The sequence below is a fragment of the Medicago truncatula genome, chromosome 7, assembly GCF_003473485.1.
Source record: "Medicago truncatula cultivar Jemalong A17 chromosome 7, MtrunA17r5.0-ANR, whole genome shotgun sequence".
NCBI classification, from domain to species: Eukaryota; Viridiplantae; Streptophyta; class Magnoliopsida; order Fabales; family Fabaceae; genus Medicago; species Medicago truncatula.
The window spans coordinates 6898986-7029157 of record NC_053048.1 but is presented as its reverse complement, the minus strand read 5'-3'; the positions used below and the strand labels follow the sequence as shown (position 1 = coordinate 7029157).

The window sequence follows — 130172 nt, the reverse complement described above, 5'->3', positions numbered from 1 at the left end:
TTCATATAACCAGTGTGGTAACTCTAGTCAGTTACCCTTTTTTTTTTTTTTGTTGGTAGATAGTTGAAATGGCAAAGCCATTATAAATTCACACATAAGTGAAGGTACTGGAATTCGAACCCCGGTCATGGCATCCGGCCTAACAATTTTGGCATTTTGCCAGTTGAGCTAGGACTTCTGGATATCACTTCATATCTGTGATATAATGACACAGTGTTAATGTGTGTACAATCAAATGACATAGTGTAAATATTTGTATTTTCTCAATCAATCATATTCATCAATTTATTAAAAATATTCAACTTTAATAATAATGATTACTTCTAAAGTTGTAAATATAAAAATTAAAATATTTCTTATTTAATTATAAAAAGAATAAAATTAGAGGCGTTGCTATTTACAAACTTTTTTTTAGTTAAATGGTTTTTTTTTTGACAAGAAGAAACTTATTGCATTTCATTCAAAATAATAGTAGATATACAAGATGGAATCCTAATATGAATATGGAAACTAGCATGACGCAAAACCACTCTAACAAAACTATGAGTGACTTTTAGTTAAATGGTTATTACTAGTATAAATTAGTCTGACATTGGTATTTTATCGTAACATTCTTTTTCTATATCTTATCGTTAATTTTAAAATATAGGTATTAAAAAATGGAAGATGTGACAAAGTAATTGATTTTTTGCTCTCTGTCTATTATTGTTATGCCTTTTTATATTATGCACAGTGATATCTAGACTTCACCAATTTTTAGTTTAGAATGTCATCATTACTAAGTGTTGTTTCTCGATGATTACACATATTTTTTATGGACTTTTCCACTTCATACATAATCTCAAGTTCATTCCATTTTCCATCAATTTAGAGCTCATATTAAAACAATTTGAAAAGGAAATTAAATATTTTCAATGTGACAATGACAAAGAATATGATAACACTATATTGAATAAATTTTGTGAACAAATTTGAATGTCTTTTAGATTTTCTTGTCCTTACACATCCCCGCAAAATAGAAAAGTCAAAACAAAAATATGTACCATCAACAACACCATTTGTACCCTTCTTGCCCATGCCTCTCTACCTACATAATATTATCCCAAATAGAAAGTTTTCCCTCTAATCATGCACTAAAATACTCTATCAAAAAGATTTGTACCATTCTCATCTTTGAATCTTTGGATGTCTCAGCTACCCTTTCATTTCTTCAACCTTTAGAAATAAGTTACAACCTCGTTGAACACCTTATATCTTCTTAGGATATCCATCAAATCATAGAGGACATAAACGTTACAAGTAATCTAGCCGTAAAATATTTATTTTCCGACATGTTATTTTTGAAGAAAATACATTCCTTTTGACTAATTCAAATGTTCCTACAACGGTTGGTTATAATTTTTTGGATAATGATACACCCTTCCTTCCATCCCAAACCTATACCACTCCACCCAAGAACAATCTAACTTCTACTCCAACTCAACCATTTCCTATACACACACAATCCAAGTATCTACTCGTGATTCTGCTAATCAGTTACAATAATAATAGTCAAATTTCTATATCTACATATTTTAATAGTCACTTGTTGAGATTGTCTTCAAATTTGTGGTCTGGAAAAACAGGGAAATCGTGACACGATTTTGGGATCGTGACACGATTTCGGATGCCGTGAGCTAGGGTTGCAGGGGTGCAAATCGTGGCACGATTTGGGAAAATCGTGACACGATCCAGAAACTTGCTCGTTAAGTATCCTTGATAAGGACTGGTCGTTCCTTGGGACGGACGCAAATCGTGACACGATTGGGAAAATCGTGACACGATTGGAACAGAGGAAGACTAGTACTTAAGTGTTCTTGTGCAGATTTGAAGAGAGGTTGGAAGAGAGAGACTTGGGAAATCAAAGGGGAAGCTCTAGGGTTTAGGGTTCTTTGATTAGAGTATCTCTTGGGTTGAAAACATGGGAAACACCTTGTAGAGAGAATCATTGAGTGTCTTGGTGAGATTGGGAAAGGGGTAGAAATTAGGGTTTGTTCATAGTGAACTTGTCAAGCTAATTTCTTGTAACCTCTTGTATCCCTTTTGTAAAGAACTCATTTGATAGTGGATTGGAGAGTACAAACTCTCCTCCAGAGTAGGTCAAGTTTGGACCGAACTGGGTGAACAATCTCTTTGTGTTTATTGTTTTCTTCTTCCCTCCTTGTTTATCTTGTGATTGTTGCTTTGTGTTTCACACTTGGTTCCTAGATTAGATCTAGGTGGTGTTTTGTTGTTTCTTGCTTGCACAATAAACTTTGTTTGGTGGTTACCACTCTCCGTCGCTCCACACATCATTATTCTTTGTATTGGTGTGGTTCGATCCGGCCTTGGAGGCTCGGGGATTCACAACAATTGGCGCCCACCGTGGGGCAACGGTAGTGATTTGGTTTAGTGTGTACCATGGGTTCAAAGTGGGATATTGAGAAGTTCACCGGGCTCAACGATTTTGGGTTGTGGAAGGTGAAGATGCAAGCGGTGTTGATTCAACAGAAGTGTGAGAAAGCTTTGAAGGGTGAAGGTGCGTTGCCAGACACCATATCACAAGAGGAGAAGACCGAGATGGTGGACAAGGCAAGGAGCGCCATTGTCTTGTGCCTCGGGGACAAAGTTTTGAGGGATGTCGCGAAGGAACCAACCGCGGCATCGATATGGTCTAAGTTGGAATCGTTGTATATGACCAAGTCGTTGGCTCATAGGCAATTCCTTAAGCAACAACTCTACTCATTCAAGATGGTGGAGTCAAAGACCGTGATGGAGCAATTGGCGGAGTTCAACAAGATCCTCGACGATTTGGAGAACATTGAGGTGCAACTTGAGGACGAAGACAAGGCTATACTCTTGTATTGCGCACTACCGAGGTCATTTGAATCCTTTAAGGATACCATGCTCTATGGCAAAGAAGGCACTGTCACCTTGGAAGAAGTTCAAGCGGCTTTAAGAACCAAGGAGTTGACCAAGTCCAAGGACTTGAGAGCGGATGAAAACAGTGAAGGCCTTAGTGTGTCAAAAGGAAATGGTGGAGGTAGAGGCAGCCGAGGAAGCTCAAAGAGCGGAAACAAGGATAAGTATAAGTGCTTTAAGTGTCACAAGTTGGGACACTTCAAGAGGGATTGTCCGGAGGAAGATGATAGCTCCGCGCAAGTTGTGTCCGAGGAGTATGGAGATGCGGGTGCTTTGATGGTGAGTTGTTGGGAAGAAGGTGAAGGTGAGGGTTCTCACCTTGGAGTTGATTCCTTGTAGACGGTGTGGTTCGTCTGGAGAGACGTTAAACACTCAACGTCAGCCTGGAGAGGCGGTGGTGAGAATACTCATGGTTAGTCTGGAGAGGCGGTGTGAACAATACTCGTGATCAACCTTTGAGGTGGAGTGGCAAGGCGGAAGCATAGTGGATGTACGCATTTGGAAGTTGAGGTAGAGAAAGCTCAACTTGAGGTGGAGTTGGTGACTCCGGGAATGGTACGGTTATGGAGGCTTTGGGAGTTTATGCTCTAGTTGTGAGCATGTGGATTCTTCATGAGGACGGATGGTCTTCCGGGGTTTGAAGAATGTATGGGGTGGCTTGTGTGATTACCTAAAAGGCCAAGGGTGATCGGATGCAAGGTGATCTTCGAGGAGGCGGGAGACGTTCCGTGGTTGAAGATGGTTTGGTAAAAAATGAAGACTTGTGGAGCAACTTGGTGTAGAGTTGGATGCAAGGGAAAAGAAAGGGGTGGTTGATGGTTAAAGTGGCATCATCACCAAATTAGAAGTCAAGGTGGAGAAATGTTGAGATTGTCTTCAAATTTGTGGTCTGGAAGAACAGGGAAATCGTGACACGATTTTGGGATCGTGACACGATTTCGGATGCCGTGAGCTAGGGTTGCAGGGGTGCAAATCGTGGCACGATTTGGGAAAATCGTGACACGATCCAGAAACTTGCTCGTTAAGTATCCTTGATAAGGACTGGTCGTTCCTTGGGACGGACGCAAATCGTGACACGATTGGGAAAATCGTGACACGATTGGAACAGAGGAAGACTAGTACTTAAGTGTTCTTGTGCAGATTTGAAGAGAGAGGTTGGAAGAGAGAGACTTGGGAAATCAAAGGGGAAGCTCTAGGGTTTAGGGTTCTTTGATTAGAGTATCTCTTGGGTTGAAAACATGGGAAACACCTTGTAGAGAGAATCATTGAGTGTCTTGGTGAGATTGGGAAATGGGTAGAAATTAGGGTTTGTTCATAGTGAACTTGTCAAGCTAATTTCTTGTAACCTCTTGTATCCCTTTTGTAAAGAACTCATTTGATAGTGGATTGGAGAGTACAAACTCTCCTCCAGAGTAGGTCAAGTTTGGACCGAACTGGGTGAACAATCTCTTTGTGTTTATTGTTTTCTTCTTCCCTCCTTGTTTTTCTTGTGATTGTTGCTTTGTGTTTCACACTTGGTTCCTAGATTAGATCTAGGTGGTGTTTTGTTGTTTCTTGCTTGCACAATAAACTTTGTTTGGTGGTTACCACTCTCCGTCGCTCCACACATCATTATTCTTTGTATTGGTGTGGTTCGATCCGGCCTTGGAGGCTCGGGGATTCACAACATCACTTCTATGCAATAAGATGATCCTTTTGTGGACTAGAGTTTTTCTTTGTTTTTCTTAAAGAGCCAACAATCACCCTTGAAATGTTTCGATTTTCCACTATGAAAATAACTTCCTTTTCTTCCTTTTACTTAGCCCGTTTCCATTGTTGTCATAAAGTTTGTGTTTGTCTCTATCCATAAAAAGGATACAAAATGAATATCATTTGCATTAGTCTCAAGTAAACATATAAGGTTAATTTAGCAAAAGTAATAGTTTCTCTCTCTTTTATTTACAATTTTTTTAGCTTGCATAAAATTATTGTATAAATCACGCATAAGAGTATGAACAGTGTATCTCCCTGATGCTAGGAAACTAAAATACTCCCTCCGTCCAATAATAAGGAGTCATCTGCAAAAAAAAAAAAAAAAATCTTAAATAATTGACTCATTTCACTTTTAAATACAATATTAATAACTCTTTTTCAATTATAACTATAATTAATATTACGTTCATTACTCTTAATTCAATATATTCTACTTTGCATTTATGATAATGGAGAATTGACCAATATTTGAAGGAAAAAAACACTCAAAATCATTTATCTCTCTCATTCACTTATACATATATGTGTGAAATGAACAATAGACTCACTTAAAATGGGACGAAGGGAGTGAATCATTTGCCACAACAGTAAATATAAAAGTTAAAAGTTGGGAAAACAATTAAAACGATTTAGAAATTTTCAAAGTGAAAAGTGTGGTTGAAAACCAAAGAATCTTCATTTTATAGGGGGAATCTCCAAGTTTTTTTTACAGGGAGTATACCAAAATACCACCAAATGGCAGGGGGTAAAAGCCTATTAACCCTTTAAAATATATCCTTTTATCATTAAACCATATTCTTTCGGTTATTCTCTATTGCATTTTTATTTTGAATTAATTAAATGCATTAGAGAAGAAAATCTACATACAATCACATGCATATAATCCATTACTTACTAGTTTAAGTGTAGTTTTTGGATTTTCAAATTGTTGTATTTTGGATTTCCAAATCTATTTTAAAAAAATAATTTTTATCTACTAAGACGTTTTGTGGCACTGTCTAAAATTGTGCAAGGCAGACTATCAACCACGCCGCCTTCAGGATAAAACAAGTTCAGTTATAACTGTGTGATTAACTACTACATTGTAGAAAATCGTTTGAGAATTACACCCTCAAATATGGCTATTAAGGCCACTCGAATTTAATACTGAAACCATTATTATATGGTACTATAACCATTCTATTATGGTACCAAGACCATTCAAATATGGTGTTTCGACTATTCTGACTTTTAATTTCTCCAAAATATGTACTTCGACCACTAAAATATGGTGATACCGCCATTATAATTTTTAACTCCTCCAAAAGTAGAAAAATATCGAAAGATAATTATATGTTGTTAAGATCATTATTAATTATGACATGACATTATTATTCTAAAATAAGACTATGGTCTTAAAAGTACTTAAGACCTTTCTTAATTACGAATGAACATTATACCGTATAGAGACTAAGACCTTAAAAACACTCTTAATTTCGAAGGGACAAAAAAAGAGAGATGAGGATAAGAATAACTCGATAACACAAACTGAAGAGACAAAGAGTTCTCGACAACTCAATATAATTCTTTGGTGTGTTTTTTTGAACTGAGGGGAGTCCTATAATTATATAGAGATTTTGTAACTATTTTAGATAAAGTTACGTTGCAGCATCTGTTACTCTAATGGATAATATCAAAATGAAACTTAATCACTAGTTCAACAACACATGGAGACAAGATCAACAAGAAACAAATCCACAAAAGGGGAGGAAACAAATTCATTGGATATGAATGAAAGAAAGATAGAAAATTCAGTTAAATTTTTATTCTTATCACAACAAATATAAACTAAATTTATGGGAAATGATATCCACGAATAAAAATAATAATGACTATTATTTTTAGCTTTATCAAGTATTTAAAATTAAATAATACAATTTAAACACTACTAATATATGTTATATTTTATGTGGAACTAGTCGAGATACCCGTGCTACAGCACGGGTAGCGCGGCGCAGCCGCGCTAGACGGCAGGGTTCTTTGTATAAGGAATATTAAATATTTTTCACTAGTTAAAAAATATTTATTTTATATATGTGTAGTAGATTTTTTTTTTTTTTTTTAATTCACACCACACTAACTCAAAATCTTATTTTAATCTTCCAAGTTTTTTCAACTTTACACCAATGTTCCAAGGCTCTGGCTACGGTACGCAAGCTAAATGGGTCATGTACCTTGCATGACCTTAATTTTTTTTTTTTTGCAGAATGAATTTGACCCATTAGATATACTTTTAATCTAATGAATGGTTGTATTCTCTTGGATTTTGACCTGCTAGCATTTTATTATTTAAATATATATTGATTTTAACAAATGCAATTGAATTTAATAAAATGGTGTTTTAAGTAATTTAATTGTAATAAATTGATCCTTTAAGTTTTTTTGGTACCACTTAGGTCATTTAAGTTAATCAATTGTAATAAGTTGGTCCTTCAAAAATATAAGTTATTCGGAGCCTAAAAGTCATAATTAAATAACTTAAAAACCTAAATGATACGAAAAATATTTAAAGGACAAAATTGTTACAATTAAATATCTTAAGGCTTAATTGTTCTTGAAAAAGGATTTTTTTTAAATTTTTTTTATGAGAAATGTTTTATAATTATTCTCAATAAAAACAAGGGTTAATTATGTTTTTGGTCCATATAAAATTGAGAACTTCTAAGTTTAGTCCTTACTTAATTTTAATAGGTTTTTTAGTCCTACAAAAAAAAAAGGTTAAAATATGGTTTTGGTCCCTGCAAATATGCCTTGTTTTGGTTTTAGTCCATGTAAAAAAATTGTTGTTTTTGGTCCCTGTAAAATATTTTGCAGAGACCTTTTTCAAAATCAAAAGATTTTGCAGGGACTATTTCTCTAATAAATGGGTTCAGTCATCATGTGTCACGTGTGCAAATCATCACAAAAGTGGAGCCAAGGACCAAAACCAAAACGAGGCATATTTGCAGGGACCAAAACCATATTTTAGCCAAAAAAAATTACTTCTAATTTTAGTCCTTGTTACGACAAAGTTTGTTTAATTATCCTTAAACTCTTAAATTTTTGAACGATTTTTTTATGACAAGTTTATAACACTAGGAAAGGTTCATTTACTAAAATTTAGAATTTTTTAACATGAAACGAATTAAATATAAATTTTTTAAAATGACAAAAGTTAAAGATAAAATTAACAAATTCTGGACGTAGAAATCAAATTTTGCAACAATTTTTTGGAGATGAACTTTTAGTAATGTTCTTAACACGTCTGCGAAAAATTGTTCAAAAACTCAAGAGTTTAAACATAAATTAAACAAATTTGAATTGAGGAGGGACTAATACTGATTGGAAAAATTTATTTTAAGGACTAAAAGAACTATTAAAATTAAGTAAGAACTAAACTTAAAAGGTCCCAATTTTATAGGGACTAAAAACATATTTAACCCTAAAAACAATGAACAAAATAATAATGAGAATCTTACTACAACTAAGATTCCATTATCCTTAAAAAAAAATGAGAATCTTCCTAAGAACTTAGATTCCATTCTCTAAGAATCTTCCTAATAGTAACTTCTGTTCAATGGAAATCTTCCTAGGAACTAAGATTTCATTCAATGAGAATCTTGCTAAGAATTAAGATTTCGATCTTTGGGAATCTTTCTAAGACTGACTTCCGTTTAATGAGAATCTTTTTAAGAACTAAGATTCCGTTCTCTGAGAATCTTCCTAAGAACTAAGGTTTCGTTCCCTAAGAATCCTCAAAAGACTAACTTCCGTTCTATGAGTCTTCTTAAGAACTAAGAAAATATTCTTAAGACTAACTTCTATTCTTTGAGAATCTTCTTAAGATTAACATATGTTCTATAAGAATCTTCTAAAGACTAACTATTATTCTATGAGAATCTTTCAAAACAAACTTTTGTTACAAAGACTAACTATCCTAATATGAGAATCTTCTAAAGACTAGCTATCATTTTCTGAGAATTTTCTAAAGACTAGCTATCATTTTATGTTTCAAATTTTTCTTTATTCCAAATATTTTATTTAAAGGTTTTTCTATCATGTGCAAATTTGCACATATTAAAAAGTTTTAAAAAAATTAAATTTGTATTAAAACTTGTGTATTTAATAATAAATATTTATTTTTTAATAAATAATTGTTATTTTTTAATAAAAAAATTAATTTTTAGTTACTTTAACATTTGCAATCTTACACATGTTCAGGGCCGGCCCATAGCCCGTCGAGGCTGGGCGACGACACCGGGCCTCCAATTTTTTGGGGCCCAAAATATTTTTTTTTATATGTAAGCCACGAAAATAATGGTTATATATCTATTAAAAGCAAATTAATTCAATTTGTATAGCTTGCTTTAGTGGCGTGGCCACTTTTTGTTGAGTGTGAGGTCATGTGTTCAAGACTCACCAAAGTGTGATTTTTAATATTTTTTTTTTAAAATAACTTATTTATTTTTTTGGGGCCCAGATTTTTTTTTTTTTTGCATCCCTTATAAAATTAAAACCGGGCCTATGAATTTGTTAAGACGGCCCTGCACATGTTAGATAAACCCTTTTATTAAATTATAACTGGCCACGTTATATGATATTCAAGTAATAATAATCTGTAATTTTTTTAAAGGGTCTTCCAATTATGTTATATACGTGATTAATATGGAATTAAATACATTTTTTTTAATATGGAATTAAATACATACAAACTATTACTTGACGAAATATATACAAACTAGTGATCATTTAATTATAAATACTATGTTTTTTATTTTTATTTTCTTGGTGCATTTCGAATGAATTAATATGTTCAAATAGGCCGTGCACATAACAATTAATAAAAAAAAAGTGGCTTTTATAATTGTTTAATAGCTATCAACCGGCTCGAACAGGTAGTGCACAGTAAAGCAACCTACAAACTTTGGCAATCCACTCCAAAAAAAAAAAAAAACTTTGGTAATCCACATCTCCCAGCGTGCGAGACCCATCAGCATAGCGCACGCTAAACGGAGCCATGTTCCAACATTTAGGTTTTTAAGTTATTTAATTATGATTTTTAGGCTCCGAATAAATTGATTAACTTAAATGACCTAAGTAGTACCAAAAAAATTTAAGAGATCAATTTATTACAATTAAATTACTTAAAACACCCTTTTATTAAATTCAATTGCATTTGTTAAAATCAATATATATTTAAATAATAAAATGCTAGCAGGTCAAAATCCAAGAGATTACAACCATTCATTAGATTAAAAGTATATCTAATGAGTCAAATTCATTTTGCAAAAATAAAATAAAATTAAGGTCATGCACCGTATATGACCCATTTAGCTTGCGTACAGTAGCCAGTGCCACTTTAACCTACATGTTTAACTTTATTTTTCCTAAAAAAATATCTAACTTTATGTTTTATTCATCACAAAATTTGTCGGTTGTTTATGATAGCGCCGTACTTTTTGACTTCCTTAAGACAAAGCAAAGCAATATTCGATTTGGTTGCCAACCGAGCTGGTTTGTCCCACTTCTCTCCATGCGCGTTCATCCATATACTCATTGTATACCCAAAATAATTATACTAAGCTTATCCCAAATACATTAAACAAAAATAATTTCCAGCTTTAATTTGAAAATTTAAGAGTAGATGCTCATGGTTTGATCTGAATTGATTTTGAGATGAAAATACATTTGAAAAAAAAAACATTAAAATAATGTATGGTTTGATTCTGTTTGAGTTACTATCTCCAAAAAAAATAACTTTCAATCAATTCCCATTATATACCGTTTGTTTTTCTTTTTGTTTTTGAGGGGAACGGTTTGAATTAAATTGATACATTTACATTTTAACGTTTTTTTTTTTTGTATGAGAAAAACATTTACATTTTAACGTTGTGTAATACACCATTCGATCACTAATATAAACAAAAGTTTGATTTTTAGCTTCATTCATTGTGTAATACGTCATTTAATGAATGAAGCTAAAAATCAAACTTTTGTTTATATTAGTGACCGGAGGGTGTATAATTTACGTTCCTCTCAAAACAAATATAATTTATGTTATGTAATATCGCAGACGACTTTTATGATTGACGACTTTTATGATGTTCGATCGATCCTATAAACTAATAGAAGTCTTTATCAATATGTTTTGTCTTCACTCAAATGTTTTTTTTTACAAGTCACTCAAATGCTTTACATAGGACTTTCTAGAATATAATGTCTCTCATCCTAAATTTGCTTCAAGTCAAGCACACTTAACTATAAAGTTTTTATGTTTTGCCTACCAAAAGGAAGATGTATCTTTTGTTGATATAGGTAGTACCAAACAATTTTTATAAGTCTTCTTTCAATCATGCAATCTCATATCTGCACGATTTCTCTCATTTCGATGTGAATTCGATTTGCATAGAAGCTATCAGTAGCCGCTCGTTGTCATGTCTTGTGCATCGATGACCACCCCCCCGCCCTCATCAGTCTTAGGTGTTACATGCCCACCAACTTCTGTTTCGTTTGTCCTCAAACCATATCGTATTGAAAGAGGTATGCTCTGATACCGTTTGTAACATCCCAACCCACTTTCAGAGTATGAATTTCGATATGAATTCGGTTCGCCTAAAAACTAACAATAGTCGTTCATACACTTTTTTGTTTTAAATGGTGAACCTCTCCTATTAAACTAAAACATTTTTTTTTAATCAGCAAATATTATTAAACGCCATCCCCGCAAGATGCAAGGAATGGACGAAACAAGATACAAATGGTGCCACATATAGACGGTACACCATAACCACCAAACAAAACCCCTGAAGATAAAGCCACCTAAACACATCACCCCCCTAAGACGGACACCTTAACAGAAACAAAACACTGAAAACACAGTATCCACAACCACTCATCGTCACTACTCACCTCCAAATAGCACCCCTCAAAATAAAACTCCCAGACTTCAACACCCAAGCTGAGCCACATGCAGGTTCCACAACCTCTCAACCTCCGATCCACCGAAAGAGCACAAAACAAAAGCCCAAAAACCAACTTAAGCCAAAGAGCTGACTCCCGATCTCGAATCAAAAGTGATCGGCCCACCAGACTTTAGAACCAAATCAGCAGGGCACCCCTCGCCTCCGGTACACCATAGATCAAAAGGAAAAGGCTCATCGCAACGGACGCACCCTCCAAACACCTTAACAACCCATAAATGCAAACAAGAGCTAGCGACGACGATCATGGACCCGTGTAATAGAGGCTATCTCCAAAAGAAATCACCCCAACAAACACCTGCCTCCTCACCTAAATAACACCAACCACCCCCAATGTAGCTCCCGTCCGCCAACCTTTCAGATACCAAATTCGAGTCCAAAAAACCACGACCGAACCCCCACTCAAAGCTACCACCTCCACCTCAACTGAAACACCACCAACACACCACCCCACAACAGAAAACAACAATAACGAACACACAGTGACCCCGGAGGGGGTCTTCCACCAAATCAAGCAAAATATGAATCTACACGACCACCGGCGCGAACAACCACTAAACCCTATTAAACTAAATCATATTTCATACAAATATATTACTTCAATATTTTTTCTTAATATCTTGTTATTTTTGTTAGAACTTCATATAGGAGCACAAGACTATTAAATGATGGAGTGTTAGAAAATCTTTATGAAATGCATAAACACAAAAATAACAGAAAACGGATGTAATAATGAATGAAGCATATTCTGTTTTATTGTCCTCTTGCGTACTTCGCATCACAATCAGCCATTAAAGAGACATGCAAAAAAGGTCGCAAGACACTTGATATAAGTCCTAAAATATACTCTCTTTCATTTCCTTTATTTTTCACTCATATAAGTCCTAAAATATACTCCTGAATTTTATATGCACTTCAAAAAAAGACTTTTAAATGGTGAACCTCTTGAATTTTATATGTAACATTAGGTTAATAATTTTTTTAAAATGATATATTTATGCCAAAAAAAGGAGTATGTTAACCTTTTATAGCTAATAGAATTGAAGAGGTCCACCACTAAACCTCTTTTTTGGGTGCATATTAGAGGTACCTTGCATTACACTCAGTTGCACAAAAAATGCTTATAAGTTGAGAGTTGTTTATCATTCATAACAATTATTTAGATTGTATATGCAAGACTCTCAATCCCCCATAGTCACCATATATACTTCGTTGGATTTGATGTAAGAAAAGAGAGTATTCGGACTTAATAAACTTAATATATATATGTATATATATGATCCGAATAATACACAATTTAAATTTGAAACAATTTTCCAATAATCCATTTTCATAAGACACATTAATCCTTGACTCTAGTTTCTTGAACAAAATTGACATAAATATTCTGGATCCGGCTACCATGCACTACCATGCAGGGATTTCCGACATTTACAAGTCGCCACATCGTGACCATTCGATGATCAAGATTGACCGGTTTATATTCAAACTTGGTATTTTGAAATATAAAACTACAAGCTGTATTTTTTTTTACCGTTCAATGTTGATTGTATATCTCAACTACGTGAATGTGTGATTTCCTGATGGCAGGAAATCACTAGATTTTACTCGTCCGGTGGGTGAGGATCTCCTTCTTGTTGTTGATTGAAAAGATGAGAAGCATAATAAGGGAATTCAGCATCACTTTCTAGAATCTGAGCATACTGAAACAAGTTTGGGAAAACTTGTTGATCATGAGAATTAGAAACAGAACCACTTTGTTGAATTGCACTATTAGCACTAGAACTATAACTGTTGCATTGAACAACTCTTTCAGGGAAATTAAGCTTAGCTTTTGTGCCTTTGAATTTGAATGCAGCTTTGTCATATGCAAGAGCTGCATCTTCAGCTGTGTCAAATGTTCCTAACCAAACTCTAGCTGCTTTTTTTGGGTCACGTATTTCAGCTGCCCATTTTCCCCATGGTCTTTGTCTCACTCCTCTATAGTGTGGTTTCTTTTTGGTCTCTTTCATTAACATCACATGCAAAACAAGGAAAAATGAGAATCACAAATTAATTCATTTTTACTTTCATTACAAAAAGATCATATACATGCATATATGGAGTTATATTTGTTTTTCTACGTATTCAAGTCGATTCAATAAGGATTACTCGAGTTCAACCCTGACCGAAACAATATATTTCATTGATTAGACTTTACTTACAATGACCAAACAAAACTCTTTTTTCATGGGGTAAGAAGAATTAAAACTAAAAAATATGATTTTTTTTACATAAATCTAATCGACGTGTTTATTGTACACGTGTGTGAATGTGAAATGCTTAATATAACGAAGGGGACAATCATGAATGTATCGCGAATGACGTGTTGTAACTAGCAAGCCATTATATTTACTTCCATCTCACCCATGTTTTCCACTAAACATGAGTCTAACGGTAACAAATGAATCGTTATGCCTTCGTGATAAAATCTTTCGCTGGAAATAACAACACTCATATTGAATATATAGATTAGGAAACTACTTTTATTTTAGTCATCATGGTATATTTTTATGGAAACATTTTTGTTTGACAAAATATTTATGGAAACATATAATCTTATCGTAGAAACAAAATATAAACTTGATGATTAAAATATAAATACAAGATTAATCGGTATGTATAATGTTAGTTTGATTTGTTCCCCTTCAAAGTGTACATGTCAGTGTCATCGGTGCTATATTTTTCTATTTTATTTTGCGCATGCCCTCCAAAAAGATAATTAATAAACCAAAAAATAATTAGCTTACTTGACCAAGTTATAATTTTTTGAAATAATCCTTCTTTTAAAAATGACTTTGACTATCCAGAAAGTGATTGAGCAACATATAAATCATTTCACATGATATTCAATTTGTGCAATAAAACTGTACTAGTATATATTAGCACCAAAAAGATTAAAAAAAAAAACTTACTATTATATATATGTGGATCATCGAATAGTGTTTTAATCTATATATATACGCAGGAAATTAACCAAAAATTGATATAGTATCAGGGCTAAAAAATATTTATTGAATTTCCAAAGTTGAACTTAATAGCTAGGCATAACCAGATATAAGTAATTGCCAATTAAACTCCTTTTTTTTAATGAAATGAAAATTACTACCGTAACTTATACACAACTGTGAATTATTGAGTTCAAACCCCGATAAATGTTCCATCTAGCAATATCGACATTACTGGTTTAAGTAGACCTTACATAAAAACTTTTGCTTTTTAAAGACAGGAGTTAGAATATAGTTTTTCAAAATAAAATAGAAAAAATATATATCATATAATTGTAACATCTCAGCAAAAGAATAACATAATTTGCCTTATATTAATTATTAATAGTATAAGGTCATGTAGATCAATGGTTATGGATGCAGAAGATAAGCACATTTTCATTTATAATATAAGACTAACATATTCTTACCTGTCGTCCCCGTGAACTTAGCTCAATTGATAGTAAAATTGAGTAATTTATGCAAAAGCAGAGGTTCGAACCCGGAACATTCAACTTATTCACTTTAAATTTAAAAAATGAATTTCTAATCCCTAGACTACTTGAAGAAAAAAAAAATGTATATTTACCTCTAAAATAATAGAAGCAAAGATACTTTGAAAGTAACAAGTATAAATAATTAGCTCAGAATTCAACTTTAATGGATATAATGTAACAAAAATGAACTCAAAATAAGAACGAATATTTCAAAAAAAAAATCAAGTTTGAATCATGATCGAAATAATAATTCATTAAATCTTATGTACCTCATGACTAAATTCCAGATTATCATGACTATTTTTAAAGGGTTCATACCAAATTTTTTTTGGGAAATTAGGTTAAAAAAAGTTGTTCCAATTTTTCCCCAAAAATGGACAAGCTCCAACAATAGCATAAAGTTGTCCCATTTAGAAAATTAACTAAAGTCTAAACATATGCTAAATTTAGACGAACACAAGAAACAAACATACAATTTTAGAAACAAACCTTGATCTATAAGAGGTTGAGGTTGTTGAGAATCTTCATTGACCATAGTAGTTGAGGTTGATTGTGCCATGTGTGGGTTATTATGATTGGTAGATGATGTTCCAATGACTTGAGAGAGAGCAGAAACCATGGTAGACAAATCAGTGTCTGGACACCAATTAGAATTAGATGCATAATAATTATAAGCATCAAACTCATTATTTACTAATGCATACTCCTCTTTCTCTTTAGCCTCTGATGTTTGTGAAGATAGTGGCAACTTTCCATACCTTCTTGGATCCACTTTTAGATTTGATTTTCTCTTCTACTCTCTACGTTGTTGACATGAATATGAATGATATTGGGGTATTAGTGCCCGTACTTATACTAGTTACTCCCTCCATTTTTAAATATAACCAAATTGACTTTTTAGGTTCATTCACTTAATGATGTATGTGGTACATATTATGAATCATATACATCATTAAATGAATGAACCTAAAATGTCAATTTTGCTTATATTTAAAAACGGAGGGAGTAGGTCTTTTTTTATAAGAAAAAGTTTAAGAGAATTGGGTCTTTAGACTCCAAAAAAGTTTCAAGGCAAAGAATACCGACAAATGTACTTAAATATTATCTATTAATGAGATTTTCACATCACCAGCTGAATTCGAATCCATATTCTATACTACCGAAAATTACGAGAATTACGGCGGTTTCTAAAAAATGCCACTATAAACGGTACATTACGTCACTTTTTATGGACACCACTAAATACGGTACATTACGGCGGTTTAACCCGCCTATATATACCTTCTCATTTTGAAACAATACACCATGTATATTATGGTTGAGGAATGGTAGCAACACTCACTTTTCAACACTCTTTCTTGCACTCACTTTTTTTTTTTTTGGTGGATTCAATGTATGTCTCACTACTTTGTGTAGGTTCAATTTTCAAAATATGGACCCACAATAATTTAAACCAATAAGAGAGTGAGTATTAGAGAGAGTGTTCAAAAGAGAGTGTTGGTAGCATATCTCATTATGGTATTTTGAGCCGCCGATATTCACAATTTTACTTTCAATGTCGAGTCATAAAAATTAATGGACTACATGCAAATATGTTCTCAGCACCTGACTACATATTCGGAGACATGAAAATTCTCGTCACTTTATATCGTTACTCCCTCCGTTTCAAATTAAGTGAATCATTTGCTCATTTCACACATAAAATTGTAAAATTAGTCAAGAAGACAATTCAATTCTTTGTGTTACAAAAATCATCTTCTATATACAAACCTGATATAAATAAATAGGATATATGTGGGTTTTTTTGCTTCTTTTTTTGGTGGTGGTCGGGGTTTGAACCTTACACCTTGCATATTTTATACATTGTCCATACCAATTGAGTTAAGCTCACGAGGACGTGATTTTTTTGCTTCTAGCACTATTTAAAAGATTCTAAGATTTTTTTTCATTATTTAAAAACTATTTATTTATAGAAGAAATTAATGGACTACATGCAAATGTGTTCTTTTCATAGAAACCTTAATGTCATTTGTTTCCATTTATGGGAGACTTCTTAATTTTCATATTTAATCAAGCCTCTTTTTAAATTGTGTGATTTTTTCTTGAGTAGAAAATAAAAGGATATTTTAACATTTTAGACATTTTGAACTTGGAACAAAAATGCTTCACATGATCTAGTCAAGGACAAAAATTTCAATTTTTATGGTCTCTTGCCCTGGTTTTTATTGTTTCAACGGTTTTCTATAAGTAAGAAATTAGTGCATATGATAGCCGTAATTTTAAGTCGTGTAGTGTAGTTTGTACTTTGTATACACCGAATATATCCACGCATGATATCTTTGGTCGTTTCCACACCACACTATTCTGTTTTCAATATATAAAATATAATCTAGTCATTAAAAAAACATATATAATATAGTCTTAAAATACATGATTGAAAGAAATCATATATGTCCCCGTGAACTTAACTTTGGTAAGAACATTATATAATATATGCATCGGCCGGGGTTCGAACCCCGTACACTCTACGTTTAAATTGTATGAGCTTCGACTACTAAACTACTTGATAAAAAAAAAAAATCATATACGTATTTAGCTTAGTGTCGTTTACTTACTGTGTTTTCTGTTTCAATTTCTATATATTGACAAAATAAACATATTAAATAATAATTTAAAATGATTTTTTTTAGAGTTTTGAGAAATACTCACTAATAAATAAATGAGATTTTTTCTTAAATTAAAAAGAGAGAATTTAAAAGAAAAAAAATCATAATCAAATGTCATAAGTAGAGAGATTAATTGTATTTTATTTTTAACAAGAGAAAGAGATTGATTTGAGTTCTATTTATATCTAATTTTTGGGTTGAAAGTATAGCGAGCAATGAACGTTCTAGGGACATTCTTGTTGGAATAAAATCTGGTTTATATCTTATCACAATCATTTGACAAGCTGATACATAAGTGTATAAATTTGTGCGGTTTTGTGGCTAGGATCATGCTGCTTCTCACACCTATAGATACCACTATCAACCTACATGTCTTGCCTTGGCTTTACCTTTAGGGACGATTAGGATGGATTTTACTCATCTCACTTCTCAAATTGCTCAAAAACTATACTAGCAAGAATTAACTACCACTCGACTTTTCCAGCGGCAGGTAACTGTCGTTGGTGACTTTTATGATCAGAAAAATCGTTTTAAAAAATGATTGAACCGATTTTTAAAGTTTTTCGCTAAAAAAGCTGACCGCCGTTACCGCTCGTGTAGTTTTTGAGCAATTTCAGAAGTGAGATGAGAAATTTTCCTTTAAGATAGTCCTAGAATCGAATGAGAAACCGTCGCTCAAAGAGACTAATGCGCTCCAAGATCATTTAGAAATTGGGACATTACGTCTTTATCCTAAATCTTAAGCATTACAAATATGAGTTATATCTCTTTTATATTTAATATTTAGCTCATCCATATATAATCGACGTCGAAATAACCACTCACACTTGAAGTCAATAATTCTTCCCCTAAATGAAAATTGTCCATAACATGCACTTGCACCACTGTTATTACCAAGATAACACATCTCCTCTTTAAATTGTTGGGAAGACTTTGGAAATAATGAACTAATACATTAATCCGCTACCGCTCCCTCTAAAGACTATGATATCATTTGTTTGGGGAAACCGAAGGAATGTCAGAAGCAACAAATGATCATTTATTTAGGACCAAAATAGAGCTTGATATCAAATTTGATATAAATCACCTCTCTTATATATTCAAGATTTAACTCATTTATAATCGAAGTAATGCTAATCACTTACATTTGAAATCCAACAACATCTCAGTACCACATTGACACTCCCCTAATTCCTTAAGAACTAATCACTTGCCATAATAACAAAGGTCAAATTTACTTGATTTCACATATTTATTAAAGATACTTGTTAAGTTGTTTGCTAGTAACTATTATATGGTTATGTTTCAAGTATGTGAATCACTATGACCTATTTTCCTTACTTTTGTAGGCTCTCTCTCTCTCTATATATATCTCTCTCTCCATAATAAATTGAATAATAATTGTGGGTGTAAAACTCAAAGTTTAGAGTTAAAATGTATAAAATGAATTTTAAATCCAAAACCAATTATACTTTTTCTTTTACATTCAAAATCAATTATACTTGAACAAATATAAACATGTCAAAATGAATAAATCAATTTTAAAGCATCCAAAATAGAAACCAAACCTATCTAAATGATATGGTATGAATGCAATTTGCGCATGCATTTGCATGTGGGCTTCACGAGAGATTGTTTCTTTTCTTTTCTTTTACCATTTGCAGAATGCTCGCATGCCTTTGACCGTCCTCTCATGTTCATTTTGATACGTAGTTTTGTTTTTTGTTTTGAGAGATTTTGTTACGTAGTTGACTCTTCAAGACACATAGAAGTGTACGGTATATGATCATATCTATAAAAGTTCATTCTTCCTGAAATAATTCCGATCCGAGTCAATTGAAGAATATAGAAGTAGCATGTGGTTGATTTGGTTCAGTAGTAGGATTATTATTATTATCAATCATACATAACTATTAGGCATGAAGATATTTCTTGATTAGCTATTTCTTGATTTACTTACATTTGGCTCTCAATATTCCCTCACATCATTATTCAATTTTCAAAATACTTTCCCAGAAGGACAAAAATGACTGTGCCACCAGAAAATTATTTTCCAATAAAAAGCACAATTTCTCAATAGAGATAGTAGTGATGCAGATAGATAGACCTATTCACAAACTGAGAAACAGTAATCGAAGATTACCAACAGCAAGCAACCATTTTGAATCCAATTAGAAGTATATATCGCAATGAAAAGTAGTGTTCCTACGAAGGAATACACAATGTGCATGAACTATGAAGGAATACACAAACAATAAGCTAAAAAGAGACTGAAAATAAAATGAAACTTCTGAGAAACGACTCAGAGGTTGAAGAGGATGCCCGAGCCAACATCACACAATGCATATCTCTCTACAAAGCTATGACTCTTTCTCTAACACATTCCTCGATTCCATTACATTACTCTTTCTCGAACCAACATTTGAGGAATGTTGCAGACTTCTTGCAAAATTGTTGGATTTCTTCTCATGATGGCAATTTTGTGCAAAGTATGGCCTTCTCCAGATTTCTTCTCAAGCCTAAAAAACATCATTGTATTCAGAAGACAGTCATAAATACTTCTAGTATGTTTTTTTTTTAAGGTTCTCATAAATAAGCATGCTTCTAGACTAATTAACATATGAACATTGACAAGCATGAATGTCCGGGACAATTTATTCTGTTAAAATACCAAGATGACACCTTTTTTTTTTTTTTTTTTTTTTTGTATAAATAGGTACTAATAGAATTTGAAAATAAAGAATGGCATTAAATGTTTTAAATAAATTCTGTTAATGAAGCGCTGAAATTAGAGAACTTGAACTTATGATGATGATGATGATGATGATGATCAGGAGAGAGCTGTGCAGTGTGGAAAATAAAAGAGAAACAAGAAAAACATAAACTATGGCTTAGAAAACAAAACACCAATGAAATTCAGCAAAATATTGCCACAGATACCATTTAGGGCGGGAGACACCAAAAATTTCATCTTCGCTTCTTGAGACTTGAAATTTGTGCAAGAAATGCCTTCCCTTAGTGTATGAGTCATTGTGAAAGCCCAGTCTTAGTTATGCTTCTGGTTATTGATACATTGAAGAACTGTTGCATGTGAAAACACACGAGAATCTGGTAGCACGAGAATATGCTATGAGGACACTGTTGGAAAAATTTCAATGTCAGGGATTTGACGAATTGTATGCCAACGATCTCCTCCCTCCTTTCGGTACTGCTGCTCCAGTAATGGACAATCGCTAATAACCAACCTAGAAAGGGAGTTCGGTATACCTTCCTCTGGCAAGCGCTCAAGACTAGGGCATCTTCCAATATATAGAACTTTAAGAGATTTGAGGTGGAGAAGACCCTTGTAGTTCATTATTCTTAGCTTTGAACATTTATCCAAAAAAAGGGTGTGAAGAGTTGGTGGCAGCAGACTCTCCTCTGGGAACGACTCCATGGTTTTAAAGTCATCACAAACAATGAAATATTTCAAGGAATTTAGTTGGAACAAATCCCAGTCCTCTCTCGAAGCAATTAACTTTGGGCAATTATTTATTTCAAGTTTTCTCAAGTTGGAAGGCAAACCTCCCTCAGGAAATGATTCTAGCTCTGGACAATCTCTCAGCTTGAGAGAATCAAGATTGGTGAACAAGTGTAGTGAAAAAGGCAACAAGGAGGATTGCCAACCTTTTAAATAAAGTATGCGAAGAGAATTATAGCAACGCAAATCCAAAGAGGGACACTCTATGAAACCACTAAAGTCCAACTCTAATTCTTCAAGAATGCCATTACTGAGTAAATTCTGCTCCACAGAGAACTCAATGTACCGATTTTTATGAAGGATAAACCTTTCCAAGCTGGATGGCAATTCATTTACAAAAATTCTATAACATTCCCGTAGATTCAAAATTCTGATATTATCCACCTTGGAAATTGATACCTCCAACTGTTCGCAATCTTGGATTCTCAAACTTTGCAAAGAAAGAAGGTTTTGAGGCAGGAACCTTTTCAATTTGGGACAATGGTCTATATAAAGCTCTTTGAGCAAGGGAAACCGTTCAAGTTAAAACCATTCCTTCCATTCGGGCATATTCCCAAATTCCAAAAATTCAAGGGACCTGAACGGAACTAATGTTGAACAATCGCCGTAGAACTCTTCACCGATGATCTTTATTCCATTACAACCTGAAATGAAAAGCTCCTTGAGACATGGGAGCTGTCCAAGTGGCGGAAACAGGGAACAAAATCCACAATTCTGCAGGATAAGAGATACTAAGTTAGGTAAATGAGAACACCTTAGCCAATTTGGAAAGCTGCTGCCATTGTAGTATTTGATGGTGAGCCTCTGTAGGTTGCTATTTGGTCGAAGAGCCTCAAAGACATCCAATTCTCTTCCATTGTTATTGAATTTCAAACTGTCACCATAATCCATATATAACTCTTTTAGATGTTTCTTATCTTTCAAATTTGCTTCTGCAGCATCTGCGGGATTAATGACATGTTCCAACCCTGAAATGTGAAGTCCTCCTTGAAGATGATTAAGATTATCCAACTCCTTAATATCAGACCCATTCTTCTCTCCCACTACAAAATTAGTCAGTGTCTGAAGATGGTTTAGCTTCCCTATCTTCTTTGGCATCTTCTTAATATCAGTGCTATTCATATTAAGATGACGTAAACTGTCGAGTTTGTAAAAATCTGAAGGGAGTTCGGTCAATTCAGTACAGCCTTCCAGTGTTAGTGTCTCTAAATTACACATCTTACATATGGAATTAGTCAACCTTTTAATCTTATTGTAACTCAGGTCTAGATAGCGCAAAAGCTTTAAATTGACTATCTCATCTGCTAACTCTGTGAGTTCACAACCATAGAATGACAACATCCGCAAATATTTCAGTTTTGAAAATAGATCACGTTGCACGTTGTTGCTCATCATGAAGCAATTGTCAAATTCATAACCCTTGAAATCGCAAAAGTCATGTCGTCCTACCAATAGGCTGCGTAATCCCTTAATCATATAAATGTGCTTCAATATTCTAGCACCATCTTCCAAACCAAGGGAGCACCAAATATGACGTGTCCTTTCAGATATATCTTGCACCCTATCACCCTCAATTTGTAAGCAAAATTTTTGGGACTCTGATTTAGCTAAATCATTTACAAGATCATGCATGCATAATCCCATATGACCAAATATCGACTCTGATTGTTGGAAAAATGAAATGGACTCTAGATCATCCAAGAATTCATTACCCAACTCTTGTTCACTTTTGTCTCTTCCGCAACATTTCAGCAAACCTTCAGCCATCCAAAGGTTGATCAATTCATCTTTTTCAAATTTATAACCCTTGGGAAATATGGAACAATATGCAAAACAACGCTTTAGATTGGAAGGGAGATTATGATAACTCAATCTCAATACCGAGTTAATTTCATCATTGCCCTTCGATACATGCCACATATCAGTTTCCAATATCTTAAACCATTCACCCTGAGAAAATTTTCTTTGCAAGAGATTCCCCAATGTTTTCACGGCTAAAGGCAACCCTCCACATTTGTCTACAATCTCCTTGCCAATCGATTCAAGATTTGGATAGTCAAACACATTTTTTCCTCGAAAAGCATGTTTCACAAATAAACTCCAACAATCTTTCTCCTCCAAATTCTTTAAAAGAAGTTGATGGTCAGATTTCATGACCAATGCAACGTTTTTGTCACGTGTTGTCACAATAATCTTGCTTCCTAAAAATCCATGGTTGAAAGAAAGTAGTAATTGCTCCAAACACTCCTCATTCCCTTTCCACACATCATCTAGAACAAGCAGAAATCTCTTGACGGATAGTGTCTTTTGTAGTTGACAAATGAGTGGATCCAAGTCTTCACCGTCTGCAAAAGAATGGAATGACCTAAGAATTGTTTTGGTGAGTCCAACAGCATCAAATGATTTTGAGACATGGACCCAAGCTTTAAGGTCAAACTGTTTCTCCATCCTCTGGTCATTGTAGACAAGCTGAGCAAGGGTGGTCTTCCCCATCCCACCCAAACCCACTATGCTGATTATTGATACTTGGTTGTCGTTGTCTTTGTATGAAAGCAAATGGTTGATTATTTCTTCTTTCTCACCCTCTCTACCATATATGCAAGATTTATCCACCAGAGATGCAGTTGGCGATCTTTTTGAGGATTGCTGGCTAACTGCACCTTCAAAACTACTGCAACTTCCACTACCTGTCAATCCCAACACATCCTTTTGCTCTACGAGAAATTTTAGTTTGTCGAGCAAATCATTGATCCTAGGTTCATATCGATTAGTCAAAGTTGAAAGGATGCGTTGCACCTTGATCTTTCGTTGTGAGTTTGTAGCAATCTCATCCAACAATTGATCTACTTCATATACCTCATGTTTTAGACGATCAAGCCAAATCTTCACGTTTGGGTTTTGGTACTGTTTTGTCTCTGCATCATCCAACAATTGATTGATAGAATTCATTGTGATTTCAAGTTTTTCAACCAACCCTTTATTGAAGAGATCTTTGAAATCTCTTGAGGCAAACCTCTCAAGAGTGACTTGAAAGAACGACGAAAGAAATGCTCCAGCAATCAGCTCTGCCATGATATTGTGGTCAAAGCCAGAGAGGCTCACTGCAAGATATATATAAATATGTTATCTTCTGTTAAGCAAAATGAAACAAGAACTATGCACACACACTTGTAACATACAGTAACTAAACAATTTGTCACTTGTAAATTTCGTCATCGCTAAAAGTGCAGAGAGTCCGAATGATTTCTCTGGTTGCTTACCCAATTAGATAATTCTTGCATAATCACATTCCAACTATTAAACTTCATATAATATTAAAATTAAAGCATGAATTTTTCTAATATATCATGTGCTCTTAGTTCATTGTATCTAATAAACACCGTGTTCAACCAAGTGATTAAGCTCAAGTAGTTAATGAACTTCAATTAAGAATGAATCATATAAATGAACATGAGTTTGAATTATGGGTGGAAAGATCTTTGGTCCTAACTTCTAAGTTAACTCTGTATTACTATTATGTGTATTGGTTTTTGCTCTAAATAAGATTGAGTAACACTAGAAAAAGTGCAAATAGCTTGAAATTGAAAATTATTAGCATATGGATTGAAGCAAAGGAAACAAAAATTAAAAATAACATAAAAATAGTGTACTATTAAAGAGATAATTTGAGAGAATTACCTGAGCTTGTTTCTACTAATAGAATCTGGAATCACCGCAGAAAAAGAAAAAAAGAATATAGAGAGTGAGTGATTAAAAGAAGATAAGGGTTGTAAGAGAGAAACACGTTTTTTGTATCAAACCAGCCAACTCTGTCTCGTCAAAGGAACATAAATCCAACACCTACTACCATCACATGATGATGTTCATTTATTGGGAATCATCTACCACTTGCACTTTGTTCACATGTATCAAGACTATGCACTTTGTTCATTTACGTATAGGTTAAATGAACACAGTCCTTTGTTAATTGTTACTTATTTGATCCTTGCAAATTGGTCATGTACTCGTTAATTCTTGCAAACTAGCCTTGCAATTATTAATCATTTAAAATTTCGTCCTTTGACCAACTTAATCACTGCCACACATGAAATTTCAATTTTGCCCTTAAGAAGAGGACAAAATATTGAAGAAAGAATTGGAAACCCAGGGGTAAAATTGGAATTTCATGTGGCGTGACAGTGATTAAGTGGGGAGAGGGACAAAATTTTAAATGATTAAACAATGCAAGGGTAAATTGTCAGGATTAACGATTACAGGGACCAATTTTTAAACGACCCCTAATTGCAAGGATCAAATACATATTTAAGCCTTGTTAATATTATACATCTTATTTCAACCATATTTTTTTACCATTATTTTTTCCACACTATTTATTTCTCACGTGGCTTTTTTTTTTCTTTTCAAAATATCTTTAGTTTGGATTATATAATCTGAATTATATTATCTAGAATTCAAATGATCTCGGTAGAGCACACAATAAGAGTATCGCTTTGTCTTCGCCCTCAGGTTTCACCTCAATGTTCTCCAAATCATCAAGTATTTTATTGAACTCCGTTAATTGCTCTGTTACGGTCTTTGACTCCACAATCTTGAATGAGGAGAGTTGTTGCTTAAGGAATTGCCTATGAGCCAAAGATTTGGTCATATACAATGACTGCAACTTTGACCACATCGACGCCACAATAGGTTCCTTCGCGACATCCCTCAAAATTTTATCCCCGAGGCACAAGACAATGACACTCCTAGCCTTGTCCACCATTAAGGTGTTTACAATGTTTCCCACCCCAAGAGAACCCTAGTCAAAGACACTCAATCCTAAAGTTACCTCCTTTGATTTCTCAAGTTTTCCCCTCTTTAAGCTCTCCTTCAAAATATGCAAAGAAACACTTAAACAATAGTTTTCAGTTGTCAAAAACGTGTCACGATTGGCCAAATCGTGACACGGTTGATGCGTATGACCCAAGGTACGATCAACCTTATCCTAAAAACGTGTCAAGCATGCCAAAAATCGTGTCACGATTGCCTAAAATTGTGTCACAATTGGACCCTCAAAAAACCATGCTCACGGCCCTGCAAAATCGTGACACGGTCCACAAATCGTGTCACGATTTGGAACTTTTTCCAAAACCATTTTTGAGTCAAATTTCAACAATGCTAATATTAAAAAACATGAATCCGATCGAAAGAGAGAGTACTTCACAAAACATATTTTTCCAATAAATACTATATTTTTTTGCTCCACAATGGAAGTATCGTTTAGGTACCAAGTCTTGAAGGACAAGACCCTTTCATTGTGGATGGTTTTATGCATTAATGACTTCATGCAATTTTTTGGATCAGTTATTCTATCTGATATTCATATTTTCTTAGCCTCTCTGTTTGATTTGCTTGTAATGAGGATGAGATTAGTTTAAATTTTTAAGTCTCATTGTCTCTCTTTCTTTATTGTTTATTTTTGGAGGGTGTACATTTTGGACAAATCCATTTTGAGTCCTATGTATATTTGCATCGTGACTTCAGTGTCGAATGTTGTTGTCATCGATACCTTTCTAACATGTACTGTTTTAATGTGTCAATATCATATTTTGAAAAATGTGAGAGCTAGATGAAAGACAGATTGCAAAGTCAAAGATGTTAAAATAGAAGAGGTGAAGTCGCCCGATCATATGGATTAGATGTAAGAAAAGAGAGTATTCATTCTCACTCTAATTATATATATATATATAGTTTAATAATACACTTATAAAATTTAAATTTGAAACAATTTCTCAATAATACATTTTTCATAAGACATAAATGACATAAAGATTCTCGATGGCTACCATGCAATCAAGGATTCCTGACATTTACAAGTCGCAACATCGTGACCGTTTTTTTTCTTCTTTCAAAATACTGTTTGACGATCAAGATTGGTAGGTTTACATTCAAATTTGGTATTTTGAATTATAAATCTACAACCTGTATTTTTTTTACCGTTCGATCTTGATTGTACAAACACCGATATCTCAACTATGTGAATGTGAGATTTCCTGATTGCAGGAAATCTCTAGAGTCTACTCGCCCGGTGGGTGACGATCTCCTTGTTGTTGTTGATTGAAAAGATGAGAAGCATAATAAGGGAATTCAGCATCACTTTCTAGAATCTGAGCATACTGAAACAAGTTTGGGAAAACTTGTTGATCATGAGAATTAGAAACATAATCACTTTGTTGAATTGCATTATTAGCAGTAGAACTATAACTGTTGCATTGAACAACTCTTTCAGGGAAATTAAGCTTAGCTTTTGTGCCTTTGAATTTGAGTGCAGCTTTGTCATATGCAAGAGCTGCATCTTCAGCTGTATCAAATGTTCCTAACCAAACTCTAGCTGCTTTTTTTGGGTCACGTATTTCAGCTGCCCATTTTCCCCATGGTCTCTGTCTCACTCCTCTATAGTGTGGTTTCTTTTTGGTCTCTTTCATTAACATCACATGCAAAACAAGAAAAAATGAGAATCACAAATCAATTCATTCTTACTTTCATTCATTGCAAAAAGATCATATACATGCATATATGGAGTTATATTTGTTTTTCTACGTATTTATATTTGTTTTGCAAAAAGATCACAAATTAATTCATTCTAAAGTGTGGCATCAATAGGAAGTACTTAGTTAAACCCTAGCTAAGTCAATATTTATTTTATATAAGTATCTGGAACAATCATTGATATGACTTTACTAACAAAACTCTTTATGCACGATATAAGAAGAATTTAGACTAAAAAAATGTTTTTTTTCTTACATAAATCTATGTCGACATGTTTATTATACACATATATGTGAATGTGAAATGCGTAATACAACGGAGTTAAAATTCTCTCCTTTTATCCATTTCTACCATTTGGAGAGATAAAGACACACAAAAAATAATTAATAGACCATTATATTTACTTCCACGTCACTCATGTTCTCCACTAAACATGAGTCTAATGGTAATAAATGATTCGTTATGCCTTTGTGATAAAAAAAAAAAAAAAATTTGTTGGAAATAGTGAATGTGATTATATACTCCCTCCGGTCTCGAATGTAAGAAACAAAACAAAAAAATTGTTGGTCTCAAATGTAAGCAAAAGTATACAAAAATCATCCTATTAAATGTTACTATTCCAATTTTAACCTCATTTACTTTATCCAATTTGTTTCACATTCTCATGTTTAACGCATTCCAAAGATTTTTCATTAGTGGAGTTCAAAAGTCATATTTCCAAGACAAGGGCATAACAGGAAAAATGGTATTTTTTACAATGACTCAATCCACTTTCTTAATATGTGTGATTTTTTTTTTTGTTTCTTACATTCAAGACCGGAGGGAGTTTAAATTATGACATTATTTTTACTTTAGTCATCATCGTATTATTTTTTTTTTAAATATTTAACTTTACCGTAGAAGCAAAATACAAGATTAATCGGTATGTATAATGTTTATTACTAGTCAAAGTTTCCACATGTTCCCCTTCAAAGTGTACATGTCAGTCTCATCGGTGCTATATTTTTCTATTTTATTTTGCGCATGCCTTCTAATAAGATAATTAACGAACCAACAAATAATTAGCTTACTTGACTTAATTATAATTTTTTGAAATATTCCTTCTTTTAAAAAATGACTTTGACTATGGAGAGAGGGATTGAGCAACATACAAATTTTTTATTTTCTTTCGCCTACTGTGTAGTAGCTTGTCTGAGTTATTGTAACATGTGAACATTTTATCTTCCTTTGATACGTCTTGTATTGGTGGAACTTTTGTTGATTTTTAATATATTTGCTTAGCTTTTTAAGCACATTTTCATTTATTATAAGACTAACATATACTTAATTGTCATCCTCGTAAGCTTAACTCAGTTGGTAAGGATATTACATAATATATGCAGAAGTCGGGGTTCGAACTTCAAATACCCCCACTTATTCATCTTAAAACGTTGAATTTCTAATCACTAGACTACTTGAAGGAAAAAAAATGTATTTTATCCATAACAAAAGAAACATATTGCTTTGAAAGCAACAAGTATAAATAGTTAGCTCATAGTTCAACTTTAATGGGTATAATGTAAAACGAATAACTCAAAATAAGAACGAATATTTCAAGAAAATTCAAGTTTAAATCATGATTGAAACAATATTTTGATTAAATCTTATTTACCTCATGACTAAATTCCAGATTATCATGACTATTTTTAAAGGGTTCACACCATTTTTTTTTTTTTTGGGAAATTAGGTTAAAAAAAGTTGTTCCAATTTTTCCCCAAAAATGGACAAGCTCCAACAATAGCATAAAGTTGTCCCATTTAGAAAATTAATTAAACATATGCTAAATTTAGATGAACACAAGAAACAAACATACAATTTTAGAAACAAACCTTGATCTAGAAGAGGTTGAGGTGGTTGAGATTCTTCATTGACCATAGTAGTTGAGATTGATTGTGCCATTTGTGGGTTATTATGATTGGTAGATGATGTTCCAATGACTTGAGAGAGAGCAGAAACCATGGTAGACAAATCAGTGTCTGGACACCAATTAGAATTAGATGCATAATAATTATAAGCATCAAACTCATTATTTACTAATGCATACTCCTCTTTCTCTTTAGCCTCTGATGTTTGTGAAGATAGTGGCAACTTTCCATACCTTCTTGGATCCACTTTTAGATTTGATTTTCTCTTCTACTCTTTACGTTGTTGACATGAATATGATCTTGAGGTATAGTGCTCGTACTTATACTAGCTAGGTCTTTATTTATAAGAAAAAGTTTAAGCAAATTAAATTGGGTGTTTAGAGTCAAAAAAATTATTAAAATAAAGAGTATTGATAAATATACTTAGATATTATTTATTAACGAGATCTTCACATCAGTTGTAGGATTCAAATTCAGATCCTAGTGGAACATGATTTTAATGGTTTTTTTTATACTTAAAATATATTAAAATGCTAGCATGTGCCTTTATGACACATGTTAAGCATTCCACTGTATTAAAAATTGCGTTAATTTATTACTCAAAATGTTGAATATTAATTTTTTTCTTGATAAATTCTTACTATTAGTGGAATGCTTAACATGTGTCATAAGGGCACAAGTTAGCATGATCCATATATATTAGTTTTTATTGTTTCATATTATGTGAGACTTCTTAATCTCTAATAGTTTTTTGTTCATATTTTAACCCTCCTATTCTCGGGAGAAGAGGGTCTTGATAATTCAGAGTTTGGTGGCGAAGTAAGTATAATCTTAACTAAAATTATTTCATTAAAAAATTAAACTCGAGTTCTTTAGAACAATTCGTTCTCATTTAGACTACATGATATGAGAATTTCTCTTAAAAGATCCTTTCACTTGTCCATATCCCATACTCCAATTTAGTTTCCCTCATATGATAAGCATTTGCACCCGCCGTAATTTTTAGTGTAGTTTGTACTTTGTATACACCGAATATAGTCCAATTGTCTTCTTTGATATATATCCACGCATGATCTTTGGTCGTTTGCACACCACACTATTCTCCTTTCAACATATATAGTCTTATAATACATGATTGAAAGAAATCATATATCTTGACTGTATGATTATTTCTTTTAGAGGGAAATCATATTTTTGTTATGATTTATTCATTGTTTTCACTTAAAAGTTAAAACTATATATAATCTTTCCCAAATAAAATACCTCTACATATTTAGCTTAGTGCCGTTTTTTTTTTGTGGTGGCCGGAGTTGAACCCCAGACCTTGCATATTTTATGCATTGTTCATACCAATTGAGTTATGCTCACAAGAACAGCTTAGTGTCGTTTACTTACGGTGTTTTCTGTTTCAAATTCTATTGAGAAAATAAACATATTAAAGAACATTTTAAAATATTGTTTTCAGAGTTTTGAGAAATACTCACTAATAAATGGGAATTTAAAAGAAAAAAATCATAATCAAATGTCATTTCAGCTACCCACATCCAAAGTAAAAATAAAAATTGTTGCTTTTTTACTCAAAATGTTAGAAAATACAATGCGTAAGTTATTTGGTGATTGTGATTCTTAAATTTCCTTCAAACTATGTAGAAAAAGATTGATTGTTTTTGTTTTTGTTTTTAACAAGAGAAAGAGATTGATTGTGTTCTATTTGTATCTAATTTTTGGGTTGAAAATATAGCAAGCAATGAACGTTCTAGGGCCATTCTTGTTGGAATAAAATCTGGTTTATATCTTATCACAATCATTTGACAAGCTGATACATAAGTGTATAAATTTGTGCGGGTTTTGTGGCTAGGATTATGCTGCTTTTCACACCTACAGATACCTCTACTAACCTACATACCTTGGCTTTAAATTTAGGGGCCTTTAAAATAGCCCTACAATGGTATGAGAGACCATCGGGAACAACAACAGACTAATGCATTCTAAGATCGGTTAGAAATTGAGACATTACATCTTTATCCTAAGATTTAAGCATTAAAAAATATGAGTTATCTCTCTCATATATATTTAATATTTAGCTCATCCAAATATTATTTATGACATCGAAATAATCACTCATACATGAACTCAACAATCCTTCCCCCAAGTGCAAATCTTCCGCAACATGTACTTGCACCGCTATTATTACCAAGAGAACACACCTCCTCTTTAAATTGTTGGGAAGACTTTTGAAACAATGATCTAACACATTAATCTGCTGCCGCTCTCCCTCAAGATTGTGATACCACTTGGGGAAGATCGAAGAGTATCAGAAGCAACAATGGATCATTGATTCAAGACCACAAGAGAGCTTGATATCAAATTTCCACTAAAAAATACAACACATTAGGTAGAAATCACCTATGTTATATATTCAACATTTAGCTCATTTATAATCGAAGTAATACTAATCGCTCAAATTTAAAATCCAACAATATCTCAGGATTACATTAACACTCCCCCCAATGACTTTGATACTAATTACTTGCCATAATAATATATGTCAAATTTACTCGATTTCACATATTTATTTAAGACACTTATTAACTTGTTTGCAAATAAATAATATTTGATGGTTATGTTCCAAGTATGTGAATCACTAATAATTGACCTCATTATGTTGTAATTATGTGTAGTTAGTTATGATTTTGATGTAAATAATTGACCCGATTGGTTATATTAGGTTTGTTTCATTATATGGATGAGTTTATTCCCGCACTTAATGTTTTTCCAACATTCAATGGTGAAATTGGTTATTTGATTTAGAAAGTGTCAGACATAGACTTTTTATCTCAGGAATATGGAATAAATTTATTTGTATTGTAGATGATATATAGTTGCAAGACATAAGGCTATATTTACAAATCATAAACCATTATCGAAACTTAATGATATCATATTGTTTAATTGAACGAGACATAAAAAATTAATAGACACGATAGATCTTTCATTATGTGCTAGACGTGAAGATGTATGAACTAGTAATATTAACTAAATTTTTTTTGTAGTTCACTAAAATAATCAATTGACTTTTATCTTCTAATTAGATAAACCGATAATATTAATTTGAAAAATAATAATAAATATATCTAATAAAATGTTTTAAAAAATAAATAAATACATCTAATAATGAGTAGAACAATCAAACAACTCATGAGTTAGCATCCATCCCAAATAAAGCAAAGGTAAGATTGATCCTTATGAGGATAGATTACTTGGTAGGGACAATACACTCTACTCCCTCTGTTTTAAAATAAGTGTTGTTTTAGCAAAAAAGAAATTGGTTTAAAATGAACGTCACTTTCAGTTTTTAATTTAATAATAACTTTTTCTTTTCAATTGTACCCTTCAATTAATATTATATACTTCCAAAGTATTATTTTTTTCTTTAATGAAAAACAAACCAATGGTTGATTAGGATAATTTGATAAAATAACATGTCTCTTTCTTTTAATTAATGTATTTCTTAATATATGCGTAAAAAATTTAAACGACATTCATTTTAAAACGGATGGATTAATATTTATAGATTGGAGTTCAAACTCCGAACATCTCACTTATTCATCTCAAATGTAAATTCTATTGACTTAGTTACTTGACAAAAAACCAAAGGTATCCCTAAATAAACCAAAGGTAAGTTTGAGGAAAAAGAAAGATCAAAGAAAATTTGTAGCATTCATGACTGATAGATCATGTTGCATAAAGTACATGCGAGCCGCAAAGTGTGTTTGTGTTGTGGTGATAAAAGTTAATTTTATATATGAATCAATTTTTTATTTTAGTTAAAAATGAGTCTAATATAAAATGGTTTGTATTCATTTAAAAGAAAATGAATTAAATAATAAATTTAAATGTAAAAATTATGTAATATACATCTAAATATGTTAAAATAAATTTTATACATGTAAAATCAATTTAAATTTTGAAGCATCCTAAAATAGAACCAAACCTATCCAAATGATATGATATGAATGCAAATTGCGCATGCATTTGCATGTGGGCATCACGAGAGATTGTTTTCTTTTCTTTTTCTTTACCATTTGCAGACTGCTCGCATGCTATGACCGTCCTCTCATGTATATATGCAACTTGCTTGCTTTGTTTCCTTCCCACTTTCACACCTTCCTTTGTCAACATCACACTCACCACATGCAGGTTGTGGGGCCATAATACAAGTTACAACTGGAGGAGGTCTTGATTGAGAGTATACAAGACAAAAACTTAAGAAGAAGAAGAAGAACATTTATTTTAGGAAAATAAATTACAGAATAAAATTATGATAATTATGAAATCCGGATACTCTAAATATGGAGACGTACTTGTATCAGATATTAATATTTTATGGATACTTATAGATACGTATCTATGAAGTATCAAAATTAATTATTTTAATTTAAAATATATATTTTATCGGATGCTTATAAGATCTCAACAAATACACACATATATTTATTAAATACTTCACAGATGTGTATCTTGGAAAAAATGAAGAGTAAAAAAGTGAGATCGTGGTGTGAGAATTCAAGCACAAGGAGTGCTAGAGAAGAACTAAAGTAGAAGAAATATTTGTTACATTAGGTTAACAATGAAAAAACTTGAATTAATAGGGACACTATTTATCTCAAAAGGGAGGATAGAGGTTTGGGGTCAGGATGATTAGGGAGTTTAACATGTCTTTACTTGGTAAATGGTGTTGGAGGTTGTGGGAGAAAGAAGGTTGTTTGAGGCATAAAGTTTTAGCAGCGCGTTATGTGTAGAGGGTGGATCTCTAAACGATGGGAGGAGATTAGCTTCGGTGTGGTGGAATAATTTGCTTAGCATTCAGAGAGGTGATGAAGAGGGGGTTGGTAGTTGGTTTACGGATCATATTTGACGTGAGGTGGGGGATGGAGTGAGAACTTTATTTTGGTGGGATCTTAGGTTGGAGGGAGAAATTTTGAAGGATAGATTCAATCATTTTTTTTTATCTTTCTGATAACAAATTAGCAACTGTGGCAGACATGTTTTCGTTAGAATGGAGGGAGGAGAGGCTTGGAAATGGCGTTGTTGGCTTGGGAGGAAGAAATGGGGAGAGAATATTGTGTTATTTTATTACCAATTGTTTTGCATGATGATATGAATGACAGGTGGATTTGGCAACTTCATACCTCTTCAAAATACAACGTTACTAGCGTCTACAACTTTTTGACATCAAGGGACCAACCTTCAAACAATGATCATAATACTCTTATTTGGCACAAGGAGGTTCCTCTAAAAGTTAACATCTTTGTGTGACGCCTTTTGCAAAACCGTCTTCCAACAACCGATAACTTAATCAGGCGAAGGGTCCTTCAACCAAATACGTTTTTTTTTCTCAGGAGGTTGCGGCTCACAAGAGGAATATGATCATATGTTTTTTTACCTGTGGCTATTTTGGACAAATTTGGTATGAAATTTATAATTGGCTCGGAGTGGTTTCAGCTACACTAGCTCGAGTAAATGATTACTTGCTTCTTTTCTGATCGTTAGGTGGCTTCTCAAAAAATATTTGTTCTGATTTTTACTTAATTTCGCTTTCTTGCTTTGGATTATTTGGCGTGACAACAATGCTAGTTTTTCAACAAAATGGGAATTCAATCATTCAACTTATTGAAAAAGTTAAGCTCCAATCCTTCTGGTGGTTGAAGGCAAATCATTTTAATTTTTCTTTTAATTATCATATGTGGTGGCTTAATCCTCTTTTATGTTTGGAAGTTATCACTTAATTTATTTTAGCTTATGTATTTTAAACGTGCCTACATTATGGCTATATCACTTATTTTTCCATTGTTAACCTGATGCAACAAACATTTCTTCTACCTTAGTTCTTCTCTAGCAACCTTGTGCTTGAGAGACTAAGTTTTGGTTAATATATTTCATGATGTAGGCACACTTAAAACATAGAAGCTAAAATAAATTAAGTGATAACTTTGAAACATAAAAGAGGATTAAGCCACCATATATGATAATTAAAACAAAAATTAGAATGATTCGCTTTGCCTAGTTATCATTGTATGAAATGTTTGTCTTTCGCATATGGCGCAGTGACGGAGCCCTGGTCTTCCCACACTTTCAGATTCCGATGTTTCCATATACTCCACATCATAGCTGCAAAAGTCTGTTTCTGTTCGATTGGAAGAGATTCGACCAAGTTAAAGATCATTTCTGTTACAGGCACAACAGAAGACATAAGGTTTTGAATGTGAGACCATAGGCCTGAATAACACCAAACTTGGACCGCAAAAGGGCAGAAAAAGGATAAATGTGCCATGCCTTCTTGTCTGGAATCGCAACAAACACAATGTGTAGGACATTGTACACCTTTATCTTGAAGCCGCATCCTCGTAGGTAAACAGCATCAAATTCTGCACTAAAGACCTGTCTGACTTCCGTCTCATTCCATCGCTTCTCATTTGAGAGCATCAAATTATCAACAGTGGCATGGTGTACATAATGTGCACCTACAATATCAGAAGCAATATTGTCTCCATTCAAGAGCCAAGGTTCACCCAAAATAGGAATGGTGTTGCTCGTACCTATACTCCACCGAACACCTCCGCGAACAATGAAGCGAGCATGCAAAATACTACGCCATACGTTGCTAGGATTATGACCAATAGTAGCTGTGAGGTAGGTTTTGTTTGGAAAATAACGTGCCTTGAAGAGCCGGGAAACGAGAGTCTGGTTCCGTAATAAATTTCCAACCTTGTTTTTCTAGCATGGCAAGATTAAAGGTCGTAAGGTCTTTAAAACTAATTCCACCGTTGGTTTTGTGTATAGATAATTTCTCCCAGCTTAACCAATTTATACATCGCTGGTTTGTGCGTCCATGACCCCACCAAAAAGAATTTATCATTTTTTCAATTGTGTTAATAAGGGTTGCGGGAAGTTGAAAAATACTCATCACATATGACAAAATTGCTTGCAAAACAGACTTAATCATAACTTCACGTCCCGCTTTAGATAAGCATTTGCTACTCCACGAATTAATTTTTTTTTCCACACACGATCTTTGATAAAAGCAAAAGTGGAATTCCTATTCCTACCAATCATAGAGGGTAAGCCCAAGTATTTACCTATTCCAAGGACTGCCTGAACTCCTAGAATAGAAGCAAGGGTATTCCTTAGAGGTTCCTCATGGGTATTTATTTACTATTGATTAGAAAAACACACACACACACACACACACATATATATATATATATATATATATATATATATATATTGGGTTTGTTAGGATACACCCACTAATTTTTATTAAGGTGTGTTTTAGCAAAGATATAACTAAAAAATTGTTAAATACACCTTAAGGTGAATGTTGCTAAAACACACCTAAAAAATAAGTGGGTGTATGTTAACAACTCATATAGGCATTTGCTATAATACACCCGCTTATTTTATAGAATGTATGTTTTAGCAAGTTATAACTAAAAAGTAGTTAAATACACCTTAAGGTGTAGCTTGCTAAAACACTCCCACATCAAAACTAGTGGGTGTGTTCTAGCAAATCTATATATATATATATATATATATATACACACACACACGCAAACCAAACAAATAAATAAATAAATATATACAGATTTTTATCAATAAATATATAAAGATGTTGGTAGCATTTCTCACCGTACCGGAGGTACTTTTTTTTTGACAAAAACAAAATGATATTCATTCATTTAAATTGAGAGATTATATCATTCAACACTACTAAAAACGTAAATGATGAATATGTGAACAAACTCATAGCATCCAAGTTAATAGCATATAACGACATAATGCTTGCAAAAATATATGATAAAATTAAAGTGACCGGAATATTCATGGCCTCCGGATCTGCAACGTTGACGCCCAAATCTTTGATTGAATAATCGATTTTTCAAAATGAATCAAATGAACACCGCACGAAGACGGGAAATCGAACAACGTCGTACAAGACGACGAACAACAAACCACCACACTTAGATGATGAAATCACAAAGAAGAAAAACCTAAATCTATGTGAAAATCACTTATCAGGTCAAGAATTGACCCAAAACCACCCCCTCAATGAAAAAATTGTAAGAGAAAACCTAAAGGGAAAAACTAGAGCCACCTTGAAAGCTATTTTGTCTGTAGTAGCAATAAAATGATGGGTCTTTTTAATTGTTAATTCTCATATGTGACGAACTAAAGAACCACCGAAAGAAGTTGCTTTTGTTTTTTTTTTTTTTTTTCATAAGCAACTTTATTGAGGAGTATTAGCATACTCAAATCCATAATCTTTAATTTTTAATAATTGTTGATTCAACGGTCAATAATCATTTGAAGGTCTCGTCAAAAAAATAAAAAATTGAAGACGCCCTTTTAATAAATAAACATTAATATAAGCTTCTCTTTTTACGAATATAAGCTTTTGACAATCCTTCAAAAAAAAAAAAAAAGCTTTTGACAAGGCATGAAACATGTTGTAAACCTTTGTAGCCTCTAAATATATATATATATATATATATATATATATATATATATATATATATATATATGTAGATTTCCCTTTTTCTGATCCTTTTTTCAATAAAAAGAAAACGAACACAACATAACATATCAGCATAACAATGGGACGGGGTGCAGACGAGTTTACATTTTCCGTCTTCATACCTTACTCGTAAATACTTACATGTTACCTTACTCATATTCAATGGGGATGAGAAATCGAATCTCATCCTCGTTCCTGACTAGTTCGGGTATCCCACCTCATCACCATCTCCGTAGTGGATAATTTTGTTTAATAAAAAAAGATGTATTTTTCAACCCCGAACGCAATGTTGTAATGCATTATTCAACGATGGTGATCGATATCTATGATTATGGAGAAGTGAGAGATTGAGGGTGTGAGATGTGGAAGGAGAAGAGAGAGAACTTAGAGAAGTGAGTGTCATCTGAAAGACTGAGACTTTGATTGTGTGAGTGAAATGATTTAGAGTTTGAGATTCTATTTCTATGAAAAGGATAATAAACTGATTTTTTTTATATTCGAGACGGATTTGGGTATGCGTTCAGGAGAGTTCTTATATCTTCATTACTCGTCTCGTACCCGTGTTTTTAAATCGGAAAAAACTAACTCATATCCAAACCCAGAATAAACTTGTCAATTTAAATTTGGTTCCGACAAATCCCTACGGATGCAGACTTTGTTGCCATGTTTCATAACATAAATACATTCACTAACAATTTAACAATACAACCAATGTAAAAAATACAACCAATTTCGTTAACTTTTCGTATAACCATCTCTAAAATAAAATAAAAAATTGAAAGAACGCCATCTCTAAATTGTTAGGTAAATATACCAGATAAAACTTGTTCTAGATTTTCTCTCATTTCAAAATCCCAAGTCTAGGTATGAGTGGGTAAAGTATTTTTTTTTGGTTGGCGTTTGGGTAAAGTATATTTTGATAAAGCATTCATACGTATTTTTTTTTTCTTGAAAGAAGCGTGCATATATTTTTGTATAGGTTAACTTATGCTCTAAGAAAACAAGTTAAGAAGCTAAAAAAGATAATTAAAAAATATATGGAAAAAGATAATTTTTTAAACTTTAAAATATTAAATGCACAATTTTTTAGATTATATTAATGTACTTAGTTTTTGGATTATATTAATGTACATAGTTTGTTAACATCTGCCTAAAGGACTGTAGAGTTTTCTTTGTAACTTTTGTAGAAGATTTATACTCAAAATATGACTACCCTTTTTAACAAGTAAAAATGAATTGTATTAACACTAACAAAACAGTCTTCTTAGTATAATGTGTATCGAAGAAACCACTAAAATTTACAATGTCAGAATCTGAACACATAAATAGGTTAGAGCCGATATTCAAACACAAAAGCGATCTCGACCACCACAAATGAGTACCAACAACGAAAATGACTTTCTTAATTAGCTTTCAGCCACCAAAAACGAAAATGACTAACATTAGTTTTAGGTAAGACTAAGTTTAGATGAAAATTTTGGAAGGGAAGAGAGATGAAAATTAATTTTACTTTTTTCTTTACGCATTCTTTTCTAAATTTAGGAACTTGCAAATGTTTCTTAACCTCAATTAAATACGGTTGAAATGTTAATTTTACGATCACTTATGATTTAATTTTTCAAATTTTTTAAAATCCCAAATATAATAAAATATAGACCTTAAAAATTCTCAATGCAAACATTTTATCTAGGTGGCGATAATTTATAGAACTTGAAGTTGCATTTTTTTTTGGATATTTTGATGATACGTTTAATTGATTATTTATTTTGGTCCTTAACCTTGTGGTTTTTAAAGGAAATGGTCATTGGTAATTTGGAGTTCAATCTGAATGTAAGTAAAGCATGGTCAATAGTAATTAATCCAACCATTTAAATTTAGGTTCTTTCGAACAATTCATCCTTAATTGAAACTCATTAATCACTTATGTTTCGATACGCTTGTGTTCCTCTCAAGTATCATGTTAAATTCTCTCCGATTTCATTTTTGGTGATACTAAGGAGCTAACGTAAGGTTTGAAGAACATTACTAGTTCCTTTGTGCAAATGAAAAAGAAAATTCCTCATTAAAGAGGATACAAAAACATTACACGGTGATACTAGTTTTTTTTTTTTGTGGTGGCCGAGGTTTGAACACCAGATCTTACATATATTATACATTGTCCTTATCAGGTAGTTAAGCTCAAGAGGACACGGTGATATACTAGTTTGATTACATTGTACTGTTCACAAGAAAGAGCACCTTCAAATGTTGGTTTTAAAATCTTAACTCATAAAAAATGAAACTTACACTTTTGAAGAATTGTTGATTTTCCGATCAATGATTATAATCCCATAGTTTATTTTTTGAAATGAAACTTTCACTTTTAAGAAGCTGAGTTCTTAACATCCAGATTACATATTTTGTAAGAAGAGTATGCATAGATACCAAATATTAACAATGATGAACAATTATACTGTATACAAAAGAAGGACTTAGCAAAGCAAAATACATAATTAGCTCATCAAAAATTACATTAAAAAAATGAGAGGTGGACACCAAATCTGATAAAGGCAACCTAAAATTTAAAAGAAAAAAAAAAATCCCTCGAATCACTATACAAGTCTCTCCAATGTTCATAATTCAGAAACTCTTGTACATGTAATCTTTGACTTGCACGCTAAAAGTTGAGACAAATCCTATTTATGTTAGTGAAGCACTGACACAGACACCAGACCCGACACTGACACTTGGTGTAACATGTTTAGGATTTAATAACAAAAGACAAATGAAATGGAAAACTTCTTGGCTTCATTGAAGTATTGGAACTTATGTACATATACTCCGCATATGAGAAGCTTTATTAGTGTAACCATAACGAAATCACTTTGAGTTATCTGGTTAGTGATTCACTAAAATTAATGAGATGGCAAAGAAACAAATGTGACTTCCTTAGTCTGATTCCTTTGAAATACTGTCTTCCTCATGAATGCTGCTTCTCATTCTTCCAGGTTTCATGGCAATTGGGAAAGGGACCTGTGAAAAAAAATAGCAAAGTTAGTGGCCAATCCATGGCTTCCTTAATCTTAGTAGATAGTATATAGTATTTTTCTTAAAAACAGTGAAAAAAATCATGTTAGTAACTAAGTAATATGGAGGAAACTAATCTTAAGAGATAAGATAAGTATCGATTTTGTACTTGATCACCAGTATTAGTACTGGTTTTGTAAGGATGAGTTTGACTAAATATAAAAACCTAATAAAGAATGCCTGCAGCGTAACCGATAAATAGATGTTAAAGAAAATTTATACCTGATCACCAGCATTTGGACCATCAGTGTCGATGAGGATAGGCCTGCAGCGCTTATCCTCATTCATTAAGCTTGAATTCTGGAAGTGAGCAACGAGGGCTGCTTTTCCTTGTATGCGAGCATATGCGAGTGATGCCACTTTCTCACTATTGAATTTCTCCCATTTCTTCCCGTTGAAACCCTGCAAGAATTGCATCACAGGCTTTAGTCCATCGATACATGGCATGTGTGTCTGATGTATGTGATTAATTTTAGCCGCAATCATTATCATTTTCTGAGTCTAACCTGATAGAATGGTACAATCAAGCTGGGACTAGTCATGTTGATGAATGCATATCCAACATTGCATTTGTTCTGCAATCAATGTTGATTCCATGTGAATAATTAACTAAAATAAAAAGAATGCCAAAATAAATTAAACATAGGAAGAGAAAAGCACTTACTCTGAAATCAATTGGTAGATACACAAAATCATAAGCTCCTTTATGGTGTTCATCGATTGCAGCCAACAGCATCTTGGAAGTATACCTGTAAATGATCAAAATCTTAGTCAAGAGAAATGAGATGTTAAGAAAATGATTTAAATCATAATCTAAAACATACCAAATGAATATACAAACTTTTTGCATTAGAGAATATGAAAAACATCGATGCTACTTACTTGTTAGGAATGTTCTTAATCATAAGTGTTGTTCGGTTATCTTCGCCCCTTTTAATGCAGTCAATATCAAGTTCATATCGTTTCATGTCAGCCAAGTTTGATGCGCCAACATTTCTACGGCTTCGAACGCGTTTGTATGTATCAAATGAATTAATCATATGGTTTCTACCAGGAAACACCATGCCTCTTTGGTTATGGACGTTGAGTCCGAAATGAGGGAACATGTTATGAGGAACAAAGTCAACACAATGTGGTGTTATAGGTTCAGCTGCATAGGTATATCTTCTGTCCCAAAATGGAGGTGATTGAATATGATGGTTATTTGTTGGTAAAACAGTGGTTATCATATGTGATGGTGACATAGGAAGTTGGTTCAATCTTTGCAGGGTAGATGCTGCATAAATCCCATCGAAATATGACGGTGAATTCGGCCATATTGTTCGAGGAGGCGGATAGGAGTTGCTCCATTGTTCATGATGGACAGGAAGTGGGAAACTTGAGCTTATATTAGCAGAGGAATTTGAAACTGAAAAAAGAAGAAGGCAAGATCTCTGACCATTATGATTGATTGATGGTATAAAAAAAACTTTGCACTGACGATGTATATGAATTAAACGAAAAACAAATCACTTAGACAGGAAATAATCAATTGCACTTTTGTTGACTTACCACATTTATCAAAATCTATGAAGGGTCCATTGGAGTTAACTTGACAAAACTGCATGTTATCTATTCTTTCCGGTGTTTGGAGATTGATGTTTGCAGCCTCTTCATGAGGGTTTTGGTGAACACCGCTAGTAAAACCACGACGCTGTTCGGGGAGGGAATGAGGATGAGAAGTTAATGCAGCTTGAGTATCAAAGTTCAACTGGCCTCGTGAACTAGATTCAGCAAATTCACATTGGTTTGCAACTGATTTAACTTTCATTATAGACGGTAACATATTCGGAACACTTGAAGAGGTACCATGCAAGTCTGTTTCCAATATTGTAAAAACATCAGTGAAGGAAAAAATATATAGCTTTGCTTCTAAATTGATAAGGCATGAACATGTTCTCTACCTTGGAAGCTAGTTGTTGGCTTAAGAAGAGGACTCTTCTGATGAAGACAGAGGTCGCATTCTTGCTTGAATTCGGGATGCATCGGTTGAATGATATTGCTGAAAAATAAAAGGAGAGAAGAATTAGTAGACGCTTTTAGGAGTTTTTCATCTGTTTGTTACATGCTTAATGTTTGAAGCACCAAGGAATAATACACCAAGCATGTAACCAATTTCTTGAAGAAAAAAAGCATACTTAAATGTGATAGAAGCAATTTTCCATAAAAAATGAAACTGATATTGCTATGTGTAACAGTAGCGAAAATAAAATTGAGATAACATGTTCTTAGAAAAAGAACCGTTGAAAATTTCGAAGACTACCTTTCTGAGTTTGTAGATTGCATTTGATCAACCTTTAACCTCTTCATGGTAGTATCATTTCTGTTTATACCATGGAGAGCTGCATCTGCAGCTCTAAAATCGTAAAACTCGATCAACTTGTGACGCTGACTGCGAGGGTTTTCATGAATCTGCAGTTGTTCAGTAAGGTTCACCAATCACATAAATTATCTTGATCAATATTTCTGTAACTAACAAATAAATTTGTAACCAAAATTACCTCTTTGATTCCTCCATAAACATTCAATATATGTTGAAGTTCAGTATTTGAAATTGATGAATCATATAAAAATACTTCAAGCGTTCCCTGATTAACACCATTTCTGGAAGGACTATCCTGAGAAATTTGTAAGACAAATAGGAGTTGTTGGTAAACTCTATACAAACATTACTTTAAGGGTTACCTTATGATGTATCAGAGTCTTAGCACACACAGTTCAATGTAGTATTATCAAAGTCGAATAAGTGTTTGATTGGATAAGCAACTTAATTAAACACTTAAATCATAAGTACTTATCATATAAGTGCTTATGTACAAGTTATTTCTACAACAAAAGATAAAATAGCTATAAACTATTTTCATAAACTATCATGCAGAGTTTATGAAAATAAGCTGAAAACAGCTTATGAATATGTCATAAGCTCTCGCGAACAATCTCACAAATACTTATATCAGTAGACAAAGTCATAAGTATATACAAACAAGCTCTAACTATGAGTAGTTATAATCACAACTGATTCATGCAGACACAAAATAATTAAGACTAAGTTTCAATGAGGAAATAAAAATGTGGCATCCGACCTTTGGAATAGGATAATGAATGTCGAACTTCTTGCGGCCGAAGAGTCTATTATTGAGTGCTCTCATTGCATTTTGGGCAGCTCTAATATCATAATATGATATCATAGCACTCCCTTGATGCTTGCAAGTTCTATCAAAAGTGTGAATATCACCAAATTGCTTCAAAGAGATGAAGAAAATAAGTTATTTAAATTTGAAGGAAATGTTTAAAGAACAAAGAAAACAAAAAAAGCATACCTCAAAAAGAGCTTTCAACACAGAATCTTTAACATCACTATCAATATTTCTCACAAATAATGTTCTAGAAGGGTGTTCGCCATAAGAGTTTTCTCCGGCGATTGAGCTATTACGAACTCCACTGATGATTTCAGAATTCCTTTCAATAGAGGATGGATTTTCAACGTCTCCAAGATCAAAACCTCCATTGCTACTGAAAAGGTCTAGTTCATCTATGTCATCGCCATTGCTATCACAAATGATGTAATTGTTCCCATCGGTCACTCCAGAAAGTAAATCATCCTCGTCCGGGAGTAGATTTCCAATAATTTGAGCCTCGAGTTCTTCAAGAGAGTCAGAAAGCTTCTCTTCCTCATAATTTGATGCAATTGTATCCACTGAATGTCCATAGAAAGCATTATTCGCAGATAATCGCACTACACCAACAGAAACATACAAAGACATAGTAGATTAGCCAACAATTTTCACAGTAAACTTTAGCATAAAATTTTGCAAAGAAAACTCACATTTCTTGCTGAACAAATCTGACAGAGAACTTGAGAAAAGGCTGCTTTCGTGCCGAGAGGCAACTATATCATCTTCTTTACTATCTTCAAAGGGTTTTATTCCTTGATCAGAATCTACATGACATAACAAAGTCAAAGAATAATTGGATGTGTCATTTTCATCAACAAAGTAAGGCATCAATGCATGTCTATGACTATGACTTTATTTCTGCACAATCATAACAAGAATCTTGGTCGAACGTTTTTCTGTACAAATATTCCTTACAATACGGCCCTTTTCCAAATTTAAGTTTAAATTTATAAAACATGGATATTGAAATTGAGATTTAGATATGTTCAAAATAACATATATATTATGAAACAGAAACAAGCGAATTAAAACAAACGTGCATTATGCTAAAAATATATATACAACGAAATGCAATAGAAAAATAGACACGGACATATTAGCGCTCGTCTTTCGACTAGTAATACTTACCATTGCCTTTGGAAGGTTTATCTGATTTCCACCATCCAGCTTGACTCTACAAATACAGAAATAGAAAATAAGAATAATTAAGGACTTAAAACACTAGCATTGTTATATATCTATTATAAAATGGAATATATTTAACATGAAACAAGAAAATACCTCAGTAGAAGAACAAGAATCTTCAGAGGAAAACAATGATGAAGAAGAAAAACTTTTGAAATCCATTGTTTCACAAGGCATGATAATTCTCACAATATGCAGATATATCTATGTAACAAAAAAGTAAACTTATTTCTATATATCTTTTGATCACAGCATAGAAGGGTAGAGTAGTCAATTCAGTAGTTTTGCTTCCTAAAGATGAACACTACAAAGAACAAACAGAACTTGTAAGCAAAATCTTCCAAGTTTATCACACAATTATAAAGAATAACTTCAAGATTGTTATGTCTTAAAAAATACTTAATTAAGAAAGATTATGAAAAATAAAGACTCATTAAACTAAAATAAATAAATACAATCATGCAACCTGTAATCAATGCACTAAAGTGGAGGTAGCAATCACACATTGACACATCATAATACTAATTGCAAAATCCACTAATATTGTAAAAGATTAACATGATCACAAACATCACGAACTAATATTAAATCATTAATGATATTAGATTTAATTAGATTATCACCCCCAACAAAAACAACCAAATAAAAAAAAATCATTTCATTCTTATAGATATGAATAAAAAAAAGTTTAAACCAAGATTAACTATATTATTTTATTAATAATAATCTTAACTATTTATCATAAAGACATAAATAGATAGAATGAAATAATAAGTAGTTAAGGGTTTTTAAGAAATATGAAAAGCAACAAAACTTTTTATTATAAGGTAAGAGGATTTCACACATTCAGAATATTGATGGCTGTTGTACGGTTCAAATTTCTACTTAGTATTTTTAATTATAAAAAAAAATATGTCTGATGTTGATCAAACGTCCATCAATGTTTTGAATGCGTGAATGAATGATTAAAAAATGATCGCATAGAATCCGAATTCAAAAAAGAAGGGAGGGAATAATAAATACATTAAAAGCATGCATATCATAAAGAAAAAAACGCATGAAAAGTAAATGTACGTACAAATAGAAAAGTTGAAGACCAAAGCAAAAGCACAAAGCTTATTGAAAATCTTGTTAAGAAATAACAAGAATGGAAGATGATTATATATATGAAATATGAAGAAGAATTGAGAGAGAGAAAAAGAATAAATTAAGGAATAAGGCAAGATGAGAAGTTGCAGAAAGGAAGGATCTTTGGATAATGTGTGCCGTACAAGATCTTCAATCCAAAGCTTTTTCCTGCAATGCACGTTAACCTCTTAATCAAGTTATTTAACTTCTTAACTCATCTTTAAAATTCAGAAACTGGGTTTGTTAAGGAGTTGCCGGTGCCGGAACTGTGAGTTTTCCGGCGAGTAGGTGGAGTGTGAGATGTTAGTTATTTCAAAATTGTTTGTCAAGTAATTTTTTTTTTTTAAACAACATTTGGTCTTATTTATAAGAAAATAGGAAAATTTTCAAAAAAAAATTTGGTCCTATTTATAAGACCAAATTATAAATAGGACAACTTATTATAAGAAAATTTTCAAAAAAAAATTTGGTCCTATTTATAAGAAAATATCACAACTTTTTTTTTTTTGACCAAAAAATATCACAACTTTTAAGGTATAGTTATTTCTTAAAAGATTTTTTTATCCTTCACTTAATGGTTTTCTTTTTAAAGATAGTGGATGTATTTAATGTTTCACAATTTTTTATTAAGGTATATTAGTAAAAATATTCAAAAAAATTACATTAATATGATTGTATTAGTTTTATTTCTTATAATAATGACCGTTATTTCAACTTTATTACATAGTAAATGTGTCGGTGCAGTTTCAAATCTTTGTCGTGTCAATAAAATAAATAATAATTTGGTCTTTGGACAATTTTGTTTTTTTCATCGCACTGCAAAAATTCCATGTTACGCCCAATTTTAATTAAAATTAAATATAATAATACCAAAATTGTCTATGTACATGTAAATTTTTCGAATTCTGTTCCTTCGAGCTTAGCTCACTTAGTAAGGAATAATGCATTATGTATGCAGGGCCGGGGTTCGAACTCCGGACACCCCACTATTTCACCTTTAAGGTGAATTTCTCCGGCCGCTAGGCTACTTGACAAAAAAAAATATTCAAATTTTCTTTTTCATCATCGCTTTAAATCTTCACCTCCTCTTACTCGCAAACATTTAAAAGTTTGTGATCATTGGGAAACGGTGAAAAATGATGAATTTAACTTTTTAAAAGTTAAAATATTGTTGGATCCAATGCAAACTTACTACTTTTGATTCCTTTAACAAGTGCCCTAACATAACCCTTAAAATATTGAGTCACAAGGTGTAACCAAAATTTTGAGGGTGTATGTTTTGGTTATATTTCGAGGGTGTTTGGTGTGAGTAGAAACTATTAAATCTTTGCCGTGTCGTATATCATTAAAAAGAGACGGTGTTGATTTATTTAACATTTGTGGAAAATATTTTATTCCCACTTTTCACAATGATATTGTTGGTATGTTTGATTATTAGAACAAGATAGAAGATATTATAGATTATTTTATATTGGGTCTGAATTGACGAGGTAGCATCGACGATAATTAATTATGTATCTTTACCTCATTTATGTGTTTGAGATAATAGGATATACCCATGAGAACAACATTAGGAGTGCTCTCTTTTCAATATTTACTTTTTTTATTGACATGAATGTATGGGTCTCGTTTTAAAAATGAGTCACACGTTAAGTGATGAGACCCATTATGTTTTACCTCGTAAAAAAATAAGTATTAGAGTGTGTGTTGAAGAAGCACTCCTCTATGAACAAGTAAGATTAAAGAATTGAATAAAGATAGATAAAATATGAATATCATACACTTTTAATTGATGCACATAGAATCTATTACATACCTATGTATCTATAATTTATACTATATGTAATAAATGGTTTTGAACTGACTTTTTTACTTCTAATTATACCCTTAAACAAATTTGCATATAAAATATTATATTTTTGTAGTCATTCAAAACGATTAGAAATTATATTTGTTATATTGTTGGTGTCATTGAAAAAGATTAATATAATTTGTTTAAAACAACATAAACCTAGGCTTTTTTTCATGTTTGTCCTAGTTGTGAGTTTTTATTATCAATCTACCCCACTTGAAAATTTAAGTGCCAATATGAAGCATGAGTCTACCAAATAAAATGGTGCACCTGTAGATGACGTGTCCATGAGTTTGCCAATTAAAATGGCGGACTCGTGAAGATTATTTATTTTATTTATTTTCTTTTGTTTTTAGTTGTGGTTTTATATCATTTTTTTTTTCAATTTTAATTATTAAAACATAAATTAAAAATAATTTAAAAATATACTAATAAAATGCATAATAAAATATTACTAATTAAAAGTATGGTTCGACGGATGGTGTGTCTTCTTCATCTGATAGCTCATCGTGCACGTCTTCTTCATCGTCACTATCATCGCCGAATTATTTGTTTATATTACTTATTTTGTTTTGCATTTTATTAGTAATATTTTATTATGCATTTTATTAGTATATTTTTAAATTATTTTTAATTTATGTTTTAATAATTAAAATTGAAAAAGAATGATATAAAACCACAACAACAACAAAAATATGAAAAATAAAATAAAAGGTATTCACGAGTCCGCCATTTTAATTGGCAAACTCATGGACACGTCATCAACGAGTGCACCATTTTATTTGGCAGACTCATGATTCATAATTTGAACTAAGGTGTATTGGTACCAAAATTTTCAAGCGGGGCAGATTGGTAATAAAAACTCACAACTAGGGCAGACATGAAAAAACGCCGACCTAAACAGTCTTGATACAAGAAGGAAAAAGTAAAGAAAAACCCAAAAACAAATGGGAGCTTCTACGGTGCAGTCATGAAACTGACTTTTTTGAAAAAGTTAATTTTAATCTTAATGATTGATTCATTTTTAAATTGTTGATTACTGATTAATGATCAATAGTAATTCATCTAGTAATGCTTGCCTCATCTTAGACTTACAGGTACTATTTTATCGTTGGCATCTTTAACATACAAACAGAGTTGCTGATATCATGTGATAATATTAAGTGTTATACTTTGTGGGGTGTTACACTTAAAACAAGGTAGGATAAAATTAGATTAAATGTATTCTTGTTAATCTGATGAATTGATGATACTATGGATAGTAAACTTTTGATGTTACTGTACAAATAGTGGGGTGTTACTCGCAACACTTTTGATGCTATAGTGTTAACTTCACTAGAAAAATCATTCTTATGACTTCACCATAGAATTTTCCAAAACAAATTGCTTCTAATGAAGCTTCTAAAAGGTAATGCAGCAAAACAGGACATTAATACACAAAAAGAGGACATTAATACACAAAAAGAAGCTTCATTGTGTATTTGATTTCATGAGTCAGCATGATATGATAATTATTTCATGAGTCAGCATGCTTTGATAATTATTTATTTCATGAGTTACACCTTAAGGTTATTTTGATAATTTTAAGGTGTAACTAGAACTTTTAAGGTGTGACTCGAAGTTCCCAAATCAATATCATCTCAATCAAGAAATGGTATTAATTTATTTAACATTTGTAGAAATTATTTTATTGACATATTTTACAATGATATTATTATCCCAATTAATTGTCAGGATAAGATAGATATGATAGAATAGTTTATATTGTGTTTTATTTACTGAGTCAGCATGATACAATAACTATTTATGTCTTTTTACCTTACCATATTTATCAGCCTTGTTTCCGACATTTTAAGGGTCTTTGACAAAGAGTGAGAAAAAGGCTCTTTACGCAATATATCATAATTTTTTTTTATAAACGATGAATGCGACATGCATTAATTATGGTGGTTGACACTGAAGTAGATAAAATAGTCACAAGGAAGGGGGGGTTTGAATTGTGACCCTTTAAAAATTGTCCTGAAACTTAAAAGTGATTCTCAAGTTGTTTACTTGGAATTATGTTAACTTTCTGACTTCAGAATGTTCTGAAGTTCATAAACAAAATTGCTTAATAAAGTATAAGTGTAAGTGTGTGTTGTGTATACTGTAAATAAAAGAGTATAGAGAAGAAAGAAAGAACACACAAAGAGTTATAGTGGTTCACCCAATGTGGGCTAGTCCACTCCCCACAATCCTGTGAGAGTTTCCACTAAGATGCTTGAGATAACCTCTCAAGTCCTGCACCTTACAATCTTGTTCACCTGAACAATTACACTCCTGTATTCTCTAAGCCTCAGCAGGCTTGCACCTTCTTGCTAAGTTAACCACTTAGACTTTTACAACCTTTGCTCAACCTAACACTTTAGGACCTCTAAAAGCTAGATGAGACTTTGTTACAATTTGTATGAAAGTTGGGTGTTTGTAAAACAAACAATGAAAGAAGAAGAAGAGGTTATCCTACAGATAACAAGAGTATTGATTTGCACTAAGTTGATGAAAGACTTAGAGATTGATCAATTTCAGTTTGCAAAAGCTTCAAACAAAATCAGAGTTGTTTTCTTGTATGCTTTGCAATGGTTCGTGTTTTGCTAAGGCCAAGCCCTCTATTTATAGAGTCTTTGGGCTCATATAGCCGTTGTAGGGTGTCCAATGGTGTTATGCCATGTGTCCTGGGTCCCACAAGCTTTAACTTGAAATTCTGGGCAAACATTCTGATCTCTGATGAACATCAGAATGTTGTTGTGTTCATGATGATCTTCATCTGGGTTCATCATGTTCTTCATCTGGGTTCATCATGTATGAATGAACACATGAAGTTCTGGGTTATGCATATGCTTTTCATATGAATTTCTGGACAATAACCAATGTATGGACTTTTCTTCATACATCAGAATGTTCCTCTCCCAGATTTTGTCTTGGAACCGGTGCAGGAGGATTTAGTGGGATTCTGCATCTTCATGCCCATGCTTTGAGAGATTGTGTTGTCCTTGATCAGTACCAACTCTCAGACGTGTCTATCTCTTGTTGGAGATGACAGATTTGCTTTGCTTTTGCTTTTTGCTTTTCACCTACTATACTGTTCATAAAGTAAGCATGAGCTGAGCTTGAACATTCTGATTATCAGAATGTTCCATCTGTTTCACTTAGGATGATTTGTAAGACTATCATTTGATGTAATCAAATCCTAATAGTGAAACAATAATGAAGAGCAGTGATGATAACATCTAGGATGATATTCCTTTGTGAAATATTCCTAGTACATCAATGTTCATAGTCTTAAATGAACATTGAATGCCTTCTTTGACATAACTCTTGTATATGCCTTTATTGCTTGATTGATCCATGCAAATGTACTTTCCTGGACATATATTCATGTCACATGTGCCTTGCATGACCTTGATCACAGTTCTTGAGATTCTTGGCTTGTATAAGAACAACCTTCTGAACTAGGTTGCTTCTGAACAACCTTCTGAACTAGGTTGCTTCTGAACTGGTTGCTTCTGAACAACCTTCTGAACTAGGTTGCTTCTGAACAGGGTTGCTTCTGAGCAAGGTTGCTTCTGAACAGGGTTGCTTCTGAGCAAGGTTGCTTCTGAACAGGGTTGCTTCTGAGCTCTCATCAGAACGTTCTGATCAACTTTCTGATCAACATTCTGAACTAACTTTCTGAACTTTAGAATTAGTTCATGGATTCAATGTCCTTTGATTTTATGCATCTTGGTATGATTCAAACCTTGTTCCTGTCTTAGTGAAAACACTCAAGAGCACAAGTTAAATATCAAGGAATTAATCAAAGTCCATTAATTCTTTAATCATATTTGTTTATTATCTTTAAAATTAATTAGGGATTTTGCCTCAACAATCTCCCCCTTTTTGAAGATGATAAACTTATGATTTAGGATTAAGGATTTTGATTATATAACAGAGCTAAAAAATTTATTTTAATGCTCCCCCTCATTTTTATAATCCATTATGCAGAGTTTTTAAGAACTTTAAAAAGCTCCCCCTCAATTTCATAATCTTTTGCATAAAGTAAAAATATGCAAGACTGAACCAAATTCAATATTCATTCATTTGATATAACATGAAGTATATTACATGAAAAGATGGTTCAAAAACAAAAAAGAAAATCAAAGTGCATGTGATCAAGAAAAGCAAAAGATGGAATTTATAAATTCCAATATCAATTGATCACCTAGACCTACTTAGGGCCTATAACTAAAAAAAACTTAAAGACTTTGAATCCTAAAGCTTCTCCCCCTTTTGTCATCTGCAAAAAGGATAGGGAGGATTTCTGAAAAGATTCATGGAGTGGAGTCTCCAGAATCAGAAGAGGGTTCTGCTTCAAAGATGAAGGGGTCATCAAATACTGGAGGTGGAATGGCCAAACCAGGAGCATGGACTTTGACAGTCCAGTCAGCCAGCACACAAGCAATTTTGTGGGTCTTGGTGGAGACTCTAAGTGCCCTTGAGGCAATCTTCTCTGCTCTTGAAGGCTTAGCAGGTTCAGCAGGACCAGAGGCTACAGCTTGCACTCTGTTTGCAGACACAAAGGTGTTGAGAGAGTCAAATAAAGCAGCCATGTTTGGAAGTTTGCTTCTTGTGGTGGTCTTCATTTGTGGTGGTGGTGGAGTGGATGAAGGAATGAAAGGTGGAGTAGGAAGGTCAGAGACCAAGAAGTTGGTAGCACCTGCAACAGAATCCATGGAGGAGGATGATGGGTTAACATTTTGACCATTTTGGGCCATGAGCTGTACCTCCTCAGAGGGCAGAGATCCTGATGCCAAAGGCATGGGATCAACTGACAGCTGGCCATCTGGAGGAAGTTCATTTGAGGCATGCTGATCATCAAGCTCTTGATTGTCTTGATCAGCCATGACATGAATACCTTCATCATTCTGGGCTTCAGTTACTGCAACATTCTGACCGGCAGAAGTTTCAACCTTCTGAACATTCTGAACAGCAGGAATTTCAACATTCTGACCTTCTGGAGCTTGCTGAGTTGTTTCTTGTCCATCTTGAAACAACTTACTATTGAAGTCAATGTTGATATCTTCAATATTGAGATCAAAACCAGTTGAGAACTCCACATCTTGAGCTTCTTCTTCAATGTTCATATTTGAAGCTAAGAGCTCAGCCACTTCCTGAGTTTCTCCATCAACAATCTCCTTTACAAGCTTGGAGACTTCAGAGAACAAATTTTCTGCTGGTGGAGAGGGAGTTTTGGTATCTGTAATCTCTTCAACCCTTCTTTTCTTCACAGCTTTCTGAACATTCTGATCAGAATTTCTTTTACCAGATCCAGAGGGTCCAGAAGTTTTGGAGGCTGGCATGTTGGATGAAGTAATATGGAGTTGACCTAAGGTCTTGGAAGAGAAGGTCATAAAATCCAGCTTGCGTTTCTCTCCTTCAAGGGGCACTTTTGCCTTTTGAAAAATGGAAGTGAGATGCATTCCATAGGGTAGTCCAGCAGATGTTTGTTTTATGGCTAGACATGAATCAATCATGTGTTGAATAATGATAAAACACAGATTTAACTTAATCTTTTTCATGAGATGGTAGATGAAACAAAGATCTATGTCAGAGACAAGTTCAAAAGATCCACATCTAGGTAAAAGACAATGCCTAATCATGTTGTGAAGAATTTTGGGAGTATCTTCCAGGTTTGTGGAGTTAAAGGTGTGATTTTCTTTGGTGTATTTAACTATGAGTTTGTTACGGTTAACTCTAGACTCATCAAACCAGAAGCTAGAGTATAGCTGATTACCTTCATTTGGAATTTTGAATGCTTCAGAGACAAATTCCTGAGTCATCTTGATCTTTACACCTTTGACTGATGATATGAGAAACTTCTCATTTCCATTCTTCTTTTCCTGAACTGATAGGTTGGTGTAGAACTCTCTGACCAAGTCTTCATAGGTGTGTTCTTGAAGAGTTATGAAGTTGGTCCATCCTTGAGGTTCAGTGAACTCTTTCATATTCCATGCCTTGGTTTCCAGACTTTCAAGGTTGAAATACTTGGTTCTACACATTGGTCTGAGAGCAATCTTTTCTGCCCTTGAAGCTTTTAAGGTAGCAGCAAGTTTGGTAATATCTTTACCTTTCCCATGCTTCTTAGAAGAGCCTTTCTCTTCTTCTTTTTCAGCCTTTTCTTCAGATTCTTCCTCTTCACTTGCTTCTTCATCTTCAGAGGTCTTTTCCTCAGATAAGGGCATAGCTTCAGCAGCAATCTCCTTCCTCCTTTGAAGTATTATCTTTGTAAGTTCCTTATCCCTTTTTGAGGAAGCTTTTACTGATTTCATTGCGTCAGAAAGAGTTTGTTCAGAGTCTTCATCCTCTTCTTCTGGATCTTCCTCTGTTTCATCCTCAGAGTCTTCATCATCTTCTTTTTCTTCGTCAGAATCTAGATTCACGTGAGATACCTTTGGTTTCTTCAAAGGTTTCTTCATCCTTGTTGATCGTCTGGTAGGTATTGGTCTGGGTTTGATGATGGATTTCTTAGAGGATCTGGTTTTGGAAGATTTGGGATTTTCAGAAGCAGGAATGATTACGTCCTGAAGAATGGTGCGTACAGGGGTTTCACTCAAAAGTTGTTGATCAGAGGTTTGATCAGCAGCGGTGTTGGATGGTGGTGGTTGAAAATGTTCTTCGGAAAGTCTTGGGGTAGTTTTGGTTCTAGCCATTTTTCAGAAAATGAAGAACAGAGCAGTTTGAATTTTTAGGAAATGAGATGGAAGTGAAATAATCAGAGTTGGTAACTGATTATATAGACAAAACGTGCAAGAGAAAAAGAATAGTAGTGATATGATGACAGTTAGCATTGGGAAGGATGAAAAACTGTCAAAAAGCAACGCCTAGGAGAGAGAAAGGAAAAAGTAGCCGTTTGGGAAGATGAATGGATTTTGGATGATTTGATGGTTAAGCCATTACATGGTGGTTAAACCTTAAACATGACTTCTTATAACCAAGCATTAAATGCTTAAGATTATGGATGGATTTTTTGAACAAGTCAAAACAAGATCTCACGCATGAGATTGTTTGACCCAGAATTTGGGTTCAGAACAAAAAATAAGTTTCAAGAACGTCATGAATGGATAAACTCAGATGAACATACTTGATTGTTCTGATCGTATGAATATTGCAATGAACATTCTGATCATTTGAACATTCTGACCTGATGAACGTTCTGAACTCAGGAACATTCTGATGAGAGTGAGATAAAGATAGATCTATCTGATTTGTATCAGATGACATCAAGGGGTTTAGTTTAAGGCCCTTAGTGATCAGTAATCAATCTTTATTAGGATTTTTCATGATTAACAATTTTTCTTTAAGAAAATTGAATCTATCCTCAACAAGGGGTTTTGTGAAAATGTCAGCCAATTGATTTTCAGTATCAACAAAGCTTAATGCAATATTCTTTTTCTGAACATGGTCTCTAATGAAATGATGTTTTATTTCAATATGTTTAGACCTAGAATGCTGAATAGGATTCTTAGAAAGATTAATTGCACTTGTATTGTCACAATAAATAGGAACACTTGTGTACCTTAGAGAGTAATCTTCCAGCTGATTTCTTACCCATAAAATTTGAGAGCAGCAACTAGCTGCAGATACATACTCAGCTTCAGTTGTGGAGAGTGCAATAGTGTTTTGCTTTCTGCAAGACCATCCAATCAATGCTTGTCCTAAGAATTGACAGGATCCACTTGTGCTCTTCCTCTCAACTTTGTCTCCAGCATAATCAGCATCACAATAGGCTACAAGATCAAAACTAGAACCTTTTCTATACCAAAGGCCAAGATCAGTAGTACCTACTAGATATCTAAAGATTCTTTTAACTGCAGTTAAGTGAGATTCTTTTGCACATGTTTGAAATCTAGCACATAATCCTACTGCAAACACTATATCAGGTCTGCTAGCAGTCAAATATAATAATGAACCTATCATGCCTCTATATTCTTTTTCAGAAATAGATTTTCCACTCTCATCCTTATCTAAACTTGAAGATGGATGCATAGGGGTGCTCATGATTTTTGCCTCATTCATTTTATATTTCTTAAGAATGTCTTTGACATACTTTTCTTGACTTATGAAAATTCCATTTGAATGTTGTTTGATTTGTAAACCAAGGAAAAAACCAAGTTCACCCATCATGCTCATCTCAAATTCACTTTGCATAAGGTTGGAAAATTCTTCACACATTTTTATTTTAGTAGCACCAAAAATGATGTCATCCACATATACTTGAACAATAAGCAAGTCAGTATTATGTGTTTTTCTAAAAAGTGTGGTATCAATTTTTCCTCTTGAAAAACCATTTTCAATTAAAAATGTACTAAGTCTGTCATACCAAGCTCTAGGAGCTTGTTTAAGACCATAAAGAGCTTTTGTTAATTTGAAAACATGATTTGGTTTTTCTTTGTTTATGAATCCAGGTGGTTGACTTACATAAACTTCTTCATTTAGAAAACCATTTAAAAATGCACTTTTCACATCCATTTGAAAAAGTTTAATGCTTTTATGTGCAGCATAAGCAAGAAGAATTCTGATGGCTTCTAACCTTGCAACTGGTGCAAAGGTCTCATCATAGTCAATACCTTCTTGTTGGTTGTAACCTTGAGCAACTAACCTTGCTTTGTTTCTGACAACTTTACCTTCTTCATCAAGCTTGTTTCTAAAAACCCATCTTGTTCCAATGATGGTTTTATCTTGATTATTTGGAACCAAGTTCCAAACTTTGTTTCTTTCAAACTGAGAAAGTTCTTCCTTCATGGCCTTAATCCAAGAGTCATCAATAATGGCTTCATTGATTGACTTGGGTTCCATTTGAGAAATCATTGCCATGTTGTTATCTTGAAAGGACAATCTGGTTCTTACACCATCAGTTGTGCTTCCAATGATTTGATCAGTAGGATGATCCCCTACCATTCTCCAGCTTCTAGGTGGACTTTGAAAAGATTGATCCTGAGCATTCTGATCATCTTCTTTCTCTACTGTGTTCTCAGTATTTTGAACTGGAACATTCTGAAGTGTTGGTACTTCAGTGTCTTCATTCTCTTTAGGTTTAGAATGTTCATCATATTCATCAAATATGATATGCATACTAATTTCAACTGTCTGGGTTTTTAGATTGTACACTCTATAACCTTTAGAAGTTGTAGAGTATCCTAAAAAGATAGCTTTATCTGATTTAGGATCAAACTTACCCAATTTTTCTTTATTGTTCAGTATGTAACAATAGCAGCCAAAAATGTGAAAGTAAGATATGCTAGGTTTAATATTTTTCCAGAGTTCATATGGGGTTTTGTTAAGAACCTTTCTTATAGAAACTCTATTCAAAATGTAACAAGATGTGTTAATGGCTTCTGCCCAAAAGTAATTTTCAACATTTGATTCATTTAACATTGTTCTTGCCATTTCTTGCAAGGTTCTATTTTTTCTTTCAACAACTCCATTTTGTTGTGGAGTTCTTGCACAAGAAAAATTATGTTTAATACCATTTTCATCAAAGAATGTTTTGAAGGATGCATTTTCAAATTCTCCTCCATGATCACTCCTAACTGTGATGATATTATAACCTTTTTCATTTTGAACTCTTTTGCAAAAGTTTTGAAATGCTTCAAAAGATTCATCTTTATGTTTTAAAAATAGCACCCATGTAAATCTGGAGAAATCATCAACAATAACAAATCCATATCTTTTGCCAGTTAGACTTGCAGTTTGAACAGGACCAAACAGATCAATGTGAAGAAGCTCTAAAGGTTTCTGAGTTGAGATAAACTCAATAGTTTTAAAACTACTTTTTACTTGTTTACCTTTAACACATGCTTCACAGATTCTGTCCTTTTCAAAGCTAATCTTAGGCAAACCTCTAACTAGATCAAGTTGAGAAAGTTTAGCAATGGTTTTCATGCTTATATGACCAGCCCTTTTGTGCCAGATCCATTTGTCTTTTTCATAAAACAAGATTCAGCAGGCATATCTTTTAGTTCTAAAACATATAAGTTCTTTCTTCTTGAACCAGAGAAAAACAATTTGTTAGAGGAGGTTTGTCTGACTTCACATATATTAGGTTTAAAGATAACTTCAAATCCACTATCACACAATTGACTTATGCTAAGTAGATTATGTTTTAAACCTTCCACATACTGAACATTTTCTATTCTAGCAGAGTTAAGATTACCTATAGTACCTTTACCTCTGATTTTACCTTTGTCATTGTTTCCAAATGTCACTAGTCCTCCATCCTTCTTTTCAAACGTTAGAAAACAATCCCTGTCACCTGTCATGTGCCTAGAACAACCACTATCCAGGTACCATGGTTTTGTTCTTGCACCCTGAGGCAAGACCTACATTTGACAAGATAAAAATTTTAGGTACCCATGTAATGTTGGGTCCTTGAGGGTTAGTTCTTCTAAGAGATCTTTTCTGAAAGTAACATTCTGTCTTTTATGATCAGATTTGTTACAGTAGAAACATGTCTTCTTAGCCTTTTCAGCCTTTTGTGAACTTTCTGATCTATTGAGATGAGAACGTTCTGAACTAAGATTTAAATTATTTTGTTTGATAAATTTTTTCTTAACATGACATACTGATTCATTATGTCCATACTTATCACAAAAACAACATTTAACTCTTATTTTAGCTTTAGGTACAAAACTTCCAATAATTTTGCTTGGATCCTTAAAGCCTAAGCCAGACTTCTTAGTACTTTTATTTTGAGATCCTACTATGTTTTGAAAAGTTTCTGTAGATTTTATAAACCCTGTCAGATCCTTTTTCAATGTTTCAACTTCCTTTTTCAAAAGTATGTTTTCCTTTTGAACTTCAGAAGGTACAGACATAATGCCTTTTTGTTTTCTGTTTATCTCTCTTTGTTTTTCTGACATGTCAAAATGAGAATCTTGCAGAATTTTTATGGTCTTTCTGGACTCATCATACTTGTTCTGAAGTATTTCTTTTTCTTCTTTTATCTCAGAAAGTTCTTTGATTAAAGAGTGACATCTATTAGTTAAGAAGTTTGAATCATATAAGAGACTATCAATTTTGTTTTCAAGATCTTTATATAAAGAATCAGTTTTATAGATAATTACCTCTTCCTCATCATCTGACTGAGCCATCAGTCCCATGTCTGTATCTGCATCTTCTTGAGAATCTGATTCTTCCATGTCATCCCATGTGATCATTGCTTTCTTCTTGAAGGGAGGTTTTCTCTGAACCTTTTTGATGTCAGGACATTCATTTTTGAAATGTCCAGTTTTGTTGCATCCATAGCAAGTGACTTGACTTTTGTCAGCTTCAGTTTTGATGCTGATGTTGGTCTTTGGAAACTTCTTTCTGATCTGATTTCTTCTCAACATCATCCTTTGAATTCTTTTAGAGATTAGTGCAAGTTCATCTTCAGCTTCTTCTTCATGAACTTCTTCTAATTCTTGTGGTTCTTGCACATCTTCATCAGCAACTGATGAGGTTTGCTGAGATGCTTTCAAGGCAAGTGTTCTTACCTTCTTCACTGGTTTGTCTCCTTGAAGTACAACTTCATGAGCTCTTAGTGAACCAATGAGATCTTCCAGGTTCATAGATTTTAAATCTTTGGCCTGAGTGATTGCAGTGACCATAGGTCTCCACATACTTGGAAGACATCTCAGAATTTTTCTAATTCTATCATGAGTGGAATATGCCTTTCCAAGAGATCTCATTTCATTTACTATTGTAGTAAATCTTGCATACATCTCATCAATGGTTTCATTTTCACTCATTTCAAAGACTTCAAATTTTCTGACTCCAATGTCAATTCTAGTTTCTTTGACATGAGATGTACCCTCATGATGTATTTTCAGAGTATCCCATACTCCTTTAGCATTTGTACATTCATCAACTCTTTCACTTTCTTCCATGGTTAGTGCACATGATAGAAAGAGTCTAGCTTTAGAGTTTAGTAATACCTGAGCTTTTTCATCTGCTGACCATGCACTTTTTGCTTTGACAGCTCCTTCTTTGTTTGTTGGAACAAAGTCTCCATTTGTGATGACTGCCCACATATCATTGTCTTGAGATCTGAGAAAGAGTTCCATCTTGCCTTTCCAGAAGTAGTAGTTTGATCCATCAAAGAGTGGTGGTCTATTTGAAGATCCTCCTTCAGCTATGTACTTGACTTTAGACATACTTCCTGAATCTTTTCTCTAACACTTGTTTAAGTGTTCAAACCCTTAGAGCCTAGCTCTGATACCAATTGAAGTAGATAAAATAGTCACAAGGAAGGGGGGGTTTGAATTGTGACCCTTTAAAAATTGTCCTGAAACTTAAAAGTGATTCTCAAGTTGTTTACTTGGAATTATGTTAACTTTCTGACTTCAGAATGTTCTGAAGTTCATAAACAAAATTGCTTAATAAAGTATAAGTGTAAGTGTGTGTTGTGTATACTGTAAATAAAAGAGTATAGAGAAGAAAGAAAGAACACACAAAGAGTTATAGTGGTTCACCCAATGTGGGCTAGTCCACTCCCCACAATCCTGTGAGAGTTTCCACTAAGATGCTTGAGATAACCTCTCAAGTCCTGCACCTTACAATCTTGTTCACCTGAACAATTACACTCCTGTATTCTCTAAGCCTCAGCAGGCTTGCACCTTCTTGCTAAGTTAACCACTTAGACTTTTACAACCTTTGCTCAACCTAACACTTTAGGACCTCTAAAAGCTAGATGAGACTTTGTTACAATTTGTATGAAAGTTGGGTGTTTGTAAAACAAACAATGAAAGAAGAAGAAGAGGTTATCCTACAGATAACAAGAGTATTGATTTGCACTAAGTTGATGAAAGACTTAGAGATTGATCAATTTCAGTTTGCAAAAGCTTCAAACAAAATCAGAGTTGTTTTCTTGTATGCTTTGCAATGGTTCGTGTTTTGCTAAGGCCAAGCCCTCTATTTATAGAGTCTTTGGGCTCATATAGCCGTTGTAGGGTGTCCAATGGTGTTATGCCATGTGTCCTGGGTCCCACAAGCTTTAACTTGAAATTCTGGGCAAACATTCTGATCTCTGATGAACATCAGAATGTTGTTGTGTTCATGATGATCTTCATCTGGGTTCATCATGTATGAATGAACACATGAAGTTCTGGGTTATGCATATGCTTTTCATATGAATTTCTGGACAATAACCAATGTATGGACTTTTCTTCATACATCAGAATGTTCCTCTCCCAGATTTTGTCTTGGAACCGGTGCAGGAGGATTTAGTGGGATTCTGCATCTTCATGCCCATGCTTTGAGAGATTGTGTTGTCCTTGATCAGTACCAACTCTCAGACGTGTCTATCTCTTGTTGGAGATGACAGATTTGCTTTGCTTTTGCTTTTTGCTTTTCACCTACTATACTGTTCATAAAGTAAGCATGAGCTGAGCTTGAACATTCTGATTATCAGAATGTTCCATCTGTTTCACTTAGGATGATTTGTAAGACTATCATTTGATGTAATCAAATCCTAATAGTGAAACAATAATGAAGAGCAGTGATGATAACATCTAGGATGATATTCCTTTGTGAAATATTCCTAGTACATCAATGTTTATAGTCTTAAATGAACATTGAATGCCTTCTTTGACATAACTCTTGTATATGCCTTTATTGCTTGATTGATCCATGCAAATGTACTTTCCTGGACATATATTCATGTCACATGTGCCTTGCATGACCTTGATCACAGTTCTTGAGATTCTTGGCTTGTATAAGAACAACCTTCTGAACTAGGTTGCTTCTGAACAACCTTCTGAACTAGGTTGCTTCTGAACTGGTTGCTTCTGAACAACCTTCTGAACTAGGTTGCTTCTGAACAGGGTTGCTTCTGAGCAAGGTTGCTTCTGAACAGGGTTGCTTCTGAGCAAGGTTGCTTCTGAACAGGGTTGCTTCTGAGCTCTCATCAGAACGTTCTGATCAACTTTCTGATCAACATTCTGAACTAACTTTCTGAACTTTAGAATTAGTTCATGGATTCAATGTCCTTTGATTTTATGCATCTTTGTATGATTCAAACCTTGTTCCTGTCTTAGTGAAAACACTCAAGAGCACAAGTTAAATATCAAGGAATTAATCAAAGTCCATTAATTCTTTAATCATATTTGTTTATTATCTTTAAAATTAATTAGGGATTTTGCCTCAACAGACACCTCTGCTATGTTGGCATCCCAAGTCATCATAATACGATGTTTTGAAATTCAAGTTATGTTAACAGCTCAAAATATTGTGCGTCCAATACACCTCTTCATATATATTATTAATAAAAAAGAATAACAAAACAAAAAAGCTAGGGTGGAGGGCTCATGATCCCAAATGTGTCCCGCATCGTCTATCCTGATCCTAGATGTGTCTGATAGGATCTTGCACTATCAAATTAAATGATTCAATCAATGCAATCAATCCAAGAAAATTGACATTACTATCTTAATAGAATTTTTCTTTGGACCCTATAAAGGCAAAATTATTCTTAGCAAGACATTTCACAACGAAAAATATTCTATGTAACTTGTCTTCAACACTCTTTCTCATCCCTAATTTGTTTTTGCAAGTGCCTATCAATTGTCTGAATTTTATCTAATATTATTCTCTATTCATCCAAAGTATTCATATTAGTCATATGTTCGTCACTATTTTCGTGTTGTTTGAGTCTTTGGCTAATATTCTTTCAATCATTTAAGTTTTCACTTGCTAACAAATTCAAGTTACTAGAAGTAGATGATTTAAAAAATTTACAACAAAAACAATATACTTTGGCAACATATTTGCAATAAACTAATCATTTTCGATCACTGATCTCACCAAATATTTTGTTATCAAGATTCTACATATTTCTTGGATAATAAATATCAAAATGAGGAACTTCTTGTTCATAATCATCACCAAGATTTTCAATATTAGATGCATTTGACACATTATTAAGAACAAAATTGTAGGGTCCAGACCTGTTGGGAGCCAAAAAAACTAATTATAGTGAGGGTGTGTAAAGAAAGCCTTGTTTTTTAGAGGGTATATATAACAAATTTCACCAAGAGGGCCCAAACATTAATAAACCTCAGCTCAGTCCTTCAACAATCAATGTTTAGGCCCTCTTGGTGAGATTTGCTATATATAACCCCCATAAACCAAGATTTGATATATACACCGTTAATTGTTGCTCGCTAAGTGTTTCCAACGGTACAATTAACTGTTGTTGCATTCTGGTTTATTCCAGAACAACAATAACAGTTAACTCCTTCCTCCAAAACTTAGAATCTCAACATTTCTCTCTCCATACTCCCACAAACCAATTTCTTCAGCTTCAACTACAAGCAATTGTTCATGATTCCATTGCATTGAGTTTTTTGTTTTGTTTTCTATGTTAGATTCTATTGTTTAAATTGATAAAATGTTAGGGTGTATGTAAATGTTGATTTTTTTGGTAATAAATGATCAAATGATTGCCTGTTTGCAATATGAATGTTGTTTATACTAGGTTTAAGTTCAATGTGGTAGTATAAAAGTTGAATAACACAATGAATCAATGTTTTATATTTTACGCTTCAAATGAAATCAATCAAAAGGATCAATAGGGGAGAAGTGCAATCAAGAAAAAGAATCAAAACGTGAGAAGTGCAGTCAATCAGAAGAATCAATAGGGAGAAGTGCAATCAATCAGAAGAATCAATGGGGAGAAGTTCAATCAATGAGAAGAACCAATAGAGAGAATTGCAATCAAACAGAATAATCAATGGGGAGAAGTTCAATCAATGAGAAGAATTGGTAAGGAGAAGTGCAATCAATCAGAAGAACCAAACTATGAGCATTCGACTCACCAAATGACACGAATCCGCAAGCGTACGGTTCTTATCGAGTAGTAAAAATATCGTCCACAAGGAGTTGTATGTAATTACCGATTTTCTTTTCAATTATGATTAGCTGAAATGATTTAAGATTAAGAAGTTCAATAGTTTCTTTGATTGAAATTTAGTTATAAAAGCGTCTAGGGATTATTGGTTTGTCATAATAACAAATCACTAACAATCCAAGCCTATGTTTTCATCTTATTTTAGATTCGTTTTCTAAAGACAAGTTTCTCGAATGTATTTTATGTTTCCTTTCGAAATCCACAAACGTATTTCAATGGCAACCAAAGTTATTCTCATGGTTGATTGCTATTGAAATCCTTTAAGAATGAAACTTTTAAAGTCTCAAGGTTTACAAAACTATTCTCATGTTTTGCAAACCTTGTCTAATCTCATCTGATCTAATATCAATCTTCATCTTTCGATCCATCGATTGATATTTGAAATATATTTTTAAAAGCTATGAGATTAGATTAGAAAACAAAGTAAATAAGATAAAGTTCTAGACTTGGCTTGAATAGAATTTAGTCATTAGACTTATCCAACAATCCCAAGACATAGAAGGTATACTCACTCATGTTCATTGCAGATATAATAAAATAATTAAAAGACATGGAATAGAAATGCATGAGAATAAAATGACTGAATTATAAAGGTGCAGAATTGTAAAGAATAAGAGATAAAAGAACAGAATGTAAAAGTAGAGAAAATAATAGAACAAAAACTTAGAACACAAATAACTTTGCTTGCAAAATGTAAATTAAGTTCTCAATGATAACAAGATGATTTGCGGTTTGATAATGGACCTATTTATAGCCTTAGGTCATAGACAATGCATTAAAGGTAAATTACAAGCTTTAAAGTGGAAAAACAAAGAGTTTTGTAACAGCCAACAAGCTAACACCAAAAGTGCATGGTTTGAAGCTCAAACCGTGCACTTTTCAGCTTCCAAGGTTTAGGGTGCGCACGGTCTCTTTCTGGCTTTTGCGCCAAAACACATGGTCCTGTGCAATAACGCACGGCCCTGTGCAAATCTCTCTGGAACGTGCTCTTCGATGCACACGGTTTGGTCACAAGTCCTACTAAAGCGCACGGTCCTGTGCTAAAATGCATGAACCGTGCTTTTCCTCTTGTTTTGCTCCTTTTCAGCCTTCATTCTTGATCCTTTCTTACTCAAACTCGAACCAAACCTCTATGCTCCTTTGATTACCAACCCGAAACGAAAACCAAGGCTTTTGTAGTAATATAGCTCAATGAATACAACTAAAGTTATGAAATCTCATTAAATTTAAAATGCTAAAAACGCATAGAACTACTACTTATCACCAAACAACCAAATTGTGAACATTTGACTCACCAAACAGACAAACCAATTGTGAATACTATCTTGACTCACCCAACAATCAAACAAATTGAACAAAACGAATCCAAATCAAACTGAACGGAACCAAATGAACCAAGGCAAACCAAACCAAAACAAATACGAGAGAAACAAAAACCAATTAACCAACCTTGATCAAACCATCATTAATCAAATCATTATTAAAAACGACACCATTTGTCAAGGAAGCTTATTTTATCATCAAATCATAATTAATCAAACCACCAATTAACTATTTGATAAGCTTAATTTTTAAGATGCAATAAATTAAATAAAAAAAGTAAGAGTATTGTGAAAAGTAATAAATTCTATGTTGATATTCAACGATGAGAAGTAACATGAGACAATCATATATTCTACAAATTGTACAATTTATTTTTTTGGTCTTATGTATATCAGTTGAAGGTAATAATTATATCAAAAGTGTGTGAGACAATAAATATAGGTGTTTCTCTTTACTATAAAAAAATATAGGAGTTTCTCTTAATTAAAATTTAAATTTTGATTCATCATGTCGTAAAAGTTTAACCACTCTTGATAGACCTAACCTCATTGAAACAAATAATATACTAATACTTAATGCGAGATAAAAGGAGTAAAATGTTTAGGCATAAAAGAATTCTACTAATTTTCCCTAAAAAAAAAAAAGAATTCTATACTACTAATTTGCTAAAAAAAGAAGAAGAATTCTACTAATAATAATTAAATAATTCTATTTATTTTAAATAGTATACTTAATGGGAGACAAAAAGAGTGAAATGTTTAGGCATAAAAGAATTCTACTAATTTTCCCTAAAAAAAAAGAATTCTACTGCTAATTTGCTAAAAAAAAAAGAAGAATTCTACTAATAATAATTAAATAATTCTATTTATTTTAAATAGTATATACGTGGATCACACCTCACATATGAGACGTGTGATAATTTTAGTGTGCATTTATATTCAAGTATGAAGCTAGTGCCTATTAGTGCAGTGTATAGCTACCTTAATCAAGGTTTTGTCAAAGGTGTAAACAAAGAAAGAAAAGAAATAAAGTGACTTTAATGAATGGAGGGGCCATCCATAAGCACAATTAACCACTAAGCAAGGATTAGAGGGAGATTATTCGATAATGAGATAAGATAGATTGAGAAAGGAAATAAATGTCTAGTGGAAGGAAGGGTAGCATACCCTTATCAACAACTCATGGTCCACCCCCACCTCATTTTCTTTAGGATAGAGTAACATGTACGTTGTCTTCGTAAACATAGCTCAATTGAAAATGAATATTGTAATATATAAAAATTAAAGTTTGAGTGGGTCTGAACATAAATTTTTTATTTATTCATCTTAAAAATAATCTCTAACCAATATACAATTCGAAAAAGAAAAAAAAACTTTTGTGTAAATATATGAAAGATGATTTTTTAAAAAGGGTTTCATATTATTCAGCCTTTGATAGCAGATTTTGAGGTTACAAGATCTCTTAAATCTTTCTCTCTCTCCAATGCACTTTATTAATTGTTAGCTATAATCATCAATGAAAATCAAGTTTAACTGAAGAGAAGATGTTAGACTCTTGCAAATAAGGTTTGAATTTCAGTTAAAAAAAAGTGTCCAACAATTCCTCAAAACATATGAGGAAAAGGGAATACTAAATTTTGATGTAATTTTTCCATTTAAGTTTTATTTTATTAAAATTTTGATTTCTTCACTTAATCAAATAACTTATTTATGTCATCGTGAGTCTAGCTCAGTTGGTATGGACAATGCATAAAATATGCAAAGTTCAGAGTTTAAATCCTGACCTCTACCGAAAAAAAAAAAACTTATTTATTTTAGATTTAATATCTATAGAGAAAAGAGATATTAGGGTTTAGTGTAACATTTTTCTTCTCATCTTACCCTTAATTTATTATTTTACCATCTTTTATCAGAAAAATAATTTTAATTTTTTTTATTCAATTAAATAACTAAATTTTATTAAATGATTAGATAAAACTTTGTAACTTCTATTTAATTTAAATAAATTTTAACTTTCAATACGAACATTTTTTAACATGAACAACATTAACCGATTAACAAAGAACACATAAGAAAAGATTAAGTGAAGAGAAAAAATGATTTAGAGAATGAATGATTGAGTAAAACGGACAGCCGAATACTCTAGTGTTGTGTACATTACATGTTGGTTAAAAAATAAAGGCTTAAACATGTAGAAGTTTAAAAACATGTTTCATTTTTATGTTTATTTTAGATTTTAAATTGGTTATTTATATTTTAATAAAACAAAAAAAGATTAAAATAAGTTAAATTCCAACACTTGTATTCTTAACTCATATCTTAAAATGGCTAAGTGACAAAATAGACTAATTTATTCTGATGCAAGTAACATTTTGAACCAATTTAAAACTTTTAAAATATAGAGGACTAACATATAACCTTTTTTTTTTGTGGTGGTCGGGGTTCGAACCCCGTACCTTACATATATATGTATTGTCTATACAAACTGATCTAAGCTCACGAGTACAGAGGACTAACATACAACCTAAAATAAAGATAAGCGACTACACATGCGGTGAAAAAAAAAAAAAAAAGATGCAATGCATATTGAAATTGTCCATAGTTACATCAAGAGGTTGTGGGTGGTATTTTACACGTTACATTAAACCTCCCAATAAGGAAGGGAAAGGCACCATGATATGATGAAATGAATGAAAGGTGTATGAAGAGGAATTTGATATATTCACACAAAAGTATTCCTTAGAAAATGACCTAAAAGAGGAGTTAAGGATTAGACAATGAAATGTGAAAGTGGTGTTTGAAGAATTTGATGTCAAACCAACCCAACAAGTAACCTTTCCAAACAAAGAAAATCCCATTCAATTAAGAAATTAAAGATAAGGATATGACCCCAATAAATAGTAATCAATACTAATTACTTTTTAATTAATTTTTTAAAAACCCTTCTTTAAGTGTTAAGGGTCAATAACCTATCTACTACACACTACAGCCAGTAAAAAAATTAAACAAATAAAAAAAATCACAGTTTTTTTTTTAATTATTTAAAACCTCATATTCATAAGCAAAAGCCATTAAGCCAAAAAACAAAAACCCTTTTCTCTATTAATCTCCTTCATTCTTAAGAAGAAAAAAAGTGTTTTAAGAACTAAACCCTTTTTTTTTCTTTTTCATTCTTTCTAAAACGCCGTTAACGGAGGCACCGTCACAAAACAGTGGAACACGTTCTCGTGCGTGTCACGTGACTTTTCAAAACCCTAATTTCTCACTTTATGGCTTTGGAACAACCAAACCCTAATTCCGATGATGGAACTGTTAACGGTAACGGAACACCACCGTCCTCCGCCGTGAACGGTGGCGAGGATGGAAAACCAACGGCGAGGTTGCCACGTTGGACTAGGCAGGAGATTTTGGTTTTGATACAGGGAAAGAGTGATGCTGAAAGCCGGTTCAAACCGGGTCGGAATGGGTCTGGGTTTGGTTCGAGTGAACCGAAATGGGCGTTGGTTTCTTCGTATTGTAAGAAACACGGTGTGAACCGGGGTCCGATTCAGTGTAGGAAGCGGTGGAGCAACCTCGCCGGAGATTATAAGAAGATAAAGGAGTGGGAGAGTCAGGTGAGAGATGAAACGGAGTCGTTTTGGTTGATGAGGAATGATTTGAGGAGAGAGAGGAAATTGCCTGGGTATTTTGATAAGGAGGTTTACGAAATACTTGATTCGCCGTCGATGGCGGTGGCAGCGGCTGCAGCTGTGGCTGCATCGGTTGTTGTTCCGGTGAATGTGTCGGTGTCAGTTTCAGAGACGGTTGGTGGGGATGAGGAGGTTCATATTTATGATAGTAATAGGAAAGTGAGTGGTGAAGATGGGTTGTTTTCTGATTTTGAGAAGGATGAGGTTTTGGTGGCTAATAAGGATGTTCATGTTCCTTCACCTGTTCCTATATCAGGTTGGTTACTTTGTTTCATGGATTTATTGTTACCTTTTTTATTGTATAAATGTTATTTTGATTTGATGTAGTACTGATATTTTAGATTGAAATTGTTTTCGGGTCCGTATCGTGTGTGTGAGTCTAACGCGTTGGAGTATGATATCAACACCACATGACGTGCGATTACTTTCGATCAGTTTTATTATTAAATAATTACACATATTGGAGATACATGTGGGTGATGTGTCAGTGTGACGTCAAACACCCGACATGTGTGATTGCATTCAATCATTTTCATTTTTTGAATAATTACGCTTAACAGGGTGGGTACATGTGAGTGATGTGTCAATGTCTAACATGTTAGAGTCTAACATCAAAAAAACACAACCTGTGATTACATTCATTAAGTTTCATTATTCAATAGTGTTAATTACAGGTGTTAGGGTTAATGTCGAATCTGGTGTTAGGTTTGTGTTTTGATAGACACAATTGATTTTGTGTTGTCTTTCTTATTAAATTGTAGTGTTTCAATGTCACTAGCATTGATGGTTTTGGATTTGGAGACACCGTTATTTTTTGTATGATGAAAATACTATACTTCTACTGTTTTTTTTTTTTTTTTTATTCTGAGCAATAGTATTTTATGTTTTAAAGTTGGAGGGTTTGGAGACAATGGTACTGTGGTGCAAGATTTTATAGATTATGATGTTGTTGTCCTTGGTTATTTATTTTTTTATTTTTTTTATTGATTTGCAGAGAAGCAGTTTCTACCACTCCTCCGTGGCTGCCAAGGAGAAGGCAATGCTCCAGGTAAATAGTGTTCTTAATGGATTTGATGATAGACTGAAATTCATGCTTAGTTTTAATACTAGAATGATATGGTTAAACTGTTAACACTTGCTATAAACTAGTTCTTATGTGGTATACTTGGGATAATGATGCGTCCACAGTTTTAACCAATGTTGTCAAATATCTGCCATGGTGGATTGCGGTGGGAAGAATTTTTTTACAACTGCCATCAATTTGTGAAGGATGGCAGCGCCATGATGTTTTATGATGGTCTGCCATCCGCAGTCAATAACAATAGTTTTAACTATTTGATAGAAATCTTTATATAGTTATCCATAAATTTAATGATTGAAATCATGGATAAATCCAAGGTTTTAAATATGGTCTTCTTGTGATTCTTAATATTGTGGAGAATCGCAGTTGAATGTGATGTGGCCTCAACAGCAATCGCATTGCGGCTCTGTAGATATAGCTCTAATCATACAAGCGTACCTTTTTTTGACATACATAGCACCAATTAAAAGCTTTGAGCAATGTTACTGTGGTAAATCATATATTTATCACCAATGTTATTATGATTTGAGAGTTGTGACCTTATATTTGTTTGTCTGAACATGGCTTAGGTCCCTATTCATCTGACCAAGATGATGTGATAGGCCCCAAACTTAGTGCCTATTAATAGTCAAAGTGCTTCATCACAAGATGACAGCACAAAAATATGAAAGCTATCTTCTATGTCTTTTCTTTGTCTCCAAAAATGGTAAATTGTGCTACTTATGTACCTCTCAAATAAGCTAAAACCCTTTAAGGGACAGCTTGCTTTCTTGTCCATCATTTGTTTTATGTTTGTTTCCTTTTATTGTTTATGATGCCTACTGATTCCTACCACAGATGAATTCTGGTTAATTGGTAGAGGGTAAGGCCAGTTGCTTATTTTTTTGCTATTGCATCTTTGGGATTTCAATAATGCTATGAGCCTATGACACACACAGGATTACAACAAACCATTTGTTTACAGCCTTTGTGCAAACAGGACTTGATAGGATACACATGCAATGTGTGATTGTTTATGTAAGATAGGAGTGAATCATTAATTTAGTCCTGAAACTGTACGTGTCGGTTAGTTTGATCTGTTTTTTTTTTTAAATGACAAATGTTAGTATGTTAACTGTTAGTATTTTTCTCCTTGTCAGAGGACTTGAACCCTGAACCTTTAACTCCTCAACTCCTTTAATCCCTTAACTCAAACCAATTGAGCTCCTCGACTCTAAGTTAATTTGTTCTCTGAATTGACAAAATTTTAAAATGGTCTCCAACAACAGTTTTCTTTTGGATCCGTTAATTTCGTTTCTGAAATTGTCTTGGAAAGACAAATGTGTGGATCCTGAAATTGTCTCGGACGGATTAACACCATTGTTTTGGAATTTTGTTAATTTCAGAGCCTAAATCCTTCAATTTTTGGGTTAAATTGGTGATTCACTCAAATTTATCTTGAAAGCTCAAATTTAAAACATGCATCTCTAAAAAATGAATTTGATTGAACTTCCTTACGAATGAATGGTGTGTACCAGTTTTGCTGTATATTTCCCCTAGAAGTGCTACTTATACATTCAGTTAGCACATTGTGTTGCACTTTATGTCTCCTTGTGACTTTTCCTTAGGGGTCCACAATCTAAGCCTACTCAAATAATATGAGCACAACTATCTTTTAGAGTCCATGTCTTAGAATAATATTATCACTTTTCATGAATGGTAAACAGTTTTCTTATCTACAAGCTTCAATTATGCCATTACTTACAACTTTTGACCTTCAGCTTAGGATGTAACTATGTCGAGTACATATAATAGGAATAAAGGTAGGATTTAAGGTTCTGGTTTGACAATCACAATCTATTAATGACATCATTTTAATTTGAATTTGTTTATACATTCCTTTACTTTTATAGGTACCAACAATGAGAAACAACCAGCCTCAAATCCAGAGACGGGTTCTACATCCCAAGGGGAACGTAAGAGGAAGCGGTTCGCAACCAATGGAGACGGCAATGAAGAGGAGGAAAGTTTGCATAGTCAATTAATTGATGTGTTGGAGAAAAATGGGAAAATGCTAAGTGAACAACTAGAGGCTCAGAACATCAATTTTCAATTGGATCGGCAGCAGCAGAATGAAACTGCAAGTAGCATAGTTGCTGTGCTTGATAAGCTTGCAAATGCTCTTGGAAGAATTGCAGATAAGCTGTAGTGCAAGAAGGTTCAGAGTAGTAGTGTACATACCATTTGGAGTCAACAGTAGCGGGTCCCTGCATTATTTTTTGGTCAAATTTTCCCTTACTTTTAGTATTATTAAACTGTTACTGCCATTATAGGACTAGGACTATATACAACCTTTGGGAGTTGCTGCATTTATTCTCTTTTTTATTGAGGTTTTCATGAATCTTTCCCTGGGAAATAATAGTGGTTGTACAGAAGATATTATTAATTAGGTTTTTTTTATATTAATTTCTCTCTACGAGTTTAGGGAATTTTCATTATTGAGTTAGCGTTCGAGGTCCAGTTAGACCCGTTCAACCCGATGATATGTGCCAAACAAACTCATATTTTACTTGAACTCAGTTCAAATCTGAGTCCATATGGAATCAACCTGTTTAAATTCTGGGGGTGTTTGATTTTGATAGCTTGTTAAATTTGCTTTATTATAGCTAAGTTATCATCTATACCACAATTTAAATTGAAAGAACCACATTGGTATAAATTTGCAAAGTAAGAAGTCATTTTAGGTATGTAAGACTTATTCATATGGTAAAAGGTTGCAGAGATATTTGGTATGTTAAAACACAAATTTGAACTTACAATTTTTAACATCTCGACATTTTGTGAGTTTCACTGTAAAACTCAACAAAAGATAGCCATTTTAGAGAGAATAATAGAGAATGAATTGAAACCTTAAATGTATTGATTGAAGACTTAATGGATCAAAATAATAATTTAGGCAAGACCATTTTTCCTAATAACAGTCAACAATAGCTTAGCAAAACACTCTGGCTCTATTTTTTGTTATAATTGTGACAGCTTACCTTTCATGATTGGGTTCAATAGCTAGCTAGCTGTATGCTTGAACTTGCTCAATCAATTTTCTTCACAAAACATTCTTTTGTTAAAAAAAGTATATTTTATTAATCATAGACTATTTTTTGTAGTTTTCCACAGAACTAAAGATGACTTTATTAGAGATTGAAAATATGGATATCTCTTCCATCTAATATCTAACATTTGAATCTTGCTTTGTTAAGTTGCAGAAATATACTGTCTTCTAATTCCACTATACTCAATTTTGTAGGTTTTTATGTATTATTCGAACAATCATTTTATTGACAACTTTTAGGATAACTATAATTTTACAAAGAAAAAGAGGTATAACTCAAGAATCAAATTAATAGAGAAAGTAAATGTAAGTATGAGAAAGAAAATTGTCACAAAAGTTATTAAAATGTAGTTGTACAAATATTATTTCTCGTTTATGCATCACTTATTTGTACAACCATATTTTCACAACTTTAATGACAACTTTCTATCTCATGCTCACATTATATTTTTACTTTCTATCTTTATTTTTTGTTATTTTTGTGTCAATACTTCATTTTTTTTGTAAAATTTTGATCTTTTTTAAAAAAATTATCATATAAATGATTGTTCAAATAACACAACTCTTTTCTATATTATCATATTATCCTTGTATGATAAGTGGTTTTCAATTGTTGTCAAAATTCCTCTAAACATGTCCAAAAGCAATACTCTTTTACAAACTAGTACTCCCTCCGTTTTAAAATGAGTGTCGCTTTAGCCAATTGCACACAAATTAAGGAATGAAATAAAGTAGTCAAATGTCATAACAATTATACTAAAATAACCTTACTTTATAAGAAAAAGACAAACTTAAAATTGTATTGAAAATTGTGTGAGAGAGGGAAATTTGAGTATTTATTGAAGGTAAAGTTGAAAGAAAAAATTTAAATTGCATTGAAAATGTAAAGCGATATTCATTTTAAAACAAATTTTTTTTTTTTGACTATATGGAGGGAGTACTTCATAGTATCTTGAACCAATGTTTTATGATTGAACAAACATGTCCATATGAGAGATGCATGTACCCAAGAATTTATTTCCAAAAGAGTAACATGAAATTGGAACAATCAAGAAAGATGTAAAACACAATTGTGGTAAAAAGGAAAAAAAAAAAAGGATTTTATTATTACTTATTGAGAATGAAATGATGAGCATGCGAGGCAGTATTGGGGAGAGAGAGTGGGACCCCAACATGGTCGGGAAAATGGAGGGAAACTCAGTTTTTGGCCCACCATAGTACGCCCAACCATTTTCTCTTCTTCACAAACAATGACATTTTTTCACTACATACACTCTCCTTTCTGGCGCGTGATGCAACACATGCCATCAAACATGGTCTCAACTAGCCAAATAAATATAAAAAAATATTGTTAGTAAATAACCTAATGATAATGACTAAATTTTTTTAAAAAATATAATCAAAGTAGTATTTATGAAAAGATGTGATATGATTTCTTAAAAAAAAACTATAATATTAAATTTTGTTTTTTTTTGGTACAAACTATAATATTAAATTTAACTTACTCATTTTGACTTAAATATAAATAAAAATGTTTGTGTATTTAGCTTACATTTAGACGAAATACGTTACTACTCATATCTCAAATATTAAAAAAAAAAAAAGAAGTCATACAAAATTGATATATTTAGTTAAAAATTTAAATTAATACATCTACTTTGTTTGAGTTTTTTTATTGCTTGAAATTATGTCTCAACCTAGTGTATGATGAGATACTTGAATATGATAAGTTAATCATGAAACTCTTTTTTTTAACAAGCAAAAATAGAATATATTAATACCGACAAAGTATACTCCTTAGCACAAGATGTATAAAAAATGACCACTAAAGTTTACAATGTAAACCAAAAAATAATACAAAAGGATCTAATTAGTCGATGCCCAAACAAATAAAAGGGCTCGACCACCAACTATGATAGTCTAAGACAAAATTAACATTCTTTGCCTTCATCCACCAATAGGAATAAAGTTTAACTTTATCCAATAAGTGAAGTATGCAATTATCTATATTTTTAAATATTCTATTATTACATTCATTCCACACGACCCAAATACAAAGGAGCCAAACAAGTTGTAAAAAGGAATGTCATGCTTTCAAACCACTTGCCGGATAAATAAACTTAATGAAATGATATGAAAGGAACTGAGGATCCGCCACCGAAAAACCAATCCAAGACCGAACTAACATCCAAAGAGTACCAAAAGTGATGCACGAAATAAACAAGTGTTAAGTTGATTCAACTTCTTCACAACAGGACACGCAGTAGCGAGCTTCTGAAATGATGATACCACGAGACACCAAATTTGATTTTGTTGGTGGTTTGTCAGATGTAGTCTCCACGCAAAGATAGAGATCTTCAGAGGAACATGTTTGTGTCAAATTAAATCTGCAACTGAATCCACAGTAAATGAATTCCGGGAAGTTAAAAATTGAGAAACACCACGAAGTGCATAACCCCCAACAGGGTCAAGCTGCCACTGTCATTGATCTGATAAATGAGTTTGGAAAGAAATATCATGAAGTAATGTCCTACACTCCACTAATAACTCCTCCACCCACGCCCACAAATGTCTCCGCCATTCGATCATGCATATACATTTAAAAAGATTGTCCTGAATATGAGTTGAGTTAGAAACTAACATGATAAGAAATAAGTTATTGATTTATCCACATAGAATATAATTTCAAACATAAATAAAATAATTAATTGTAATCTTTAAACAAATTAAATAATTATCTTGCAATGTAGTTTTATCATTTTTCTGATCAAGTAACATAGTGATTAGAAATTCACCTCTTAAAGATGAATACGTGGATGTGTCTGAGTTCGAGCTCCATCCACTTATATTATAATGCATTGTCTCTACTAATTTAGATAAACTCAAAGAGACAAGTGATGCAACAATTTAGGCTAAATACTTTATTATATGACAACTATCTTATAATTCGAGCTTTACATCTTCTTATATCTTTATTCTATGAGGACTATCTAATAGATCTCCATAGTAAATGAAATTGGATTAAGCAAATTAATCAGCTAATGAAAAAAATGCAAAACAATGTGCGATTGTAATTATTACAATGAGATTATAATAATAAGATTGATTAATTAATCTATAAACGTTACTGTCAAAAATTAATGTAATCTGTCAAGAAAATAAACAAAAGAAAAGGAAAGGTAATTAAAAAAAGAAAAAGAAGGGGGGCAAGAAAGAGAAAAGTGGAAGAAAAAGGAATTCATAGGTGCAACTTTAATCCCCAATTGAGTGTCTTTTACACACATGGGATCCATTCGAGAATTTAGGTCTACATTAATTAATTTAATTCAATTCAACCATAGTTATAGTTAAATTAAATAAACAATTCCCAATAAATAATATTAAACTTTTTTTTTTTTTTTTTACTTTACCATCTTTTCACTACACTCAACAAAGCATAGCTCACAAAACACAAAAAATAGAAGACATCAAAATCAAATCATAAGCAAGTAGCAAACAGTCTCAAACAAACTCCAACGTTGTTTTTGTGTCTCTCTCTCTTTTTCTCTTTCCTCGCTAGGGTTTCTGTTTTTTAGGTTTTTGAACCAAATTCAAAACCAGTGAAATTGATGCAAATGTTTCTTAGATCGAGTGTTGTTGGTGATTCTATAATGCTGTTGTTAAATTGACATAAACCTAGGAATTATCGTTTTTTGAGGAAAAATCAAAATGCAATTCGCTAAGCTTGATGATTCTCCTATGTTCCGCAAACAGGTTTGGTTACACACTCACTCTCTTCTTCTTTCATTTTCATTTTCATTTAATTTTTTTTTGTAAATTTTTTGAATTTTTAAAAAATTAAGTTTGGTGTTGTGTGTATATGTTAGGTGAATTTCATAGGGTAGGGTGTGTGATTGATGTGTTGGTGATAGTTGGTTTAATTTAACCTTGATTTAGGGTTTTTTACTCTTTAGCCCCCGACACTTCTGATCGAAGGTGTGTTTGGTGTCCGGCACAAGTGAGTGTCCGACACAAACACATGTGATCACATTGAATTATGTCATATTTTCATATTACGATAGGTGTTGTCGACGTGACGGTGTTGTGTTGGTGTCTGTGGTGTGTGTTGTATTCTATGTTCGTGTATATGTCAATGTTTCATGGGTTTTTTAGTGTTTGTTTTGTTCTAAGGAAAATAATTTGAAATTGATGGGGTGGGTTAATGCTTGTTGTAGATGATAAATGGAATGTGAGTATTACATATACGTTCTGAAGTTTAATGCTTAAACTTACTCTAGCTATGTTTATGGCTAACATATCAAGGGTTACTTAAGATTCGGGGAAGTCATGCAAATAAAAAGGAAGTCGTTTTATTCAGAGTGAGATATAGACACTAGACAGCGCTTGGTGAGAGCAGTGAGAGTGAGAGAGTTGTCTAGCAAGAGTCCAAACCCTAGTTACCCTAACTAAAGGGGCTTAAACCCCGAACAAGGAGAAATCAGTATCGTCAAATAGCGGCTATAGTGTATCTGAATTTGAACAAATTGCTATTGTTCTCCAATAGGTTATTTAGTTCAAGTGTTATCAAGTAGCAGTGCTGAAGCAATGTAGCGTAGCAGAATTTGAACAAACCACTATTTTCTGCAATTGATCCACAACACAGGGAGGAATATAATTTTTACTCCCAATACTGGTATACCAAAGATATGTAAATTCATTTTCCACAGGAATGTAATTCCTATAGCTGAATTTATCCTTATATTAAACATGCTGTTATAGCCTGTTTATCTTACATTTTATTTGCTGTAAACTGCAAAAATATTGCTTCATGATGCATCTTCGTTGAAATTATAAAATCTTGGGTTGGGTTAGATGTAAAAGGTGTCTTTAGAAGCAATGTTATACCGCTTTTGGTAAATAAAGTCTAACACAGATAGGCACTAAGTCAGTTCGGTTATTTTGTGAACTTAACAATCAATTCCCTATTTCTATGTTAAATTATGCTGGCATTATTAATCCACTAAGGTATTTTTTGAAGATTATGCCATATATTCATTCCTTGCTAATAGAATGATATGATAACTGGAGTCTGTAGGCTAATAAAATTAGTGGTTCTTCTATGAGATTATTTGTGAATGGTGGTTAGAGCTATTTATTGGCAATTTTACAGTGTATGTGTGATAATTTTTTGCTCTGTTACTCCACCTTCAACATAGATGCTGATCTTTTTAACTCTTTCCCCTGATTGTTTTAGAGATTTTATGTAAAGTCATGTCAGAATATTGTATTTGTAGGTTCTTTCTATCTTAATTGACTTGATGTGTGCTAAGATTGTCTGTCTTTTAATTCTTTGGTGAAACAGATACAGGGCATGGAGGAAAGTGCCGAATCTTTGAGAGAGAGAAGTTTGAAATTTTACAAGGGATGCAGAAAATACACGTATGTAGTTAGTATTTGAATAGCATCATTATCAAAATTTATTGATAAATAGCCATGAACTTTTGTGGAAGCAACTATGTCATGCAAATTGCAGTTTATACATTTTTTCAAATTTATAATTCCTTCACTCTCTATGCTATGCTATATTTTTTTTTTCTTTTCAACTGTTGGTTAATTGTTTGAGATCAGCTTAGCTTCTGATGCTGCAACTTATTTAAGAATGGAAAAATATTTTCGTGTATGAGCATTCCCTTATAAGTTTTAACTAAAAATAAGCGTAAGCAGCACAGCACCTTAGTGTTTTAACTTCTGAATTGTGCCAAACCTTTGAATTTCAAAACTACTTACAAGAAAGTAGCTAGGGCAACGTGAAAAAACAAATGAGTTTCTGTTTCCGCATTGATGTGATCGTAAGTTCACCATGAGTCGTATCACACGCTAGAGCCACAAATTCCAAAATTCTTTCCTTTCAGATGCATCCTACAGTATATTATTTGTTTATCTTTCAGGACATTTGTAGGTTTGATACCAAATCTTGAGTAAAAATCAAGAGGTTTTTTTATGAGGAAAAAAGAAAGCATCAACACTGCATAGTGGTTTTGTGTATTCTATTCTCCATGGAGGATGTTTTTCGTAGTGTTTTTAATGCAAAAACCATTTCCCATCATCGAAAGGAAAATTTTAGTGGGTTAATGGATTTACTGTCTGTTCTTTTAGTTTTATTGTAAGAAGTTTCTCACAACTTTTCATAATATATTGAATATTGATTTCAAAGATGTTCGTTATTTTTTAAAGATCTAATTGCTGTCATTTTACTTTCCAGGGAAGGACTTGGAGAGGCATATGATGGAGACATTGCATTTGCAAGTGCCCTAGAAACTTTTGGTGGGGGCCATAATGACCCCATCAGTGTAGCTTTTGGAGGTATTTTTTTTTTTTTTTGCAACATCATGCTTAAAGTAGTTAGTTAAGGGTTTTAGTTCCTCCACAGGGCTGAACTTCTTACGTTCCTGCGCATAGTTGATATTACTTTATCCTCAATGTATTTCTTAATAGATCCATTTTTCATTATAAACTGCTAATGATAAAGAATTATATATTCTATTGGTTGACTAATGTATCTGTCATGGAAGAGGAAAACAATTTCAATTCTTGTTAAGAGAATTTGCATGCAATTTTTCTCTATAATTTAAAGTGGCTATACTTACTATCTGACTCCATGATTTGATTATCGTGATGTTATCTTTGCCCCTAAAATCTTGCCAACGGTGAAACAATTTCTGATTGAGTTTCTAACTTCACTGTAGGCCCTGTTATGACCAAATTCACTATAGCCTTGAGAGAAATCGGGACATACAAGGAAGTCCTTCGATCACAGGTAAGATATTATGCTTCGAGTGCTTTTTAATATTTTCATAGTTCCCAATGACTCCCAATAACACATTTAAAAGAGAGAGAAATTGAAAAGGAGAATATTTTATCCTCCTATCACTCTATTCTTCTTTCATCCAAAAAAAAAAAGGATAAGGAAAAATAGTCATTAATAATTGAAATCCAGTGCCAACACAACGTTAAGATCAATCTTTCAAAGTATAATACTAGAGAGCCGAACTACATTACAATATTTAGCAGTAAACTATTTGGAACTATCGCCCTGGCTTTTTTTGTTGACATAGTGATAGAAACTGGTACCAAACATAAAAATATAATAGATATAACTTACTTTTATTGATAATAGAATATGATTACACAATAGGTTCCCAAGGAGTTCAAGAGTCTTGGGTCTCTCCCAACCTATATCCAGTCCCAAATGAAATGCCTCCTGACGTTCTCCTTCAGATTTCCTATTTATCTAGTAACTTATTCTCTAGTAACTGCCTAGAAACATAACTGCTTCCTAATACATAACTTTTGCACATTAATATAATAATTGCTGGCTAATAAAATAATAACTGCCTAATAATGTTCACTAAAAGTAGGCCTAACATAGTTTGCTTTCTTCCTTTCAGGTTGAGCATATGTTAAATGACAGATTGCTCCAGTTTGTCAATATTGATTTGCAAGAGGTCAAGGTACATAAAAAATATCTTACTATTTTCCTTTTACCCTGCCAGTAAGATGTCTACAAACTAAAGCAAAGTTTGATAGAAATTTAAAAAAAAATTGAAGTTTGTATATTTCTAAAGTGGCAGGTCTTCCAAATGACTTTGCTCTGTATAGAATCTACTTAGCTCTTAATTGAATTGTTTCTTTGTTTAGATTTAGGGTTTAGGATTCAAGTAGGAATTCTTTGGAGCATATACTTCCCTTGTGGAAAAATCAGCACCGTAGTATTTATTTTTAATAGATTCTATGAAAGATAATATCATGGGTGGATGTTCCATTGGTAGAAGCTTGTCAAATTTATGTTATTTTATCCCAACAGCTATTGGGATTTCAGTGCGGAGGGAAGTGTTTTGGCAAGGAGGGACAATCGCAAGCACAATTGTAAAGTGACATTCACATTACTACTTGCTCATTAGTACATATATGATCACAATTTAGAAAAAAAGTTCTTGTGATCATAACAAATAGGCAAAGTTAAATATCTTTGCCACACCCATATCAGAATATATTCTCTCTACTACGAATGTGTCACAAAAAGCGTGCAATTACGTGTCTTTAGTTACTACTCCCTCTGTCTCTTATTAAGCATCGTCTAAGATTATGCACACACTTCTCAACAAAAAAACTTTGACTGTACTAACTTCCATCATAAAATGAGCTTCATTGACGAAAACAACCTTTACTGATAAACTATTAGCAGAATAGTTAGGAGGGTTGAGATACAATTAAGTAAATTAATGCTTCATTGATATTCTAAAATGACAAATAATATAAAAAATATTTTAAACATGACACTTAATATTAGGCAGAGGGAGTGAGACAGTCGAGGATGCATCTTATCTAGATGTCAATTGTGTCTTTTAGTTTGTAAGATGTATTTGAGAAGTATTGAGGAAAATATTTATCAAAATATTTAAGAACTTGTTGGACACTTTCTGTGTTTGCATCGAGAAGTATCAGACATGTGTTGGTATCAGATACGTGTCAGACATCAATCCATTTCTGAAGTTTTTGGGCTTCATAGCAAAGTTTCTTTAGACTTTCAAAACTATGTTACTTTTTTCAATGTTAAGATTTTTTAAGTGTTATTCTTGAAAACATTTTAAGTTTCATAGTTTATATATGGATTTGTTATAATGGATCCTTTCTTAGTGCAGGAAGCACGAAAACGCTTTGACAAAGCCAGCCTTATCTATGACCAGGTGCATTCCTATCTCCAAATGCTTTATAATTTTGCCGCGTAGTTTTTATATTCCTCCTGAGTTTGAAATTTGGATTTGAAATGTAATTTCTATGACAATCATTGATTTACGTAAAACAAAATCAATACACAAATAATTAACTTATCAGTTTGAATTGACTAACTACTAAGATGAACTAATGTCCAGATCTCTAAAGAAACAGAGTGATAAAAGTGCCTTGAAGCATTTATTTTTTAACAATTTACCACTTGGTATTGGATTTTTTCACAATCTTGTTTTAGCCTACACTATTCAAAGCTTCAAAACCGTTTTTTCTCTAATGATTGCCAAATTTGTTACTCTTGCAGACTCGTGAAAAGTTTCTTTCACTGAGAAAAGGTACAAAAAGTGATGTAGCTACTGCCCTAGAAGAGGTAGGCTTTTGTATATCTTCCGTGTTGAGTCAGCTGAAATTCGTTATATCATTCTTTAAACTTACATGTTTTGTGCATGATATAGGAGCTTCATAGTGCAAGAACTACATTTGAGCAAACTCGATTTAATCTGGTTAGTAAATTCATTTAATCAGAAGTATATAAGTAGTTAATTTTACAATTACTCTCCCAAATAAACTTGAAGAGTCTCTGTCCAGGTTACTGCTCTCTCAAATGTTGAAGCAAAGAAGAGATTTGAGTTTTTGGAAGCAGTCAGTGGGACCATGGATGCACATCTTCGTTACTTCAAACAGGTAAACATGTTGTTTTAAATATTCTTTCCCATATTCTTTGTCACAACATTCTTATCTTCGATTCATTTCACTTGTAGGGGTATGAACTATTACATCAAATGGAGCCGTACATTAACCAGGTTTAAAATCAGCTTTGCTTTTAAACCCTTTAATTACATGGAAGTTTATGTTATATTATCAATTGGCACCTCAAGGGTTGTTGATTTGTAAACAGTTGAGCCATAGTGAAAATGCAAATGATTCACTGCCGGCTAATTATTTTGCAGGTCTTGACTTATGCTCAGCAATCAAGAGAAAGGTCCAATTATGAGCAAGCAGCTCTCAATGAAAGAATGCAAGATTACAAACGGCAGATTGATCGAGAAAGTAGGTGGGCTTCTAATGGTTCTAATGGATCTCCTAATGGAGATGGTATACAAGCCATTGGTAGAAGTTCACATAAGATGATAGAAGCAGTAATGCAAAATGCTGCAAAGGGAAAGGTATAAAAGAGAGCTGATAATAGTTGATTGAAATTATTAGTTATTTTACTTTCTCCCATTGGTTTATTTTTAATCTTTATTTTTCTTTATCATTTTAGGTTCAGACTATTCGACAAGGTTATCTCTCCAAGCGTTCCTCAAACTTAAGGGGGGACTGGAAAAGGAGATTTTTCGTTCTTGATAGCCGGGGAATGCTGTATTACTACCGTAAACAATGCAGCAAACCATCTGTAAGAAGTTTAATGTAAACAATAAGTTGGTTTATGAAGGAGTTAAGCCCCTATGTTTCTTTGTAACAAATTTCATCTGATATTATTGCGGTTTTTTATCACGTGCAGGGCTCTAGCAGTCAACATTCTGGTCAGAGGAATAGTTCGGAGCTTGGTTCTGGGCTTCTAAGTCGATGGCTGTCCTCTCATCATCATCATCATGGTGGAGTACATGATGAGAAATCCGTTGCTCATCACACTGTGAACCTGCTTACATCAACAATCAAAGTTGATGCTGACCAATCAGATTTGAGGTTTTGCTTCCGCATCATTTCACCAACAAAGAACTACACTTTGCAGGTTATTTTAATGACTTTTTGAACAGTCTTTTATCTGTATAAGGATGGTGATTAAAGCTTTATATTTTCATTCCTTAATTATGCTTGTCAGTGCAGGCAGAGAGTGCGCTGGACCAAATGGATTGGATTGAAAAAATCACAGGTGTTATTGCCTCATTGCTGAGTTCTCAGATTCCTGAAAGGGTAACTTTCGTATACTTTTGCTTACCATGCTACAATGAATTTTAGTCAGTGTGATTAATGTCACCCATTTTGATCAGTTGTTGCCGGCAAGTCCAATGGGAAGTGGTCATCTCAGGTCTACCAGTGAGAGTAGTTCTTTTGAAAGTTCAGATTTTGATCACTGTGCTGTTGAAGAAAGTGCAGCTGATAGATGTTTTGTGTCTTCACATCTGGAGCGTGCATCCAGAAATTTGAACCAGCAGCGGTCCTGTAATAAAAGTGAAAAACCAATTGAAGTGTTGCGAAGAGTTATCGGGAATGATAAATGTGCTGATTGTGGGGCACCTGAACCGGATTGGGCATCACTAAATCTTGGCGTTCTTGTTTGCATTGAATGTTCCGGTGTTCATCGAAACCTTGGTGTGCACATATCAAAGGTAGACCATACAAATGCACACCCTTTATCATTGTATATGTTATATCTGGAAATCATTTGTTTACTTTTGAATATCATTTGTAAGGATACTTGACAATGATAATAGTTTATTTTATTATAAATGTCTTTATCTTCCATGCATCTTGACTTAATTGGGGTTTCAATTGCCCTGTTCTTTATTTCTCTTCTACTAAATTCTTCTATAAAATAAAAGTTAGAAATCCAACCTTTATAATAAACTACAAAACAAATGTTGATAGATATATTATCAAGTGCAACACATTGCATAAATGCAGAGGTTATAACTGTAACGAAGATTACAGCTGATTCATATACTGTATCCCATAAAAATGTTGGCGACATTGTATTTATTGTTTTAAAAATTATGCATATTCAGATTGGTTGTTTATAGGGAACTCTTCATATGTGAAATGTAGGGATGTTAGCTTTTCATGACTGATCACATGTTTTCTTCCATATTGACAATTTTGGAACCAAAATATCTTGTTTGATACTGTGTTTATCACAACACATGCCTGTTTTAATTCCTTCCCTCTCAATTGGTATTTAGGTTTATTGTTGCTTCTTTTTTGCGATAAGGCTTCAATAATAAATTGATCATATTGCTATTTTTTTCTCCATTTTGTTGTAGGTTCGCTCTCTTACATTGGACGTTAAGGTGTGGGAACCTTCTGTGATAACTTTATTTCAGTCTCTTGGGAATACTTTTGCCAACTCTGTCTGGGAGGAACTTTTGCAATCAAGAAGTGCCTTTCAGGTTGATCTTGTCCCTACAGGGTAAAGAATCCCCACTATTATCTTTGCATTACTTTCACCCATTATTGTTGTGTTATATTTTAACCAAGTATTCCTGATATACACACTTTCTCTAATTATGAAGCTCGAGCAAGTCCGATAAGCCACAAACAGTTTTCATCACCAAACCTGGTCAATATGATTCTCTAGCAGTGAAGGAAAAGTTCATCCAGGCAAAGGTATTCTTATACACAGCTCTTGCTAATGGAGAAAGATGTTCCGTGTTTAAATCAAAACCTGTAAAAAGTTACTTTTATGATTTTGATTGGTTTTTTGGAAAACGATGAAGGATGGATGAAGGTTTTGATTTTCTACTAATTTAAAGTACTATTGTCACAAACAGATTGAGGAAACTGAAGAAAATGATATAGGATTCACACTAGAATTCCTAGGCATCTCATGAAATAGATGAATCACATTTCTAATATTGTATTTTCCTCACCCTTCTTGTTTTCAACTTGGTCTGGAATCAAAGTTATGGTAGTTGCAACTGAATGTCTTCCCTCTGCCAATGTATTTTTCAAATGTCTAAATTATAGCTGCATCATGTGAACTTGTTCTTTTGTTGTTGATGTTACACTCAAAATGGATATTTCCATGAACTGTTTCTGTTTTTTTAATTCCCTTGGCAGTATGCAGAGAAGATTTTTGTTCGCAAGCCGAAGGACAATCAGTACCGACTCTTAGTAGCACAACAGATCTGGGAGGCTGTTCGTGCTAATGATAAGAAAGCCGTATACCGCTACATTGTTAATTCGGATGTTGATGTCAACGTTGTTTATGAGCAAGCATGCAACAACTCTTTAACCCTTGCCAAAGTAATGCTATTACAAGAGCAGGCAAACAATGATAACAGCCCTAATTTGGCAGGGAACACATTGGACTGGTCCTCTAATTGCTCTATGAATTTGGTAGGCAGTAAAGAAGGCCAGCCGATGCTCAATCTCGAAGGGTGCACACTACTTCACATTGCTTGTGAAACTGCAGACATTGGAATGGTGGAGCTCCTCCTGCAATATGGCGCAAATATTAATGCAACTGATATGAGAGGCCGAACTCCTTTACATCGTTGTATTCTCAAAGGAAGATCTATAATTGCAAGATTACTGCTTTCAAGGTCAGTGTGATAACTTTATGTAATGGTTTTTGGTTTATGTGTCAGCTTCACCTCTGTGACATTGCCATTTGACTTAGTCATCATTTCAAGTATTAATGGGCTATATGCTGATTCGTGTATTGAGATTTTATGATTCAGTATCTCTGTCCCTAATTAAGTCCCCTTTGAAAAGGAAAGAAATCTTCTTAAATAACTAAATATATTTATTATTTTTTCAAGGCTAAAATATGGTTTTAGTCCCTACAAATATGCCTCGTTTTGGTTTTAGTCCCTGTAAAAAAAAAATTGTTTTTGGTCCCTGCAAAATTTTTTGTTTTTTAAAATAGTCCTTGGAGGGACTATTTTCAAAAACAAAAACTTTTGCAGGGACCTTTTTAAAAAACAAAATATTTTGCAGGGACCAAAAACTACAAAATGGGTTCAGTCATCATGTGCCACGTATGCAAATCATCACAAAAATGGGGTCAGGGACTATTTTAAAAAACAAAAAATTTTGCAGGGACCAAAAACAAATTATTTTTTTTACAGGGACTAAAACGAAAACGAGGCATATTTGCAGGGACTAAAACCATATTTTAGCCTTTTTTCAAATATACCTCTAATTATTACTACAAAGTGTCTTAGAAGAAGAGAAGTAGGAGTTGAACACATCCATATACAAAAGGGTATTTTAAGAACATCAATACACAAAATAGATACATTAAATACATACTTTTCTTAGTATATTTGAAAATACATGGGGTTTTATCCATGGTTCATTAATGGTGAATAGTACTGAAATCTGCAACAATGCAGGGGAGGCGATCCTCGAGCCGTGGATGAGGATGGAAGAACTCCTATTGAGCTTGCTGCAGAATCAAATGCTGATGACAGAGTAGTCCATGCTCCATCAAATGATTCTAATGGATGACACTAATAAGAAAACTCTCTGGAACTCCAAGTATATTATATATAAGATATTGAAGATTGAATTATGTAAATTTGTATTTTTTATGAATCAAAAAGATGTTTTTTTTTGTTTTTGTTTAAGGAAACACCACTAGTATGAAGAGTTCAAAAGGAGTGTGGTAGGTTGTAATGTCTGCCCCTTGGTAATCTTGTACAAGATAGTGCTAAGATTTGTAATGTAAAATGACTGCATTGGTCTTTAGTCAAGAGCACTGGTGTACTAGAAGAGCCAAGCAACAATTTAGTAATGTTTTTTGTGTATTTTTCTTTTGCTTCTTTTAGTGATGAAGATGTGATACATTAGGCTAGGGTTTTGTGCATCCTATGTACATTGGTTTATTTTTGTGAAAGGTTTTGTGGTTGTTTTTCACCTTTGTATTACTGGATTATTAATTGGCAGGGCATTACTCTTGAGTATGTTTCATATCCCCTTTTTTTCCTCTCGTTTTTATATTGATAAAAGATAGGGAAAAGAGAGAGAGAGAGAGAGCATCAATCCTTTGTTCTTTTAAAATTTGAGTTGAGCCGAACTCAACCTTACAAAATCAAGACACATGTATTTCGATCATAGATTTCCAACATACTTAAATCATGTCCCGAACTTTGGAGTGATCAAATAGATATTTGATTGCATTGATACTTTTGAAATTTGGTTTAAGTGTAATTGAATCTTACACACCGGTTTGTAAGGTGAAGAATATTTTTCCCTTATATAAACATATTTTTGGGTCATATTAGGGTTTTCAACATAGTCAATAGATTTAAAATGTAAAATGGGCATATTCATCCACAATTTTCTATAGTTAGTGGTATATTGGCTAGATAGAAGTTTGACATTGAATTTGTCTCCTATTGTAAAGAATCAGTATGGCTTCTAAATTATTAAAAGATGTCAATTACAAATTTGAAGTCTATTAAAATAACAAAATAAACTAAAGGTCTAAATGTGCAATCTATGATAGATTTAATTGGAGAACATCTTGTCAAAGGGACCTGAACATGATTATTTGTATTATTAACCAACATAATAATACCACCACAAGAATAGTGAAAATACATTGCACTTAATTGCTTAATAATACTAATAATCTGCTTTTCATGTTTACGGGTATGTCTTGTTGTTGCTTAACTATAGAAACACTATCTATTTGATGAGACTTGGAGGAGGGATCTTACGGGTATTTCTACTAATCCTTATCGTAATTTTTCTATTCCTTCTTCCTGAACAAACTAACTCCTTCTTCCTAAACAACCCAACACCAAAACAAAAATCTTCATCCTTAAATAATCGGTGTACTCTTGAGAGTATGTCGTTTGTCACAACCAGAATGTCGTTTAGGTTGATCTTCATCCTCAGATGTTCATGTTTATTGAGTAAACTCTTTATTAAAGAAGCTCTAAGATAGATAATGTTGTTCGCATGTTCCAACTAACTACTTAATAAAACATTTTAATTTATAGTTTGAGGTTATAAGATAATCATTTAAGTAAATCAACGTGTATTCATTCATTCATCTTAAGAAAACTTGAAATGAATTTAATCAATTTTTGTAAGTTAGTGATGAAAAATGGTGACAAAAAAGAAAAGAAAAGTAGAAAAAAGCAAAAGAAAGAATTAGATATCATTATTAATTAACTAATTCTAACGAAGCAATGTAGTAAAAAAAGCATTGTTCGATGGAAAGAAAAAGGAAAAAACTTTACTAAACACACACATGACCAACCAAACATACTAAGCACTTTTGTCAACAAAAACAAAACATGCTAACAACAGCACAAATTCCCATGCAGCATTCAATGGATGAGATGAACTTTAACTAGATCAAACGGTTAATATGAAGTATAAATTCCTTAATCAACTCACGGATTTCAATGTTTCACTTTCGGACCAAATGTGGAGCCCACAAACAGTACAGTCTACTGAGTGCAAGCAGCTGCTGCCCTTCTTACAAAGGCGGGAACCTAAAGAAAGTATGGCCCTTTGTTATCATCAGACCAGATGAGACTGTCATGATGAGAGAGAAACTCACTAAAAAAAAGTATAGTTTTTATATTTTTTAACTCTTCTATTTTTATGAAAAAATAACGTTAAATAAAATTTGGTTAGAAATCATTTATTTAAAAATTGAACTCAAATTTTCTTACAAGACTGTTTTTAATGAAACTTGTTAACCACTTGTGCAACCCAACTACTTAATTCATAAAGTTAGTTTTGGTTTTTGAGTGAAAGCTCAAATCATTTATTTGCCATTTTCTGATAATCTAATTTAATCATCGATAAAAATATAATATTTAAATTAATCTCTAATATTTTTATTAAAAAATTAGTTTTTTAATTTATTATAGCATAGAAATTAACATGATTCTAATAAAAATTAATGATCTTGTTACGAGTGCCTCTATCTCACTCTTTAAGGATCTTAAATTTAAAAATTATCTATTCAAAAAGTTAAATATAACAATTTTTAATGCATTTGTATACACAAAATTTTATAAAAACATATTATTTGAAGTCCTTAAAGAGTGTCAATGAACACTCGTTAGCATTTCTCATACTTAAATTAATCTCTGATATTTTCATAATAATGATAAATTAATCTCTCTTTATAGATTAATCTATGATATTTATAAAGACTAATTTATCTTTAATATAAAAAATATCACAAATTAATTTAAATATTATATTTTATCAATGATTAAATTGTGTCACAAGAAAATTTGGAAGATATTCACTCTTGATTTTTTAGAGAGAGAAACAACTTTCACAAAAAACAAATACAATCATTCATTTTTCACTAAAGTACATGTTTTGTGTGTGTTTGTGACTTTCACTGTTAGTTAGCACATAGCTTCAAACTCAAATGACATTGTAGGTTCTGAAGAGGGTTTATGTTTGTTCTTGTTTCTTCATTTCTTTAATATACACTTTGCACCCTTTAATCTCTTTTCAACCTTTTGACTTTCTGTTTTGTTTCCAACAAAAAAAGGTTGCAACTTTGTTTCTGGGTCTTGTTGCTTTTGCTTGGTTTTGTTACCTTGAAGTAGTTTTTTTTGTTCTTGTTTTTAACTTTTGCAAGTTCAAATTCTTGTTCTCATTAGTGTAAAGTTGGAATATTTATGTGTGAGAGAAGAGAATAAAATGATGGGGTTTTGTAGAAAATGATAAGGATTCTTTTATGAAAGCTTTCTTGTGAAGATTTTGGTTTGAAAAATGAAAAGTTTGTGGAATATGCTTATGCTTATGCTTATTCTTTATGCTTATACTGTTTTTAATAACCCATTTTAGTGTAGAGTGTAAAAATTAAGCCTTTTGGAGTTATATGAGTTTGTTTTCAAGTTTCGGGTTGTTGTGGTGATGCAATTTTCATATGGGGTTGATTTGTGGTTGTGGCTTTGTTTTTTGTGTTTTTATGTTTAAGAAAAGACACACTCCTTTTTCTCTTGCAAGGAAATTTTTGTCTTTTCAGCCATTTGTTCTTCTTCTGTTCTTGTTTAGTTTGCATCATGACACTGTGCAATGCCAAGGAAGATTGAGTAAGCACATGTCTTCTGAGCCTTCATCGTCAACATCGGAGTATAAGGATGATCCTAGGAAGATTATTATTAGCATAGTTTTAGGAGCTGTTACTGGATTAATTGGTTCTGTTCTCTTTGCATTCGTGATTCGTTGTGTTGTTTGGTATCTAAACCGAACACCAATCCTCAAAGGACCGGTCATATTCTCTCCGAAAATTGCCTCAAAGACACTCCAAGTAGCTTTGACAAAAGAAAACCATATGCTTGGTTCAAGTCCAAATGGGAAATACTACAAAACTGTTCTTGAAAATGGTCTCATAATTGCGGTTAAAAGGCTAACACCCTTTGAGAGCAATTCGCCGGAGAGTAGGAAAAAGTCGGTGAAGAGGCAAATACAAATGGAGCTAGAGCTTCTAGCTAGTTTAAGACATAGGAATTTGATGAGTTTAAGGGCTTATGTTCGCGAAAATGATGGATTCTCGTTGGTTTATGATTATGTATCGACCGGTAGTCTTGCAGATGTGATGAATAGAGTGAGGGAAAATGAGTTGCAGATTGGTTGGGAAGCTAGGTTAAGGATTGCTGTGGGTGTGGTGAAAGGTCTTCAATATCTTCATTTTACTTGTGTGCCTCAGATTTTGCATTTCAATTTGAAGCCTACAAATGTGATGTTGGATGCTGAGTTTGAACCTAGATTGGCAGATTATGGATTGGCTAAACTTCTACCAAACTTAGATAGAGGGATATCTGTCAACATTCCTCCTGAATGTTCTCATAATTGCAGGTAAATACAAAAAGGATTTTGATCAAAACTTATTTACTATGTAGCACCGACACTTCAAATTGAATTTGGGTGTCTGATACTGACACATGCGATTACATTCAACTACATCCATTTACTGTGTAGCACCAACATTTCAGATTGAACATGTGTGTTAGGTGTCTGATACCGTCACATGTCATTACATTCAATTACTTTCATTTTCAAATTATAAGCCTGTGTCCGTGTCAATGTTGTATCCAATGTTTGTATTTGTGTCAGTGCTTCCTTATTTAATGGAGGGATTTTACATTCTCAAAGACTAAATTGTTGGCTCACTCATCCCTGAAAACATCAATAATAATGTTAAGAACAAATATAATGCTGGATGTGTTGCATATATAGAAGGGCTATATAGTATTTGGTATTTTAATTCTTTTCTGTGAAACTTGATGCTACTGAGATTAAAATGTGTATTTTGAAAATTCAGCAGGTACACCGAAAAAAGTGACATATTCAGTTTTGGGATGATACTAGGTGTTTTATTAACTGGTAAGGATCCTACAGATCCATTCTTTGGAGAAGCGTCCAGAGGTGGAAGTTTGGGATGTTGGCTACGGCACTTGAAACAAGCCGGCGAAGAACGAGAAGCTCTAGATAAGAGTATTTTGGGGGAACAAGGTGAAGAAGATGAGATGCTAATGGCTGTTGGGATTGCTGCTGCTTGCTTATCTGATATGCCTGCAGAAAGACCTTCTAGTGATGAGCTTGTTCACATGCTAACACAACTCAATAGTTTTTGAACCAAACCTTCGTTTTTCCGTTCTTTAGATTTTGTTTTTTGTTCTCACCCTTTTCTATAACATTATGTTAGGGATTTTTGGTTGACCATGATTCTAGTGTAATTCATTGTTTTGCTTTTGCATGGCGTGGTTGATATTTTCTCTCATTTTTTTGATCTGGTTTTGCAGTGTAAGTGGTTTTCTTTTTGTTGATGCTAATACATATATTATGATTGTAAATCACTAGTGATGTTAACAAGTATATTGCTTCCTTAGGCGGTACTAGTTATTGAATCATAAGATGAACATGCTATGGAAGTTGTTGACATGTATAGATTCTCCTGAAAAAAAAGTGTTGAAATTTAAACATTTGTGTCTTGATTTGCATTGCCCAAACTGTGGCATTTCATTGATGGTCCAAGTTAGTGTGCTTTATATACAAGAGGTCAAAAATAGTTATGGCACAAAGATAAAGAGCTATAATGTTAGTAAAATGGTATGATTTCACAATCAAACGAATCCAGTTCAGTCTGTAGAAACAATTTTAAAGAGGCTTCTAAAGTCTGACATAAGAAAATTCTTTGTAGATGTCAGTGTTCAACGAAGGACCTCAACAACGATCTCATTCTCAAATGCAAAACTTCATATATACTCTTCTGGTGGCTGCAAATTAAACGATGTTACCAGAAACATGAGTCCAGTCGCCCACCTGAAATAAGCTTGAGATAATTCTAAGCACAGTGTAGAGTCAATAATTTTTGCAATTTCAACAAAATTCAACAAGTTCATCGGTCATCAGCTGCTTCTCAAACTAGACCTTGTATGGCACATAGCTCATCAATCTCAGTTTTTTACCAATCAATATGCTGTTAGGAACCCAAGAATTGAGCGGAATAGAAAGAAAACTTGAATATGAAAATAAGAATGAATATGAGAGAATCTCTCCTCTAAGGGTTCCCCTTTACAATATTCAGAAGATGATCCCTTACACTGTTAACCAAAAGAATGACCCAGCCATACAAACTAACAAACTAAATCAGTCACATAGTTCTCTTGACATAGTGTGAACCGCGAATTGGTTCGCGTGGATTCCCCTGTAATTCGTGGAAGGATTTCAAAAGCATACATTTCAGATCACGGTTAAACTGGAACACTTGTTTGCGAAAATGAAAATAACCACATACATCACACGTACTTTTCACTAGCAAAAAATCCATATCGAGAACTCCAACTGAATAATGTAACACTTAAAAGCTCAAAAGTGATGAGAACTGATTTAGAGGGTCATTTAAGCCAATCCAAAACAATAATAACTAGAGTTTCAATAGCAAGTTACAAATAACAGATGTTGACATGATAAACATGTTCCCTTACAAAAACCAGATGAGAGCTCCATAACAATAAAATATGTGTCAACTTCAATGGCCAAAAACAGTTGTCTCTTTTTAATATAAATGTGAAATAGAGTATACATATAAAAATGTTCAAAACTTATCAGTTTTCAGATATAGTGGAGAGAAAAAATTGCAGAATTGCCACATAGTATGGGAATGTGATTATATTTTAACCTAATAAATTACTCACTATAAAATTTCAATCAACTCACAACTAAGCTTATCCATCATGCCATCAATTTCAATCAACTCACCGTGTCAATGTGATTTCGTCAAACTCAATGATGATTCAAACACGCGCTCGTTACCATCATTTGATTTTGCGATCCATTTTGAAGACAAGATTTTTCATCTGAAACCTCCAAAACAAGAAATAAGCAAAACCAAGACCAATCAAAACAAAAATCCAAACATGTTCATCTTGTCCTTCTCTAGACCTAATCTCAGCAATACCAAAACCCTCTCTTCCAGAATCACCCAACATCCCTTCATTCAAATGTCCATACAACACATACAATCTCCCTTTCTCTCCAACCGTAACCGACGTCGGAAACCGCTTAACATCAATCTCTTTTCTCTCATACACCACTCCTTCTGCCCAACTATCCATACTTTTCATTAACCATAATTTATTCATCGGCGACACCGCCACTGCGGCATTGTCGTCGCGAACGACAATATCGTCGGCGCCAATGAGATTCTCGTTTAATGATACAGTCCTTGCCGTTCCGTCCACTGCGTCTACCTTGAAAACTTTACCGGTGCTCGATTGTACTACGAGAAGGTAACCTTTTGAAACGTAGGTGATTCCGTTTAGACCTAGGAGATTGTTATCGTTCGCCGGAGAGGTGAACAGTGGAGATTTTGAGAAGATTGATGCTGTTCCGTCGGTGGTGACTTTCCAGATGAAGTTTTCGGCGGAGTTTGTTACGTATGCGTTGCCGGTGTGATCGACGGCGACGTCGTTGGCGGCGGAGGGCGTGGATTCATCGTCGGAGTCAGTGAGGAGAGAGATAAAGATGCGGCGGCGGGAGCGGAGGTCGTAGGCGGCGAGGGCGTTGAACGGAGGGAGGGGAGGAGGGGAGTGGACAACGGTGAGGAGACGGTTACGGCGGGAATCGACGGCGATTCCGAGGATGGAGGAGTTGGAGGGGAGGGTGATGTCGGATATGAAAGTTTCGACTACACCGGCGTCGGAGACGGCGGTGATGATGCGGCGGCGGAGGGATCCGATGAGGAAATGTTGAGCGCGTGGGTCCCACGCGAGGGATTCAGGGTAGAGGTTAGGGGAACGGAAGTTGATGACGTGTGCATCTCGACAGAGAATTGGGCTTGGGCCCAGGCCCAATAAGAAGAAGATTAAGGTGATTAAGGTGATGGATTTGTGTGATGATGAGAATAAGATTAACATGGTGATTGATGATTAGAGAATGTTAAATGTGATTATTGGGGTAAGAATGTGAATTAGATGAAGGTTAAGGTTAATTAGTGTGCCAATTTTGGGATTGTGACTGTACATTGTACGTGCATGGTTGAAGGAGTGAAGAGCAAGAACGTGTAATCTAAAGCCAACAAATATATCACTTGAATTTTGAAGGATTAATTAATTAAAAATTCTGAATCTGTTTACTAAATTAGGTAATTTAGGTGTTGACTGAGACTTATCCTATTTTGAGAATAAGAGCTTAATGCTTCTTTCATACAAAACATAAATTGATTAACATATTATGACTTAGGAATAATAAAATTATACAAATGACATGAGAAGTTCTGGACTGGACAGAATACGGAATGATTCTTCATCATCAAAACTTTGGTAACAAATATGGTACCCTTTCATATATATTTTTTGTATCTTTTAAAAGAGTAAACGTTTGTTTGTTTCCAAGTTTTCTCACACAAAATTGAAAAGAACCGAGGCACGATGCAGAATTTTAGAAGCTACCTTCATTTACTTCAATCTACCGTGATTTGGAACATGGTTACACCATGTTTTCAAACATACACTAAGTTGCATAAGATAAAAGTATGAGATTGAGACAAATACATAGTGTTTTATATTTAATGTTCAAATAACCTAACTAATTCAAAATCAAAACTATAACTTGCAGACTAGTTCATGTATCCATATCATCATCAGACTCACTAACTGCCTTCTCAGAAGTGCTTCGAACAGACTTGCTGGTTTTAAAATCATTAACTGCCTTCCCAAAAGTGCTCCTAACATGCTGGCACATAAGCATCAGATCCTGACAACCATCTTTTAATACCTCACTTGCTGGATCCCCTACAGATACAGAGAGATATGACCCATTCAATGGAAAATTACTGATGCAGTGACATTGAATTAGATATAAATCATACCACAAATACAACGAAAGCCTTTTCTCACTATTTGAGATCGATTAAATCGATCAAACAGCATTATAATAACATGCACAATGGTTTGGTTTGAGCTCACTCTTATTAACTATTTGACTATAAACTATCTGGTATTTCCTCCTTATTAGTGCTTCAGATTTGTAGGGCTTCTCCACACATGTTTAAACCAATAAAAATGAGAATCTACCTATTTTATAAAGGAAGCTACTCCAATTTTCATTTTTGTGTTCATTGTTAATCCAATTCACATATAATGAATAGCCATAAATCATAAAAGTGAAAAAAATTTAGAACATGGAAGTGCAACAGTGATTTATATGCAGAAAAGCCTACAAGGACTACTGGTCAATGGTCATGTAATTCACAATGTAGCACATACTTGTGGATGCTCAACCATTGCCTTTTAATATTTTTATTAAAACAAAAACAAAAATTCATTTAAATATGAAGAAAAAAAAAGATAAGATAAGAAAACTTCATTCATTAGTTAAACAGAAAATGCAATCAAATGAGATCAGAAACATTTCAGTATCACAGTGTAGAATTAACTAGCTTAAAAAAGTTCGGCTTCTATTTAGTGCTAATAATAGGAACTGACTTTGCTTTGCTTGTTGTAAAAATAAAAAATGGCTCAAATTATGTAAATTATCTAAACAAGTAACAAATACTGCTCTCAGCACAATAGAAAAGATTGTCTCGCAATATATGAAATTGGAAGCTGAAGTACATAATCTTGTGTTGTGATTATACTCTTTATTTGAACAAGTAACAAATGGAATTTTTAGTATTAGACTCTTGAACAAATTTTCCAATTACAGTTGCATTATTATATCCACCATGAGACAGCTTATGTTACCACTTACCAGTTGTCTGAACTCTGACGTTAACACGGTTTTCTGAAGGATGAGGAATGCTGTACCCACAAAATGTCACTCTTGGACTGCAAGACAACAACAATTACTCTCATCAGTCATCAGGATATATTGTACTTAAAATGACGAATATTAAGGAAGAAGAGTAAGAGGTTGGGCACAGAGAGAGATGTGAAAAAGCCAAGTTAAACATACATTTATAATATGAACAACAAAAACGAAAAATATTTCAAACTCTAGCTATGAAGCCAGGATACTCCAAAATGGGCGAAGTTTCCATGTTGGACACATATATAACACCAATACTCTTAGAGTGTGTTTGGATGGAGGAATGTTTTGAGGGAATGTAATGTTTTGAGGGAATTCAAATACTTTGATGTGAATACCATTGTTTGGATGTGGGAATGTAATGTAATATTGAGGAAATGTAATGTTATGAAGGAATTCAAATACTTTGAGGTAAATTGCCTAGAATTTTAAAGAATTTAAAATTTCCAAATTACCTCATCCAAACACACTCTTAGCCTCTTAGGATACTCTCAGTACGTATCTCAAAAGTATATGATGTTCTTCAATTATTTAAAAAAAATTGATTTTAGGATACATTTGGGATACGTTGTGGATGCAACGTGGCATGGCCAAATGTCTTTGTTGAAAGAAAAGAAACTCTTTTCCCCGTAAACAAAGAGAAAGCCCACAGTCCACGTTCTTTTTTGTTATTACAACCAAGGTAGTCAGAATCGAGATCATAGGCAGGATCAAGAAGGGGTCACAATATCACAAATCGCGGGATCTAAACACATAGCATAAGATCCTACCAATTTCACAGCATAGTTCAGTAAAAAAAAAACTCCAACTCACACCCCAAAAACTTCATGAAACTCCTATTCAGGATCATAACATATCGTCATACAAAGGTCAAATGCCACAAATAAAAACTCCAAATAAGCAAAACAACACAGCAGAGTACAAAACAAAAGGAATGGGTAGAATAAATACAGTTGCCTCACACTTGTAGTGTCACGTTTTTAATATGAAGATGTTTGAATATCAATGGGTTAGTGTTCCTTTCAAAAAGAAATTAATGGGTCTGTGTATTTACTTAATAGGTGCATTGGTAAAACTGAGAATACAGAACACTAAAGGTCTGCTTCTTAACACATTTTAGGGTTTTTAACCCAAATTTGAATATCCTGATAAGCGAGTCACGTGCCTCAGTTACTATTGTCTTCTTTGCAAATTGCCGGAGCCGCACAGAAGCATCGGTCCCATTCGATTTTGTGGCGCAGCAATTCTTCCATGGCCACACCATTTGTGATTTTGTTAGGCACAAGTATGCTTCAGAGACAGCAGCACTGTGGACTCGTACACTCCTACGAATTTACTCACGATTCTGACTACCATGGTTACAGCATTTACGTTGACAACACTAAAATAAGTACTTGATTTAGACAGAAACTCTAGAACTTTTGTTATGATCGCAAGTATCTTTTGTAAAATGCGATGGTTATAGTTAGTATACCTTAATGAGGAATGAACAACGTCACTTTCATGACAAGTATTCTACATCTATATCAGTTTTTTTAATAAAATTTTGCTATGGTAACTAGGCAGTGTCGTGTGTTATTGCACCCGTGAAATACTATATATCTAGGCTTCATAGAACTCCAGTAACAGATATCAGAAATGCAAACAGAATTATTAATTATGCACAATAAAAGTAATGTAAAAACAAGCTTCATGTCTTAATGGCAGGTTGATATCTCTCCCTGAGGGATGAGAGGCAGGGGGGCTCTGCGAATCAATCAGTTGTGCAACAAAACAGATAAGCTCAATTCATGTTTATTTCATACACAGCCGTTTTCTTTTGTTGAGAATCATTCCCTACTTTGAACTAAACAGTGCATAGTGTAGTATTGTGGAACAATACCAATTTGTTCAAATTCCATTACACTATAGCCGCTATTTGACAACACTTCATAGGAAGCTTACGTTCATAGCTACTGTTTTTTGTTTTCATTGTGTTTATCACTTGTTATCTCTAGAATTTTCAGCTTATGAGTAATATCACAATTAAGTTTATATCCTATGATGATAAATAAAACAGCAGAAAATAAATGAAACTGGAAATTATAAAGAAAAAGAAAAAAAGTAGAATTGGGAAAAGACTAACTCTTGATTCAAGATGAAACGAACAGAATTAGCAAAAGTGTGATCTTCATCGACGAGAGAAAATGTTGATTTACTCAAATCGGAGTACGAACCGTGTTCCATCGTCAATCAATCAATCAAAGGAAAACCAGTTTCTGACGCCTTCAATCCAACCAAAGCGGCATGTTTTCTTCTTTTAGGGTTTTAATAATTCGTTTTTCTTTGAGCAAAAGGGTTTTAGTTGGGGTGTTTTTTTTTTTTTTTCTTTTAAAGCAGAGGGGTTTAACTTTATTTTTTTTTTCATTTTTTTTATACGATATCCGCAAATAAAATTTATCACGTTATGGGATGAATATCTTAATAAATACACACAAATATAATAAAATATATTATATTATAAATACTCATAAATTTATAGATGCGCGTACAGATAAAATTAATTGGATTTAGTAAAAATATTAACACATATAAAATAAAATTAACTTTTAGGAATTTGTGTTATTTCTATTAAGATATTTCTATTACATAAAATATTATGAATTCAATGAAAAAATTAATTAAAATATTTAATAGATAAGATCAAAAATTTGTTAAGATATTTATGTCAATTCAAATATTGGTTTTAAAGAATAGAAAAATAATAAAAATATTGCGAATAAACGTGAAAGTGACACGTGACATAAAAAAACCTTGCTTTATATATATACTATTGATTTAAAGTCTGTAAAAACAAAAGGGATGAACATGCGAACAAACTCACAACATCATGTTAATAACATTAAACAGTAAACTACGCATGCCCACAAATATGACTATATTCATGTCTCTAAATCTGCAACATTGACGATGTCAAAGTTATTGATCGGATCTGCACTTGTTCAAAGTTAATCTTTCAACCTGAATCAAATAAACATTGCACTAAGACAATATATAAAAAATACATCGTACGAAGACGAGAAATCAAAACAAACAAAGTCGTACAAAGACGACAGAATCACAAAAATAAACGAAAAAAAACTGAACTTACGTCACTTTCCTTATGTTCACCTCTCTGGTGTTCTCAATACTTTAATGGCATTTACTTTTCTCCTAAATTTAACATAACCATGAAGGAAACTTGAACTTATATCACCTTCCTTTAGCCACCTTGATCTTGATCATTGGAAAGTGAGGGCATCCTTGCTTTTTAAGAACATCCATACCTTTCCAAAAAACCTCCTACATTTCTCAATCTTGCTAGTCAAGATAGCCTAGTATTCACACCTCAAATCTAAGACATTCAATTCCTTCATCAACTTTTGAATTTTTAACTTTGTTTCCTCATACACCTTCTTATTCCACCAATCTTCTTAATTGTAACCAATGAAAAGCGGTCAATGATCTGACTCATCTTTGAATAGAACCCATATTGTAAAATTTTATCAAGTATCAAGCCACTATTCTGAAACCAACACTCTATCTAGTTTACTCACTGTGACACCATTTCGATGTGCTTAGACAAAATGCCTCCCAAGAAGAGGTAGGTCAATAAATTCCATATAAGCCAAGAACTGATTGAACCACTATATATAATGTTAAGCTATGTTGGATTCCCTAATTCAAACCTCTTCGCTCATCAAAGTTAGTAACTAAATTAAAATCTCCCATCGTACACCATTGTTCTCCACCAAATCCTCTTCTTAACATTAAAATACAATCACATAACCTACGTTTTGCTTATAGGTCACACAAAGCATAAATGTCAACAATAATTATATTCCGCGGCCAAATTCACACACACTAACAAAGTCTTTACTACAAAAAGTAAAGATTACTACTCCCTCCGTCTCATAATAATTGTCTCTTTACCCATTTTTCTTTTTCTCAAAATAATTGTCACTTTAGAATATCAATGTAGCATTTATTTTTTTTTTCATTATTATACCCTTATTTATTAAATTTCATCCAACTTTACTACTCCACTAACTACAATTAATAAAAGTGTTTTAGTAAATAACACTAATTTTACCATCAAAATCAACGTGCATAAACCTTAAACGACTATTATTTAGAGACGGATGGAGTATACATTACTCCCAAAATAAAGAAGAGCTATGTTATTTGTACATCTAAAATTGGACAACCAATGCAACAACTTTTAATTTTGTGAAGAGCACGGAAAACAAAATCATGCAAAATATCATTAAAAATAGCAAATAAGTTATTGATTGTACAATTTTGTTGTTCACATATCATTCCTCAATAAAAAATACATCCACTGTTAACCACCAAAGGAAAAAAAAACTTAATTACAATTGTAGTTTCCCAATGAAGTATGACACAAGGTCTCTGAAATTACCTCCAATTTGTCTCGTGGATCAACGTAAAACTTTCTACGACCTCCTGACACTTTTTTTTCCACCCTACCCCGAACCTTCTAATATTAAATGAGCTCATGAGCATTTATTTGCTCTCTATTCTCATTCTATGTATTATCCCTAATCCCTATCCTCTAAAACCACCTATCATTTTCAGATTTAAAGTTTTCTCGAGGTATCGATCTAATTAGGATGTCTAAGCTTCTTCTTTATGTCATCTTCACTCTTAGTTAAGTACCAAAAAAAAAAAAAATGAAATTACCACCACTTATAAACATATATTCTGATCATCATTTATTTAATGTGAAACTCTTTATCAATACATGATTATGTATGTACATAATTTCTTTCTTAATCATTTCATCATTTTTCCTATCTTCACTCTATTTTCATACCCTTTTTTCTTGTTTGAGAGGAATGGATGCATGAAAGAATACAACTCCTTAAATGTCACTTTCAGATAGCTGTTTTGTTAATAATCGGGAAACATCATGCGCAATATGTCCCTATCAATCACACCCACGCTAATGCACAAGTTGCTACCAATCATAGCCATTTCAAGCACAAGTTGCTACCAATCATAGCCATTTTAAGCACAAATTGTTATCTTATATTATTTATTTTCATCTACTTTTTGTATTTGCAATGCACAAGTTGCTATCTTATTATTTTCATTTACCTTTTGTATTTGTAATTTTCTAATCAAATTCAGATGGAATCACCTCAGCACACATAGATACACAATATATAGATAACGATTTTTTTTTTTTTTTTTTTATATTTCAAGTGTGAGTAAGAGTCTTACATTAAATAAAAAATGAGATGTTTGACATTATATGATTGAGAGAACATATATATATTAAGATTTTGTATTAAGATGTGGAGTCCAATTCATTTATGTGGTAGTTCAATGTGCATTGTGATAATCTTTGACCCCTCATAATCCAACAATTACAATGACATTTTGTACACGCAAGTGGAAATGTGGAATAACACATAAGACAAATGTACATTTCATTAACTATTTTTTTTTATGAACACATTTCATTAACTTAATGTACCCCTGAAAAAAAACTTGAATGCACAAAATTCAAGTAAATTATGGGATTCTTTACTTTGAAAGACATGTTCAATCATGTTGACACTATTTGTTTGTGTTTTGTTGCAACTTAATTATTTTTATGCATATACACGGTTTTAAATTAAAGTATGCACCACGTACATGTTATAAGTGTTACATTTCAGACTCACAAACTTATATGGTCAAAAACTATAATCACAACTTACTCGGATCTTGAATTTTCTAACCAAGTGTCACACACACCTTAATGTGAGCCCTAATAACGTGTTAATTGATGTCTCCCTACCACGTAAAGAGGGTTATCTCCAACAATGGTGCTTAATTAGGCACATGCACACACACATATATATCAACAAATTGTCATTCAAGTCAAGTTATATATATATATCAACAAATTGTAATTCAAGTCAAGTTTTTCTTCTTTTACAAAGAAAAAAGTAGTTTGGAACTCCTCCAAATTCAACGGAGCTAGCAAGTGGCTTTGCATTATTTTAATGAAATGAGTCATTTCAAATCAAATTGACAGAAAAAAAAAATATTCAATTTGGAGGGGTTGTTTTCTTTAGGGTTGAGTACTGACGATAGACGGTGTTGGGATATCGTTTTTATGAAGGAGTCTGTTTTAGGTGGTGACGTGAATTTTGGTGGATGTTGTCCTCATAGGTGTTTTTTATGGTGTTTATTTTCAGGTGTTATGCCCAGTAACGGAGCCAGAAATTTCAAGTAATGGGGTGATATTTACATATAAATTTCTAACATGAAATATATTTAAAACATTACAATAGTTTTTTTTTTTGGATTTTCTTTATTCTAAAATGAAAAAAGAATAAAATAAGTCTTTCATAAAATAATTGACTAGAACTTTTATTTTAAGAAAGGGAGAACTTTTATAATTGTTATTATTATTTCAAATAATAAATAAATCAAAGTTAGGTATATGACATTATAGAAGTACTGATTTTGAAAAATGAAGCTAAATAAATGAAACAAAGAGTAGGAAAACACATAGCAGAGGTGCATGTATTACTTATAATATGTCATCTAGTTATCATATTTATTATACTATATGTATATGTATGTGCTGGTATTGGAGATCTGTAGTATTATGTGTTATATAGGATGGAAACTCAAAATTAGTGGGGGCACATGCCTGCAGAAGAGGCAATGTGGTTCCGTCACTGATTCCGTATATATACGACGTCTTTTATTTGTATGTTCAATTTCATGGGTCTCTATTCGTCTTGTACAGGGATTTGTTTAATAAAATATGTTGTTTCAAAAAAAAAAAATTGAGTATGCAAGTTGGATTTCGTACTTTTTTTGTCCTTGGAAATGGAATAATGGGATCTTGCCTAGCATATGGTTGAAAGTGTACGTTTTCTTTATATATTAAACCAACGGTTCATATGCATGCAGAGGATATGATAAGGACAAAAAAAATTCACGGTTAATATGTTGTGTATAATCTGTTTATTATATAATTATATAATAGAACGATCTATGATTAATTGGCAAAAAAATCTACTCAATGTGATTAAATAGAATGAAAGATATTTGTGTCAAATGTGAGTAAAGAAGTAGTAGATAAAATATGAGTGTTGAACAAATATAAGTAAAGAGATTACTTTTTAAAGAGATTTATATACTCAATGCTTTATTCATAATCTAATTCGTAATGATGGATATTTTAGACATATAAAGATTCTTTCAATTTCTTTGGAGAGTGAATAAATGATTCAAAAATGTATTGTATTATTGAATCCGATTCAAGAATCGACTAATTTGAGGTGACCAATCCAACGGGGCACCGTTTAAAGCCAAAGCAAGCTCTGTATGAATTTAGCCCATCGAAATTGACACCAGAGGGAATCAAATCTGACATTTGATCCTTTAAACTATAATAGTTGAGAAGTTCATTTTTTAAAAAAAATGAAGAAGTTCTTTACTCGCCTCTTCAAATCAAAACATAGTTATTTGATCCTCTAAACTATATCAAGTGACAAAAACATAATTCTGTCCTAATCATTTCATCATTTTTCCTGTATTCTCTCTATTTTTAGATGCATAAAAGAATCCAACTTTTTAAATGTCACCTTCATATAGTTGTTTTATGAATCATCATGAAAGATCATGCTTAATCTGTCCCTATCAGTCCCACATTACTTTATCAAAACCAAATTGATCTCTTTCAACATTTGTATGCTATAGTATAGTGAAATGATGGCTACCAATCATAGCCAAATTCAAGATCAAGTTGCTACCTTAAATTATTTCCATATTCCATTTACCTTTTTGTATTGCACAAGTTGCTATCTTATTATTTTCATTTGCTTTTTTGCATTTGTAGTTTTCTAACCAAATTCAAATGGAATCACCTCAAACACAAAAGACACTTTATGAATAACAATTTCTTAAAAAATTCAATGGCATTAATGTACAAACAAGTGGAAATGTGGATCAATACACATCAAGACAAATGCACATTTCATTAACTTGAATGCACAAAACTTAAGCAAATTACAGGATTCTCTCTAATTTGTACAAAGAATGGTGAATCCTGTTGCCTACATTATTACATCCCATCAACTCATCCAACAAATTCAAAGCACAGTTGCTTTTACTCTCCTGACCAACTCCTTCCTGTCACACACAAAACAAAATCAATGTCAGAAACAGAATCAACCAAATGTTACATTTCATGAGTCACAAACTATGAAGCACGGACACTCCTCGGATTAAGCGTGTCCCGGTGTCGGACACCGACACACTGACCAATTAACTAGAGTAAAAGTGAAATGGTTAATTTTTTTTTCTTTCAATTTTTTACCTCATGAGTTGCCTGTCAAATCCTGATGCAGCCAACACTCCTCTATTCTCCTCAGCCCTTCTCAAGAGGTATGGCATAACAGTCTCAACAGGTCCAAATGGCATGTACTTGCTAACTTGAAACCCTGCATTGCTCAAAGCAAAGGATAGTGCCTCAGACATTCCATATAGTTGTGCAAATTCCATCTTATGGTTCACCTTTCCAATCCCTAATTCATGTGCTTTTGCAGCAGCCAATTTTCCTATACAAAAAACAACATTAATTAAATCAAACTCATACCATACCCCTCAATTGCATACATTAATTTCCTTATCATCATAATATCATATAATATATACCTGATTCAATGTTATGAGTTGCAAGAACAACTCCACCAGGACCATTAGCAATCTTCTCAAGCATGTAATCTGAACAATCATTGAAACACTTATGTGTATCCTTAATAGTGTTATGAATTGGTGAAGCATATCCCAAATCAGCAGCCAATTTTCTTTCACTAGACATATAAGCACCTCTAACCAACTTAAATCCCATTGGTATCCCCATTTTCTCAGCAGCCTTTGATGCCAACAACATTCTCTCCTTAGCGTCTTTCAAATAAGTTTGAATGGTTCCAAACACAGTAGGGTTTTCACCTTTGTTATGCAAAATTGCTGAAGAGTATGTAAAGTAATCAATAGCAGGTTGAACTGAAGTATGTTCTGCATCAACCAATAATGGAATATTGGCTTGCACACATTTCTGACAAAGCTCAAGGAATCTCTTGTTAGCAAGATCAAGATCACTCTCTTCTTCTGCTGTTAATGGCTCTGGTCTCTTCCTTGTATGGTACAAAGGACTTGACTCTGAGAAAATTGGCAATGAATCTTGCTTCCATGGTAAAACAAAAGAAGGGTCTTTCTTCTGCCATCTCAGCAAATCACTCATTCTTTCAAGCAAACTCATTGGACATATTGCAGTAATCTTCACAATCACAAAGCTTACCTATAACACAAAAAAGTTCAATTTTGAAAATATTAGTACATAACATTCATAATCATAATGTTAAATTTAAAATTAAAATAACCCCTCAAATTCATAACACTTTTTTTTAAGTAATTTTAAAAAAAGTATATAAAAATGCACCAGCAACCACAGTTTTTTCTGTGTGGCTTATTAGTGCTTGAGTCTTTTACCAAAAACAATTGTTTGTTTGTTTGTTCCAATTCCAATGTTCCATTCCAATTCCATTGTTCCTTTCCATGCTTTGATCAATTTCATGAATCAAATTCCAATTCCATTTCCAATTTCAATGTTCCATGCTTAGTTTTCTTTTCATTCCTCAGAAGCACGGAATCAGACACGGACACCAGATACATCACGGCAGCAGCAACAACGTCATCAATCAATGCTGTATTAAATTGCGGTTGCAGTCACGAATGCGGAACTCAGCACCATCAAAACGGTTATTCTCAATTGAATTTGGATCCATTAAAGCAGATTGCATCTCTCTTCTGTGACAATGAAGAAACCGAACCAAAAAAGCAAAAAAAGAAAACAGTTACATTTTGAAATAGAGAGATGAAATAAAGAAGAGATTACCGAAGATGGAGGAAGCGATCTGCTGACATCAACGGTGTGAAGAAAACCTTTGAGATTGCGATCACAGCCAGCATTATCATGAGCATCTTCAACGCCATAAACCAGCATTCCACGTAAACCTGCTTCATTCAACCCGGCAATACTTTTTCCAGCGGTGATAGCATCTTCTCCGGCACAAAAATGATCGAAAAAAGTGGCACGTGTGGTAGCCATAGCAAGGTTACTTAATGGATTATTGGTCTGCATGAGATCAGACCTCAACAACCATGTACCGAGGTCAACCATTGGCTCGACCGCGGTAGCATGGAGGACAGCAGTTGATTTGAGAAGTTTTTTGGTTGGGACGTGCGAAAAGAGTTTTTCGACGTCGTGGAAGTCGAGATTGGCGTCGGGAGGGAGGATGGTTGTTACCGATGATGGCAGTTTTTGGTCTAAAATATTAGACGCAGGAGCGACAGCGGGCGAGGTGAGGGCAGGTTGGAACGGTTTTGTGGCAGTGTTGTAACGGAGTTTCCTTAGGATTCTTGGTGGGATAACTCTGGTGGCCATCAACCGGTCAAAGATGATTTATATGATATAAACAAGAAGATATATGTTTTGATATGATGAATAAAAAACCAGATACTTTTGTTAATGTAATGAGATACAACAAAATGTGTATGCTTGTGAAGTAAGAATGAATTAGAAGGAGATGTATAAATAGGGGTGAAAAGAAGAATGTGGTAGCTAAAAGAAAGGAGGGTGTGATTAAAAAAGATAAAAAGAGTCAAGTGGATGATGTGTGAATTGGTTGGTGGGGATATGAGTAAGTTTGTTATAGTTTTTGACCAAAGTTGGTTTAATTTAGAAAATTGTTTTAGTCATGTTTCCTAAATTATTGGAGTAAGTTAGTTTAATATGAGTAAATTGTGTTGTAAAAATGGATGGTAGCTAAGAGTACCATGTGGTAAGTTGTTGCAACAAACAAAACAAACACAGCTAAGAAATTGAAGATTCAAGATAGATTTGAGATTGGTACGAACGTACTCAAATGCTGACACAGAATCTACGCGGATACACTCATCATGTGTTGGAACTTACTCACTATAGTAACACTACAACTCATGTTGATAGATTCTTTTTATCTCTCTTTGACTAAATTGTTTACTCTTAAGTACCTCCCTATTTCTTCATTTTCCTAATTATAGACACTATTAAAAAAACACCATTAAGAAAAAAACTGTTAACAATTCAAATATTGCCATCTGTAAAAAAAAATAATCAAATATTGCCAATTTGGACATCTTTAAATATCAAAATTGTACGTAAGTTTCATATGGTATTAATCATTCCATTTAAAAAAAAATGGCTTAAGTGCAGTTTTGCCCCCCTATTTTGACTCAAACGGAGTTTTACGTCCTCTATTTTAAAACTCCGAATTTCACCCCCCCAGTTTAATGTTTTTCGGAGTTTTGCCCCCCAATTTAATATTTTTCAGGATTTGGCTTATGTGGCGGTGCTGATGTGGCTTAAATAATATTAAAAAAGTATCCACTAATTTAAATTATTTATATTAAATATTCTGAATTAAAAAAAAAAGAAAAAAATCAATAAAAAAAAAATGTAACTTAAAATAATAATAATAATCATTTTGCTAATATTTCCTTCAAAAAATCTTTTTTTTTTGGTGTAAAATCATTTTGCTTATACGGACACACCAAAATCCAAAATCTAAAAAATCATTTTACTTTGCTCAAAAAATAAAAACATTTTACTTATATTTCCTTCCATGTATTTTTAATGGGATTTTCTTTTGTTTATTCTGATTTTTTTCCTACCTTTTATCTCAATTTTCCAGTATTTTTTATGCTTTTTTACTTCTTTTTTCTCCTCCCGGTTTTATAATTTTGTTTTATAATTCCTGCTTTTTTCTGGATTTTATGGTATTTTTTAAAAAAGTTATTCCAAATTTTGTAATTAAAAAATTAATTTAAATGATTAATGATTTTTTTTACATTATTTTAAATAATTAATTAGGTGAATAATAAGATAATATTTTAAAATTCACATAGCAATGCCACATCAACATAAATGAATTTAAATTTGACTTGGGGCAAAATCCTGGAAAATGTAAAACAAAGGGGTGAAATTCCGAGTTATAAAATAGGGGGGTAAAACTCCGTTTGAGTCAAAATAGGGAGGGCAAAACTACACTTAAGAAAGAAAAAAAAAGTTTATAACTTGTTAAAATTACTACAATATCTTTAGTGGCACGACCGATATTAGAGTTTGAATCTAAGTGTTGTCGTTTGGTAATGTCACTGTGATGTTTATTTTCCATTTCAATTCAGATGACAAAAAATTACTAAGTGCAAATTATTTATTCTTGACAATCCTGATTAATAATACTAATTTTTCTTTTAATATGTAAAATCAATATTGAATACATAAAATACACAAGATGTAATTTTGATAATCAGAGTGTGCAAAAACAAACACATAAATTACGTAAGTGACTTTTGTTAATATATGTAAAATAAGCGATTAATACTTAAAAAAAGAAAATGGGGAGATACAATTTTATCTTGCCATATGAAAAGTAAAAAACACAGTATAATATTAGTATCTTTTTGTAAGAAGCTAAATCAATTTTATTAAAAACTAAACAAAGATTCTCTAACACAAGGTAAGCTATAGCAACTTAATAGTTCAGTCATCACTCATGTTACATTAATATCGAGGACTTTCACTAAAATTGAATGTTTGATTATAAAGTTGTGATCACAAGAATTTCCTCAATTACCCTAATTTTCAATTTCTACGCAATCACTCCCCCAATCTTCAAATACCTTTGAAATTAGTGTTTCTTCAAGTCTTCGAATCCTCAGTCACTCGTGCAATCCTTGAAGCTCTTCCCTTGAACTCTTCTTTGCTCTGTTCGGTGGTTGGATTCCCTTCAACTCAAGAAGGTTAGGAAGAACCTCCAATACCCTTGAAGGTGGAATGAAATTACTCAATTCACTTTAAATCATTGATTTCCAATCAATGAAAAAGTGTTTAATCTGAAGAATAAATGGAAATTGAGGTTTGGAGACTTAGAGAGAATAGATGCAAATGATTAAGTGGTTTGGGTGTTACGGGGATATGAGTATATATAGAAAATAGTGGAAAGTGCAAAAATTTGCCCCAAAACAACTAAGTGACTAAATTCACTAACGATTCAGACTGCTGAAAATAGGCAATCTGAATAATGAAGAATGATACAAATCAACATATATATGAATCGATTCAAATGAACTCAGATGAAGATTGATACGAATCATCAAATACTGAATCGATTCACACATGCAAAAACAAGGTCCAGACAGAACCAAAGATACGATTCAAGATAGTTTGAATCGATTCACTGGTGATATGATTCATGAAATCTTGAATCGAATCAAAAGGTGTAAGACATAAGGAAAAATATCAGAAAGAATGCTTGATATGAATCAATGAACCATGAATCAAATCAAGCATCTCAAAGAAGGATTTTGTCAGTTGTCGCTCAAAAATGAAATTTTTTGTACATAACAACACACAAGACATCTAGGAATCACATGACACAATGAGGCAAAGATTACTAGATGCTTTAAAATGATTCCAAGTTAAAACTAATCAACATAAACACATCATCAAATAAACCTAGCTAATGAAAATCATCAAAACACAAACCTATAACTAAAAACAACTTCATCTTTAGTTTAAAATTGTGAAGATTGGGTTTTTAGTCAAAATCAAGTGGGAATAACTTTTCCTTATGTACAAACACATTTGCTTGCTTTAAAGGTGATCCAACTGTATACTTACGGTGATTTAATGGATACAATAATTTAACCCTAAATATACTTACGGTGATTTAAAGGATACGATAATTTAACCCTAAAAACAAGGTCCAACTATATATTTAGGGTTAAATTGAATTTTAATAGGACTTGCTTTGATTACAAACTAACCAGTAACTGGATAGGATAAGAAAACTCTTCCATAAAAAAAAATATATAAGATAACCCAAGTTAATGGAGTATTTTTTAATTGAGAGAGAGATATATATGATAGGATAATTAAGTTTTTAGGATGAAAACTTGTACTCCCGATACCAATCTTAATATAAATTCATTTCATAATTTTATAGAAATAATAGTTTTTATGGGGAAAAATAATAGTAATGAACAAAATTTTAAATATGGAATAATATTTAGCTCTACGCAAGGCGATCACTTATGATCTTCTTCAAGCGAGTTTTATACTTGTATTTTTCTAATCAAATTCAAATGAGGTATCTGTTTGTTAATGGTTTTTCTCATGTTATGATAATGACATAACTTTTTCATGCAAAATTTTTGTATCCAAAAATTGTGAATATTTATGAACAGCAAACACACTTTCACATGATGTTATTGGCTCAAGCTACGGTACATGACCTCAATGGATCTCCTACCGTAGGTGACTTGACTTTTTCTTTCTTTTTTTTACAAAATTGATGTCAACTATTGGATGTGCTTGAAAACTTTTGAAGACCATAGTATTATCATACTCTTTAAACATTAGATTATTTTCACACTATGTTCCATCATGTTTCTCTTTCCCTCTCCATATTTCTTACTCGCCCAACAACAACAACAACGCGATGCAGCGCCGCCGGAAAATCACAACGACAATGCGCCGGAAAATCACAACAACAACGACGAATTTTTGGAAATCTTAATCCAATCCATTCAACCCAAAGTTGCAGAAAACAACATTCATTAAACTCAAATTTCATTTAATCTAATTCACCTGAAAACAAAATTGCAGAAAATATTGATTTCTCAATTATTCAATTCATTCAACCCAAAGTTCACATATTCATCACTAAACTCAGATGAAAGTGATTAAATCCGTCGTCAGATCAAATGTTACACAACAAAACAATCAAAATCAGAATGGAAAATCTCACAGAAATCAGATCTGGAGAGGGATGGTGTTTAAGTTCAGATGTGAACACAAACTGGTCAATTGAAAATTACGAATGAAAATAGAATAAAAAGAACAAAAAAAGATGTGTTGGTGTTGAAAAAAAAAACAACGATTTGTGTTGGAGGTATAACAATCAACAGAAAGTGCAGCAACAACAATGAAGTTGCTACAGTACACGTCTCTCTCTTAGATCTACCAAATGAAAAAAAATATAGTGTAGAAGGATTATGGTAAGATCAGTGTTCTTCGTCAATCTAACCGCAACACATGTCATTTTTGTTATATAAAAAAAATCAGTCTTTTTTAATGTCTCCTCCTGTGGGAGACCTATTCAAGTCTCCTACCATAAACGGCGCCGAGATTATGTCTCTAAGTCTAACTATGATGATGTTATGGACGACGATGATAATAATGGAGACATGACTGTTTTTTATTTTTTTAGAATAAAAGAGAAGAGTAATTTAGAATAAAAGAAAGTAATTCGGTGTGGGAGGTATATAGTAAGCATTTTGATCCAAAGTTAATTTACTTTTATCCAATGGTTCATATTTATTTTGCCAAAAAAAAAAAAAAATAGCCATATCTCCTTATGATAGGTGACCTATTCAGGTCTCCTATCAGAAACGGAGCCGATGTTGTTAGGCCTTTGGCGTAACATTTTAACATAAGATATTGATTTCCCTTATCTATACATAATTCATGTAAAAATGGTTTTTTTTTTCTTTTCTTTTTTGTCAAATCTTCCTATGCACACGTAAATATGAAGAATTATAGTATTTTTTTTTATTTTTTATATAATTTCGTTTATACGTTTTATAGAATTTGATAAATTTAGCGGTTAATAATAAGTTTCAAGATCTCACGTTTGATTCTCCTCGATATCAATTTTAGTGGATTAGTTTAACTTATTAAAAAAAATAATGCGTTAGTTTGACTTCTTAAAAAAAATCATGGGTAAATAGTTTAAAAGAATCCAAATTCAAATCAAAATAATCTTTCATCAATTTTACTTATTTCCAACTCCTAATTAATATGACCATTTTTATTTAACTCAATGCAATTGATCCAAGTTTATTGAAAGTCATCAATTTAATAGACAATTTGTGCCTTTTAAAGTAGTCAATCTAATATACGATTGACATCTTTTTCCTCTATTTACGTATCATCATATCTGGTTAAGTTCCTCTTCTAGGCACTGGAAATTTCAACAAACTACAAAATTGTGTAGAAAAAAAATTATATGTACGGTTACCACTATTCTTGTACAAAAACATTATTCTTTGCAAAGAATGACTCCAGAGTGGCTTGGTTTTGTTTTAAACCAAATGATAACTTATGTTCTAAAGACATTGATTAAAGAATACAAAAAATTGCAAAATATAATATTTAAATTTTACCTATGCTATTAATTCACTAACTAGAGAACTTAAGACAATGATTACTAAAGGGTAAACTTTCGTCACCCAAAATGACTTTTGACGAACACGTTAAAAAAAACACGAATTTTATGACATTCGGAATCGGAAGTAAACTTCAAGATAAATTATATCATCCGAAAATACACACGTTGAGAGTCACATGTGATTAGACCGCCAATTGAAGGCGATGGTTGCTCATTTGACCCCTGTATTTGCTCAAAAAGCCTATGAAACAATGTTTGGTAGATATTTACCGAAGGACTTATAAACGGAATTACGAAACGAAGCAACGAACGGCTTTGGGGGCAAAAAGAGCAAAATTTATTGAAGGCCGTATAAAGGGAAGAAAAAAAAAAAAAACATCAATTAAAAGGTTCATAATTACATAGCTATGGTATCCATTAAATAAAAGCAAGGGAGAGAGAGGAAAAGTTTATGTTACTATATATATTATCCAAAATTGACAACCAAAAAATATTACTAAGTTAAACTATAGTACATTGTAAATACCACTTCATATAAACCAATTGACAGTGATGTTTCCAAGCCACATGAACAATGGGAACTGAGCCAAAGCGATGAAGAGCAAGAGATAGTGGTGTTTACTCGAGTCATAACTCCTGACTTCGGCAAAAAGGACTCTTTTCATCGTTTTAACTAAGAATATTCCCATGCATAAGCAGAACCATGGCATCAAAACGTAGTAGGAGTAACCAGAGATTATTTTTCCAAGAGCAGCCAAAGACATGCCCGCAAAAGTATACCCTGCATATGCTACGATGTCCAATAGTGGTGCTTCTCCACTTCCTAATGAAAGCAATGTCAATTTAAGTAGCGCTGTTTGCATACACCAACCAACCATTCCCTTGATGAATAACCAGTTTAATGCTTCAGGACTAAACCTGGCAGCAACAAATACAGTATGTATAAGAAACTATAATAAACTAGGTGGGAAAAAATTAATAAGTTCAGATAGAACGAAACTTAACACTATAAACCTGGTAGGAACCCGGAGTAATTGAAACAGGTAACTGGTAGAAAGAAAAGAAGGGTTTTATTGAATGAATGATTGAGGTAGGTATCTCCTCAAAGTATCTAACTTACAGAATAGATTTTTCATTTTACATACAACTCTCAGTTTTATAGATTGAATCAATCTATCTTTATTTATTCTATTTATACCCCTTTTTACAAGCCATCTACCCTAATTAATCCTAATTAATAATCTTTATCCTAACAAAACCAAATAAATTCTTAGTGTAACTTACCTAAAAAACAGCTGTGGAATATTAAAAATAACAATACAACTTGCAGTGTCTATAACATCAATGAGACTTATTTTTCCGGACGAAACGACTAATGTTAGTAAATAGTTTCGAGTAATATTAGTGGGGAATTCAAACCCACAACACAACATATCTCTCAAAAACCGCTATATTCCTTTTCACAAACCACCTTACCACTCACATAACATCTAAGACAGGACAGTAAGTAAATAGCTATTACTTGTAATCATAAGAAAAATATAATTTTGGACACAACAATTATAAAGAAAAACAAGAAAAAGGACTCAACTATACATATACATAATGGACAAGAACAATTGGAAAACTGAAGCGTATTAAAGCCCGAGTCTGTTAATGCAGTACAATGTTTTCAGTGCACAATAACCATGCACTGCTACAACCAGACACAAGAAACTTTCACAAAGTGACTCACCAACTCTTCATCACAAAACAAAGAAAATAAACTTCAAAGTATGGCATTGAGGAGTTAGAGAGCCCCATATATTCGTTCACAATTGTACTAATCAAAGACTCTGGGACCTGGGTATCAAATAGTTTGTGATATAATCACAGCACATAACATTTCTTTATCCTAACAGTGGATTCCTCATTTTACAGTGGATTCCTCATTTTACATACAACTCAATTTTATAGAATGAATCTACCCATCCTTATTTATTCTATTTATACCCCTTCTAACAAGGCAACTACCCTTTATCCTAACAAAACCAAACTAAATTCTTAGTGTAACTTGGCAAAAATACAGCTACGGAATTTTCAAAATAACAATACAGCTTGAAATGTCTAACATCAGAGACTTATTTTTCCGGCAAAATGACAAATGTTAGTGGGGATTTCGAGCCCACAACATCTTATCTCTCAAACACTATGTTCCTTTTCACAAACTAACTTATATAACTCACATAACATCCAAGAGCTTAAGATAACTATTACTTGTAATCACAAGAAAATAAAATTTTGGACACACCAATTATCAACAAAAACAAAGAAAAAGGACTCAACTATCTATATACATACACACTGGACAAAATTTTTGGGAAAAGTGAAGCATATAATAGCCTGACTCTGTTAATGCAGTACAATGTTTTGGTAGATAACCAGGCACTACCACGACCAGACATAAGAAACTTTCACAAAGTGATTTACCAACTCTTCATCACAGAACAAAGCAAATAAACTTCAAAGTATTGCATTATGGAGTTAGAGAGCTACGTATATTCCTTTAGAATTCTACTAATAAAAAACCTGCGTAGCAAATAGTTTGTGATTTAGTTATTGCGCATAACGTTTCTGGGATCATCAAATCACTTTTGCAAAGGCTATTATCATTAACAATAACAGACATATCAGCATGGATAGGAAAGTTATTCAGTTACAAAATTATGTTAAGGACTTATTTGGAGAATTTATGGCATGGAGCTCTAGGACACAGATATAACACGCGCGCACACACAAATTTGAGGATATAATTCATGTCAGATTGTCAGTAGTATATTGCAGAAATAAGATATAAGAAATAGTATACTTACTTTCCACGAAGACCAAGTGAAATGCCAGCAAGTACAACGTAGGTACCAAATGCCATCAATGGAATGTACAGGTCAGGGGCATTTATATCATAAATTGGAGGTTTGTAAGAGAGTCTACCTCCCACTGGTTCAGTGATTCTAGTCCAATGACCCTAAACATTAGAAGACAAAAATAAGAGCGAAGACAGATAAAACAAAAAAATTAAATAAAAAAATTCAACTAGATGAATGCAGAAAAGTGTGACATTACTGCTTACCCGGTGCAGGAATGGGAACAAAACAACCTTCAACTTGTTCTTAACATAGTGGTCATTCACTTGGAAGTAGTATTGGGGATCTGAGAAATACCTAGTTATCTGTTGTTGAAAATAGATGATAAATTAATACATAAACCTTGATTCACACATACAAATAATATCTATAACTGTTGTTGACGGCGGACCATGTCTGAGTAAAAAACCAGACATATGGCCCCGCCATACCATGATGCCATGGTGCCACCATCCTTCACAGATTTGGCCATGGTGGAAAGCCAAAAACCCGCCACCGGTATACACCATGGCGCTTAAAATGGCTGATATTTGACAACACTGAACTATGATGGAGGAAAGCAAGATAACGAAAGCTATTTGAAATTGTATAGGTTTTTCCTTCCCAAATTGGTGGAGCCTGACTTGAATGATATCATATATGTAAGCAGTATCGAAGTGAGATCATACACCATGTATGAAATAGATTTAAAAGTGAATCGCAAAACGTTTTAATTTCTTTTTGCAAAAGTAAATGGAACTCTGGACATTAAAATGTCAAGCTGTTCACTACATTAATTTATGATAATCAATAGAATAGTATTGTTTCAATGATATACTACAATTCCTAGAAACATGGGATAAAAGAGTTTATAACAGTTTTCGACACACAATTTGAACACAATGAAGACATTAAAATGAAATCAACCATGCAAAAAATAAAATATTTTCAAATCAGTAGATCTAATATCAATCATGAGGCATTATGTTAAACTGAATCATTATATTATAAAGAATAAAATAGTGATACATACATTGCTTTGAACATACTCAGAGCTCGATCCAAATATTTTTTCTCCATAGGCACCCAATCCCCCTCGAATGAGTCCAGAACCGGCTGCATTAAATGCATTCCCAAACACATTAGGTTGTGAGCTTGTTGGAAGTTGAGGCTGAAATTGAGGCACCCCCAGTTGTGGTCTGACATTGTTATACATTCTCACTGCCATGTCCAAAACCAAAATAACCAATCAGAAACAACTTGTTCAAGGTTATAGATATAACCTAAAGGGGAGAAAAAAATGGCGGGATTGAACTCCACCATATAATCAGAAGTATATATAGCACCAGGGGAAGAGCCACACTATAGTCCATAAATGCACCGAAGTTGCAAACACAGACAGTTCAAGTGTGGCTTTTCGGTTTGTAATTTTATGGACTAAAGCGAAAAATTTTGAACGTTCAAACTTTTGAACCCCTGACCTAGTGTCCTGGCTACGCCACTGTGTAGCACTGACACTTCAGGTTGAAATTTTGTCGACAACGACACTATACCAACCCATATAGTTACATTCCATCATTTTCACATTCTTAAATAAGAGAAAATAGGACATGCACCGACAGTGTTAACAAAGTTTTACACGGACATCCAATGAGAATGTACTAATTGATAATTATTTCTAAAAAACAGTTATAACTTAGGCGTAGACGGCAAATATAGAGTTTTCCTATTGGATGTCGGTGTAAAATAAATTTACACTGACGGTGCATCCACATTAAACTCCTTAAATTATTACCGGTATATACTTGTCAGTGTCGTGTCTGTGTCAGTGATTCATAGATCAGAAGCTCCTACGAAGTAAACTAAAGACTAATTGAGAAATCAATTGAGAATCAAGGCAAGATCGTAACTTTTTAGCAACCCTTTTTTGCAAAACAACGAGATGAAGATGATGATTAATACAGGGTTAACTTAATTTAATAAATCATATGATAGGGTTTAATCAACCTAATTGAAGAGAAGAGAGGAGAGAAAAACCTGAGTGAAGTGTTCAATGCAAGACAACCTTCTAAATCCGCACCGTGTTGATGTTTTCTTCTTCTTCTTCCGCTGTCTCTCTTTCTTTTTTGTATATAATAAAGAAACAATTTGCAAGGGAAATTTTTGCATAAAATCATATACACGTGTCCCCTTAAATATTTTTCATTCCTTAAACTTTGCAACTAATGAATGATGGATGTGTTCGGTAAAAAGAAGCTATAAGTTAGATCATAGCTGATAAGTTAGCTGAAAGCTAATAAGTTAACTGAAAGTTGATGACTGATAGCTGAAAAGTTAGCTTATTAAAATAAAAAGTGTTTGGTAAAATTAGATGTTCAAGTGGCTGATAAATATAAAATGACGTAAAATGATAATTTTTTTTATAAATCATATATACAATTTTTATTAATTATTGTATTTCTTTTTAAATGTTTAAATTTATCTCAAATATTTTTATCTCCTAAATGATAAATGTATTTATGAATTTAATTGACATTTTTTATTTAACAAAACTTTATTTTAATGAATTTTGCTCAACTAAACTTTCTTCACTCTTTATTGTAAATTTTATATAAAATTATTTATTATTGAATTAAGAGTATGTAAAAAAGAAAGTGAACAAGAAAATTTGAAAAAGATTGTGGGTAGTTTTTTTCTAAACGTGGGCAATTGAATAAGAATGTGGGTAGGTTTTTTAATTAAAATTAAATTAAACTATATTAATAAAAGGTTAAAATTGGAAGAAAATATAAAAAGCTACCAGCTATAAGCTCAAAAGTTGAAATAGCTTTTTAAAAAACGCTATAATTCATGAGAAAAACTTGTTACCAAACACATCACGTTTTCATCCAACAAGCTTATAAGCTAATCCAAGAAGCTATAAGCTAGCTTTTTTGTGTTACCAAACACAACCTTAAATGAGTAAATTATCACTTTAATATCTGACAATACGCATCGTCATCACAAAAGTATTAATTACAAAGTAGTTTCGAATGTGCACTTCTGTTATCTGTTTAGTCCATAGCGTTAAAGTGAAGTAAAAAAATGGTGAAAGTGTTTCCAAACAACATTTCAAACTATTTATTTCCCCTCCGCAACTCTTCAGAAAACAGCGAGTCTGATCCGATGTAGCCCTTCACATACAACCCTTCACAAATCAAGCGAAACAACGGTCCATATCGCATCTTCTCACACATCTAACGGTCTTGATCAAACCCATCATATTTTCAAACGTCAAGATCAAACCAACGATGATGATTAAGCCTTGGGAACTTACACCAAGACACACTCAAGGCTTTAGGTAATCAAGTGCATTACTAGCCTTTACACGTGGTAGTAAAAAATTGAAGGTCATGTCCCCTCAGTCTCACCGTCAGGACATGGACATTAATTACTGAACAATAAACGACCAACTCTTTGACGGGGAATCTTTTGACTATCACATCTCTCAGCATGGAGGACGGTCACATAAAAGACAAATATGCCTCATCTAAACTACGTGGTTTGCCCCACACCCTCGGTCGAGCATATCCAAGATCCTGGCGAGCACATCCAATAGCACGCTTGGTGACATTCCAAACACGATCACTTCAACCATGGTAGAATTTGTGTGGCATACCTTTGTGAACAGTATCGTTCCATCGCAGGCATGTTCATTGCCTGATCAGCCCGACTGTGGTAAAACTTGCGAGGCATACCCTTATGAACAACCACATTCCATGGCATATATGCCCACTACGCATTCATTGCAACCATGGCAGAACTTGTGAGGCAATCCCTTATGAACAATACCGTTCATCCTATGAAGATCTAACACAGGATCATTGTAACCAATGGTAGAGCCTGTGAGATATTCCCTTTGTGAGCTATAACGTTCCATTGCGAGCATGTCAACTCTATCACATGCACTTACCATTGGAACGAACATAATCCTCGAACATCCAACAAATTAAAACAAACAGAGGTTATCATCTCTAGAGAGCTCCGACGAGCACTACCCTCGCTCATTCAAAGTCATCACTCTTTATCCGGAGCAACGACTTGAGGGGCCACTGTTCTGGACCTACCAAAGCATTTAGGGCCAATACAAACGAAGCCCAAACTCTGCATTCGGTAACATTAATTGCAACAAACCCCTCCCCGCGAGGGGGTGCTCGGAGCAAAGGACACATGTTCAAACGAACAGTAACAGTCATCATCATGGCTCCCGTGAATCTCTCCTCGACGATTACATTTCCTACGAATTCGTAACAGACCCACCTCTATATAGACCCACCTCTATATAAAGGGTAATCTTCGTAGTTCCCAAGGTTAGAATATACTCTCTCTCTCTCTCTCTCTCTCTCTCTCTCTCTCTCAACACTCATTCTGATCTCATACTGACTTGAATACCCCCCTCCCTCCGCATTCCAATTATCAACTGACGCTTCAACCACCGTACATAACTTACTTGTTATCAGAGTTGTGACTGATTTGAATTTGAAGAGATTTGTTATTAGGTGATTTTGAGAGTTTTAGAGAATGAATTTTCTGAAATGGGAGAAATGAGTTGATGTTTCTGTTTTAATAGAACGTAGCGACATTTAACCATGGTTGAAGCAACGACAATTTACTGTCATTAGATAGCAAGGGCATGTCCGTTAGAATTATTATTATAATTTTAGGTGTGAATAAATAAATAATTTCCTAAATAAGAAGAACAATTTTTCTTATATTTTCACAACTGTATGATGTGACTTGAGATATGCTATCACTCCCATGAGATATGTTGAAAACGAGTACCTTTGGGTTGAATTTTTCTTTCTAAAAATACCTTCAATTTTAAATACAAATGACACATGTAATAAATAGATAAGAATAAATTTAAATATTAAAACAAATGTAACAAACACGATATGAATATATTTTATTTTTATTTTTTTCCTTTATCATTTAAAAAGTGTAACAAGAGTATATATACTTACTTTCTCATCATTCCAATTATTCATTCCCTTAAAAAACTTTTTCTATAATAAAATTGTTGTTTGTGTCATTAAAAAAAGAATTTAGATTTTTTTTTGGTTATATTGTATTATTGTCGGGGTGGTTGAAATAGATAATCATGGTTAGTTTGATTTTTTATAACTTGAAACCAACACACATTTATATTTTTTTTTTAGTTTTAATCAAAATCAAAATTTCATAAAAAAAACACCATTCATAATTTTTAGGCTTATTCAATCACCCGATCCCTTAACTTAATTGATTGTCTTAATTTGGTCTCCTAACTATAATTGTACCGATTTGCTCCCTTATGCTTTGCTCTGTTACTAGTTTTAGTCCTTTATGTTAGTTTCTCTCAAAAAAACGTTAACTTATGTACCAATTTGGTCCCTTATGTTTTGCTCTATTGTTAGTTTTAGTCTTTTATGTTAACGTTTTTTTGAGAGAAACTAACAGAAAAGACTAAAACTAGTAACAAAGCAAAAACATAGGGGACCAAATTGATATAAATTATAGTTAGGGGATCAAATTGAGACAATCAATTAAGTTAAGGGATCCGGTAATTGAATAAGCATAATTTTTAAACGTTAGCGCAGTCAAAAATTTCGCTAATTATTATTATTATTATTATATAAAAACTGCTTTAACAATTAATTAGTTAATTTAGTAAAAAAACAATTATTGATTAAAAAAACCCTAAAAAACAATAACAAAAATTAAAACCTATTTGTTATAAAGACCCAGCCTGTGCCGTTTTTCCTCCTTGTTGTATCAGAAACCATTTGGAGTCACACACTTCACCAGAAAACTTCGTTTTTCACGGCGAGAATCGGTGGTCGCTTGAATTGCGAGTAAGTTTCCTTTTCCTCTCTTTGTGCACGCTAAATTCTATCGCATTTTTTTTTTTGGGTCAGGAATTCTATCGCATTTTAATTATCATTAAGTGTTTTAGTGCGAATTTGAATTAGAGAAAATTGCTTAATTGTTTAGAAAATTATAGCGCTCTGCTTGTTAAGCAGAATGATATCATGAACAAGAGGTTGAAAAGCATTTATATGGTTCATTATTTGAGGATTTTGTGAAATAGGCCGGTAGATTAAGGAAAATATATTTTTCTAATTTAGTTTCTTATGCCAAATTCATTTATCCTGATACAAAAATTATGAACACACCACAACAGCAATTTGATTTCTTTTTTGTCTCCAATTCAATTTGGTTGTTTAAGGAGAATGCAACAGAAACATGAAATGGGGATGTAGGGCCTTCTTTGTAGGAGGTGATTTCTGTTTGGACGACGGTAACCAACGGCGTTAATCAAGAGGGGGGGCTTGGTGTCATTAATTTAAATAAAAAGGGAGGTTAGTGATCAAATTAAAACTAGAGGGGAGGTTTGTGACATTTGATTAAACCTCAGGGGAGGTCAATGCAATTTCCCCTAAAGTTTATTATAAGTTGTAGGTCTTTCCAATTCAAATACCATTTGAAGTTGTAATGTGCATTCACAATTTAATTCCCAACCAGCCTTGAATCTTTCAGAAGTGAAAGCAGTGTTTGAAGTTCCACAAGTTAATACCATACTAAAAAACTCACCTACAAAGGGTTACACAATATGTTTCAAGTAAAAATGTAGTATGAAACTGAGAATCAAACAAGCAGTACTGCAAAAAACCAGTTAGTTGAGAGTTTAGAAAATTGCTTATGCTATGCTACTGTTTATAGTTTATGGTAGTGATACCATTTGTATTTGAATTCCTAGAAAGTTATTCTATTGTATTGTCTCATTGAAAATTAATAGTGCAGACCTGCACATTCAGAACCTATTTCCCTTCCTATGGTGCTTTGTTGGTTTCTCTGTGATGGATTTTATTTTATTTTTATTTTTTTTGCATTTTGGTTTCTTTCATCTTTTAGCCACACCAATATATAATGTTTAGATCTGCCCTTGTTGATCAATTTATTGCTTTTCAGTATAGTTTTCATCTAAATATGCACATTTTAAGTGAATGGGTCAGTGTGTTGTATTAACTTTAACAAAGCTGGTGTGCCTCTTAGGCAAAGAAAATGACTGATCCTAACCTGCCATGAAAGTCTATATGCGATGATTTTTCTACTCTTAACCAGTGGCGGAACTGGGGGGTGGCAAGGGGGAGCCACCGCAGCCACCGCCACCCCATCTCTAAAATATATATATATATATATATATATATATATATATATATATATATATATATATATATATATATATATTTATACACTGGAAATTACTATAATGCCCTTAACTAATATGAATATTACCAATTCAATTTCATTTCCTCTTCCCCTTTCTCTTTCATCTGATGCGCGTTCCTCTTTTTTCTTCTCCCAGCCAAAGCAAAACCACCGAACAACATCCACCACCACACCACTGCCGGCGAGCCGCGACCACTCTTCTCCTTCTCCATCCATCACCGCCGCACCCCCCTCAATCTTCTGTATTGATTCTTTAGTTTAGAGAGCTATCTCCATCCATCTCTCTCCACAAACCCTAATTGTTGTAACTTGTAAGGTAATGTGAAATTGAATGTAATTTCCTTCAATTCTGATTCTGATTTGATGATTACATGTTCTTTAGTAATGTGAAATTGAATGTGAAATTGAATTTTTTTAGTTTTCGATTGCTACTGATTACTACAGAACTCAGACTGTTTTACTAAGACATGAATGTTCTGCTTATTATTATGGTTTAGAACATGAACTCTGATTGCTACTGAACTGTTACTTGTGTTTAAATAATTGTATTGAGTGTGAGAGACGAATTCCAATTGAAAGCCTCGGTTTTAAATAATTGTCTTAAACAATAGTAGAATATGAAAGCCTGATAACTAGTCAAATTGTTTTAGAGTTACTATAGGTAATTAAGAAAAGTTAACTTACTTCCTTTGCCAATTTTAATCATGTATGGCAATGACTTTGAGAGGAGGACGTAATCAATAATCCTAAATAGTAGAGGTGGAAAAGATGGAAAATGTAAGCTTATTTGATTCAAAAAAATGCAAGCATATCTTCAACTTCTAGCATGCCTAGATGAGCTAATCTTCCTCTATTTTTGATAGTGTTTGGTTTTTCTGTATATGACTAGCATGTTCTAGCAACTTGTCATGAAAAGTAGCAACATTTATGGCATTTTCCATCAGAAAGATCTATCAAACCTGGCTCAACTTTTGAATTCAGCTATCATCGTCTTCTGTTTATGAAAATCAAGTGAAATTGGTTCATTTTGAAATCATTTATGTTATTTCAATGAAATTGAAACCGGCTATTGTTATGAAATTTGAACGTTATTAGAATTGATGTAACATTGAAACCATGTATTGTTAGTTGATTTTGAAACTGTTTCAACAGGAAAAGTTAAGATGAAAAGTCGGGATGCGTAAAGCATCACTTTGAATATGATGATCGGTTTTTAGTATTATTTTGTTGAAATTTTTTATGAACGACGCCGAAATGGGTCGTATTGTATATTATATGATTTATATATTTTAGTTTATTTTTAAAGCTGCCACCCCAAAATTTTAGGTCTGGCTCCGCCACTGCTCTTAACTCTTCATGTGCTTTCGTTATATATTTTGTGATACTTGGGTTGCATTGGACATAGTTCTTGTTCAAAATATCACAACTTCACATTCAAGATAAAGAAAGTGGAAGCAATATATTAAATATTTTTGGAATTGATAGACCCTTTTGTATATTTTATATCTTACGTCATGCCAATGACTACTCAGGCCGAACCGTGGCTTCATAGTTACATTGGGCGATTTATTTTGCTATTTCATCACGATTCATGGATTTTGGTGTTTTATTCAAAGGTTTCTGGTCACTTTATCACTTATAAATTTTGGATTCTGCTACTTGTTATGTGTTTGGAGTTGTCATAGTCAATCATAGATGTGTTAAAATAATTGATCATTTTGTGTACATAATGCATATTGACTTGTCATAGTGCCTATTTTGTTTTTTCCATGTTCCAAAATTTGAGACGGATAGGGTTGAAAGATTCTTTATTATTGATTCACTCACCATTTTAATTTATAACTTCATTTTCAGGAAAAGTATTATTTACTTGAAAGTGTAAACTGTAAAGTACTTCCAATTTTCAATTAACCATTTGAATGATATAATTAATTATACTCTGCTTTGACATTTTTCTCTTGTAAGGAATGAAACGTTTGCAAGAATCTGGTTCCTCTCAACAGAAACGACAAAAACTGTCGGCGCTGCCAACTGAAGAGCGTATACTCTATGACCTTATACTTAGCAAGGAAAACTCAGGGATCTCAAAAACAGACATGAGAAGAGAAACAAACCTTCCTATTGCTGCGCTTAATAAACACATGAAGGCACTTATGAACAAGAGTATGGTAAAGGAACTTCCTTCCATTAAAAACAAAGGTATAAAGATCTACATGGGAACAGAATTTGAGCCTTCGAAGGATATAACTGGTGGGCATTTTTACAGTGAAGGGAGTCTTGATACGGTTTTTATAGACGCTCTAAAGCAAACGTGCCTGCAATGCATTTCATTGGAGAGAGTTTCCACATGTGATGGATGTTTGGAGTGGGTTAAAAGGAGTGGGGTCTTCACAACTCAAGTCACGGGAGAACAAATAGAAGAGATTTTACAAACTTTGGTTTTAGATGATGAGATAATGCAGATGACAAGTACTGGATATGGGGATTTTGCATCTATTCCTGTTGGCAAAACTTGTTACATATGCAAAAGCAAGGGTGAAAAGAAATCTGCTGACTCGACTCCCTTTCCATGTTTTTCTTGTCAACGGATGAGCTTTTGTTCATCGGATGGTGTTGTCTCTCCAACAACATGTGTGTATTTTCAGAAATGGTTGGATTTTTTTTAGTTGAGCACTATTAATTTCTTTTTTTATTTTGAAATGACTCTCAGCGTTCTGACTCTCATACAACAGCTATCGGGGTTTTTCGTTTCTCTTCTAACTTTATTGCTCAATGTATCTAACATCCTTCCACATTTGGTTTATAAGTTCTGCATAATGATTTGCGACGGTTATAATATATGCGGTTGGTGGTCATTGTTATCACTTTATCCGAGTAACATATCTCTACAAGCATTTTATAATTCGATTTGCTGTGCTGATACACATTCAACCTGTTGGTCAAGTTGAAAGAATGAATGTATGTCTTTAATTGTCTCAGGTTTTTTTTATTGCTTCGTATGAATCTTGCAGCCGTACAAGTATGGTATATTTTGGTATGCTTTTGGTTTTCTGTGAATAAAAGTATGTGGATCTATTGAATCCAATTCCTAAGTATTTTAATTTTTATATCTAAAATTGGCTAATGTTTCTAGTTTACTGGAATAATATATGGAATGACCAATACTTGTTTGGCTTCCAATGTATGACTAACTTGTTTCATTCAGTTTATGATTTGAGCCAAGTATATTTCATTATCAAACAAAGGGATTTATTCATCTTTAGCAAGTGATTAATGGTTGTAATCATGACTCTTTAGTATGAAAAAAATTATAGTTAAGAGGAGTGAATCTACTTTGTCTTTTTTGGTGTACATTAGTCATTAATATAGTTGATAAAAAGTGGGGCTTTGGTCACATTTATTATTCAGCACTGTGAAACTAGTTTGTAAATGAAAAAGACAAAAGGGAAGACATATTGTTTTAGCCGGGTGAAAAGAGTGGTGAATATTCCGTTCGATCAGCCTATCATTTCTTGAGCAATGAAAAAGTTGTGAACTAGCCGGGACCGTCATTACTCCATTGGGATAAGTTGTGGAAACTCATTTGGAAACTGCCTCTCCCAACAAGGGTCCGAAACTTCATGTGGAAACTTGCCCGTAACATCATCCCAACAAGGTGCAATTTAAGAAGGAGGGGAGTTGTTCTTGATACGGTGTGCCCTCTTTGTTTTGACGCGGATGAGTCGTCCAACCACCGCTTCATGGCTTGCCCTATGACGCTGCAGGTATGGTTTGCCTCCCCTTTGGGTTTCCAACCTCCCCCTCAAACAGACTTAAATGCTTGGTTACTAAGTTGGCTGTCAGCAAAAGAGCCTCTAGCTGTACAACTTTTCTGTGTGTGCCTTTGGAAAATCTGGTTTTTTAGGAATCAAGTTATTTTCAATCAAGTTGTTTTTGAGCCAAGGATGGTTGCTGCAAGTGCTCATGATTTTGTCTCGGAGTTTAAACTAGCAAATCTGACGCGTTCAGTTGACAGACTGCAGATCCCTGCATAGTTTTGGACTGCTCCTCCTACTGATTTATTGAAAGCCAACATAGATGTTGGGCGCGACAAGCACGGGAAGGTCACTTGGGGGCTGGTTATTCGCAATCATGACAGCGAGGTGCTCTTTGCACGACTCAAAGTCCTGATATCATGGCTGATCCACTATTTTCAGAGACTCTTGGTCTAAGATGGGGTATCTAAACTGTCTTAGAATTACAACTTAGTAATGTTTTGTTTGAATTGGATGCTTCTGTTGTAGTTAAGTGTTTTAATGGGCTGTCAACAATAGCTAGTATTAGTCCCTTTATACTGTCATGACTTATTTGGTAGTTTAGTTGGTAGTTCTGTCAGCTTTGTTAATCGCTCTTGTAATGTAGCTGCTCATGAGCTTGCTCAGGCTGCAAAATCCATAGGATCACGTACTTGGGTGGGGAATGCCCCCCTTAAAGTGGTTTTTGTTCTCTCTTGGTTTGTTTCTTTAATGAAAGAGTGGATTGTAAAAAAAAAAGACAGAAACGTCATATGTAATAGTTTATTGCTTATGCTATAGATTCATCCGTGGTGTGATCAAACTTTTATGTCGACAGACACGTTCTTTGATTTTATTCACTCCAGTTGGATGTTAAATTTTTCAAAAGGGAAATGAGTATTACTTTTCCTACTCTATGGCCTTCTCTCGGATCAAAACTGCTGAAATGTGAGAGAGTCTGATGACTGATTATACATAAGAATTGTTCGGATTATAAAATCCGAAAAAGTAAACATGTTTAAAATTTATGCTGATACAGTTCGGATTATATAATCCGAACTGTTTTTCCCTTGAAAAAGGGTGTTTAGGGGGTGTTCGGATTATGTAATCCGAACAAATCATGTAACACACCCTATTTTTTGAGATTTCTGGATTTTACATAATTCGGAAAAATCCGTAACTCATTTTTCACCATTTAACAAAGGAAAACACCATTCCGAATCATAAAATCCGGAAACTTCAAGGGCATTTTTGGAAAAATGCAAGGCGCGCTAGAATACCATAGGGTGGGAAAAGTAATACTCAAGGGAAATTGAGTGGAAGTGGGCTTAATTGATGTTCACGTGTTATTGATATGGTCTTCTCAAATTGGATCAGTCACAACTATTAATAGACTATTACTTTTCCCACCCTATTCTATTCTCGCGTGCCCGCTGTTTTTTTTTCTTTCAAAAATGCCCCTGTGATTTTCAAATTTTAAAATTCGAACTGAATTTTTCCTTTGTTATAGGGTGGAAAAAAATGAGTTCTTCACCAATTCGGATTTTAAAATCGAAAACTTAAAAAAAAAAAAAAAAGGGTGCATTCCTTGATTTTTCCGGATTATAGAATCCGAACACCCTCTAAACATCATTTTTCAAGGGAAAAACAATTCAGATTATATAATCCGAACTATATCAACACAAGTTCTAAACATGTTTGTAATATGGATAGTTATTTTAAGGGCAATATTAATTTTCCTAACTCTCTTCCTTCTATTTTAGGTCATTGTTAGCTGTTCTTAGTTAAAAATTTGGTATTCCGGCTACTTGATCGGATTGTTCTGAAATTTCCCTAGAAAATCAGGAATAAAAAAATCAAGGATCAAGACTCCTATAGAAGTACTTCTTATGGGACTCCGCCCCTCAAAATCTAAAATTTCATCGTTTAGACCCATTTTTTATTTTTTATTTTTCATATTCTCAGAAAAATTCAAAAAAATTTGCATTAGTTATATTTGACTTTTAGAATTTTTTGTGGTATTTTTATGATTTTATTTGCAGATTTTTAACATTTTTTACTTTGTTTTTTTTGTTGTTTTTAAAAGCAAAATTTAAAACTGCTACAATGAGAGAGATTCTGATTGCTGATTATACATGAGCATATTTCGAATTATAAAATCTGAATTAGTGAAAAATCATTTCGGAGTTTAAAATCCAAAAACCTCATGGGC

General features: G+C 33.1%; 12 protein-coding genes and 1 pseudogene across 20 annotated transcripts; 5 read left to right on the top strand and 8 right to left on the bottom strand.

Moving 5' to 3' along the window:
- Positions 1 to 12967: 12967 nt before the first annotated feature.
- On the bottom strand, positions 12968 to 16056 carry LOC11438832 (ethylene-responsive transcription factor ERF113). The gene is made up of 2 exons (XM_013592320.3): positions 15703 to 16056; positions 12968 to 13695 (listed from the first exon to the last, which is right to left on the bottom strand). Exons 1-2 carry the CDS (start codon positions 15830 to 15832, stop codon positions 13295 to 13297), a joined length of 531 nt encoding a protein of 176 aa, XP_013447774.1. The 5' UTR covers positions 15833 to 16056; the 3' UTR covers positions 12968 to 13294.
- Positions 16057 to 19987: 3931 nt separating this feature from the next.
- Positions 19988 to 25336, bottom strand: LOC11441266 (putative disease resistance RPP13-like protein 1). The gene is made up of 3 exons (XM_024770366.2): positions 25078 to 25336; positions 20820 to 24500; positions 19988 to 20398 (listed from the first exon to the last, which is right to left on the bottom strand). Exon 2 carries the CDS (start codon positions 24469 to 24471, stop codon positions 21922 to 21924), a length of 2550 nt encoding a protein of 849 aa, XP_024626134.1. The 5' UTR covers positions 24472 to 24500; positions 25078 to 25336; the 3' UTR covers positions 19988 to 20398; positions 20820 to 21921.
- A 1741-nt stretch (positions 25337 to 27077) lies between these two features.
- LOC11443305 (ethylene-responsive transcription factor ERF113) lies at positions 27078 to 30157 on the bottom strand. The gene is made up of 2 exons (XM_003621582.4): positions 29793 to 30157; positions 27078 to 27853 (listed from the first exon to the last, which is right to left on the bottom strand). The coding sequence occupies exons 1-2, from the start codon at positions 29920 to 29922 to the stop codon at positions 27453 to 27455; spliced, it is 531 nt and encodes a 176-aa protein (XP_003621630.1). The 5' UTR covers positions 29923 to 30157; the 3' UTR covers positions 27078 to 27452.
- Positions 30158 to 40874: 10717 nt separating this feature from the next.
- LOC11443824 (protein MEI2-like 4) lies at positions 40875 to 47211 on the bottom strand. 2 transcript variants are annotated; one of them, XM_013592318.3, is made up of 15 exons: positions 46948 to 47211; positions 45966 to 46173; positions 45813 to 45858; positions 45335 to 45448; positions 44829 to 45244; positions 44592 to 44750; positions 44010 to 44126; positions 43772 to 43920; positions 43413 to 43510; positions 43021 to 43326; positions 42352 to 42877; positions 42134 to 42218; positions 41976 to 42044; positions 41692 to 41871; positions 40875 to 41415 (listed from the first exon to the last, which is right to left on the bottom strand). In XM_013592318.3, the coding sequence occupies exons 2-15, from the start codon at positions 46044 to 46046 to the stop codon at positions 41332 to 41334; spliced, it is 2430 nt and encodes an 809-aa protein (XP_013447772.2). In that variant the 5' UTR covers positions 46047 to 46173; positions 46948 to 47211; the 3' UTR covers positions 40875 to 41331. The 2 variants fall into 2 exon arrangements, with proteins under 2 accessions (XP_013447772.2, XP_024627235.1); XM_024771467.2 differs by having other exon boundaries at positions 45966 to 46073.
- Positions 47212 to 69194: 21983 nt separating this feature from the next.
- Positions 69195 to 73514, top strand: LOC11445596 (trihelix transcription factor ASR3). The gene is made up of 3 exons (XM_003621575.4): positions 69195 to 70077; positions 70816 to 70869; positions 72795 to 73514. The coding sequence occupies exons 1-3, from the start codon at positions 69402 to 69404 to the stop codon at positions 73088 to 73090; spliced, it is 1026 nt and encodes a 341-aa protein (XP_003621623.1). The 5' UTR covers positions 69195 to 69401; the 3' UTR covers positions 73091 to 73514.
- A 3897-nt stretch (positions 73515 to 77411) lies between these two features.
- On the top strand, positions 77412 to 88350 carry LOC11441813 (ADP-ribosylation factor GTPase-activating protein AGD3). The gene is made up of 19 exons (XM_003621574.4): positions 77412 to 77743; positions 79332 to 79408; positions 80232 to 80332; positions 80716 to 80786; positions 81418 to 81480; positions 82672 to 82716; positions 83064 to 83129; positions 83215 to 83262; positions 83348 to 83443; positions 83521 to 83562; positions 83710 to 83925; positions 84024 to 84155; positions 84264 to 84494; positions 84590 to 84676; positions 84754 to 85092; positions 85744 to 85889; positions 85993 to 86086; positions 86540 to 87024; positions 87820 to 88350. Exons 1-19 carry the CDS (start codon positions 77699 to 77701, stop codon positions 87932 to 87934), a joined length of 2499 nt encoding a protein of 832 aa, XP_003621622.1. The 5' UTR covers positions 77412 to 77698; the 3' UTR covers positions 87935 to 88350.
- A 2372-nt stretch (positions 88351 to 90722) lies between these two features.
- Positions 90723 to 93206, top strand: LOC11437782 (inactive leucine-rich repeat receptor-like protein kinase CORYNE). Of its 2 annotated transcripts, none has more exons than XM_013592316.3 (2): positions 90723 to 92272; positions 92742 to 93206. In XM_013592316.3, exons 1-2 carry the CDS (start codon positions 91341 to 91343, stop codon positions 93049 to 93051), a joined length of 1242 nt encoding a protein of 413 aa, XP_013447770.1. In that variant the 5' UTR covers positions 90723 to 91340; the 3' UTR covers positions 93052 to 93206. The 2 variants fall into 2 exon arrangements, with proteins under 2 accessions (XP_013447770.1, XP_003621621.2); XM_003621573.4 differs by having other exon boundaries at positions 90726 to 92272; positions 92739 to 93206.
- A 211-nt stretch (positions 93207 to 93417) lies between these two features.
- Positions 93418 to 95949, bottom strand: LOC11440796 (uncharacterized). The gene has a single exon (XM_003621572.4). It carries the CDS (start codon positions 95833 to 95835, stop codon positions 94735 to 94737), a length of 1101 nt encoding a protein of 366 aa, XP_003621620.1. The 5' UTR covers positions 95836 to 95949; the 3' UTR covers positions 93418 to 94734.
- A 399-nt stretch (positions 95950 to 96348) lies between these two features.
- Positions 96349 to 100070, bottom strand: LOC11437781 (DNA-directed RNA polymerases I and III subunit RPAC2). The gene is made up of 3 exons (XM_003621571.4): positions 99852 to 100070; positions 97670 to 97746; positions 96349 to 96711 (listed from the first exon to the last, which is right to left on the bottom strand). Exons 1-3 carry the CDS (start codon positions 99950 to 99952, stop codon positions 96542 to 96544), a joined length of 348 nt encoding a protein of 115 aa, XP_003621619.1. The 5' UTR covers positions 99953 to 100070; the 3' UTR covers positions 96349 to 96541.
- A 5573-nt stretch (positions 100071 to 105643) lies between these two features.
- On the bottom strand, positions 105644 to 108371 carry LOC11439289 (proline dehydrogenase 2, mitochondrial). The gene is made up of 4 exons (XM_003621569.3): positions 107676 to 108371; positions 106433 to 107078; positions 106095 to 106335; positions 105644 to 105907 (listed from the first exon to the last, which is right to left on the bottom strand). Exons 1-4 carry the CDS (start codon positions 108222 to 108224, stop codon positions 105868 to 105870), a joined length of 1476 nt encoding a protein of 491 aa, XP_003621617.1. The 5' UTR covers positions 108225 to 108371; the 3' UTR covers positions 105644 to 105867.
- A 6065-nt stretch (positions 108372 to 114436) lies between these two features.
- LOC11445595 (protein YIF1B-B) lies at positions 114437 to 119128 on the bottom strand. Of its 2 annotated transcripts, none has more exons than XM_003621567.4 (5): positions 118974 to 119128; positions 117970 to 118157; positions 117164 to 117262; positions 116907 to 117058; positions 114437 to 114972 (listed from the first exon to the last, which is right to left on the bottom strand). In XM_003621567.4, the coding sequence occupies exons 2-5, from the start codon at positions 118150 to 118152 to the stop codon at positions 114585 to 114587; spliced, it is 822 nt and encodes a 273-aa protein (XP_003621615.2). In that variant the 5' UTR covers positions 118153 to 118157; positions 118974 to 119128; the 3' UTR covers positions 114437 to 114584. The 2 variants fall into 2 exon arrangements, with proteins under 2 accessions (XP_003621615.2, XP_024627368.1); XM_024771600.2 differs by lacking the exon at positions 118974 to 119128 and adding an exon at positions 118732 to 118877.
- A 3562-nt stretch (positions 119129 to 122690) lies between these two features.
- LOC112416780 (DNA-directed RNA polymerase III subunit RPC6) lies at positions 122691 to 127089 on the top strand. Of its 6 annotated transcripts, XM_039827756.1 has the most exons (3): positions 122694 to 122809; positions 125720 to 125803; positions 126153 to 127089. In XM_039827756.1, the coding sequence occupies exons 2-3, from the start codon at positions 125779 to 125781 to the stop codon at positions 126851 to 126853; spliced, it is 726 nt and encodes a 241-aa protein (XP_039683690.1). In that variant the 5' UTR covers positions 122694 to 122809; positions 125720 to 125778; the 3' UTR covers positions 126854 to 127089. The 6 variants fall into 6 exon arrangements, 3 of the variants coding, with proteins under 3 accessions (XP_024626527.1, XP_039683690.1, XP_039683691.1); XM_024770759.2 differs by lacking the exon at positions 125720 to 125803 and having other exon boundaries at positions 122691 to 122809; XR_005643073.1 differs by lacking the exons at positions 122694 to 122809; positions 125720 to 125803; positions 126153 to 127089 and adding exons at positions 124202 to 124503; positions 125514 to 125713.
- Positions 127090 to 127807: 718 nt separating this feature from the next.
- On the top strand, positions 127808 to 128709 carry LOC120576938 (uncharacterized; annotated as a pseudogene).
- The last annotated feature ends 1463 nt before the right edge of the window (positions 128710 to 130172 follow it).

Coding starts and splice junctions, on each gene's coding strand:
- LOC11438832 (XM_013592320.3), bottom strand. CDS start 15,832: ATGGTTTCTGCTCTCTCTCAAGTCATTGGAACATCATCTACCAATCAT. Junction 13,696..15,702: donor TCAACCTCTTATAGATCAAG/GTTTGTTTCTAA, acceptor TGTTAATGAAAG/AGACCAAAAAGAAACCACAC.
- LOC11441266 (XM_024770366.2), bottom strand. CDS start 24,471: ATGGCAGAGCTGATTGCTGGAGCATTTCTTTCGTCGTTCTTTCAAGTC.
- LOC11443305 (XM_003621582.4), bottom strand. CDS start 29,922: ATGGTTTCTGCTCTCTCTCAAGTCATTGGAACATCATCTACCAATCAT. Junction 27,854..29,792: donor TCAACCTCTTCTAGATCAAG/GTTTGTTTCTAA, acceptor TGTTAATGAAAG/AGACCAAAAAGAAACCACAC.
- LOC11443824 (XM_013592318.3), bottom strand. CDS start 46,046: ATGCCTTGTGAAACAATGGATTTCAAAAGTTTTTCTTCTTCATCATTG. Junction 45,859..45,965: donor ATTCTTGTTCTTCTACTGAG/GTATTTTCTTGT, acceptor CTGTATTTGTAG/AGTCAAGCTGGATGGTGGAA. Junction 44,127..44,591: donor TTCATTATCCTATTCCAAAG/GTCGGATGCCAC, acceptor CAAATTTCTCAG/GATAGTCCTTCCAGAAATGG.
- LOC11445596 (XM_003621575.4), top strand. CDS start 69,402: ATGGCTTTGGAACAACCAAACCCTAATTCCGATGATGGAACTGTTAAC. Junction 70,078..70,815: donor TTCACCTGTTCCTATATCAG/GTTGGTTACTTT, acceptor ATTGATTTGCAG/AGAAGCAGTTTCTACCACTC. Junction 70,870..72,794: donor AGGAGAAGGCAATGCTCCAG/GTAAATAGTGTT, acceptor TTACTTTTATAG/GTACCAACAATGAGAAACAA.
- LOC11441813 (XM_003621574.4), top strand. CDS start 77,699: ATGCAATTCGCTAAGCTTGATGATTCTCCTATGTTCCGCAAACAG. Junction 83,444..83,520: donor ATCTTCGTTACTTCAAACAG/GTAAACATGTTG, acceptor TTTCACTTGTAG/GGGTATGAACTATTACATCA. Junction 83,926..84,023: donor AAAATGCTGCAAAGGGAAAG/GTATAAAAGAGA, acceptor TTATCATTTTAG/GTTCAGACTATTCGACAAGG.
- LOC11437782 (XM_003621573.4), top strand. CDS start 91,341: ATGGGGTTGATTTGTGGTTGTGGCTTTGTTTTTTGTGTTTTTATGTTT. Junction 92,273..92,738: donor GAATGTTCTCATAATTGCAG/GTAAATACAAAA, acceptor TTGAAAATTCAG/CAGGTACACCGAAAAAAGTG.
- LOC11440796 (XM_003621572.4), bottom strand. CDS start 95,835: ATGTTAATCTTATTCTCATCATCACACAAATCCATCACCTTAATCACC.
- LOC11437781 (XM_003621571.4), bottom strand. CDS start 99,952: ATGGAACACGGTTCGTACTCCGATTTGAGTAAATCAACATTTTCTCTC. Junction 97,747..99,851: donor CGTTTCATCTTGAATCAAGA/GTTAGTCTTTTC, acceptor GTTGTCTTGCAG/TCCAAGAGTGACATTTTGTG. Junction 96,712..97,669: donor CGTCAGAGTTCAGACAACTG/GTAAGTGGTAAC, acceptor CTGTATCTGTAG/GGGATCCAGCAAGTGAGGTA.
- LOC11439289 (XM_003621569.3), bottom strand. CDS start 108,224: ATGGCCACCAGAGTTATCCCACCAAGAATCCTAAGGAAACTCCGTTAC. Junction 107,079..107,675: donor GATCGCTTCCTCCATCTTCG/GTAATCTCTTCT, acceptor TTTGTGTTATAG/GTAAGCTTTGTGATTGTGAA. Junction 105,908..106,094: donor TTTGACAGGCAACTCATGAG/GTAAAAAATTGA, acceptor TGTGTGTGACAG/GAAGGAGTTGGTCAGGAGAG.
- LOC11445595 (XM_003621567.4), bottom strand. CDS start 118,152: ATGTATAACAATGTCAGACCACAACTGGGGGTGCCTCAATTTCAGCCT. Junction 117,263..117,969: donor CTGAGTATGTTCAAAGCAAT/GTATGTATCACT, acceptor TTTCAACAACAG/ATAACTAGGTATTTCTCAGA. Junction 114,973..116,906: donor TCACTTGGTCTTCGTGGAAA/GTAAGTATACTA, acceptor TGTTGCTGCCAG/GTTTAGTCCTGAAGCATTAA.
- LOC112416780 (XM_039827756.1), top strand. CDS start 125,779: ATGGATTTTGGTGTTTTATTCAAAG. Junction 125,804..126,152: donor TTTTGGTGTTTTATTCAAAG/GTTTCTGGTCAC, acceptor TTCTCTTGTAAG/GAATGAAACGTTTGCAAGAA.